Raw genomic sequence first — 139,524 nt, 5'->3', positions numbered from 1 at the left:
CCTGACCCTCAGCTTAAGAGCGAGCAGCCTTCAAGTTGGGACTCTGGGTTTTCCCTCACGGGGGAGATAGTCAGATTGGGGTGAGGACAGATGACTAAGTCACCTCTGGCAAGAGAGGGGTGACCCGGACACTGCTGCTGCTGCAGAGGGCAGTGGAGGTGGCCTCGCGGGGAGGTGGCCGTGGGGACGGAGAGGGACGGACAGCACAGAGGCAGCTCTCCCCAGACCCGCTTCCCGTGAGAGCCTGGACCTTCCCGGGCAGAGAGCTCCTCACACCTGCGCCTTCGGAAGTGGACGCCAAGCGGGCCTTGAGCGTGAATCTTCTGCCCTCCTTTTAAAACTTTTTTATTCTTCTTTTTTTTTTTTAAATGAAAAAGACCATTGAGTAACAGGCAATGGCAGCTGATGTTATGGAGAAGTTTGGGACAGTCTCCAGGCCAGTGACCTGCACAAACATGGAAACTTCTGGAGCCTGGGGAGGGTCCGGGGCCACAGGCCTGTGGACAGACGCCAGATGGCCGGGACGACCAGAGGCCTCCCTGCCTCATCCACCAGCATCTCCCCGTTTCATTGGCTGTTCCAACCTCCTGCCTGTCTGGGTGCTTTGCTGGCTGGGGTTTTCATTGCCCAGTTATTCAGCAAAATCAACGCCCTCACCCTACAGCCTGTCTTCAGGCAGACAGATGCAGCATGGGGGCTGTGACTGACTTCTCCATGAAAAGAAGTAGCAGGAGTTCAGCTGCAATAAAGATACAGAAGACACACTGGAAGTGCCAGAGCTGTGTGTTTCCTAAAGCACGCGGCCTCAGGTGTGCAGAGCTGGCCGGGCCCTCTCGCTGTGCCCGGTGCTGCCCCGTTTCAGAGGTGCCACCCTCGCTCCCCCCTTCCCCATAGCCGGGCGCCGATTCTCCTCCAGCCAAGCCGTGCTGTACCCTGCATCATGACGGCGGGCCCGTCTGTTCCCCAGCTTTCCCCGGGCCGTAGCCACTGACCGCAGCCTGCAGCCGGGAAGTGAGTGGGCCTCATCTGCCTCTAGCCTCCCCGCTAGGCCCGCGCGGCCCAGCACAGCCCTCCCAAGGCAGAGGCCGAGCAGACAGACACGGTGCACAGCCTGGCTTGGGGCAGCTTGCTGTTGGGACAGTCCCGTCACACTGGCTTGGCTGTTGGCCGGGTGCTGTGCTGAAACCTTTCTGCCAGAGGAGGCGGTTCCTCTTTTATCCCCATTTGACAGACAAGGAAACGGAGGCCAGGGAGCCCAGGGACATACCTGAGGTCAGGCAGCCAGAGTTGGAATGTATGTCCCTCTCACTGGACACCACCAGGCTGCAATACTCCCCCCAAGACACAAAACAGACCCCGCAGGCCCCCCAGGGTCCATTTAGGCCTGGGCAGAAGGCAAGCAGGGAGGCCTGGGGCCCAGCTCAACTCAGACACTGACGGAACCATCCTGCGTATCAGATGCTGGGTCCCAGTGAGGAGAAGAGCCAGGCGTGTGAGAAAATAGGCCACAGGGTGGTGCCACAAAGGCCATCTTGGAGAAAGGCCACTGCTGGGACCCAGCTGAGCCGAGCAGGCCACCTGAAGGTCAGGTGACCAGGAGGACAGGGTGCGAGTGACAGTGTATGACTTCAAGGCGGTGGCTTCCCCTGGGCCCCGATCACATGTGCTGGGAACCCGGCCACCATGTTGTGAGGACACTCCAGCAGCTCCCTGCCCCCACCGGGGTCGTGCAGGGGGACAAGCCAGCCCACCACGCAGCGGCCACCCCGGGAGCAGTGCGTCCGGCCCTGGTCAAGCCTGCAGAGGATGCAGCGCCAGCCACCGTCTAGCTGCAGCTAGAACCACCCCTGAGCTGCTTCTCAGTTCCTGACCCACAGAAATGGTGAAGGAGGATCGATGGCTATTGTCGCCTTAAGCCAGAGAGTTTCAGGGCAGTCTGTTACACCAACCCTCCGCGGCCCTCCTGGCTCTCAAGAAGAAGGTGGGAGATCTTTTCCCAGGACCCAACCCCTACGCGCACCGCCGGGCGCCTGTCACTCGGCGTTTTCTCCCGTTTGGTCCCCGGGGCACACGGCAGTGCGGGGCTCAGGGGAGCCTTTGACAGGTGACGTGAACAGCCTGCCAACCCCTGTCCTCGGCCTCCGAGGAGCATCAGAGCAGCCCCGGCCGGAGCTAGTTCCGGCTGAGGGAGGAGAGGGGGAGGCCTGAGCGCTGGGCCCAGGCTTCCTCGCATCCCAGCACCGCAGAGGGCGGGCAGCTGTCACATAAAGGCCCCCTCGCCGGCTGACCGCCGGGCAGCAGGAGCCCACCTGGTCCGGGTGCCGCAGGCCAGGACCGCAAGGGCGGGGCCTCCATCTGTGAGGGCCCCAGGGCTCGGAGGGAGGGGAGGGTTATAGCAGCGCGACGCTCCCCCGGATGGATGCAGAGCAACTCACACCAAGATGAGCAGAAATGCCCAACTGGGGAGAGCGCTGCGGAGAACCAGGGCTGGCTTCCTGGAGGAGGCCACACCCGAGCTGGTCCGAATCCCGCCTGACTCAGGAGGGGGCTTATTTCTCTAGGCCTGGGGTTCTCGACCAGGGGCATTTTTTCCCCCCGGGGGACATTTGGCAATGGCTGGAGACACTCGTGGTCATCACAGCCAGGGTAAGGGTGACTCCTGGCATCAAGCGGTAGAGGCCAGGTGCCCTGATGTCCTGCACTGGACAGGACGCCCACCACAGAGACACAAGCCAGTCCAGACGCCCGTGGTGCTGGGCACAGAAGCCCTGCTCTGGGCCCAGAGGGGACGAAGGGACTTCACAGACCGACCAGACCCCGCCCACAGGTGCAGCAATGGCCCCGTTGCCGGGAGCCCCCAGCAGCCTGCAGGCAGACTTCTGGGAGAGGATGTGGAAGCCTGGTTTGGGGTTCGAGGCAGAGGTGCCGGGACTCTGTACCGGGGGCACCGGGGAGCCTCAGTGTCTGGGGAGGGAGCCTGGCCTCGATGTGAAGGGGCTTCTTGACTTTGGACTCACGGCAGCAGGGGTAGGGGGGTGGGTAGGGGTTGGGGGCTCACTGTTGAGTCAAGCACTGCTTAAACCTCCGGAAATAAATTCTCAGAAACAGACATTTGTCATTTTGGAGGGTCCTATCTTCCTAACTTCAGTGACCTGAGTGCCCCTTCCTCCACCCCGCTCTGAGCTCCGGGGCCCACCCGTATCCTCTCTTGCCCTCCAGCCTCCTGCTGGCTCAGCCGGCGGGTCGGGGGCAGGGCAGGGGAGTAACCTAGTCCTGCTCCCCGTGGCCGGGGCACGGGGCGGCAGCGTCCCCTCTGAGGATTCCCATGAGGCTCCCCGCAGGGCTCTGGGCCCCTCCCCACCTGTGGCTCCATGGAGGTGACAGCACCCACCCCTGTTCCCAGCCTGGCCCTGCGCCACCCCCGCTGCGGCCTGGGGCATCCGCTCCCTGCGGGGACCCTGCTCCCTCCCAGTCCCTGAGGGCCACTACTCAGAAGGTGACAAGTCAGCCGCCCCTGACACAGCAACCTCTCCAGGCCTCAGTTTCCCCAAACTGCAAAGCGAGAGCTTGCTCCAGGGGAATCTGAAGGACCCGACAGGATTCCCTCTGGACTTCAGAGAGAGCAGCCAGGCAGGGTGCCCTGGCCGGAGGGTCTCACAGCCCAGACAAGTGCCACCGCCACCGGCCACCACTCCCTGGGTATCTCACAGCCCGAGCCCTGAGCGGAACATTTGCGCTCAGCGACTCACGGACTCTTAGAATGACCCTACCTGCTGGGCATCAGTCCCACCGTACAAATGGGGAAGCTGAGGCTCAGGGAGGGTTCGTCATTGCCTGAGGTCTGAGAGCTTCATTTCCAAAATATACAAACAGCTCCTACAATTCAATAACAACAACAAAAACCCAATTGAAAAATGGGCAGAAGACCGAAATAGACATTTCTCCAAAGAAGACATACAGATGGCCAACAGGCACATGAAAAGATGCCCAACATCTGATGCATGTGCATCAGATGAGCTGATGCGGACGTGGCTGGGCTCCCCCCACAGCGTCCAGGCCCAGGTCCCTCGTCCTTCTGTCCTGTCGCCTGGGACAAGCAAGGCCACTCGCCCTGGGAGCTGCCCAGGGCCTCTGTAAGGAGACAGACCCGGCCCCAAGCCCACAGTCGGTGACCAGTATGCAGTGGTGGCTGCAGCCGGTGGGAGCCACAATGGGCAAAGGTTTAAGAAGAAACGGGATCTTTGTGTAGTCTCAAAGCACAGCAGCAACCCCCCACCCCCGAAAAAAGAAACCCACCAGTGTGAGCGGCCTGGAGTTCCCAGAGCACAAATGAAGAACTGGGACTGGGCAGGCACGGAGGGGGGCCTCCCGGAGGATGCTGAGGCCTGAGCGCCCGGCAGGGCTGAGGAAGGAGGCACATGGCCTGGGCATTCTGAAGCCAGCCCCCAGCTCTGCGGGCTTCCGGCCTCTCCAGGCACCAGGCACTGGGCTGGGGGCTTGCATTCATCTTCCCCCTTAAAGCCTTCCAGTAACCCAAGGAGGCCAGTGCTGCTAATACCCCATGTCACAGAAGGGGAAACTGAGGTTCAGACCCATGGGCAGCCCGTTCAAGGCCCTGAAGGCTGTGGGTGGCGTAGCCGGGAATCACAGCCAGGCCAGTCTGTCTGCAAAGCCAGGGGCCCTCTCAGGGTCCACACACCTGGCCCTGCTTTCTCATTGGTCAACACAACCAGTGCTTATGGGGGGCCTTCCAACCGCCACGCCTTAAGCCTAGCCCTGCCCCTGGCTCTTCGGAGAGACAAGTCTTCCATTCACAAAAATGTAGAAGATGTGAAGATCAGACTGTGCGGTCCACGTGCCAAATGCGGCAGAATCCAAAGAAGGAGGAAGCTCAGGTGGACAGGGGTGGTTCAGGAGGGCTTCCTGGAGGAGGGGGTAGGATTGCAGATGGTCTCAGAGTGTTCTCTGTGGAAGCCCCAGGGCCATGTTGCCAAGACCGCTTGGGGATACGCCACTTGGGGTCTTTCCTAGGCTGCATCCGCTTCCAGCCAGCAGGCCCCCAACGCAGGCTGGAGGCCTGCTGTCCAGGATGGACCTGCCCCCCCCAGCCGAGCCTCAGAGAGGAGATAGGAGCTGAGGTCCTGAGCGCAGCCGCAGACCAGATGGCACTGAGCCTCAGGCATCACTGCAGACCCATTGCCCCACGTGCAAGCCCCTCGGTCAGCGAGTGTTCTTGGGTTCCTGGGGTGCCTGCATTTCCCGTGGGGCGATGAGGCCTTCAAGGGGCTCCAAGGAGGGTTTCTGACTAACCACTCATGGCCAGGGTCCCCCAGCGGAGGACCAGCCCCAGGTAAACACACAGGCAGGGAGGTGCCCTGCCACCAGCACCCAGTGGGGAGGTTTCAGGGTAGCTGCTCCTAAAATCAGCGGCATCAGCAAACACTCAAGCACCCGCCACTTCCACTGCCCCCCACCAAGAGGACGGTCCACCTCCTGTACCTCCCTACCCCCCCCATCTTCCCCCAAAGAGTTAACGAAGGAATCAGGTCTGTCCCCCTACAGCCAGACCTTGACATTCATTGTCTCATCCCACCCCAGGCAGACAGCAAACTGAGGTCTCAGGGGACAGTGCTTGCTGGAGGCTGACCGGCGTCCAGAACCGCCTGAAGGACCCCTGCCTGGCGCTCCCGCCCCACCCCAGGCCCATGGAAAGTCCAGCAAAGAGAATCAGCCCAAGGAGAGTGCAGCCCACTGCCAAGGCCCCAGCAGGCGGTGGGAGGGAGACAGAGAGCTCCCTGCTAAGCTGAGAGCCAGCGGCTACTTTCCATGGAAAAAATGTCTTCAGACCCCCAGAGGCCGGGAGGCCCCAGCCCATGAGTCAAGGCTCTGCTGCAGCCACTGCTGAATCGCTTCCCAGACAGACAGCCTCGACCCTGGCCCCCCACCCCATCCTGAGCCAGGCTCTGTCCCCCTCCCATCCATCAGGGCTGGGTCACAGCGAGGGCCGCCTCCAGGCTAAGCCCCACCGGCAGGCGCCGTTGCCCCTAGCAGGCCGCTGGCCCTCTGCCTCGCCCCAGCACGGGCCCCGATGAGAGCCCCCTGTCCTCCAGGACGTCTACCTCCCACCTGAAAAGTGGGTTGGTTTCGAATGGGCTCCTCAGAGCCCACAGTGGGGCTGCTCAGGGGTGACCCTGGAGCCTGGCCTCAGGCCCTGGGCCCTTGTTTTCAGGCCTGGCACCAGTCAGCTGCCAGCAAACGCTGGTCGACTGGAATCTGAATCCCTCCAGGCAGACGCTCGCCCATCCTCGCTCTGTCACTGGGCTTCTCTGCTAGGTTTTATTTCAAGAAACATTTCTGAGTCAGAACGTGGAGATGACAGCTAAGCCAGGCCACCTGTGCGGACCTCCCTGGAGTGACTCCTCAGAGATGCCAGGGCTTGTGCCCGACAGGGCTTTATAAGTGGCAGGTGAGGCCCTTTCTGCCTGGGTGGCCCACTGCCACTAGGGCTGGGAGGGGTCTGAGGCTGTGGCGACCGTGGCCCAGAGGCCTGGGCTCTGGCGGGGTGGGGAGAGTCCCCGGAGAAGGGGACTTAGTATCCTTGTGCAGTGAGGACCACATCAGCTTCTGCCGTGTTCCAGGACTCCTGGCTCAGGGACCCACCCTCTGGAGACCCCATCCGGAGGTGCTGGGACAAGCAGGGTCCTGAGGACAGGGGGGGACAGAGGTGGACTGCCATCCTCCCTCCCACTCCAGGGCCCATCTGGTAGCCAGGGGCTGGGGACACCGTGGTGGTCCCGGACAACTGGCCCCAGGCTACAGGGCTGACTTTGGACAGTGCGGGAGCCGGGGGGCACTCAAAGGGGGAGCCCTGAGGGCTGAGTCACCCCCGCAGCCCCGAGGGGACCTTCCCAACAACGAGGCTGGAGGGGAAGCAGAGCAGGCCCGGCAGCGCCGTGACATTTCCGTCCGGGGCCAGCGGGCCCTTGGCAGGGTCGAGAGACGGTGAACTTTTCGGGAGGAGCCCAGTGGGCGCCCCTTCTCCCTCCCAGGCTGTGGGGCTGAGACCAGACAACCCAGGACACCCAAAGCAGGGGACCCCGTCTCCCCCACTTCTGCCTATCGCCTTGTGCAAAAGACCCCATGGGCCATCAGCTGGCCCGGCTTGAGGGCCAGGAGCCGGCCTGGGACCTATTTCATGTTGTGTGTGTCCCAGAACCAGCGGCGAGCTTCATATTTTCCCACTGACGTCACCCGGCATGGTTTGAATCTGAAGTGACTTCGAAACCCTCAGAGACATAATTGCAGTTGTCTTTGCAAAGTGAAATCAGATGGTTTTTCCAAACCTCCCCAGCCCCTGCCTCTTCCCCCACTCCCTCTCGCCCTCTCTCTTTTTTATTATGTTCCTTGGACCACGTCCAGGTGTTTCCTGCAATAGCAACCCTCCAAAAATTACAAAAAAAGAGCAAGCGCGCGGCTTCCTGCCGGCTCGGGTGGAAGTGGCGACGTGGCAGGGCAGGGGCGGCAGCCACAGCTTCAGGCCGGCAGGAGGCAACAGGCTCCAGCCAGGCCACAGGTCCGGACACCCGCAGGACGTGGCTGCAGGACCACAGGGCACTGGGGGCAGCCCCTATCCCCGGATGCGGGGCCCTGGCCCAGCCGTGGGCCGAGCGCAGGCCGTGGCCCGGGAAAGAGCGGGGCAGAGCGTCAAGACCAGGCTCTGGGCTCAGGCTGACCCGGCTGTGATCCCAGCTCAGTGGCTCATACACGTGGCCGTGGGAGAGCCACGTCTTCACAGCGGCTGGACGCCTTAATGACAAGCAGCCTCTGTCCAGGGCTGGCATCTGGGACCACCTCACCTAGACCAGCTCACCTGGAGGCTGGTCCACAGGGCATATGGGAGGAGGGGCTTCGGAGCCTGGAAGGAGGCAAAGACGGGGAAGGTGTGTCGGGCAGGGATGCCCTTGGAGCAGCGGCCTGGCTAGACCCACTGCTGGGGCCCGAGGCACCTCTGGGAGAGCTGGCACATGAGGACCCCTGGAGGGGCTGTGAGGTAGGGCCAGGCCACCCCGCTCTCCTGGATGCCACCCGAGCCTTAGTGAGGGCAGCACAGAGGCAGCCCCTAAGCCGGGGGAGAAAGTTCCAGATGCTGCCTTTGGAAGCCCCGCAGCCCCACCCAGCCCCCAGCGCTCCCCCTTCCGAGACGACTCAGAGTCTGCACACAGACGCAGAGTCCAAAGTCTTACCAGGCAGCGTCCCCTCTGTCCTATGTGCCTCCAGGTTCAGAATGGGGTGGGGTGGACGGGGGGAGGCGATGCTGCCACCTCGGTCAGCAGGAACCCCCCCTCAGGGAGGGTCTCCCAACCTGAAAGAGTTTGGCTCTCCCCAGGACTGTAGGATGCCAGGTGCGTGCCCGGTGGGCAGAGCTGGGAACCTGGACAGGGGAGCCCTCAGCAAAATGTCCCAGGGTCTGAGGATGTCCTACAGGGCCTGTTGGACACAAGCCTGCCTGCTGGGGGTCGTGACAGAAATGGGACGGATGCGCCCCCACCGGCCTCAGGGCCAGTCAACAGGGAGACTGACACTGCCGCCCAGGGGCTCCGACCACCCTCAGCTCCTGCGATGCCCTGGAAGGACTCACAGAACCCAGCCAAGCCGCTAAGTTAACGCTTATTACGGCGAAAGGACAGGTAAAAACCAGCCAAGGGAAGGTCCGCGTGCGGCAGGTCCAGGAGATACCAGGCACCAGCCCCTCCTGGTGGACGTGTGATGTCATGGGTGAGGGTTGCCAGCCAGGGAAGCCCCCCTGAGCTTTCGCGCCCAGGTTCTCGTTTTGGGGGGGGGGTCATGTAGGCACGGCTGACTGCCCACGTGGGTGACCTTAGCCTCCAGCCCCTGCAGAGGTCAAGCTGGTACTGTGAGCCCCTAGGCCCCCCATAAACCCCATCATTTCACAGACTCTCTGGCCTGGCCTGGGGTGCGCCAGGTAGACAGAGATGCTCTTATCAGCAGGACATCCCAAGGGCACAGAGGTCCCTGCCGGGAGCCGGGCCAGAGACGGACCTTTCTTGAATGTGCAGGGTGTGGGCAGCCCAGGTCTGCTGAGTTAACCTTTTATTGCACAGTGACCGTGACCCACCATGCACCATATTGGGAGGCAGTCCGCCCAGATGAGCCCAAGCTGGGGAGGCGAGGAGGAAAAGCATCTGGCAAAATTACAGCCCCTGCCAGACACGTGGCAGGCGTGGGGGCGAGGATGGCGCCGCCGTCACCTCCATCTTACAGGTGACGGGACGGAGGCTGGATGGGGGCACGGAGCCAGACTGTTCCGGAGCCCAAGTCCAAACACAGTCTCACACGCAGCCGGCCCCTCAGCAGAGCGAGCTGGACCCACGTCTCGGTGACCCTGCAACGGGCTGGGACTGGCTGCCGGACCAGCTTCCTCTCCATCACCCAAGGGTTCTTCCCTCAACTCCAGTGACACGAGTACCCTTCACAGCGGTCCCTGATAAACCCTCCAGGACCCCCGAGAAGAACGACCGGGACCACTTCAGTCTCAGAATGTGCAGCAAGCGTCTGTAAGGGCAGAGGGTGACGCTTAGCCCCCCAGAATGAAACCCCGAAGCTCGGATTCCAGACAACAGAGGAGGGAGGTTTGGGGAAAGGGAGGTCTTCCTGCTGCCCACCCCCATCACCCGGAACCACAGAGTGTCGATTCCAGATAAACCCCCTCTTTCTACAGAAAGGAAAGCTGACACCCCAGAAAGCAGAAGGGATGTGCCTCTGGCCACACAGCTGTCACAGCCCTCGGCCGCCCCACACTGGTCACCTCTCCAGAGATGCCCCTGATGCAGGTTTAATCTTTTGATTCTTTGTAGAAACATTTTGGAAGATTCACATCTAAAGGTTTTTATGAACACGACAGCTTTCCAGGCTGGTCCCTGGGAATAGCCACGGGTACGGGCGGCATCCGAGCAGCCCTGCAAAGCAGCCTCGCCTGGGACCCCAACAGCAGCAAGAGACGTTTCCGTTAGACCTAAGGAAGACTACGCAAGCGGTAGCCAGGAGATCATACCTGGTTACAGACAAGTTTTGGGAACCCCCACCTGCACCTCCTTCCTGTAACACCTAAGTGAAGGTTCTGGAAGGCACAGGCACACACAGTGGCCTCATAAAACAGCAGTAGGACCAGGTAATACTGTCCAATGGCCTGGCCAATACAGCTAAGATCTATGGCCCGCCTGTTAGTAGTTAAACCTCTAGACCTTGGTGTTTGGAACTAAAAGATGGCAAAATATCAGCACTGGCCCAGGGGCAGAAAGAAGAGGATTTAAACCAGCGGTTCCTTTAGGAGAACCTGGTGGGAGGTCATTGAAAGTCCTTGATTTCTTCAGACCCTACCTAGGCAACAAGGAATGAAATTAGAAGATTTTCTTTTCCCTACTTCGTACCCAAAGAACTCCTATTTTCCTTTCAGTGCCCAGCTCAAATGCCACCTCCTCTGGGAAGCCTTCCAGCACCCTCCCCCCTTGGCTGCTCCCTCCTCTGAATTCCCACAGCACCTTGGGCGTGGCCTCCTCCTGGCCCAGATCAGCCCACATTGGCTCCCTACATGCAGCCCCAAGAGAATGTTCTAGATTTTCACTCTCCAATATGCCAGCCACTGGCCACATGTGGCTTTTGAGAGCTTGAAGTGTGGCTTGTACAAGTGGGGATGATGTGCTGTAAGTGTAAAATATGTACCAAATCTCAGACTTGGAACCCAAAAATGAGTGTAAAAGAGCTCATTAATAATGTTTCGATTGCCCACATGTTGAAATAATAATAGGTTGACACATTGGGTTAAATAAAATATATTATTAAAATTCATGTGGTTCTTAATGTGGCTACTAGAAAATTTTCAGCCACACACGTTACATTCTACGGGACAGACTCTGCTCTCCCCTGAGCCAGCCCAGGGCCTGGCCCGTGCAGGTCTCCAGGCAGTGTTTGCTGAATGAGTGAACAAATGACTGGATGCTCGGGGCCACACGCCATTGCCTTTGCCTTGGAGACTCGGACTCACCCCAGCGAGACCCATGACCATCCTGTTAAAACACAGACGACGTGTGAAGTTTAAACCATAGCTCCCTCCTCTGGAGTCTACACCCAACCCGTGCCCCAGGCAGTGTGCGCCTGGCCCTGTGCTGGGGTCTCGGGGCACGCTGGGGAGAAGATGGGGGGTGCACCCTGAGGGGAAGATGGGGAGCTCCAGTGAGTGTGCAGAGTCAGAGGTCCGCAAGCACGCCCTTGGCTGCACCTGCAGGCTCACAGCGGGCTGTGCAGGCAGCGGGGAGGCTGGGTGCCGGCCCTCTGCTCAGGCTAAGAGCCTGCCAGGCCGAGCTGGACAAGGAAGCGATGTCCTTCCCTGGGTCTCTGCGGGCTGGCTCCTCACCGAGGCCCGGCCCGACCACGCCGTCTAGGTCGTCTCCCCAGCCACCTCCTCGGGCTCCCCACCTGCCCCACCGCTTGATTCCTCAGAGTGCTTAGCTGGGGCCAACGGCCCTGGTACCCAGATGCAGGCGCTCGACGCCCTGCCTGGGCTCCTGGTTCATCCCTAGCCTCCCTTCTCCTCTGTTCTCACTCTGAACTGGGAAGGTGCCCGCCTGAGGCTTTCTACAGGCTCCAGGGAAAAGCTGGGGGTGTAACACTGGGGTCCAAGGTCGTCAAAATTCATAATCGCTTCTCACTTGACAAGGTCTGGCCACAGAGGGAGCTCCCACTGGACCTCCTCTGGGACCAGCTGGGGGCGGATGTCCCAGGCCCCTCCACTCTTCCACCGGAGATCTCCTGCATTCTGCATCCCCCTCCCCTCGGCAGGCAGCCACTGCACCCTCCCCGGCCCACTCTCCACCATGGGGTGTGAGATGATCGCTGCCTTTGCACCTGGTTGTGAAAGTTCGCTCTCTTTTTTTTTTTTTTTCTGCTCTGTGTTTCCAGAACAGGATGTGGGAAAGAAAAGCATTTGGGGAAAAGGAGGGCCCCTCAGCCAAGATGAAATCAGAGATGCTGGTATGGGGCCCCTGGCTACTACCACAGTCTGGCACAGTCCATTTGGGCAGCTCCACGGCCCCAGGCATGGGGGACAGAGTGCAGAGGGACAGCACCTGTCCATCACATAGCAGCACGCTGCTGGATGGGCACTGGGAGAGGGCGGGCTGGAGGCGGTTGCCAGGGAGACGTCAGGGCTTAGCCAATCAGCACCGGCCACCAGGCTTGGTGGTGGGGTGCACTCAGCGGGGCAATGCTGTCCTCTGGTGGTGGAAGGGGGAGCTGACAGCCCAGCCCCATCTCTGCCATCATGCCAGGTGGAGGCACCTGATGTTTTCCCCTCATTCTAGGTACATTAGAGATACCCAGGTAGGCATGAGTTTCTCTAGGGGGGGGGGAGGCCGAATACCTCCCTTTGTGATGAGTTTCACAACCATCCTGTACTCCAAGGAGGTTATTTTTATTGGAGTCACCCTCACCTGCTGCCCCACAAGTCAAGGAAAGCTGTTGGCAGGTAATAGAGAGACCACAAAATGCCTCTTTCCTTGAATCTGACTTAATTCGAAGTTATAATCCACAGAGTTCTGTGCACAAAGGCAGGCTTTATTGAACTTGCTCAATCAGTAAGTTATGCTGGTTTGGTAAACCCTAAAGTTGCAGAATAGAGGAACTTTCCGCTTGGAATAATTAGAGAGCGCCCCCCCACTGTCGACCCAGAGAATTGCAACCCAGCTTTACAAGCTGTTGTAACTCTTGGAACAGAAGGGACACAGCCTCTGTGAGTGGGGCGGCTGGAGGGGTAGGAGAGGGTGTCCAGGAACTGGTGGGATTTCTAGAGCCCTAAGAGGTCCTGGCGGGACCAACAGAAAGAAACCACCAAAGTCAGAGGGATGAGTAAGTGAAGTCAGCTAGCTCCAGACCTTTAAGCCAGCTGCCCTCTCACACATTCCAGCTCACCCATGGACACAGCTACACAGAGGCAGTTCTATCAGGCTGGTAAGTGTACAGCCTCCACTCTCCTAAAGCTGTGGCAGAACCAACCCATCAGGCATCTGAATCCTTCTCAACACAGTGCCCCAGGCAGCCCCTGCTTTTGACTGGAAAGGGCAGGCAGCTGGCCCTGGAGATGAATGGCTAAGAACAGACCCTCAATCCACCTTCTGTTTGCTCCTAACTCATTTGTTTGCTTTGTGGATTTTGGGGGGTGGTTTTTTTGGTATATTTCTTATTTTTTAAATTAAAATCTCACTTACCTGTTGCACCCAAAGTTCACTGGATTTGTACTCACTGGCAAATTCCTGGACTCTTTCCTTCAACTTGTCCCACCAGGGCCCTCTGAGACCTCAGGGCCCTCCAGCAACCCTGATATCTTGGTCCTCTACCCCCTGGGCAGCCTCCTGAGGCCCAGGGGAGCCCCACCTCTATACCCACCTCCTGCCCCGTGACATTCTGCTCCAGAGCGGGGGAGATGATGCACGTGACTCCAGAACCCAGGGGCGGGGTGGCTGAGGCCCAGGACCAGGTTCCGGGGCTGCCACCACCAGCAGGGCCCTGAGACCCTGCCACGGAGGCTCTGAAGAGCCCACTTCCTGTTCCGTAAGGATGCTCTAATCTCCCCTCCCACGCCCACCTCATCCAACCCCAGACAAATCAGAAAACCTTGCCTCCCTATTAGGGAAAGCACTCCCACCCCCTAGACCCCCTGGTCCTGGGACCTCTCCAGCCCAGGTCCTGCTGACCTAGAACATGAGCGGGGGGTGATCTACTGGAGGGCTGGAGTTTGAGCCCCAGGGGGTAACCTATGGCGTGGCCTGAGTGTCAAGCTGAGCCTCCTGCCCCCCTGCCATCCCTGGTGCATTCACACGCACTGGGCCTGGAAGCCAGACCATGGGCCTGCCGGGTGGGCACTGGCTGTGAGATGGGACCGGTTTCCGCCCAGCAGCCCAATCCTCCCTCGCCCAAGGCACCCGGGCTGCTCCCCTATCAGCTGAGTTTGGGGCCTTTCAGACTGAAACACAAAAGCTGAGCTACTGGATGAAAACTTGTCCATGTGGTTCTGTAACTGGGGTCATGCCCATTCCCAGAGAGCTTTCATTGCTGGGGAAGGGGCTCAGGCACATACAACAGAGACCCTAGTTAGTGACCTTAGAGGAGTAGGAGGGAGTGGGGAGGGAGAGAGGTGACGGAGAGCCCGTCAGCTCTTCAGCCCCCTCCCATCACCAGACCCCAGCAACCCCCCATCATGCTCTCTCCCTCCATCTCTCTCTCTCCCCACCCCTCTCTCTCTCTCTGTCCCTCTCTCTCCTGAATATGGGATATTACACACAGGCTGGATATGGAATCTCTCTGGAAAAGCAACGCCCTTATTCACAACAGCTGGGCTGTCTCACAAGAGGTCTTCAGTAAACACACTGGTTTCCGTAAGTCAGTATTCAGGCCACGGATTGTGACATTTTTTATGTATATATGCTGCTTTAATTTTCTAAATAAACTTTTTTAATTTTAGAATCGTATTAGATTTACTGGATTGTTGCAAAGATAGTACAGGGAGTTCCCATAGACCCCTCGCCCAGCTTTCCCTAATGCTAACATCTTACATTCATATAGTACATTTGTCGTAACTAATGAACCAGTATCAATACGTTACTAAAGGCAGCAGCTCAGAGATATTGCGGGTTCGGTTCCAAACCACTGCAATAAGTGAATATCGCAAGAAAGCAAGTCACAGGAATGTTTTGGTTTCCCAAGGCCTATAAAAGTTATGTTTACACTGTACTGTAGTCTATTAAGTGTACAATAGCATTAGGTCTAAAAAAAATGTACAAACCTTAATTTAGAATATTTTATTGCTAAAATATGTTAACCACCATCTGAGCCACTGGTAAGCTGTAATCTTTTTGCTGATGGAGGGCTGATGGCCTGGATGCTGACGGCTGCTGACTGATCAGGGTGGTGGTAGCTGAAGGTTGGGGTGACTTCGACAATGTCTTAAAATAAGACCACCATGAAGTCCGCTGCATTAATTGACTCTTCCTTTCATTAACGATTTCTCTGTAGCGTGCGATGTTGTTTGCTAGCATTTTACCCACAGTAGAACTTTTTCCAAAATTGGAGTTAGTGATTTGAAACCCTGCTGCTGCTTCATCAACTAAGTGTATGTAATATCCTCAATCCTTCGTTGTCATTTCCACAATCTTCACCGAATCTTCACCAGGAGTAGATTCCATCTCAAGAAATCACTTTTGATGGCCAAAAAGCCCATGAAAAGATGCTCAACATCACTAATTATCAGAGAAATGCAAATCAAAACTACAATGAGGTATCACCTCACACTGGTCAGAATGGCCATCATCAAAAAATCCACAAACAGTAAATGCTGGAGAGGGTGTGAAGAGAAAGGAACCCTCTTGCACTGTTGGTGGGAATGTAAATTGGCGCAGCCACTATGGAGAACAGTATGGAGGTCCCCCAAAAAACTAAAAATAGAACTACCATATGGTCCAGCAATCCCACTCCTCGGCATATATCTGGAGAAAACCATAATCCGAAAAGATACATGCACCTCAATGTTCATTGAAGCACTATTCACAATAGCCAGGACATGAAAGCAACCTAAATGTCCATCGACAGAGGCATTGATAAAGAAGATGTGGTACATATATACAGTGGAATATTACTCAGCCATAAGAAGGAATGAGACAATGCCATTTGCAGCAACATGGATGGACATAGAGATTATCATACTAAGTGAAGTAAGTCAGACAATTATACCACTCATATGTGGAACATAATTTTTAAAAAAGACACAAATTAACTTAATTACAAAGCAGAAACAGACTTACAGATATCGAAAACAAATTTATGGTTACCAAAGGGGAAACATGGGGGTGGGGGGGGCGTGTATAAATCAGGAGCTTGGGATGACCACACACCCACCACTATATATAAGACAGATAACCAACAAGGACCTGCTGTACAGCACAGGGAACTCTACTCAATATTCTGTGATAACCTGTAAGAGAAAAGAATCTAAAAAGGAATGAATATATATATATATATGTACAACTGAATCATTTGCTGTACACTTGAAACTAACACAACACTGTAAATCAACTTTACTCAAATAAAATTAAAATTTTAAAAAAGCAAAAAACATGAGATTGAAGTTGGTAGATGCTAATATGTAAAGCATGAGTTTAGGGCAAAGGTCAGCAAACTAAAGCCCACTGTCTCCTTCTGTAAATAAAATCTTCTTACAACACACACACTCACAAAAGAAATCACTTATTTTGCTCATCCGTAAGAAGCAACTCCGCCTCTGTTACAGTTTTATCATAAGGTTGTAGCAATTCAGTCACATCTTCAGGCTCCACTTCTCATTCTAGTTCTCCTGCTGTTTCCACCACATCTGCAGTGACTTCCTCCACTAAGGTCTTGAACCCCTCAAAGTCATCCAGGAAGGCTGGAATCGACTTCTTCCAAACTCTTGTTAATGTTGATATTATGACCTCTTTCCATGCATCACGAATGTTCTTAACCATATCTAGAAGGGTGAATCCTTTCCAGAATATTTTCAGTTAACTTTGCCCAGATCCATCAGAGGAATCAGTATTTATGGCAGCGGTGGCCTTACAAAATGTATTTCTTAAATAATAAGACTTGAAATTCCTCCTCGATCCATGGGCTGCAGAATGGATGTCGTGTTAGCAGGCCTGGAAACATCACTGATCTCATTGCCCATCTCCATCAGAGCTCTTGGGTGACCAGGTGCATCGTCAATGAGCAGGAATATTTTGAAAGGAATCTTTTTTTCTGAGCAGTAGGTCTCAACAGTGGGCTTGAAATATTCAGTAAACCACGTAGTAAACAGATGTGCTGTCATCAGGCCTTGTTGTTCCATTTACAGAGCACAGGCAGAGGAGATATAGCATAATTCTTATGCGCCCTTGGACTCCGGGAATGGTAAATGAGCACTGACTTCAACTTAAAGTCGCCAGCTGCATTAGCCCCTAACGAGAGAGTCAGCCTGTCCTTTGAAGCCAGGCATTGACTTCTCCTCTCTGGCTATGAAAGTCCTGGATGGTGTCTTCTTCCAATAGAAGGCTGTTTCGTCTACATTGAAAATCTGTTGCGTAGTGTAGCACCTTCATGAATGATTTCAGCTAGATCTTCTGGATAACTTGCTGTAGCTTCTCCATCAGCACTTACTGCTTCACCTGGCACTTCGACGTTACGAGACGGCTTCTTTCCTTAAACCTCTTCAGCCAACGTCTGTCAGCTTCAAAATTTTCTTCTGCAGCTTCCTCGCCTCTCTCAGCCTTCATAGAATTGAAGAGGGTTAGGACCTTGCTCTGGATGAGGCTTTGGCTTAAGGGAACGTTGGGCTGGTCTGATCTTCTATCCAGGCCACTCGAACTTCCTCCATACCAGCAATAAGGCTGTTTTGCTTTCCTATCATTTGTGTCTTCACTGGAGCAGCACTTTTAATTTCCTTCAAGGACTTTCCTTTGTCTTCACACCTTGGCAAACTGTTTGGTGCAAGAGGCCCAGCTTTAGGCCTATCTCAGCTCTTGACATGCCCTCCTCACCAAGCTTCGTCATTTCTAGCTTTTGATTTAAAGTGAGAGACGTGCAAATCTTCCTTTCACTTGAACGCTTGGAGGTCATGGTAGGGTTATTAATTGGCCTAATTTCAATACTGTTGTGTCTCAGGGCAAAGGAAGGCCCTAGGAGAGGGAGAGAGAGACGGGGAACAGCCGGTCGGTGGGCCAGCCAGAACACACCCATTGATCAATTCAGTTCACCGTCTTATATGGGTGCCATTCATGGCCCCCCAAACAATTACGATAGTAACCCTGAAGGACGCAGATCACCATAATGGATATAATATTAATGAAAAAGTTTGAAATATGGTGAAAATTCCCCAGATGTGACACAGAGACACAAAATGAGCAAATGTTGGGAAAAAGGCACCAACAGACTTGCTTGACTCAGGGTCGCCACAGACCTTCAGTTTGTAAAAAACACAATATCTGCAAAGTGCAATAAAGTGAAGCGCAATAAAACGAGGTTTGCCTGTGTTTGTGTCCATAGTTTACTTTAATTTTCTTTGTTTTTTTCCCCAATGTCCTCCTCTGTCCCAGGACCCCACCCAGCATTTAGTTGTCACGTCTCCTAGGGCTCCTCTGGGCTGGCATGGTTTCTCAGACTTTCCGTATTTTTGATGACCTTGACAATTTTGAGGAGATTGCTCAGGGATTTTGTAGAATGTTTTCAGCTGGGGTTTGTCTGGTGTTTTTCTTGTGGTTGGACTTGGTGGTGGGTTTGGGAGGAAGACCTCAGAGGGGAGGTGCCCGCCTCATGCCATCATACCAGGGGTGCAGGCCATCACCAGGGCTCATCACTGCTGTTGTTGACCTTGATCACTGGCTGAGGTCGTGTTTGCCAGGGTCCGCCCCATCCCCGCCTCCATGAAGTTCCTCTTCTTCTCCCTCCCTGTAGAGCCCTCTTTGTAAGGAGGTCACTGGGCACAGCCCACGCTCGAGGATGGTGGGTCGGGCTCCAACCCCTGGAGGGCAAGCATCCAAATAAATCCTTTGGAATTCTTCTGCAGGGAGATTTGTCTCTTGTCCACCATTTGTCTATTTATTCGATCATGTATTTATATGAGTACAGGCTCACGGATATTCATGTTATCCTTTGGGCCATCATCCAATCCAACTTTGTTTATTCTGTCCCAGCTCCGGTTGTTACAGCTTCAGCCATTGGGAACTGTGCCAGTCACATCCTGTGTCCCCCTGATGACCCCATGGTCGTGCTTCTGTGGTTCCTGTGGTTTTTTTTTTTACTTTTACTTTCTAGCACGACAAGATGCTCCAGGCTTATCCTGGCCATTTCCTGCCCCAGCCCTAGAATCAGCCATCTCCCGCAGAAGCCCTGGTCCTTGCATTGGAGAACGGTGTTAGAAACCAAGATCTGGGAGCTGGGGTGCTCGGGGCTGCTGGGAGCTATTTGTCACTTCCAGTCTCTCTCAGCTGATGGAGCAAGGAAACTGTGTGTATCCTACGCTGGGCTGTGTTTACACATAATTATAGGTATTCTCCATGCAGCGGTCTGTAGGAAGCCAAACCTGAGTGCGTACCGCATCTCCAGCTCTGAGCCACTGACACACAGATCATTCGAGCACCTCCCCTGCTGGTCTGTCCCTCCCACTCCAGCAGCCACACGCCAGGCCCCCCCACACCCACCCCACGGCACGGTTCGGTTCCAGTGTAGACGTACAGCAACATCAGATATCAGAGCTGTCAGCCCGCAGCCCCGGAAACAGCTTTATCAACTTAAGCGCGGCCTCACACAGTGCGTTTCATCTCTAATTTTACAAACCCCACTCGTCTCCAAAGCCACTAGCTCAGCGGCTGTTCCCTCCACCCTTTCAGTGAGGTTGATTCAGGAAGGTTGTTCTGCCGCCATCTGCACGCCGTCCTGGGATTCTCCCAAGCTCCTAAGTAATTTTCTTTATTTGCATACAATAAGGGTCCCTGTTTGTTCAGTAAAATCCTGTGGGTTTGGACAAGTTTGCAGTGTCATGTACCCACCAGTAGTCTCGTACAGAATAGTTTCACTGCCCTAAAAATCCTGCATCTCACCTACTCGCTCGCCACTGGAACCCCTGGCAACCACTGATCTGTTTACCATCTCTATAGTGACGCCTTTTACAGAATGTTGCATAAATGGAATCATGTAGCATGTAGCCTTTTCTCTTTCTTAAGCTTTTTCACTTAGCAATACGGATTTATAATTCCTCCCTGTCTTTTCGTGGCTTGACAGCTCATTTCTTTTTTATTGTTACGAGTGTTCCCTCTGTCTGGATGGACCTCAATCTGCTTGTCCATTCACCTACTGAAGGACATCTTGGTCGCTTCCAGTTTTCGGCAATTATGAATAAAGCTGCTGTAAACGGTTGTGCGCCAGTTTGGGGGTAGACATATGTTTTCAAATCAGTTGTGTAAACACAGGGCTGCAGTCACTGGATGATGTCAAGCTTTGTAAGAAACTGCCAAACTGCCTTCCAAAGCAGCCCTCCCCAGCCCTCTGGAGAGGAGGTGAAGTGCTGGGGGGAGCCTCCCCTGACCCTGATGCCCTGCCATGGCAGCCTCTCCCCTTTCTGAGCTCTCAAATGGCCTTGGGCACCTAAAGAGTCTGGGCCCACCGCCCAGCCCCTACCCCACCTCCCTGAGGTCTCGGCAGCAGACGGAAAGGGAGGTCCACAGGCATCTCTGCCGGGCTGCTCCACCCCAGCACCTGGGGCCCCACCTGCTCCACTGGGCAGCCTGGGCTCCGAGCAGGCGGCAGGGCGGGCTCACAATTGCTCCTCTCCTGGCAGGAGCGCCGCCTAGAAGCCGGGGGCCGGGGTTCCACTGCTCAAGCTGAACCCGGGCAGTCACCTCCTCTCCTGGCCTCAGTTTCTTACCTGAGCAATGGGGCTACTCATCTTTGGTAAGATCATACTCTGCTCTGAGCCTCCACAGCACGTGCTCACTACCGTTCTCACCCATCCATAGAAGGGAGACTGAGGCCCAGGAGGGAAATGTTTTGTCCACCCGTCTCCAGCCGGGATTGGACCCCGGGCCTGGCCTCCTGAGTCTCACGCCTCCCCGGATGGCCCCGGCTGGGCACTGGCAGCTGCTGGTGTGAGAAGGGCAGGAGGACGGAGGCCCGACTTTGGTGGCTACCCAGAGACCTGTCCCTCCCCAGCCAGAGCAGGCCTCTCAAAGCTACATCGGGACCAGCCCCCGGCGGGCAGGGCGGCCAGGAAAGCCTCTGTCAAGCGCGTTGATTCTTGGCCCCTCTGGGCTGTGGGTCTGGACTCACTAGATGCCCCTGACTGACCTCTGCCTTGTGAAGACGGGAACCAACCACAGCCCCACAGGCGGAAGCAGCTTTTTCCAGCCCTGCTGGGTGCTGAGCGCCTAGCTGCACAGGCTTTGGGTCGTAGTGTCCGCAGCACTCCTGCCAGGTTAGGGCAGGGCCCCAGGTGTCCAGGCAGGGAGGGCCTGGGGGTCAGGCTCGGGGACAGCTGGGCCAGGTCGTCCAGCAGGGGGGCGGGATAGGGATGTCCAGGCACTCCTGGATTCAGACCCAGGGGCCCCAATGGGGTAGAAAGCTCCTCAGGGTGGGGCTTGGGCCTGATGAGTGTCATCCGTGAATGACTGCACGAAGTCCCCTCCCCGGGATTCCCAAATGCCCAGGGCTTGGCCGCCCACCCGGGCAGCTCTGACCTGCTCTTGGATTTTCACCTTCAAGGACACGATGGTGCTGACCTTCCTGGTCCCCCGGCCTGGAACCGGGCCCACAGCCCTGGCTTCCTCCAGACGTGGCCCCAGGCCACAGCTCCGAGGGCTCCAGCCCCTGCCTGGTCTGCACCTCTGTGCAACAGTCCCTTCGCACGGAAGTGAAACAGGAAGTGGCGACTTCGGAGCATTTTCTGGATGACCAAGGTCTTGCACACCTCATCACAACGGCTCTGGGAGGTGGAGACGTCTGTCCTCGTGGTGCGGACGCGGAAACTGAGGCCCAGAGACGGCAGGACCCGCCCCACCTCCCGGCCCAGGCTGAGCGCACAGCAGGCCCCTGCTGCCCAGCCCACCCCGGGCATCCATACTAAGCACCCGTGCCGCCCTCCCTTCTCCCACCCCAACCTTCTGATTTAATCAGCTTGGGGGAGGCGGCCTGGGCATCAGGATTCCGTGAGGCTCCTGGTGATTCTGTGTGTAGAGAATCGGGACCCACTGCAGCGCGGGCTGCAGGGATGGGAGGGACAAGGGACCGGAGGGACCAGGGTGGGCTTTGCCCCGGCACTTCCAGCAGGGGGCAGTGCCGCCTCGCACCTGGGGCAGCTTGGCCCCGAAGCTTCTGTTCTGAGGCACCCAGCGCACCCTTCTACAGGGGTCCCTCGTAACAGGGGTGGAGGGCTGGGCTGGGCCCCGTCAGAACTCAGAACTCCTCCCAGGGGCTCTGTCTGCATCAGGGAGGCCGCCCCGGGGCTGCAGCCCCCTCCCAGTCTCCTGTGGGTTCTCCGGGCATCCATGTAGAAGGCTTCTGCGGCTGGGCGGGGTCGGGGGGATGAAATGGCCAGTGCACTCTGACACTGAGTCCTTGAGGTCACCGGCAGTCGGGACGCCTCCGCTAGGGACAGGACAGATGCGAAGTCCACAGGCAGCAGGCTGGCCGTCCCCCTCGTGGACCCAGCCACACTGGCACGTACTAGGGCAGCAGCCTCTCCTAGTCCTGGCTGGGGAGGACTCGCCCCTGCAGGGGAGCCCCCGCGTTTGGGGGCAGATGGGACTGTGTGGGTAGCAGGGGCCGAGGACTGAAATCGTGACAAGGCCCCTCTCCCTAAGCCTCCACATTCCGGTCACTTCCTGCCTGAGGTCTCAACTCCCCTGACCGCCTCTGCAGGGTTCTCGTCACTCTGGGTATGGCAGCCCTCGGGCCCAGCGAGGACACCTACTCTTCTTCTGTCCTCTGCATCCCCTGCTGGCCATCGGGGCCTCACTGGGGGGCTCACTCCATCTTCCCAGGATGCCCCCCTCCATTTCCCACACATGCCCTTTCTGCAATCAAACTGCCTGCTTGCTGATGGCAGGGCCAGCCCTTTCCTGTCACTGGGCTCCGGCACCCAGCCCAGAACCTGTTATCCAGGGCTGCTCAGCACGGTTCCGTCCCAAAACCCCCCACCCAAACCTCACCTCTCAGGTTACAACCCCCAAGCCCTGCTGACAAATCCTGTCACCACCTGATCCTGCTGGTGATAAACTTATCAGGCCCAGCATCTCTGGTCCAGGGGGACCACCCCGGACAGGAGTCACCATGGCAACTGGAGGCAGCAGAGAGGCCAGAAGCCAGGTTGCCAAGCAATGCCTGTAGGCAGCCTGGGTCTCCGCTTGACTGGAGGCTCGCCAGGAGCACAGCTCACCACAAGAAGTCGGGTGTCGGAGCCCTGCCCACCCGGACTCACCCACCTCTCGGCCCCCTCTGCCTACTGGCTCCTTTGCTGCTTCTCCTCAGGGGTAACGTCACCCCAGATGTGCTCCCTGGAGCCTCTGTCCTGGACAACGTTTGGGGGATGCTGGGCTTGGATAGGTCATCTCGGTCACTGCCCTGCTCGGCCTGGGAACCCGTGAGGAACCTCCTCTCCCTGGTCTTCCCGAGACCCCAGTGGCCCCTCCTCGCCCTACAGCCATCGGAGCCATCCCTCCTCAGGGCCCGCTTACACCTGTGCCCTCGCACCCTGCCCAAGACACCCCTGCAGGATCCATCCGTGGAGGCCGGGCCCAGAGCTGGGCCAGGGTAGCCAGCGGGCCTGGGCATGTGGAAGGCAGGGCAAGGGGCCCTCAGTGGGTGGCAACCCTCCAACTCTCCAGGATCCCCAGGGCTGACCCACTTTTCAGACCAAGAGGAGGCCCCCACGGCTGGTATTATTTGAGCTTTTATGACAGGAAACCAGAGTGGGCCGGTCCCAGCAAGGCCCAGAGGCCATGGGAAGCTGTCTCCCTGTGCCCGCCCCTTCCAGGAGGTCTAGGCTGGGCTCTGGTGGGCAAGGCCACGCCCTGACTCTGGGGAGGCCCTCCCAAGCAGCAGCAGACCTGGCAGCGGGTCTCGGCGGCAAGGCCTCAATGCCCTGTGCTTCCAGAGTCCCGCTGGCACGGTCTGCAGCCCTGGTAGGGACAGGAGCTGCTGAGTTTCTGTGAGGTGGTGTGTGTGCACGTGTGTACGAGCGTTTGTACGTGTGTGAATGCACGTGTCCCCGTGTATACTGTATGTGCACGAGCACATCTAGGGGGGTTACCAGGGGAGCCCCTGCCTCTCGGGCCACAGGCCTCGTGGTGAGATTCACGCCCTCCTGCCGGGAGCCACCTTTGCCCTCGGTACCACGTGTCCGGCGCCACCAGGCGGGACTCTGGCCCTCAAGGCTCCCAGCTCCAGGACACCCCGGGGCTCCCTGGAGGGTGCCTGCCGGCTGGAGGTACACAAGAGGGTTCGGGGACCATCGCCAAACTGCGGCCGGGCCCAGCCCAGCCCCCAGACAGCATGGGGACGAGTGGGAGGACAAGGGGTGTCGTTACCTGCTCACGAATGGGGCAGTTCGATGACATCACTCATTCTGTGGCTGTGTGTGAACCTCCCGCCCGTCCAAGCCAGTGTGGACGCCGGGGCTGGGCTCAGCCCACACCTGGCCCCTTGGGACGCTGAGAGCAGCCCTCTCGGGAGGCCTCTGGACGGGGCCCAGACCCAGAGGCAGGCTCCCGGGAGCTCTGTGATCCGGAGGGGGCCCAGGGCGCAGTCTCACCACCCTGGACAGGCCACCACCGCCATCCGGGGTGCAGTTGGGGCGCCTGGTGTGGACCCGGCCCAGGTCAGGGCGAGGCCGGCAGGCCCTCCCGCTCCAGGGCGGCCGGAAGCCCCCGGCGTGGGTGACTTCCAGACCGACAGGAAAACCCCACCAGCACAAAGGCAAACTGAATGGGGATGTATTTTTAAACACTCATGTTTTGTTTGTTTCTCCTCTCACGTTTGGCTTTGAGTTTCTCTTTTCCACAATTCTAACACCATTGTTCGTGAATCCCCGGCACCTGCGGCCACGAAGTTTTCGAGAACAATCACGTGGGGAAGTAATTTCACAGTCAGAGTCTCGGGAAGGCCAGCTGGCAACAGGGACAGAACAGAGCAAGGCTTAAAAATTACTCGAAAGGGGAAGAAAACCCTTGAAAGTTCCAGGCCCACCTTCCTGCCCCAGAAAGAAAACATCTACGTGCCGCGGTTTCGTCTGAAGCCCGTGCCCCGTCCCGAGAGCTCCCTCCTCCGCTCCGCCTTGCGTCCCAACGTTGACTCAGAAAGCTTTCACCTCAATCTCTAGAAGCAGAAACAAAACAAGTCCCCCCTCCCCGCCACATCCTCCAAGTATACATGAGGGATAAAATTACATTTGTACAAAAATAGATTTTTTTCTACCTTTCCCGATGCTTTAGACATCTCTTTTCTCTGTATGTATGTCATCCTCTCTAAGTGTGAGCTACGCATCCCGGCTAAGGCATTCTAAGGACTGGGAACGGCTAAACCTGTTTGCACCAAAGCATCTTAAAATAGATGCATCTCCTTGCCACGAGATAATTCATTCGAACCCGGATTTCACCAAAGGAGGGGTCCTTACGTACTTGCTTACATGAAGCAAATCTGTAGGAAAACGGGGGGTGGGGGGGGGGAGGAAAGTCTTGATTAAAAATAAACAGAAAACGCTGGGAACTGGTACGTGTGTGGATGGCGAGCAGGTCTGTGCACACAGGGTCTCTGTACAGCATGTACATTGTACACCACACACCTGCGTGGGCAGGGACCGAATTCCGCGATGGGGACAACATCAGCTGATTACCCACTAGCTGCACGTTCCGGCCGGGCCCCCCCCAGGGGCCCCCACGGAGGAGGAAGCTCGGCATGGCCTCCAGCACTGGCCACCGGCCTGCCAGCCCGAATCCTTCCGGAACACCGAGAGTGTGGCACCGTCTTCCCCCCCAGGGGACGAGAGGGCCAGGGGCTGACCCGGGAGCCATCTGGGCGGACCTTCCCGGGCAGGCCAGCTTCCAAGGAGACGCCTGACGGGGGACGAGTCGGAGTCTGGCTCTGCCAACACCTTCCAAACCCGGGGCGCGGTCGTCTTCACTTCTCAGCCTCGGGAGCCCCATCTGATGTCCAAGCAGGGAGGGGACGTGCCGGAAGCGCCCAGCAGGCGGGGACGGGCACCGGAATGGCTACTGAGCTGATGTTAGTGCTATCTTTAGAAAATTAAAGATTGTCCCACCAAAATAATAATAATAATAATAATAATTACAAAAAATCACCTTAGTTGAACCAGATTGGTAATACTACTGAAGGTCTGGTTAAATAAAAATCCTACCTCTCTACTGAGTAATGTGCCGTTTCCCCACCATCATCTTTCAAACAAACAGCACTGCATGACAACATCGATGACAGCGGACCGAGGAGAAGACGAAAGGGCAGCCCCAAGAGCCCAAGATGCTGCCGTGCCGGCGGGGCCACGGAAGGCTGAGCGGCGAGGGGCCAGGGGATTTCTGGCTTTGGGAGGGGGTGGCCTGGGGACCTCAGTGCCTTACGGGCAGCCAGCCCACGAGGCCGACCCCCCAGCAAAGCGCCCATCCTGGGTTCTCCCCACTGGAGCCACCACGTTCCCGAGGGGTCCAGGGGAGCGGGAGGGGGCTGGGTGCGGACAGGGTGCATCTGGCTGCAGAAGGCACCAGGGTGGTGGGCCGGAGGGCGGTCTACGTTCCCAGGGGGAGGGGGTCCCAGAGGGAGGCCCCTGAGGGTGCCGGCGTCCCTCTGCCTGACACAAGCACGCCCCCAAAGGCTGCCAAGACTTGCAGGGAGAGTCTGGGAAGAGGGACAACTAGGTAGGCGTGGGCTCGCCCCGTCTCTGCCTCAGATGGTGGACGGGGCTGGGGGTGCCTGTGCGGCAGGGGACGCCTCGCCTGGGCCACCAAGTTAAGGGCGGGGTGGGGTGCCAGAGAAAGGACGTGTTTGTGGAAGCTTCCACACCCTCTGCCCAGGTGCCTCACACTGAGCTCGGGCCAGACTCTGGAGGGCGAAGAATGGACTCCCTCCTCCCTAGAGGCCTGGAGGCCGGCCTCTCCCCTTCCAGCCCCGGGGGCACCCTTGCAGCACCTGGGGGAACAGACTTGGGGGGAGGGCATCCACAGCCCCCACGCCCACCCCCGCTCTGGGGCCTCTCTGGTGGGGAGCGGCGGGAAGAAGACAGGCATCGCAGAGCATGCCCCTGATGGGCTGAGAAGACAGGACTCCTCCCTAACCCCTAACCCCGGCCCCCCGGCCCGGCTCAGGCCCCCATGACTGACAAATGCTGGGTTCAGGGAGTACGAGGCGTGAAAATGGAAAGTACTCGGACCAAAAAGACGGCATTACAGTGCAAAAGAGGCCAGTTCAACCTGAGAGACCCCACCCCCGCCCCTGCCCCAGGGGCAGAGGGCCTGCCTGCCTGGGCTGGGTGAAAGGTTCAGGGGCCGGTGCAGGGCTGGGTGGGGTGACCTCAACCAGAGCAGGTGTTGATGGAGCTCCCACAAAGGGCTCCATCAGCCGGCCAAGACAACAGCCGGGCTGGCTGTCCCCGAGGGGCACCCAGCCCTGGCCCAAGGGTGCTGGCACTCAGCGGTTCCTGACCCCAAGAGTCCTCTGGACAGAACAGCCAGCGAAGGGGCCTCTCTACCCAGAGCGCTCCAGAATGGACCATCTGCCCCCTCCCCCGAGCCATGTGCCCACAAGTCCCTCCTTCAACGTGCACAGCTGCCCGAGGACCCTCTGGGGAAAGTGACTCTCCTCTCCTCCCGTCCCTGTGGGCCTCCTTGGTGGTGACCTCTGCCCTTGAGAGGTCAGCAGAGCCCAGGTCGGCATGGCCCCCCCAATGCTTCCAGGAGGGCCAGAGACCAGGCTAGCCCTCGAGGACTGGGGAGTGGGGTCAGCCTTGGCCCTCTGCACAGACTGGACGATTTGGGGCGGGGGGTGTTGGCTACCCAGGGCTGGACAGGACCATGTGGGAGAAGAAGCTGAAACCAGGACGATGCAAAGAGAGAAATGAGGAGGGGTGGGGTGGGCAGGTGACTCCAGCCCCTGCAGCCTTGAGGTGGCCCCCAAACCCTGCACAGAGGTCAGCTTCTGTTCTGATTGGCTCGGGGACAAAGTTGAAAGTCATCTTTGGAAACGGGTTGCTCACCCTTCATTCTGAGGGGAGACAAGGCTGCTTGCCCCAGAGCCCCTCCCGTCTTCCCAGGGGGCACGTGGGGTCTTTTGCAATGAAATGCCAACCCCCCCCACCTGTCCCCTCCTCCTGATTGTGGGTGAGGCCGGGCTGGCAGGTTGTCAGCACACACAGGAGGCAGAGGGATCCCTGCAAACAGAGGACCTCGCACGGGATATTTCCAAACCCAGCGACAACAAAACAGTGACGGAACAAAGCCACCCTCTGACCGCTGTAGCTCCGGGGGCGGGGGCCTGAGACCCCGTGAGCTGCCCGGGCTCCCCTGGCGCTCACACCAGTTCCTGCCACTCCGGCTGCCACCCCAGCATGGCCACTGCCCGGTCCAGTCGAGTAGTACTGAAAATAACGAGGGTGGCAGCACATCTCAGGCTTAGCAGTGACAGGCCACGCCCCCAAGTCCAAACAGCCAGGCAGAGGAGGGGCGGGACAGGCTCGGCTGAGAAGAGCAGCTGGCAGCCGGGCGGGGCGGCCGGACCAGCGGGTGCGAAGGACGGGCCACGGGCCTAAGTCATTTGGTGCGGGGCTTCCAGCATCTCCATGAGGAAGGTGTCGATGGGCGTGTCCCCGATGAGTTTGAAGAAGAAGAGGTGTTCCAGGCACTTGAGGCCGATGGAGCGCAGGGCCGGCAGACGAAGCAGCAGCTTGGCAAACCTGCGGGACAGGAGCCGCGTGAGGGGCGGGCGGGCCCTCCCACCCTCCGTCCTGGCGCCCGGCGGCCCCCTGGGGAAGGGACCAGGCTCACTGCCCCATCCCCGAGGCCTCCACGGCAGGAGACCTGCCTGAGCTGGGCCTTGGACGGGGAGGGGGGTCTCTCAGGCCGAGCACACAGAGCAGGTCAGGGCCCGGAGGCAGAAGACCCTGAACGGAGACCCCCAGGGTGGAGCTCCCGGCTGAAGGTCCAGGGGCGAGACAGTGGCCGGGCTGGGCAGGCTGAACAGGGCTTCGTGGGGAAGTTACAACACGTGGGCTTTCTCCAGTGCAAGAGGAGCCACAGCAGGATTTTAAGCAGGAAGAAGGGTTACGAGAAGAGATCTGAGTACCAGCAATGCCTCTGGCTGCAGGGGCGCCAAAGGTGAAGCTGCTCCCGAGCTGGGAGCAGGTCTGAGCGCCAACAAGCCCTTCTCAGCAAGGACCAGCCTCCAGGGGGCCCCACGCCAGCGCCCACCTTCCCCAGGAAGAGCTCGGCCAGAGGCACCTGATGCCCAGACAGGGCGGGTGGGAGGGAAGGAGGCTCCTCGGGCCTTGCCCACCCCCTGGGGAGTTTCTGGGGAGGACGCTGGGTGGGGGAGGAACAGGGGAAGACTTTGGGAGCCTCTTGGAAAAGGGACGCCAGGCTTAGTGGCCCCGCTGCCAAGGACAGTTGCCGTGGGGGGGCGGGGGGGGACAGGGCCACATGCCCCTCCAGGGACATCCACATCTGCCCCCCACACTGTCCCCATCCAACTGCTTCCTGGTCTCTCCACATGCCCCTCCAGGGGCCCCAGAGCCTCATTAATTATTAACTGTCTGTATTTCAGGGGGAAAAGCCCCGTGCTTGGCTGCAACACTACCCGCGTTTTAAAGGCAGAAACGCAGCTTAGAGGCTGGAACAGGGCCAGAGAACGAGCTGTTTTCTGCTGAGCTGGCGAGATGGGCTAGGGCGGGAAGCCAGGAAAAACAGGCGGGCCTGCCACCCCTCCTCTCATCCTCCTCCTCCTCCGGGAAGTTTCACTCTAAACCAAACCAGATGAGGCTGAGCAAGACAGTTAACCCTGTGTGGCCCGTGTGTGCCAGTTGGCGGGGCGGCCAGCGGGAGAGGGAGGGGGTAGAAGCAGGACAACAGATTTGGAATGCCATAAAGCCACTGATGCTTCCCCCCTCTCCTGGACACCCACGGCACGCCCGGCACTGTGGACCCAGAAAGGAGACAATTCCAGCCCTTCCGGGGCCCACAGTCGGCCAGGAGAGACGAGCAGGTCTGCAGACCACAGCCATCTACTCTGCATATGCTTATAAACCACCTACTATGTGCTGGCGTCCTTCCTTGCTAGGGGTGAGCACGCCAGGCCCCTGCCTCTAGCGGTTCCCTTTGGCAGGCGGAGGAAAGCACTGACTTCGTCTACGTGCTTTACAGCGACAAGCACCTACTGTGTGCCGGCACTGGGCCCATCTTTTTGGCGGGGCTACAAGAAAGCGTGAGAGCGTGCCCGCTGAGGCCGGGAGAGCACCTCAATCCCCCACTGCCCTGGATGAAGGCAGGGTGTCGCCTTCTAATTCACAAGAGTGTCTGAAGGGCTGGTGAGGGGGTCCTGCCCCGGGCAGGGGGTCTGCAAAGAGACCCCGAGGTCCGTCCAGGCAGAGGCTGGGCCGAGGCTCACCTTCCTGGCTGCTCGGGGTACTTGTGTTTGCAGTACGCCTCCAGGGACGCGTAGACCTTCTCGCGAAGCGCCTCCACCTCGGCCGGGTTTGAGAGCCCCTTGGAGTCTGTGAGGGAGCAGGGGCCGCAGGTAAGAGCCCTGCCCAGGGAAGCTGCCCCAGGGACCCAGAGCCCCCACTCAGACGAGGCTGCCCTGCACTCGAGCCCTGGCCCTGCTGCTTGCTGGCCACTTGACCTTGGGCCAGTCCCCTGACCTCCTGCCATTCAGCGGCCCCATCTGTAAAGTGGGATGGGCCTGCCCCTGGGCGGCTCCTGGTTACCATGGCAACTGGGTTGACTCCAGAGGCCTCTGCTGCATTGGGTCTCAGCCCCTTCGAGCCAGATGAAGGCTCCAAACCCTCTTCTACCTGAAACAGCCAGACCCACGCTATGGGGGGCCCTGAAGCCATCCTGAGCCCTGGGACCCTGGCAGCAGGAGCCCAGTCTGGAAGGCTCTGCCTGTGGACGGAGATACCCGACACCAGGGTCGCCAAAACCCCCAGGGCCCAGGGGTAAGGCTGAGGAGCACGGGCGGCCCCGGCTCATCTTGGTGAGCTGTCACAGGCCTCTCTGAGGCACTGAGAGCCCCCCGGCTGGGCAAAGCTCTGCTAATAAGCCCCCTGTGCTTCTTCATCTCCTGAGGTTACCCAGCAAGCTGACGTTGGACGAGCCTCCCTCTCTCTCTCCCCACTGCCCCCGGACAGCAGCCATCACTGGGCATCTGGATTTGGGCTCACACAGCCCTGAGGCCGGCCCCAGCCAGGCATGGTCCGTCCTAGTGGCTCAGGGGGCAGAGGCTAGAGCCTCCCTGCTGCTGGTCTGAAGCTGACGCAGCCCCTGCGGGCTCAGCCGTGGAACAGGACTGCTGTCCGTTGGCCTCTGAGTCCCAGACCAGGGGGTCCCACACATCTAGGCCCTGCCCTAGATGTCTGATGTCCCAGTAGGAGCACTGTGGCCCAGCGTGAATGCCATGGTGGCCTGGGGTCCTGGGCACCTTGGGAACATGCCAGGCTCCTCTGCAACTGGGCTCCCCCAGGCCCTGGGGCTCTGCCAGCTCTAGACATCTCCCTTCTGTCCCCAGCAACCCCACGCCTGGGCCCCAACAGGTGAACCAGCGCCAGGAGCCAAGCCATGCACGACTTCAACGGGGATCCTGCCAGGCAGGGCCGAGACACATGGCTCAGCCTCCCATGCTGGCAGGGTCACGGGCTCGAGCACAAACCTGGGCAACACACACCCCTGGCAACGGGCTGTCCCCATGAGCGGACTCCATCTCCACCCCAGCCCGGCCCTCAGCACTGGAGCTGATGGAGGGCCAGGAGTCAGGGCCCGTGACCCCTAGGGCCGTCCCATCCTCCCACCGCCTGGTCAGCTCCCTGCACCTCCCCCTAGAAGCCCTCAGCAGCCCCCAACCTGCCCCCGGTGTCCCCGTCCACCCCCAAAACATTCGGGCTCCAGAACTTCGGCAGCAGAAGCGCGCGAAGAGGCCGTCTCCTCTGGAGCCCAGGATGCCGGTGCGAGTGGGGCCTCCCTTTGGACACAGCGCCCAAAGGCCCGGCCAGAGGCCTCACCAAACCACAGAGGATGAGCTCGGCTGCGCAAGCTTCATCCGACCTTCACAAGGGCCTTGGGAAAAAGGTGGCATGGCTGTGCCCCCAGCGTAAGAGAGACACCGAGGCTCGGGGAAGGGGCAGGTCGCCGACGCCGCAGCGCCAGTGAGCGGTGGGGCGGGGGTGAGAGCCCGGGGCCTTTAGTCCCCCCGGTGGGCTGACGCCCGGGCCTGACAGCAGGTGAAGCGGTGGGAAGGCAGTACCGGGGTTGAAGAGGACGATGGCGCGCAGGCAGCCCAGCTCCGTCTTGTCCATCTGCATGTCCCGCATCTTGGACACCAGCTCCGTCAGCACCCTGCGGGGGAAGCAGGCAAATGCCGACGTCCAAGTCAGACCCTGCCCCTCACAGGGCCTGCCAGAAAAACGCAAAGGACTCGGGAAGCCCGGTGTGGGCCTGGAGGGCAGCTGAGAAGAGCCAGGAGACCGGGGGAGGGAGCTGCCCAGACAGGGCGGGACAGTCCCCACACCCAGCCTGTCCCATCCCGCCCCGGGGGCTCCACGCCTCTTGCTCAAGAAGGTCTGCGAATGGGATTTTATCCTGGGGGACCAGAGACTAAAGAGGAACCTCGTGACAGCCGGGGCAAGCCAGGGCCCCCGCACGTCCGGGGCAAAGCCCACTGCCACACGCCCCCACGGGGCTGCAGACCAGACACGGCGGCCTGAGGCCGAGGCCTGAGCGACGCATTCCTGCCGCTCTCTCGAGTCCGCCCGCGGGAAGGCATTTCCCCAGCTCCTGGCTTCCTGGCTCCTTCCTTGCAGCCGCAGCAGGCTCCGTTCCACTTCCCGTCACCAGCCACTTATTACATTCCCATCACCGTCACCTCTCTAGCAGCTGGGACCACGGAACTGTCAGCTGGGTGCGTGAGTGGGGCTGCACTTCTAAACATCCCCCCAGAGGGACGTGCTCTCCAAAGAAGCCGTCTGCGGGCAATAAACCCCGCACTCCGCAGCCCCTTTTGGTGGCACTTCCGTACGTGAGCTTTTTGTTAAAGGCCCTGAAATGTCCTGTGGCAAAGACACATCCCTACAGTGTCTAAACCAGTGCTTGCCCACAGTACGTGGTGCCCCTCTGTTCTACCTGAGCTGTCCCACGGGGCAGCACGACTCCCACATTTATCCCCGGGGGGCTACAGTAGGGGCTTCTGCTGCTCCCCTCTGACTTCAAGGCTCCTGCTCTCGGGGGCTCGCCTGGGACCCCCCCCCACCATCCCCACCCCCCCAACCCCTGCCTCCGGCTCCTTCCCACTCACCATGCCTGTGCCGCGCCCCCCACCCGAGGGACCGTGGGAAGCCCCTCCCCAGCCCTTCCCACTCCGGCTGGCTGAGCTGACACCCAGGTCCCCAGGTCCTCTGGGCTCTTAGGCAAGGCCCAGAGACAGGACTGAGCAGCTCCCGTCCGCCCCGCCCGGTGCAGCACAGGTGGGCCATGATTCTGGAGGCACTTGAATGGAGCCCCCCAGCCCACCGCCCAGCACTGGCCCCCTGGCTGCGTGCCGAGAAGGGGCAGAGGGGCAGAGAGCGGTGTCTCCACCAGGGACACGCCAGAAGCAGCGCTGAGATGCAGCCGGGCACCCAGGGACAGGGTGCGCGCGGGCTCACAGGGGCTGCGATGCTTTGGTCTCGGCTCAGAAGAGTCTCGGCCGCGTCCGACAGGACAGCACCACGGAACGGTATCTACAGCACAGGCTACCTTTGCATTAAAAATAGGGCAGCTTTCCTTCCCATGGGCAGGACTTTAAAACATATTTGGAGAAAAGCAAACCAAAAACGTCAGCTGCGGTTGTCGGGTATCCCCGGAGGGATTTTAATCTTAGTCCTTGCACTTCTCTGCATCTCCGCAAGTATAACCTTCGTGAACAGGACAAAGGCCAAGCAGGTCACGGCCGTGGGCTGGGCCCCCACCTGTCAAAGATGGCGCCCACCCCCGCGCTGTGGGCGCTATTGCGGTGGACGTGCAGCCCGGTGGCCAGGAGGATGCCGTCCTTCACGGCTATGGAGCGGTGGGAGAAGGAGGCGATGAGCAGCTCGTTCCAGCCTGCGGCGGGGAGAGCACACGGTCACTGCTGGCTCCAGACCCCCGGGCCGCCCTGCCCCCGACCCCCGCCGGGCCCCCCAGAGGCAGCGCTCACCCTCCCAAGCCATGGTTCCCAAAGTGGGCTCCATGAAACCCCGAGCCCATGACCATTCCACAGAAGGGAAGTTCCCAAGCACTGACGTTTAGGAAATGCCTTTACAGTGCGTGCAATAAAGGCCCTGAGAAGTCCCGCACAGAGCATGTCCTGTGGCGTAGTTTAACCCAGGCTCCCAAACTAGGGTGCCAGGGAAGTCTCTCTCTGCAAGTGCCAGACACTTGTGCCACGGAGCACAAGGGAGCTCCCAGGACCCTCTCCAGGCGGCCCCGGAGCAGCTGCCGCCAGTCTGGCCCCCACGGCCAACTCCCAGAGCCTGACATTTTGTGGATGCCGCAAAACAGTAAATTACTGAGCTGAAACAAGGTGTGTTTAAAGCCAAAGGCCGACTCGCCGCTCTCTCTACGTGAGGCCCTGATGCACACAGAGTAGGTGCAAGGGCTACAGAAAGGGATGGAAACGATTCTGTGAGCAAGTGTTTCGATGACCCTATAAACTGAACAGCGTGAATCAGCCCACAAGACCGTCACTAGTGACCGTCACAGCCTCCGCTCCCGAGCGCCCTGAAGGTTCTGGGCTGGCAGCTGACAGCATCACAATGATCATCCCATTTAATCCTGATTCAACCCTACAAAGCAAGTATTGGCCCCATGTTATACAGAGGAAAACTGAGGCCCAGGGAGAGGAAGGGGCTGCCTGGTCAGTGAATCAGAATCCCCTCCAACCCCTGCTCCCAGACTTTCCCAACCCTGCGGGTCTGACGGCTCTGGGTGTTGGGTTTTGTGCCCCAGAGGGAAAACTCCTCTAGGCACGGGCTCTCCCCGCCCCCAGGTTCAGCAGGGAGGGACACCCCGCTGGCCGAACACCAGGGCCGAGGACCAGAGCTCTGCGAGGGGCAGGACCAGCCCCCCAGCGCCTGCCCTACCCTGCCACTCTGCGACCACTCTGCGTCTCTCCCTCCGATCCCCCACTGAGGCCCGCCTAGCCCCTTCCTACCTCTGACCCGGCTGCCACCTGCCCTCCTGCCCCAAGAGTGGGCCCGGCAGGCGCTGGGCTGGCCCGATGCTCCTGCGGCTCCCAGCACAGGCCCGGAGCACGCAGGTCAGCAGGTGCACACCGCGGGGCCCAGCGCGCACGTATGGACCCGTGGGGCGGGGCTCCCGCCCAGCACCTCCCAGCTGGCCCGTCCCTACTGTCTCTCTGGCAGGAGCTTTGCACCAAGGACCCCAGTGTCCCAGCAGAAACCGGCTTCCACGTGGCACAGCCGTCGTGCCCACTTTCCAGATGAGAGAACGGCCTGGAAGGCGGGCAGCTGCCTCGTCAGGACTCCAAAGCTGCCGCTCCCATCCTCCCACCCCCCCCCACCGGGTCCCAGGATCTCCCTCACAACCTGTTCGGCCATGGGGTGTGTGCTGAGCACCGAGCGAGCTTTTTTTTGCACCAGCTTCGCACATCGCAAGCCCAGCCTGGGAAAGGGGCCGCGGCCTCAGTGGGGGGAGAAGGCAGAACACACAGACCCCCAAGGGCAGCCCTTGCTGGACATGCTCACCCCTCCCTCTCCACAGGTCCCCTAGATGGCCCTTCACCCCTCTGAGGGCCACTAGGAGAGACCCCACACTGAATCCCTCCTCATGAGGGAGGGGAGGAAAACCCAGGCTGGGGGGGGCAGTGCTGGAGCAGCAGCCCCGGCCCGTGCCCCTTCCCCTGCGGCCTCACACAGCAGGAGGAAGGCCGCGTCCCACCCGCGGGGCTCCAAAGCCCCCGCCCCTCTCCTGTCCGCGCCTGCCCAGCCCCCGCCAGGCCCGGCCACTCACCTGCCCGCAGCAGGATGACCTGGTCGTCCAGGGGCAGCTCGGAGAAGTGCGGGATCCGCTTGGCCCACTCCACCAGGGTGAAGAGCTGCTTGTCGGCCGCTTGGCAGATGTTGGTGACAGGGTCATTGGGCTGGAGGAAGGGGCACCACAGTGAGCGCCGAGCAGAGAACGCGGCCCCAGACCAGGCCCCGCCGCACGCCTTACCCGGCGGTGGCGGCTGAACAACACCCCCGGTGACACCCACGTCCTATACCCCACAACCTGCTAACGTGCCACCCTACCCGACAAAGGGAACTCTGCAGACGTGGCCGAGTTAAGGGTTTTGAGATGGGAGGTTACCCTGGAAGAAGTGAAGTGGGTGGGCCCAGTGCCATCACAAGGGTCCCTACTGGAGGGGGGAGGAGGTCAGAGCGGAGAGAAGGAGTGAGGACGGAGGCCGAGATGGAGGAGGGATGCCGGCCCCGAAGCCGGAGGAAGGGTCGGGAGCCGAGGAACGCAGGCACCTCCAGAGCAGGGACGGGCCAGGCAGCAGCTTCTCCCCGAGAAGGGCCAGCCCTGCCGATGCCCTGACTTGGCCCAGGGACACTGAGCTCAGACTTCTGACCTCAAGAAGCGTAAGATACTAAAATCTGTGCTGTCTCAGGCACTTGGTTTGTGGTCCCTTGTCCTAGCAGCCACAGGAAGGTCACCATGCTACGACCTACTCAGTCCCCACCGCAGCCCTGGGGGCTGGGGCCGGGTGACCCCGTGTCACAGACCAGACTCGTGGGTGGGTGCCAGCCCCTCCGGTGTTGCTTCTTCCTACCAGACTCGGAGGTGGCACACAGAGAGACGGGGTGCATCAGAGGCCCCTCCAGAAAGTTCTAGCCAGAAGGGGACGCCCCGGTCATTCTCAGAGACGAGGAAACCTGGGTGGCCTCAGCGGCACCCTGCTGCTCCCGGCTCCAGCCTGTGGGGCTCGGGTGGAGAACCCTCTGGGCCCAGGGGGCGGGGACCGAGGCCCGTGCACGGGATGTGGAAACCCCTCATTCCAGAAACCATGATGGCCAGGCAGTCCCATGGGGGAGGCCCCCTCGGAAGAGCTTCCCCTGACAGAAACCATCCGCCCTCCAGTGACGCAGCCTAAACAACCCGGCCCCGTGAAGGGTCTGCTGAGGGCTCTCGTGGGAGGCCCAGTGACAAACTGGCACCGAGGCCACCAGGGTGAACAGAGCCAGGCGTGCAGAAAGGGGACCTGGGACCTCGGGGAGAGGCGGCAGCCGGGGAGCGTGGCCAGTTGGTCTGCGGACCTCAGGGGGAAGGGGTAGACAGGCAGCAGCCCCTGGACGCCCCCGTTGTCACCCGCGGGGGGCCAGCCCCCAGCCTACACGGCGTCCCCTCCTCCACCTGCTCCCCAACAAACCTCCCAGGAGTGTCAACCGGAAGTCCACACACTCGCTGGGCCCCGGACACTATGTGCCCAGGACACCCTGTGGGCAGCGCCCACCCCATCCCGTCTGATGGACAGCGGCAGCCACGGGCAGAGCCTGGCCCGCACGGGGTCCTGGCTCACACGAGCGAAACACCCAGCAGCTAGCGTGCCAGAGGCCAGGGCCAGGTTCTCGCCAGAGCCACCGCGGCCAGGCTCCACTCCCCGGGGACCGTGCTCCTTGCCCTTCCATGCCGCAGGGCAGCCCCTCGAGGTGAGAGCACAAGCCCGATGGTGGGGGGCATGGGGGAGCCATGCAGGGGGAAGCAGGGGGCGTGGGGAAGACCCGAGGAGAGCCCCAGGGGTCGGGCCTTCTCCCTGGCCACTGGCCAACGGCCCCCTCCGAGCCCTCAAGGGGCCCAAAGCAGGCCCGGGGCACAGGCTGTCACCCTGAGCCACTCCCGGGCAGGCCAGGGCCTTGTAGGTGAGCACGAAGTCACGCCTAGAGCTGGGGGCAAAGTTTGCCTGCACAGTAGGTGCAGGACTAGGCCTGGGGGGCTCCCCTGGGGGAGGGGGCTCCAGCTCTGCCCTGCTCCGTCCCGCAGGGTGGTCTCCAGCAATTACTTAACCTCTCCGAGACTGGATTCCCACTCAGAGACAAAACAGGCCTCATTCAACGGCAGTTTCTGGAGTTCCAGCCCGTGCCTAAGAGGGAGAGACCTTCCCTGTCCTAGGAGGTGACAGCGGGATGCCCAGGCAGAGGCCCGAGGCTGCCCCAGGGCAGAGAGGTGTCGCTGGCGTCGAGGGAAGGGGCCTAACGAGCCGTCCCCAGAGCGGGACCCAGGCCAACCCAGCGCAAGCTGCAGCACGAGGGCAGACCCTCTGCCCGGCCGGCCCGCCTGCCTGTCCCCTAGACCCCCCTCCGCCTGCTCTGAATTCGTGGAGAGCGAAGATGGCAGATTTGTTTTCTTCCAAATAACATCCTTACTTGACAAAATTAAAAGCTGGCAGGCCTTGGTTGATCCCCTGACTTTTCTTTCAGGGTTTCGACTCAGTCGTGAAGCCCTCGCAATCGCCCCACCCCGCACCGGGACTGGAGAGGGGGCGTAGGGTCGGGCCGGACCACAGACCAGACGGACTGCTGAGGATCACAGCCGAGGGGAGTCATTCTACAACAAGAGGCGGCACGCCCAGGGGAGGGCCCACCTTCCCTGGCACGCAGCCAAAGCGGGTGTCTCAGAGGGGCCGTGGTCCTGGGGCATCACAGAGGGCGGGGCAGCAGGGCGGCCTGCGACCCCCCACAGATGAGACGGGACCCTCACACTCGGGAGATGGGGGTGGGGGCCACATGAGAGCACCTACGGGCAGGGCAGGGTCCTGTGGAACAGCCTGATGGCAAGGATGGAGAATTAACCCACCGCACACGCTGCGGTGTGGCCCCCATGTGCTAGGGGCCGTGAAGAGTAACATCAGGGGCTCTGAGCCCACAGAACAGGGGCACCAGGGCGGTCAAGAGGGAAAAGGGCTCTGCAAGGAAGTGACACCTCTCTGAGACTGAAGCCTGAGGAGGAACAGAGGGAGCGGCACATGCAAAGGCCCTGGGGTTGGGGTAGGGAGCTGGACAGGTGTGTCCGGTGCCATCTGGGCCACTGTGAGCCAGGGACAGAATGGAGGGAGCAAGGCCAGGGTGACCTCAGGGCAGGCCACAGGGCTGTGGTCCCACCCTGACCGCACACGGGAGACACAGATGAAATCTGGACCTAACGCTGCCCGCAAACCTGGGGCAGACACAGAACCCCTGAAACCCGGCTGGACGACGGGCCAGAGACAACACGAAGCTTGAAGGTTACCATGAAGTCCTGGGCTTTGAGCCAAACAACCACAAACTCACCCACCCGACTGGGCACATGACAGAGGGGGTCTCCCTCCCAGGAGTGCGCCCGGGCCCGCGGTCCCCAGAGCAGGGCGGGTGTGCACTCACCGAGCTGGGGTTCGGCCCCACATTTGCCTCCACGTACGTCTCGGTCTTGGGTTCGACGGCCAGCTCGGCCTCCAGGATCTTCTCCACTGGCATGTCCTCGTTGGCGCTGCTCGTGGACTCCACCTCGTTCTCAGCCCGGTCTTTGCCCCGCTGCCGCTCCTCCTGCACAGCTGAGGCACGGGGAGGCTGCTTGTCAGCCCGCAGCCCCCGCGGCAGCCCCTCCGCCGCCAGGGCCCGAGCGGCGCGCCCACAAGCTGGCCGGGGCCGGGGAGAAGGACGCTGCTCAGAGCCGGCCAGACTGCGGCCCCCTCCTCTGCCCCAAGCCTGGCCTCCCGGAGGCTGTGCGCTCTGAGAACAGAACACGCCGCCTCTCGTTCATTCGTTCCCCTATGGGTCACACCAGGACCCGCCCAGGGCCAGGGCAGATGGGGCCCAGCTCTCAGGAAGCTGACGGTTCAACAGGGATCCCAGCGTGGAGTGAGAAGGGCTTTGATGGGCTATGGACTGAGGCAAAGCCAGGAAGGCTTCCCGGATAAAGTGACAATGCAATTGAAGGAACAGGAAAAACAGGGAGAGCAATTCAGGCAGGAGGGGTAGCATGTGTCAAGGCCTAGAACCAGAGCAGAGATGTTGCTGATGAAAGGGCCTCTCGTGTCAGCTGGAGAGCAGAACAAGGGGTGCGACTGTGGGGGGCGTGGCCGAGAACAGGGTCCAATGTGCCCAGGAAAAGGATGGGGTGAGAGGCAGATCTCTGATGGTCCCTTTCTGCTGCGGGGAGGAGAGGGGCTGGGGGAGAGCACAAGCTGGGTCAAACCCAGGCTTGAGATGGGACAGCCCGGGCCGGCCGGGCGGGTGCGGGGGTCCAGCACGAGGGTAGAGACTGAGCAGATGCTGCAGTCGGGGGGCAGCCTAGTTTCTGGGAACCCAGGGAGAGAAGCTGATGGGAGGAGGCAGAGAGGGAACGGTTCATTCCAACACGTCCCCGCGGAGACCCACGTGGGAGGAAGACCGAGGGGACCAGGCACCCCACGGCTGGGCGTTCACAGACCCTCGACTTCACAGCCCATGCAGCTCAAGCCGCCCTTACCCAAGAGGGGCCGAGACCTCCCTGAGGTCACCCAGCAGGCCCAAGGCGACACTGAACCAGAGCCAGGCTATGGACCCCACCCAGAGCCCCGCAAAGACCCAAGAAGGCTCCCGGGGGCTTCTGCAGCGCCCTCTACTGACCCTCACACCCCCCCTTCCTCTGCTGGGGACACCAAGGGCCCTGGACCCGGAAAAAGGAGGCCTGGGCGGGGTGGGAGAGGCTGCCCACACAGCACCAGCACGGGGGAGCCCCTGGGCGTATTGGGCCTGTGCCTCCCCAGGGACGCGCCAGATGCCACTGAGCGAGGGCCGCAGCACCAGGACGGGGCCCACCACCGCCGCCGGCCGCCCTCCCTTGGTCCTGCTCTGCTGAGCCAGAGCAGATGTCCAGACGTCCCCCGACACTCCCGGGGCGCCCACGGCCTCCTCAGGGCCAGCTCCTCAGCCCCCACCCCACACAAGGCTTCCTGGGGCCCCTGGAGACCCCAAGGCAGAGCAGGAGCTTGTGCGAGGCGACTTCCCGAGGGCTGCAGTGAAACCTCTGTCACACACTCCCATCCCCACCGAGGGGAAGGGCCTGCATGCAGCCCCCAGCATGGAGCCCAGGGCCGGGTGGAGCTGGGCCCGCCTCTTGGGGCGCACCCCGGTCCACAAGGTTCCTAGTAAGAGATGGGAGATCATCCTGACCTGGGGGGGCCCTGAGGGCCAGGCCCGGGCCCCCCACAATGCCCAGCGGCACGGGCAGCTCCTCCCCGGCCGGAATCCCAGGGCCCTGAGAACGGGACGGGCACCGCACTGGTCCTCCGGGGGTGGAACAGGAGGTGGCCACGAGCCACCACGCAGCCTGGCTCCCAGACCGCTCCTGCCGGGATGGATCCCACGGCCCAGAGCCACACCTGCACAAGTGTGAAGGCCCTCACGGTCTCTGCCGACCCTGCCACTCACAGGCCAGGCCCTGCCGGAGGGAGGGGACAAGCCCCTGCGCACCCTGCTTGGGCCCGGGCCACGTGGCAGCCACTCTGCCTGCGTCCCCAGGGACCAGCGTGCTGCATCCGCCACACTCTGGACCACAGCACCGAGAGGCTCTGGTCAACGGCCCACTCCCCCGACTCCTAGGGGACCTGAGGGTAGGACGTTCAGATAGAAGACGTGACACAGGCAGGAGGCCGAGCCGGCGGCCCTGGGTCAGCTCCAGCCTGGGAGCTGACTCAGGCCGGCTGACTCCTGGCCCACTGCCCAGCCTCCATCCTGCCCTGCAGATGGGGACTCGGCGAGGGGGCCTCAGGCCCTCCCAGGGATGCCCACCGGGATGGCCAGAGGCTGGTGCCCCTCATCCATCCAGCCCAATCCCACCTGGATTCCCCTCTCCCTATTTGTGACCCATCCCAGAGTTCTGTCCCCAAAGGCACCTGCAAGCCCCCCTCCCCAGTGAGCCTCAGCCCAGCCTGGCACCCACACCCTCACGCTCCTGGGGGACCCTTGCTCTCAGCGCTCCCTCCTCTTTCCTGGTCTGACTGCTGGGACAGGCCTTCCGGAGGCCGGGCGGGTGCGGCCCCTCGGGGGGCTTCCCATGTGCCATCACCCCTCTGGGCCTCAGTCGGGGCTTACCCTCCCCTGCAGGAAGTCTGGACCAGGCAAAACACAGTGCCCTGTTCCCGCAGACGCCGCTGTCACAGGACTGCCCCCCGCGTACCTCCAGACCCACCCGCCCTGCCCAGCTCCGGGGCCCGAGCTCGGGGCTGCCTCACCCGGGCCCTCTCACCCTTGGTCTCGGGTGGGTCTTGCAAACGCAGGGGACCAGCAGGAGGGAGGAGGGGGTCCGTGGCTCTGGTGCCCGCCCTGCCCGGCCACGGTTCTCAGCGTCCACTTCCTCCTCGGGCCACAGCTCTAGGGGCTCTGCCAGCCCACCTCCGCTCCGTCCTCCAAGCCTGGGGGTGTGAGGGCTCCCCTCTGTTGCTCCCTGGGGGTCCCCCGGGCCCATGCGATTCCTGGAACACCGCCCACAGCTCTGCAACAGTCCACGTGGACCCCTCTCCGACACGTCGGCCCCGCCAACGACCGTTCAGACCCTCTCCGGGCCACGGGGCTCCCTGAGGGCCGGCCCTGCATCCTTCCCGCATCCACAAATGGCTATTTACAGATGGCCCCTGCCAGGGGCTGCGCTCTCCAAGACCCAAACGCTGACTCGAGTGAGAGACTTTCCATCCGTCTGGCGAGACTCGGGACAGGGGGCTGGCCCACGCTTCAGATCCACCAGCGGCAGGCCTGGAGTCAGAGTTTTTACAAGCCTGGTGCTTCTGGAAAGTCTGACAGCTGGTGGGGCTGGGTGGGGAGCTCAAGCTGGCCGGCCTGGCTCTGGCCTCTTCCAACACAGCGGATGCTGGGGGGAGCAGGGCACCTCCTCATGTCACCGCCTGCTACAGGGGATGGGGTCACAGACCAGAAGAGTGGGCCCAGTGGGCGGCAGCCCCACAGGCTGATCTGGACCAGCATCCGGAGCGTTGGGGACCCAGAACCCTGGCAGGCCAGTGTCCCTGAGACCCTGAGGGTGGGGGTCCCCAGGGTCTGTCCTCTGAACAGAACCCTAAATCCTCAGAGCTGGGACACAGCTGAGAGGCACGTTTTAGCAGGTGGGGAAACCGAGGCCCGGAGCACCAAAGGGGTGCGTGCGGCTGAGCTCTCAGGAGAACAGGCAGCTTAAAGCTACAGGCTCTGCAATCAGACGCTGCTCGGCCCCAACTGCTGTGTGGCCCCGGGTGAGTCCCTGGCCTCTCAGTGCCCCAGCTCCCCCAGCCACGGAGTGACAAGGACAGCACCGGCCTCCAGGCTGGATCCGCAGGAGGCGCCCTCGGGGCGCTCGCGGCTTCGTCCCCGCGCACGGCCCCCATGACGCGGCCCCGTTAAGGGGCTCTCCTCCCCTTCCAGACGGGACGGGGTGGCAGGTGGGGGTCCCTCAGCACTCGCCTCCTGCGTGGGGACATCCAGAATTAATTAGCGAGCGCTCTGCGAAGCACTCTGAAGCCGTGAAGGGCCCGGCGCTCTGAGCAACATCGTTACAAATATTATTGTTTTATTTAAACACGGGGGGGCGGGAGGGAGCCTGGGGATTCATGCTCTGCCAGTTCAACCACCTCGTAGACGTAGCTGTGTTTGACTTACGTCCGCTGGCGCCCGGAAGCCTCGGGTGGGAGGCGTCGGCCAAGACAGGGCCTCGTTACCCTCCCAGCCCCGAGCCACGGGCAGAGGGGCCGGCACGGGGAGGGGACGCTGCCGGGAGGGCAGAGGAGGCTGGGCCCCCGCGCCGGGGATCCCCAGGAAAAGCCCCCGGGGCCGACCCTCCCCCAGCAGCCAAGCATGCGCCTGGGAGAGGCACTCAACGCCCAACATAAGCGGGGTCCCAGGCGTCAGGAGACAGCTGGTGCCGGACGTCCAGGGGAACAGCAGCCCACAGCCAGGGTGGGACTCCCTCCCCACAACCTGCACAGCGCCCACCGCCGCCCTCCCGGCTCCTGGGGCCGGGCAGGAAGCCGCGAGGTGGGAGGGGTGTCTGGGCGGGGGTGGGGGGGGGACCACAGGCCTGCCACCGCCTTTGCTTCGGCACCGCCAGCGGCTGGGCCCTTCCTCCATCCCCTGTATGGCCCCCCGGGGCAGGCAGGACGGGATTTCTCCAAGGATTTCTGGCCCGGCTGCCTCTTTCTCAAGGCTGGAGGGGCATGTCCCTGCCAGAGGTCACAGGGCAAGTTATGTCCCTCGAGCTCGGAGGACATGTCCCTCCTTCCCTTAGGGGGCTCAACTCAGGACAAGCGGCCTGCACACAAGAATGATCACGTGCAGCATACACGGGCACACACACGCACACACGGGCACGCACACGGGTTCATACACATGCACATGCTGCGGCCCCCACTCTCTGACCCCACCACCCGCCAGGCACGGGGCTGGCACCCGCCACGTTCCCCACAACAGGCCCTTCGGGGAGCCTGCCAACACCCCCATGCACCGTGAGGAAACTGAGGCTCGGAGAGGCAAGGCCACGCGCCCCACGTAGACAGGGAGGTGCGGGCACCAGCGGGGCCCTCTCCGCAGCCGGATGCGGGGCCATGCCCGCCTGCGCACACGCATCAGGTGCTGCCGTTTCCACACCCCAGTCCCTCGGAGGCAGGGGACGGGGCGCAGGAAGGAAACGGGGAGAGGCCTTCCTCAGAGACGAAGAAGGAAGCAGAGGCGGGGCAGCGGGGTGACCCCCCAGCCTGCTGCTGTCAGGTCTCCCCCCTCAGACGGGAGCATCGTCAGGCCCCCGAGCCCTGCAGCTGCACGCTCAGCGGACAGGCCCGGGCTCAGCCCGGGGAGGGCTGGCCCGCGGGGCACCTCCCACCTGGGCCCCATCAACCCCGGAATGCTGCGTAACGAGCCCCCGGGGGCTGCGTGTGTGCGCACGCCCCTGCCGTTGCCCAACACGAGACGCCGTGGGCCTGCCGCGTCCCTCGTTACCAGCACGGGGCGGGGTGCCCATCGGCCCTCCCTGCGGTCGGCCGGTCCAGGGGCCAGCCCCAAGCTTGTGCCCCACCTGTACCAGGGGTGTGATCACAAGCCTCTCCCAGGGGTCGTGTGGCACCGAGGCCAGTCAGCATGGCCACCCGTGTGGGCCTGGCACCTAGGAGGGCTCAGGCCGGCCCTGGGGGCGGACAAGCCACATCCTGCATGCTCCCGGCCAAGGCTGGGGTGGCACTCCGGGGCCCCGTCCCCCTGGGCCCCACACTGCCCCAACTCATGCTGCCACCAGCCCTGCCACTGCCAGGGAGCCCTCCTGGCAGGGGTCGTCCCAGGACAGCAGAGAGGAAGGAGGCTGCCTCAGGACCGAGCCCCCTGCAGGGCCGGCACCGAGGCTGCGCCGGGGCCACCGGTCACTCCTCCCGAGAGCGAGGCAGTGGGCCGGGCCCCGCAGGCGATGGGAAGCACGACGGGCGCTGCCACCCACGCCAGGACAGAGCCTCCTCCCGTGGCCCTAGGGCTCGCGGGCCGCATGGTGGTGAAGAGAGTTTTACGTTGGGTTGGGAGCACGAGAGGGCGGTGTCGGAGGGTCTTGACTGCCTGCTTGTGACTTATAAATCCAGCAGGAGGCAAGGGGGAGGGGGGGGGGGTCCTGATTGCATCAGGTATTTATCTAATGGCCCATAAATCAGGTCTCGAGGGCCGCACTGCCTCGGGATCGCGCCCAGCGCTCCAGATTTATGCACCAGACGGAGAGACGGGCGGCGCGGCTCCGGTCCAGGCAGACGGGAGCAGCCCAGCCCCGCCAGGGCGGCCCTGAGACCTCCGCGAGCGCCCCTCCCCCCTGCACCCCGTTTCTCTACCCGGGAGGTGTGGGAACGGCGTCACAGCACCACGGCTGAGAGTGTGTGCGACAAGGACAGGGTCCCCAAAGAGGCTCCGCACACAGCAGGCGCTCCTAACAGCCCCCGGCGAGCACAGGGGTCAGACCCGCTGCCTCCCCAGCCCCGAGCCTGCAGCTCCACTGCGACAGGAGAGGGGTGTCACCCACTCTCCCCCAGGTCTTGGGGGAACAGGCAGCTGGAGTCTGCCCAAGGCTCATAGGTGGACAGGCTGAGGGGGCCTTAGGAGGGGGTCAGCATTTACGGGAAAGTGGCCTGGGGACCCGTGGACGGTCACTCTCTGGGGCCCCACAGGGCGCCACATCCACTGAGTTTCTCGGCCTCGGCATGCGCTGACCCCGCCAGCTGGGCACGGGGTCTGCCAAACACCCTTCCACTCTTCTGGTGTCAGCTGGACATCTGCCCACCCAAGCCTTGCCTTATGTCCATGGCCGGGCCAGGGACCTACTCTGGGCTCCCACAGTCCCCTGGGCTTCCCCCAAGGCAGCACTGATCACACCTGGGGGGCCCCGCCTGGCTGTCTGACGGTCACTTTCAATGGATGGATGCCCACGGCTCGCTGCTATGTGCCCAGCGCCTGGCATGGTATCAGGCACCGGGGGTGGTAAGCTCAGCAAGCGAGTGATCTCACTCTATACTGTGGTGCCCACAAGGGAGCCCCGAGCCGTGAGCTGCATGTCAGGGCCCCACCTCCCCTCAGCACACTGGCACCTGGCCCTCTGGCCAGGCTCCACATCTGGATGCGGACTGATCTGCTGCCCACCACACGCTTGCCCCCCGCCCAAGTTTCCATCCTTCAGGAACCACGCTGCACTCACCACCTCCAGGAAGCCCACCCTGACTACAAAGGGTGGCCAGAGGAACCAGGGCTGGGACACAGGCCTCCCCCAGCCAGGCACCTGCTTCCTCTGCCCTCTTGCTGCCCTAAAGGAATAAGATCTGCACTGGAAGCCAGAGGCCCAGGTTCCAGCCCGACGTGTGATCTTGGACAAGCCCTGGACCCTTTGGGCCTCAGCTTCTCCACCCAGACAGAGAAGGGTGGGCCAAGGTCTCTATGGAACACGCGCCCTGCTCAGGAGGGCCCGGAGCCCAGGCCGGCCCCTCGCTCACGCTGAAGCCCAGGAGGCACCCCGCCCCTCACCAGCGGCTACCACCGAGCCCCCATCACATCACTGCACTGCACAGGCGGCCTCACGGCCTCAAGGAGCAAATCCTGCAGGACCACGCGGCCCAGCTGAGGTTTCGGTTTCTCAGCAAGAACAAGTGGGGCTGAAGAGGTGAATAAATGAAAGGAGATGAAAACTGCAGTCCCCACGAGAGGACGGTCCTCGGTGGTGAGACGCCAGCCCGAGACCCCGACAGGAGCCGGTGGGAAGGAGGTGGGCAAACACAAGCCACGCGCGGACCACGGGACCAGCCACGGCGGAGAAGGGGCCCCACACGGCACCTCCTAAAGCCACGAGGCCTCAGGCACGGGACACTCCAGCAGGCACGCAGACCAAACCTGAGAGAAGTCACCCAGAACGCAGGAGCCAGCAAACCTGCGCTGGGGAAACCGAGGCCCACGGACGGCAAGGGGCTACGAGGAGCCACCCTGGGCTCGGGCCCAGGTCTGGCTGGACAGCTTGACGATTTCAGCGACCTCAGGGGAGCGGCCTTCCATGCTACACGCCCCCACCTGCCCCTAATAAATGTTGTCACAACCCAAGGCTGAGAGACCTGCAGCCCGAGTCCCTCTACTAGGAGGACCTGGGGTCGCAAGGCACCCCGGCCAGGTCCGTAGGAAGAAGCACAGCCCAGGACGAGCCGGCGTCCAGCAGGCTGGGGAACGTCCTGACGGTCTCCAGAGCTCCCTGCCCCCACCCCTGAATCAGTGCTGCCCCCGCCCCGGGTCTCCTCGACCGTCCCCTACCGAGCAGGGGGAACAAGGCTCCAAGGACCCGCATGCACGCTTTCCCGGGCTCATTCATTCAGCACCCGCATCTCCCCCCTCCAGCCTTGGCTCTCGCCGTGCTTCTGCCTCTGCCTCTCCCGGAGCCCAGGCACTCGGCCGGGCCCACTACGACCTTGAAGAGGCTCTGATCAATGTCTGTCCCCAACGGGGCTGGGAGCCGCCAGCAGGAAGGACCGAGAGTGTCTCTTCCGTAATCCCAGAGCCTAGCACACAGCGGGCACTCAGGAAAGATCTGGTAAGTGAGCTCACGGCCCCCAGGGATGTGCTGCCAACAGAGCAGCAGCCGCCTCTGTAGGGAGTGAGCACCCCGTCATCAGAGGTATGCAAAGGAGCTCCGCAAAACTGCCAAGTCCAGAGCCACACCCTGCGCTCCGAGAAGGGAGAGGGCCAGCACCACCTACCTTCGCGCTTCATGCCCATGGCCAGGCACTTCTGGTAGCGGCAGTACTGGCACCGGTTCCGCTGCCGCTTGTCAATCAGGCAGTCCTTGTTGTCCCGGCAGGTGTAGGTCAGGTCCTTGCGCACCGTCCGCTTGAAGAAGCCCTTGCAGCCCTCGCAGCTGTACACCCCGTAGTGCTTGCCTGCAGGCAGGGCGGCCGTGAGCATCCTGCGGCCAACTGGCAGGAGGGGCTCGTCCCGCTGGGGTACGGGAGCCAGCCTGGGAGCGCGGCAGGGCTGCGTCCCGGCCCCGCCGAAGACCTGGACCCCGGGGTCCTCGCCGTCTCCGCGTCTGAGCTGGCGGCCCGAGGAGGTCGGCCGTCCTGCCCCCGGGGCTGCCGGGCTCAGGAGTGGGATGCGAGGAGCCCTTCACCCAGGGCACGGCCCAGAGAGGGGCACAGCCCTGCTGCCCCCATGCCATCGTCACCACTACAGCTGCCTCGTCTCTGGAAGCCTCAAGGCCACCCTGCCGCTTACCATCTCCCGGACGCGGAAACGCTAGAAGGTCCCGGGTGAGCGGCTCGGAGCTCCGGGCAGCCCCTTGCTGGCCGGGAGCCCTGCCGTCCCACTGCGCCCTCCGTGGCTTACCTGAGGAGCGGTCCCCGCAGATAGCACAGATGTGCTTGGTGAAGGACGCCATGTTCCCTGAGGGGTGGGCCGGGACTTTGAGGACACCGTTGAGGCCCAGCGGGGGCTTGATGTCCTCGCTGCTGCTGACGGGGTTCATGGGCGAGTTGAGCTGGGGGAGGGGGGGAGCCGGGGTCAGCCCTGGCAGGCTGCTGCTAGGCACCTGCTGCTGGGCCAGGAAGGTGCTGCCACACACCCCCTTCACAGAGAGAGAAACTGAGGCTCAGAGAGGGGCCTTGCCCACCCCAAGCCACGTGGAGCGGCCAGGCCCAGCCCCGCTGAGCGCCGGCGGGATGCCTGGCACCACTTACTCAGCCAGGCCGGAGGAGGTCTTCCTGCCCTCAGGGCCCGACCCTCCCGCAGGACCCCAGGCTCAAAGGAGGACCCGCAAGGCCCCTGCTCACACCCTCTGCCCCTCGCCCACCTAAATAAGAACTGCCTGCCATTCCTGGGCGCTCGCCCGACAGGACAGCGAGAGCGCTGGGACCCTCTGGTGAGGCAGGCGCTTCGGGGACTCCCAACCCATAGACGGGCACTGAAGCCTGGTCCCAGCAAGGAGGGAGGAGAGCCAGGGGCCACCGGCAGGCCCCACTGCCCCGGCCTCGGCGGGCAGGGTAGGGGGTCTTGGATCGTGTGACCCGAGGAGAGAGGGAGGAGACAGCATCCCTTACACACACACACACACCCTCCATCCCTCCCGCCATCCTGACGCTGCTCCAGGAAGAAGCGTGGGAAACTCACCAGTCACCCTGGCAACAGCTGCCGCGGCTGCAGTGACACAGCAGTTTTGGTTCCGCTGCGCCCACCCCAGCTTTCCCATCAGCGCCAAGGGCCCCGAGGTGCTTCCTGCCGCATCCTGCGCACCAGCCGGTCCCCACAGGCGCCAGGACGCCAGCTGGGTGGCCCCCCAGCACCCCGACTTCTGCAAACCCCTGACAAAGGCGGAAGTCGGGTCCTACGATGTCTCTGGAGGGACAGCAGCTGCCACGCTGCCCCCTGGTAGCCCCAGGCTGGGCCCCTCCTGCACAAGGGAACCTCACTCACCCCCTTCCTTCCCCGTGGCCCCCAGCCCCCTTTCTCATGGGACGGGAAGAGCTGGGTGCTCAAAGCACAAACCATCCCAAAGGCTGTTTCACACCAGCCCCAGCACCTGCAGGGACTCTTCCAGCCCTGGACAGGTCTGGATTCTTCTCTCAGGTGGGCTGTGCTTCTGTCAGGTCACTTATCCCCAAGGGACTTGGGGGGGGGGGGCTGCAAGGAGGCCGGGCGGCCAGCCCCGGCCACCTGGGGCTGTCAAGATGCAGGAGGTGGGGCGAGAGGGCGTCCAGAGGACCCCACTGCACCCAAGAACGCGCACCCAACACCTCCGACCGCCCCCGCAGGATCTGCAGGCTTCAGGAGCATCTCCCAGATGAGCCTCAACTAAGCAGGGGCGCCGACTGTTTGCTAAGGACCACTGTGCACGGGATTTGCCACGTGGAAAGCCCCTAGTGAGCAGGGAGAGCTGCCCTCCCCTTTCCAGAGTGGACGCGGAGGCTCAGGGAGGTCAGGGGACCAGCAGAGAGCCCACGGGTGCTAAGTGGCTGAGCAGGTGTGAGCTCAGGCCCCTGGGAGCCACAAGCGCTGAGGGGCTCCCTGCACACTGCAGAAGGGACAACCGGGGCCCCAGGGGACGGGCCGGCCCAGAGCCGCTCGGCGATCCCATCCACCAGACCATCCACTGAGCATCCAGCCAGGCGCCCGAGGCCTCGAGGAACACGCCCCGCCCAGCCCGCAGAGCTCGCCCACGGTAGTAGGGGGAACGGCCACAGCTTATCGCGGGATTCTGCCTCCTCTATTCCCTGTGTGACTGTAGGGAAATTATCTAATCGCTCTGGGCCTGACGCTCCTCGCGTAAAAACTGGAGAAAACGTGAGTGCCTCCATTCCAGGGCTGCCATTAGGATAACGAAGCGATTCACGGGCAGCGCCAACAGCAGAGCTCATGAAGCCAGCCTGGGGCGCAGCAGCCCCTGCATTAGCATTCGGGCTTCCGGGGGCCGCCGCCAGGCCAGCTGGGACGCGGACAATGGAAGGCGGCGTCCCAGGCAGAGGGGGCAGAGGGCCCCCCCAACCCCCGGAGCAGACGTCTGGAGGTGGGGAAACCAAAGGACTGTTGGGAAAAGGGCAGGAAATCCGTGCGGCCGCGAGTGGAGGGTCAGCAGCAGGGGCCGAGGGCAGGTCTCGAGGGGCCACTGAGTGCGTGGGGGCACCAGGCGCAGGCTGGAGGCGGGCACGAGGCCTCTCTCGGGCTGTGGGAGCCCGGCCGCGACTCCACGCAGCTCTGGATCCGCTAGGCGGCACCGAGGAGAGGAACTCGGGCGTTTCCTCTTTCTGTGGTTGCCCAAACCATGCCGGGTGGGTAGGGGCCACCTGTCCTCTCTCCCAGGCCCCCACGTGCAGGCCCTCGGGACTGGCGCCTGCCCTAAGGAAACAGGCAGGCCGCAGCACCAGGGAAGCAGCTGCAGGCAGGATGGATGGAGCCGTCAGTCACGGTCAGTGTCATGGCCAAGCTGGCTCCCAGGCCACACGCTGAGGGCATCCCTGCCCTCCCGGGCTCAGGCTTCCTTCCGTGGGCACAGCAGTCAGCCCAGAGGCTCTGGGGGGCCCTAGGAGACCCTGCACGTGTGTGAAGATGTAGGCTGGTTGTAGTTGTAGCCCCATCCTCACCCCAGGCCTGGGGCCGCCACTTCCCTTCTCTGCCTCAGCTGGTGGGTCCTGGCACGGCCGCCATGGCAAGGCTGAGGGGGGACAGGGGTCGCTCTTCTCCCTCCCTAGCCCCAGGCTGGCGGGCCTTGGACTGGTTCACAGCTCCCAGGACAGAGCGCGGGGTGCCTTGTTCTGCCAGGCACACACACCCACCCACCGTGGGCTCAAAGGCCCCCCACCTATGGGGGATGGCTCCCCTCCTGCACTCCGTCCCGTGTCCTAGGAGACCCGGGGCACCAACAGCCCCTTCTGGAGGCCGAAGGCTCCGTGGCGTGCCCAGGATGGGGGCCCCGTCCCATTTCCCCTTTCATATCCTTGGCACGTATTTCAGTTCCCGCGGAGCCTACGGGACTTACTGAAATAACCGCCCGGCTCCATCAGGGCCCCCCAGGTCTCCTCCCCGCCCCTCGCTGCCCCTCTCTTCCATGCCCACCGTGCCCTTCCTTCCCAGCCCACGCTGGTAAGGCCCATCACCCACGGTCAGAACGGGGTGGCAGGCCCTTGGCCCTGCTTACCTCCGTCTGCCCATCAAGGCAGGGGGCAAACCCTATGCAGCACACGTGGCCTGCCGGACGCCCCATCACAGAGGCCACCCAGCCGTGGTGCCCACAGCGAGGACAGGCAGGGACCATGCAGGTCCTGCTCCAGGAAGGCTCGCCAGGCTGGTGAGGCCAGGAGACTGAGGTGCCCACACGTGCCAGGCCCTGTGGGCGGGCTCCGGGACGTGGTGGGGAATGCGCCCTGGGCCCTGGGCCGATGGAGCCCCCGAACCAGGGGAGAGAGGCGGGGCAGCTCGGCAACAGTAGCTGAGGTCCGGCCTGGTCCTGCCCAGACCCACCCCCCCCCACCCCACCGTTTCCATTTCCCTGCAGGGCGGGGTCGAGGAGGAGGCCCTCCCTGACAACAGCAGAAGTCAGAAAGCCTCACTGGTTCCGGCCCTATGACTTCGCGGTTGTGGTTTTGAGGCAGGGGGTGGGGGCATGTCCCCCTCGAACTCCACCCACACTTCCATGAATCTGGGGAACCCCAAGTTTCCAAGGCAAACTGCTGAAGCCTAGAAGCTGAACTCAGAGCCCGGGACAGGGGTGGAGGCAGGGGTCGGGGGGACTGAGGCCTCCCCAGGAACGGTGGCCAGAGGCCGAGCACGGGGCTCAGACCACGGCTAAACGAACTGCGGCCTGACCGACCTACGGAGGAACAGGCGGACAGCTGACCAGAAGGGCAGTCGTGAACGTCTGGGACACATGGGGTTTGCTCCCCACCCTCACCCCCTCCTAAGCCCCACTCCTGCCCTCATCCCCTCACCAGCCTCAAGGGACCTGCGGCCCCTCGCTCACAAGCAACCTGCATTCAATAAGCACCCACCGTGTGCCAGGAACCTGGCTGTGTGCAGAGAACAACAGAGAACAGGATGGATGTGGGCCCAAACCGCCACTCCCCAGCACCGCCCACCCTTGCCCCCGGACAGGCTACCAGTGCCAAGGGGCACCAGGCTCCCCCAAGGTTGGGGGCACATCACTGCCACCCTCGGGCCCTGCCCCTGCACAGCCCTCGCTCCAGACTCCACACCCAGGCTCCTGCCGTACGCGTGCCCGCGGGGCGTGCAGGGCAGGCACCGGGCCCGGGGGCCAGCAAGGAGCCTCACGGGGCCCTGGGAGCAGGCAGGTGCCGCCTCTGTCCTGGTTCCCAGGGGACAGGGCGCAGGCCCAGCCCTCCTGTGCCCTCCCGCTGAGCAGCGTCGTCAGGGTGTGGCGGCTGCGTGCTCACAAGAGCGCGGCCAGGCCCAGGAAGGCAGCCAAGACCCCCGCGCCAACACCTCCGGCCTTCTGCCTGCTTCTGGAAGGCCAGGTGACATGAAGGGCCACCCGAGGCCCGAGCTCCTCTGCACCCGTCCTCCAGGCACAAAGGGGCTGATGAGGTGGCCCTGGAAGAGCCAGCAAGATGCTCCACCAAGACCAGCTCTGGAGAGGCCCAGCCGACGGAGCGGGGGAGGGCTGTCCTGCAGGCGGCGGGGCTCCACGGGCAGCAGGGAGCCCACAGGACACGCTGACACAACTAGCTGTGCGGCTCTGGGCCGTGGAGCCTGCGCCCGAGTCCCTCTCTGGCTGCTGTCCTGCGACCCCGGGGAAACAGCTCCCAGAGCTTCCCCCACGCGGCCCTGCTCTACGGGGGCCTCCCTCCACGGGGATGACAGCTGGACCCGGACTTGAACGACGCTCAGAGCAAAGGGGGCCCCACCGATGTCCGAAAGGACAGTTTGAGCCCCAGAAAGAGGGAGGACTCCTGGGATTCAGCAGGTCTCCCAGGCGTCGAGCGAGAAATCCACCAGGAAACCACCAGAGCCAGGAGAGGAGAGGAGAAGCAGGGGTCCTGGGCACTCAGGACAGCTCTGCAGGGGTTCAGACAAGACGCGCCCAGGGGAGGGCGGGCCAGGCCTCGGGGGTCCCCACGGCAAGAAGTGGCCGAGTCAGGCCCTCCAGGTGCCAGCAGCTTCCTGATCTGGACACAACCCCGAAAGCCAGGCTGTTCAGAGGAGCAACTGGGCAGACACGACCACAGAGACCACCAAGCCCGGCAGATGAGCTGAAGCCACGGTGGGACTCAGGCCTGGCACCCCCGAGGAGGCAGCGTCTGCCCGAGCCTGGGGGTCCGGGCAGGGAGCACTGAGACACCCCGTGTGGGGTAGGGTCCAGGCCTGGGCACAAGAAGGGCAGACCAGGGGACAAAGGGGCTCCAGGGAGGCGGCTTCAGCCTGAGGACCTAGGAGTCCCCACCCTACAGAGCTCCGAGTCCTAGGGGCAGGTCCCCCCCGCACTGGAGGGGGCCTCGCTGGGACAGAGGGCCAGTGAGGAAGCTTGGTTGCTGACCCCCGAGGGCCACAGGCCCAGGACTCGGCCAGACCTGAGCTCAAACCCAGGCGAAGGCCGCCTCTCGGACACTGTTTCCAGAGATGAAAGGTAGAAGTGACAGCACCTGCCTCCCAGGGTCCACAGGACTATGCAGGTAAAGCCAGGCCCCGCCCCTCTGGTCCAGGCCCCGCCCCCGCACTTACCTGGGGGCTGCCGGTGCCGAAGCCCAGGGTGGGTGTGGTGGGCACGGACATGGAGTGGGGGCCCATGGGGGAGCTGATGACCGAGAAGGGCGGGCCCATGCCGTTGATGGGGGAGCTCAGGGTGCTGATGGGCGAGTGCAGCTGTCCCGGGGAGCTGAGCGAGGAGCCGATGCCGGGCCCCAGGGAGGGGTGCAGCGAGGGGGCGGCCATGGAGCCGCGCCCCGTGGGGGAGTTGAGGGAAGAGGAGTTCACCTGGGTGGAGAAGTCTGTAAGACAAGAAGCCACAGGAGGCCAGTCAGGAATCCACACCGACCGGCCTGCTACCCCTCAGGCCACAGCGGCCACACCAGGCCGTGGAATGGCAAGGGACCCCCACTGCAATCCTACGGCTCCCCAGCAACACGAGGCCAGGCCAGGCATGCCCAGAGCTCCCCTCCAAGGCACCAGCCCCACCTGGCCCAACTTTAAGGTTCAGGCCGGGCCCAAGGCAGATGCAGGAAAAGCAGGCTGACAGCTGCTCTCAGCTGCCTATCTGGGCAGGGAGGCCAGATGGCTGACCCTGGAACCCTCAGCACCCCAGGCCTGTCCACCTGGAATGCCTGGTGGCCAGGAGTTGCCAGCCCCTCTGCCCATCTACTTAGAGGGTCAAGGTGAAAGTCCGGGCATAATAAAAATAACGAAGGCTGACATTTTCGGAACACCCACTAGGTAGCAGAAACAGTGCACGTCCTCAGCGTAGATGAACGCACGGAGTCAGGAGGTACACGGCGGTCCTATTAACCCATTTTACAGACGGGGAATTGAGGCCCTGTGTTCTTACAGCTGCCCACGGCAGGGTGGGCCCAGCACACAGCCTGGGCCTGCTCAGGTACCCCAGCAGCGGTGGCCAAGACAACAGGCCCCCAGGCCCCTCTACCGCATGGGGCCCCGAAGAGTACAGCTTCCTGTGTGCCCAGGCCTGGTGGCGTGCGGCCCGGGGCAGGGGAGCTTCCAGGCAGGCCTGGTGGAGGGGGCCCAGGTGTGCACCAAGCCTGCAGACGGGCAACCCACAGAGGCTGCGACGGTGAGAGGCCGGGACCTCCCACACACCAGCTATTCATGCCAGGGATTTCAAAGCCCCACCAGGCACTAATTGGGTCTCCCCTCCCTACCCTGAGGGCTCAACAAGAAGCTTCCCCAGGAAGGAGGCTCTCAGGGGGTGAATCCACTGCCCTAGGGCCTGAGCAGACCATGGGGAACACAGAGAGGCCCAAACAAGGCAGCATGAGTCAGAGCTGCAGGCCACAGCTAGTCCAGTCCGGCCTCTGGCAGGGTGTCCTGAGCAAGCCATGCCACCTCGGTGGGCCTCAGCCTTCCCATCTGCAAAATGGTCTCTCGGGCCCTTCCCACCAGGCCTGCAGTGATCACACATGCTTCTGAGAGGTCGAGCGGGCCACGGGTGTGATCGGGCGGCCCCTGTCCACGTACCCCCAGGTCGTGGGACATGCCCTGCTCGCACCACCCAATAGCCGCAGGAGGACTTCGCTTGCCTGAACCTCGGAGCGGCCGTGCCCTGAGCATTCCTTGAGCGCCAGGCTTGGAGCAGGAAGAAGCCTTGTTTGTGCATCGCCCCCGAGTCCTCTCACCCACTTTGGTCACCGGTACAAACTGAGTCTCGGGGACAGGCTGCAGGACACCACTACCAACAGTCAGGGCCGGGTAGACCCGACTCCGGCCAGAGCCGAGCTTCCTCCAGGGCCTTGTGAACTTGTCCATGGAGGTGCTGGGCGGTGGCCAGCCCGTGGGGTGGGGTGGTCCCCGCAGGAACATGGGAGGCTCTGCCAACCCTGGGGACCCCCTTCTCTGGGAGCACTTACCCATTTCCATCCTGTAGCCCCCAGCCTGCTGGGCACCTCCTCCCTTGCTTGCCCTCTGAGGGAGGAGGGGTACAGGAAGGGGGCCTGGAATTCCCAGCCAGGGAGTGGGGGCCTGCCTGCCACTGCACCAGCAAAAGGGCCTCATCTGATCTGTCTGAAACCGTCACCATTCACAGAACTGGGAATAAACCATTTCACTGAACTTGAAAATAAGAGCTTAAAATTCTAGAACCAGATGGCGGCACCTATTGGCAGAGATGGGTACTGCAAACCAGCCCTATGAGTCATTAAGCTTCCTGCACCCCCAAGGTCTGGCTGCACATCCTTGACCTCACTGAATGCTTGCGACCCTGTCCACCCACCTGTGACAGACAAGGAAACGGGCACAGGGAAGGTGCAAAAGTTACCCAGGCACACGCCCCAAAACCTGCAGCTGTGCGTGGGCCGAGCAGCCACTGTTCTTTCTACCAGGCTCCTGGGACAGCTGGAATGCCCATTTCACCTGGCCCTCGACCACCCCTGCATGAGGAACCCTGAGTCAGCTGGTCCCTGTCCAAGCCCACTCTGCAGGATGCAGGCTAGCGCCGGCCCCTCCCCTTTCCGCAGTCCCGAGAAGCACGCCTCCGACTTCAGGCGGGGAAGGCAAGGAAAGCAGGATGGACATTACAACATCCGTTTTGCACACACCTCCACCAGAGAGCACAGGGGGCAACTGCTGGGGCTCGCGATCGGACAGGGGTCCCAACCCCAGCAGTGCGTCCAGAAGCCTGAGGGCCTGGCCACCCTAGGGGAGCAGCCCACTTTTCTCCCCAGCCTCTGGGAACGAGATGGGGGTCTGGGGCCAAGAGGGAGATAGCACGCCGGGATTCTCACAGCTTCCTCACCTCCACCTGCTGCCCGGAAATCTTGGGTGGATTGGGGGGCTCTGAATTAGAGGAGAGGACGGGGTGGGGGACTTCTCGGGGGCTGCTCTCCTTACGGGGCAGAGTGCAGCCGGGAGCGCCAGGGGGCCCAGAGCCCGTCGGGGCCTCTGCTGCGGGCCGGCCACACCTGTGGGGTGGGGGGAGCCGGGCTTTCCGTTCACACAGCTGCAGAAGAGGCTCCCCAGGTCCACGCTGGGCCTACGGGGCCTGAGCTGCTTGCTTATTTGTTTGTTTGCTGCTCCCTGGCAGGAAGGGGTGGGAGAGGCAAGAGAAAGCTTTGGCCGGAAGGAAGGAGGGAGGGAAGTGGCTCCTTAGACTGATAGCTACCAGGCTGCACCCCAAAGCTTCTGCAGCCACTCAAGTCTGGGAACCGTGAGGAGGGCAACAATGAGATGCAGGGAAACTGGGCAAGACAGGAGGAGCCGGGTCCAAGGGGGTGGGGGGCCTCCGGGAAAAAGGGGGAGGCCAGGGGAAGGGGCACCAGCCTCCAGCCTCTCTGCGTGTGGCCCGTCTCCCAAATGCAAAGGTCGCGGCCTGGTTGCATTGGGGCCTGGTTGCATTGCAAGGGGCCCAGCCCCCATCCTCTGCACCCCAGGGTCACGTGTACAGCAACTGCTACAAACCGGGGACAATGAGCCCCTGGGAGGGGCCACCCGGCCAAGACCCACCTCAGCGACCCCCGCTGCCCCCAGGCCCCCACTCTGGGCCCTTCCTGTTGACACAGGACATCCACAGCAGACACTTTCCCGGAGCCTGGGTGACAGTGGGCAGGGGGTATTTTCTGGAGTCTTCTGGAGTCTGGCCAGGAAGGGAACGTTAGGAGGAAAAGGGAAAAATGCCTAAACACCACCCCCCCCACCCTCCGCTTGCAGAGAGGCCCCGCCCTGCCCTCCACGTGCACACAGGCTCTGCCTTTTCCGGGCCACTATCTGTCCCCACCCACTGATAAAGAGTAGCTGTGATAAGGCGCTATTCTTGAAGTCATACTTTGGACTCGCAGGGGACTTGTCACCAGCGGTCACCACACGCATATCTGATCCTGGGCTGCAGGACACCAGGCTCAGGCCCAGACCCCACCCTGGGAGCTGCTGACACCCAGCTCTCCCCACCCAAGGAGGCGCACGGGGCCTCGGAGGGAGGGGCAAAACCCAACTGCCGACTCTCTCCCCCGCCAAGAACCCGGGCCTCGCCAGGCCTGAACCCAGCACCTCACACTGCTTACACCCTCCATGCCCCTGGGGACCAGCAGCAATCCGTGAGACTCAGGACTCCGGGGAAGGAGGCCAGGGCCCGGGAGCTCACAGGGACCTCCAAAAAGAGACAGGCCCCCGTCCAGGCAGGGGGACATCCCGGCAGCCCCAACACAGGCAAAGGGACTTCAAAGAGCTGCCAGATTCAGTTCAGGAAGGCTTGCGTGGAAGAGGTGATGGACAGATCTCTCCCTTGGCACAAAAAGCGTTTCAGGCCATAAAACTGACTCTAAAATGCAAATACCTGGAGGCCAGATAGGGAAGCCACGGAGCAGAGATGGAATGCCCTGGAATGCTCAGCGCCCAGAGCAGGAGAGCAGCAATCCCCTGGGCCCCCAGAGTATGTGGGCGTGAAAAGCTACATTTAGTGAAGTTAAAATAAAGAATGGCGCTTCCCTGGTGGCGCAGTGGTTGGGAATCTGCCTGCCAATGCAGGGGACACGGGTTCGAGCCCTGGTCTGGGAAGATCCCACATGCCGCGGCGCGACTAGACCCGTGAGCCACAACTACTGAGCCTGCGCGTCTGGAGCCTGTGCTCCGCAACAAAAGAGGCTGCGATAGTGAGAGGCCCGCGCACCACGATGAAGAGTGGCCCCCGCTTGCCACAACTAGAGAAAGCCCTCGCACAGAAACGAAGACCCAACACAGCCATAAATAATAAATAAATAAATAAATAAAATTTTTTTAAAAAAATAATGTTCTCATGGTAACTGACAAGGGCACAGGCTGCTCCTCGAGGTAGTGAGCTCCCCGTCGTAGCTGTATGCAAGCAGAAACTACAGCCACCACTCAGGAGTGGCCAACCAGGTGGACCCTGAGGTCCCTCTGAGAGAGGGAAGGGACATTCCCCGCCAACAGTCCTGAACTGCACGGGCTCCCTCCAGAATGCCCACCAGGACGCTCCTGCCCCCCCCCAGCCCCGGAACCCCCAGCAGGAAGCCGGGGAACCCCCACCAACTCCTTTCTGGTCTCTGCCAGGCAGCCTGGGAAGGCGTGGGAGGTGGCAGGAAATACCAACCCCACTGAGGCTGCCCAGCCGGCGCGGGGGTGAGCCCCTGGACCTCCAGCCCCTCTTCGGGAGCCAGGGAACCCCCGACTCCCCGAAAGGGGAGCTCAGGGCTCCTCCGCGGCCCTTCTGAACCTACAGGGCCGATCAGGGCAGGGTCCGGGTGGGCCACAGACTGGGGTCGAGGGCCCAGCCAAGCAGGAAGCCCAGCGGAGGGAGGGGAGGGACAGCCAGTCCAACCGAAGGAGCACGGGGAGGAGTCCCGTGGGGCTGGAGAGAGCGGGGACTTCAGAGGGGGCCGTGCAGGACAGCACGGAGGTGGGAGAGGGGGCCAGGAGGGGCGAGGGACACAAAGGGGCGAGGGGAGCCCCGAGGGCGCCAGCATCCGACCCTGAGAACGCGCACAAGCATCTCCCCCCCACCCCCAAACCGAAACCCCACCACGGGGGGGCTGGCGGGCCCTCAGGAGCTTCCTGGGACGCCCACCTCCAGACCCCACCTTCCGGAAGGACTGCTTCCCCTGCCGCCCAGGGGAGGGAGAAGTGGCAGCCCGGTGGGGGCTGTGGTGGGACCGTGGCGCGTCGGGGTTTGGGGGAAGCTCGGGGTGGTTGGTGCAGGGGAGGGGTGGGGCAGGAGGCGTCCACCGGCTCCACGGGGTGAGGGGCCTTTGGGAACTGGGGCGGCAGGGGGTGGGGGACAGACGTGCCCCCGACATGGGTGTGCCGGCCCTGGTGGGGAAACGCCCACCACTCAGGTTCCCCTTCTGTCAAATGGGTACGCCGACAGCAGAGGCTGCTGTGACAACCCACAGGAGTGGACCCCACGAGCCCGCGAAGGGTAGGGTCCCAGTGCAGGCCGTGTGCCTGCGGAGGGTGGACCTATATCACCTCCAACCCCAGGGGGCATGGCCAGCTCACTGCCTCTGGCCCAGTGTCAGTTTACAGCTCAGGTGGCCTGGCCTGAAATTTCAGCTCCTCTGGGGTCACCCTGCCCTTTCCCCAACGAATGCCCCCAGCCCCAAATCTCAGCCCCCGCTGAGGAGGACACAGGTCAGCTCAGCCCTTACGCGTGATCAGGAGAAACTCCCGCCTGCCTCCGGCCCTCCCCCAAGAGCCTGGGGCCTCAGAACAGGGTCGCATAGGGAGCCCACCGGGCAGGCAGCCTCAGGGGCCCCTACGGAGAGGCCCCCAACTGGCCAGAAGGGACCCAGGCCCAGCAATCCGTCAGCTTGCAGGGACCAGAACTCAGGTCCCAGCTCCACACCAGAGCCCAGGGTGGCCCAGACCTGCCCAGACCCCAGAGGAGAGAGGAGGAGGGGGCAGAGTGAACCAAGACATGCATCTCCTTCACCCCACCCCCCACTGCTCACAGACGCCCACTGGTCACCCGACAGGGGCTCCACCCACCCCCCCAGGCCGCATGGAGAGCACCAGCTGGCCTCTCCCAAGTACTGCTTCCTGGCACAGCCCTCCGTGACACAGGCGGGGATGCCCGAGGGGAAGGGGTGAGGAGGGGGCAGGCAGAGTGGACGCCGAGGAACAGGCAGGACACTGCTGGGTGAGGGACAGTCACCACGACTCCACCAACCTCAAGGCTGCTCGGGAGCCCAGAGTGACTGGAGGCTGCAGGCCCGGGGGACAGAGGCTCCACCACCATCGTCACCGTCACCATCATCATCACCATCACCATCACCACCTGAGGGACCCCTTGCCCTGCTCCCTGCACAGACAAAAGGCTGAAGCCCTAAGAGGCGGATGGTGGCACTGAATGGCTTTTGCCACAAGTGACAAAGGGATGATGTTTCAGGGTTCTGATGGCTGTCCTGAGCCGGCCAGGCTGGTGAGGGGCAGGAGGAGGAACGGGCAGTGGCGGCAGCGGCCCTCACCCAGCACACTCGTACAGCCTGGGGGCACCGTGACTGGAGCCCAGCCGCTGTCAGGGAAGCGGGGAGCACAGCCGGGAGGAAAGGGGGGGCCAGGAGGGGCTCCCTGTGACTGACCAGCCAGAGTGCCTGGGCCTGAAAGGTCCGGGAGAGAGCTGACGAGTAATGGCGCCAACGCACTGGGGCGCTAGGGCCAGGGTCTCGGCAGGAGGCTGCCCCCCACGCCCACCCTCCAGAAGCTCACGGTCCAAGAGGGCTGCAGCCACAGCCCTCACACCAGGCCCAGCTCAACAGTCAACCAACGTGTCTCCACCACTTTCCCCCGATTCCTGCAGTGGGCGTTGCCACCACCCACCGGGCCAGTGGCACTCGGACAGATGTCCGAGGGGGGCACTACCTGGCGGTACCCTAGGCGCTGAGCTGCACGCGTAACCTTGGGGGAGCACAGCTCCAGCCGCCACGGTACAGAGGAGGGATCTGAGTCCCAGAGCCGCGTCCACTACCTAACTCTCCGCAGCTTACAGAAACACGCTCGGGGAGAGGGGCTTGGGGGGCGCAGGGAACACCCTGGCCGGATCCCCGGGAGGTTGGGGCCGGACTCCTCTGGAACCCTGCTCCTCTGGCCCAGCTCCCTGGCCGCGTCGCGCCCCTCTTCGCCAGGCCACGCCGCGTGCGCCTGGTGCGACAGGAAGAAGCCACTCACAGCTTCAGGGTAACGGGGACCAGGGCCTGCTGCTGGGACACCTCCCTCCTGGCTCCATCCTGCACCCCACACAGATGCCCTGCAGGCTGGCTCAGGACGTGTCAACTCCCCCCCTTCCCCGCCCCCTTCCCCGTGACTGTAGGGCCTCCTGGACCTCGGGGCACGGCCGGTTTTTCAGGAGAAGCCAGGTGGCCACAGGCAGAGCCAGTCCCTGGCCGTCCTGTCCCCAGAGGCCTTGGGAAGGTCGGGGGTTGGCGGGGTGTTCAGGGTCAGGACTGGCGATGACTGAGCAGTGCCAACGTGACTCGGAGACCCAACCCAGCGCCGGGCTCCCACTCGGGTGCTGTTTCTCCATCCATCCAGCAGGGTGACCACCCCAGGGTGCAGGGCACAGGGCCACCACCTGGGGCCCCCAAACGTGAGGCCGGTCCTTTTAGGAGAACTCCAAGGCATCTGACTTTACGGAGAGGTTCCCCCACTCTCCCCACCCCAGAGACAACAAGGATTCACGTAGCCTCACCGACTGGACCGCCCACCCATCCCAGGGTCCCAGAGGTGAGAAAGGCCGGCCCAGCCGGCACCAAGGAAGGAGTCAGGAGAACACGGTTGACAGGCAGTGCCCAGCTCAGCCCCATCCAGCAACACTCCCTCCAGCTGGTTCCAGAAAGGAGCGCCTCATAGGAGGGCTGCCGGGTGGAGGCAGCACAGGGCCACCCGCCCAGAAAGATGCCAAGGGACAGAGAGAGAGTCCCCAGAGCTGGTTTCCAACCCCGTGGCCGGAGGCCCTCGGCAGGCCAGCCTGCACCCCTGCGGGGCCGTCCCCTCCCCTGGGCATGGCAGGCAGACCACCCCGATCTACCGCCAGACCACTGGGCCATGCCTCCTGCTCAGTGGCCTAACACGGGCTGCCCGGAGGAGAGGCTGGGGAGGGGCAGCAGCCGAACCCCCAGGCCTGCTGGAATCCCCAGGGGGGAGGCACAGGCACAGAAACGGGGGGCGGGACAAGAGGGACGGGGCCACAGAGCAGCTGGGGAGCCAGCTGCAGTGAACCTGCGTGTGATGCCGTTAGCACCGTGGCCTCTGCAAAATGGAGATCCCCAAACCCACGGCCTGCTGGCGGCCCCGTGGCTTGGGAACACCCCCCCCACCCCCCGCCCTGACCCCGCAGTGAAATCAGAGCCTCCAGAACACAGAGCTAGGGTCTAACAAGCAGCCCTTGTGTGGCTGCCCCAAGCCAACGTTGATCACAGGGGCTCCGAAAAGCCTGGGGACGTGGGGATGGCTCCGTCCCACCTGCAGAGGAGGAAGGGGCTCAGGGAGGGAGGGGCACGCCCCAAGCCAGAGCTGGAGCCGGCGGGCGGGGACCAGGACCCGGCTCTCCACCCTGACGCGCCCGACACACTTCACTCTCACACAGAGCCCCCGCAGCCAGCCTGGGTGGCCGGCAGAGCTCCAGGCCGGACCCTGTGCCAGCAGGCACGCCCACCGTGGTGTCGATGGGCACGGGGAGCCGGGAGCACGCTCACCTCTCCGGGGCCAGGCAGGGGCTCCCGGGCGCCGCAGCCTCCCGTCCAGCAGCACCCCTGAACTGTCCCCAGCACCTCCAGGGCGCCGGCCCAGATGGCGGGGGGGTGGGGGGCGGAGAGGGGGGGAATTCCTGATGAAACCCCGCCTGCTCCACGGCAGCCTGGGTGGCGAGGGGGCCCCCGAGCCCGTGGGCTGGCTGAGGCAGTTTCTCTTCAACAGGAAAAGAATGATGCTTGTTTCATTTTGAGCCGCGTCGCTCCGGCTGGCTCAGGGGCCCGCGGCCCGGCTCTGTCGTGGAACGCCTGTGCTTTCCACCCCCGCTACAGCTGTTTTTCTAACTTTCTCGCAGCCCCTGCCGGCGTCGGGAACATGTTTGCAGACACTCAGGCCCAAGTTCGCCGGCACCCCGGCCACCTGTGCTGGAGTCGGGGGGCCCCGTGCCAGGCGGCCCACCTGTCCCAGTACTGTGGAGCGGTCAGGGAGAGATCAGGGCCCACCTCCTCTGGGCCCGGCGCGGGCTGGCCTCCCCCGGGGCGTCCCCAATCCTCCCACTGCCCTCCGGGCATCGCCACTTCTCGGATGTGGGCACGGATGCTTGGCACCTCCAGAGTGTGGTCGCCCAGGGCCGCGCGATGGGCGGGGCCGGGCCAAGCCGGAGACCCCGGAGGGCAGAGCGCCAGCCCAGCTCCCGAGCGGCTCACGGCAGGCTCTTGGAGACCCCCGCTGCCGCGCGCCGAGAGCCCGGCCCCTCAGCGTCCTGCCCCGATCAGAGGCTAACCCACACCGCGCCGACTCTGCCGGGTCGCCAGGCTGGTGCCGTTGTGTGCGGAGGCACAGATGGCAAGGGCTCTGCAGACAGCAGACAGGACCTCACCTGTGAGACAGACCGAGAACGGGACATCCGCCTGCTGGAGCGGGGCTTCCCCATCTCGGCCGCAGCAGGGGCACCTCCCACTTGGACCAGCACAGCAGCCCTGATCCCACCCGCTCCTGCTAAACGCCCCGCCGGCTCTTCCCTGCTCTGGAGAGGCCCCCTCCCTCAAAGGGCAGCCTCCGGGGGCGGCGCGGGGGGACCAGCCTCTGAACCCCCTCGGGCCGTGTCCCCACTGTGCAGGTTCAGCTGGGCGCCCACGGGGCTGGCAGGATTGGTTCCCAAGCTGAGATCCGACTCTGCCACCCCTTGGGGACCTGCTGTGTGACAGGGTCTACCCTTCACTCCCCCACCCAGGCCCCCAGCAAGTGCAGGGACAGGAGAGTGGCTTCCACTCTGCACCAGGAAACGGAGGCCCAGGAGGCCCTAGAACCTCCACCCCCGTCCTCACAAAGCACTGAACCACGTCCCCAGATCTCCGACCTAAGGCCTCATTCCTGACACACCTTGCGGGGGGAGCGGACAGGAGGCTGAGAACCTTCTCACCCCACAAGAGGCGCTTTTCAGGGGCTGCTGCGGCAACAGAGGGGACAAGCCAGCTGACCCCGCAGACGCGAGGGCGGACGTGTAACAGGCGGCGTCCGTGCCCCGTGACCCCCTGCCCTGAGAACCCAGATGGGGCCTCAGCAAGCACCTGTGGCAGCACCCAGCCCGGCCACCCAGCCCACAGGGCCTCCAGGCAGGAGAGGGATGGACAGACTGACAGTTGGAAAGTCTCTCCCTGGGCCCGGATGACCATGACCTCCGTCCGCACAGCACTGCCCCCCGGGAGTGACCCACCAGCCCCTTCGTACAGACGAGAGCCTCAAGTGGCCAAGCTCAGATCTGGCTGTGGCCAGGACACAGCCACTGGCTCAGCGTGCCCTTCCCATGGCCGTCCCCTGCACTGGTCACTTGGCAGTATGGCCACTGTCCACTCAGTCACCACCAGAACCTTCCATGGCTCCCCATCACGGTCCCCAAACTCCAAAGCCCGCCCCCCACCTTGTTCCGGCCACCTGGGGCCGGGGCCTCTGCCCTTGCACCGCCGCCTCAGTGCCCCTTCCAGGCCCTCTCGGCCTCACCAACAACCACAAGCAACCCCTGGGGGTGGCCAAGGTCAGGGTCAACGCGGGGAGGGAATCTTGGGTAAGTATGTTTCCGCTGCCGGCTCCTGCCCTTGGGAATATATCTGCCGACAGCTTCCAGCAACTATGAACCACGTGCGGTTTTGAACGCAGGATGCGGGCTGGGGCTGGGGGCCGCCCATCGCGCGACCAGCCAGGTGACCGACACGCGCTCCCAGCGGCAGGGCCATGTTGAGGGGCCCCAGTGACCAGACCCGTGCCCAGGGGTGCTGGAGCTCGGTGAGGCCCAGCTTGGAGGGACGGGGCAACACCAAGGCCTAGGGGGACACACCAGGCAGGCAGCAGCCTCCAGCTCTCACGGCTGCCGGAGGGAGGGGTATGCCCCTCAGCACCTGACAAGGAGGAGCAGGGACCCAGAGCCATGCCTTCCAAAGCTCCAAACCCACCCCAGTTCCCACACCCGCACGCAGTCCACAGAGCTGCGTCCCTCCTGGGAACATACCGCCCGCTGGACATCTGGGGAGCCCTTAGCACCTGGCCCCGCGAGTGATCAGCTGTCGCCTGCATCGTCAGAGAGAGGACAGTAGAGTACCACCTCCCTCTGTCAGAGGCCTTGAGTGCAACACCCACGCCTACCCAGACCCAGGAGGGCTGCAGATCCAGGCACGGGAAGACCCCAGACACTAAGAAAGCCAAATGCACTCGAAACAGCAACTCCAGAAACCGAAACACTTCATGCGTTTGGCTCAAGGAGACGTCCTTGCTCAGAGCCTATTGACTCAACGTTACCCACTACGCTAACATGCCTTTTTGGATGATTTCCCAGAGAAGGAACAATTGGAAAAAGCGAAGAGTGGTGGCAAGAGATGCTAGGTGGGAGACAATGGGAAAAAAAAAGAACAAAAAAAAAAATCAACCAACTATCCAGCAGCCAGGTAGGTGCATGTTCCACGCAAAGAAACCCAAAAATACCCTGCTCTCATCTCCTGTGTGTGGCCAGAATAATGGTCCCAATCCCCTGCAGGGAGACGGGCAGCATGCCCAGCAGGACACTTAGAACGCCCAGCCCAGCCACCAAATGCCCACGATGACCCCTCGTCATACTCCCACAGGTTGCAACAACCAAAATGCACCCCTTGTACACATACGCAGCTTCCAGCTGAGAACGCTGGAAAAAAGTCAACACGTTCCCCACTCTCTGTAAGAGAACAGAGCCTGGCCTAACAGCCCGGGATGTTTTCTGTATGAACGTAATTTTAGATGATTTTAAATGTTCTGTCACGTCAAGAGACGAACTGACCTGGAAAATTCTCTTTCCTGCACTCAGTTTACAGACAAGGAAACCAAAACCAAGAGCTGAAGAGGCCTGTCCAGGGCCCTGTGTGTGGGGCTGCCCAGGCCTTGCCCTCGAGGAAGAGCTGCCGGAGGGGGGTGAACGCAGACCCCCACTGACGCCTCCAGAACAGGAAGGCAGAGCCCCCGGTCCAAAACACGTGCCACAGAGCTCTTTGCTGCAGGAGGACGGGGCCTGTGAGGAACCTCGGGCTCAGAGACTCAGACCTGGAGTGAGCCTTCGCGGTCACTCAGGGAGGATGGGGGACGCCGAGCCCAGAAACGCCCAGGGCCGGCCCCAGGACACAAGCACACCCTGGGCGCCCGTCCCTGAAATCCTGACCGAGCAGCACGTGGGCAAGGCTTGTAAAGGGCAGGGTAGGGCAGGCAGCCCCCCAGTCAAGACAGTCCAGCGCCCGCGGCTGCAGTGTTCTCTTGTTTTGGGTCCCAACTCCAACACCAAGTGGTTCCCGGAGACCTGCCAGTGCAGCCTCGCCGGGCGTCCACACCTTCCACACGGCGTGAGGGAGGCCAGGTCACGGCCCCCTCCAGGGAGATGCAGGCGAGGCACCCGAGACGTGGGGGGGCTGAACATTCACAAATCACAAAAGGCCTTTAAAAGGCCTGGAAGAGCGAGGTGGTCCCGGCTCCCACCCCGGCTGCCGCGTCTTGTTGGAGGCCCTCCCCTGAACCTCCGTGTGGCCCTGGGAAAGTAACTTCACGTCTCTGGGCCTCAGCTTCCCCCAGAACCTGGGCACAGAGGAGCACGTCCTCCTAGGGACGTCGGTGAAGGTCAGTGAGTGGCCCACACGAGCCCCGGCACGGGGCGAGCATGAAGAAATGGAGCTCCTTGTAACCAGACGAAGGGAAGTGGCCCGTGAGCCGGGCCAGGAGGGGAATCAGGCGTCGGCCCCCCATCAGCACAACAGGGGGAGACTGGGACCCGCTGGGATTCCAGCCTCTTGCCTCCCTGCAGGCCTCCTCCCTGACAAACCCCTCGCCACAGGAGCCGGAGCCAAGACCCAGGGGCGAGCCGGGTCCAGGGCCATCTGTCCATCCCGGGCCGGCTCCGGGCGGCCCAAGCCCCGTGCGGCCGCATCGCAGGGTGCCTGTGGCTCCCAGAGCGGACGTTTCCCACATCAGACCCAGGAGGATGGGCCAGGTCCACCGCATCCTCCAACCAGACAAGTCCCTGCCATCCCCAGCCTCAGTTTCCTTATCTGAAAAGGGGGTGAGCCAGACCCCAAGAGGCCCTCCAGGGAGCCTCAAGGCAAGGAGAGGAAAAGAGCCAGCCCCTTTCCCTTCCCCACCCAAAAACCCGTTGGCCCAGACACCCAGGGCAGGCCAGAGCCCAGCAGCCCTGGCCTCAGGCCGGGGGCAAGAATCAGGCCACCAACCAGATGCGCCGAGCACAGCCGGGCACCTCACGTGCGCCGGGCAGCCGTGACTGGCCCTAGACAGGCGCACACCGTGGAGACACCCAGCACCGGCCCGGCTCTCCCCACCTGTCCCCCGCATCCCCCCCGCCCCGGCACGGTCACCACGAGCACCACACTCTACAGGCAAGACACTGGCACCTCCCAGGCCGTACCGCCCCCAGCGCCCCCCAAGCCCAGCCCTCACCTGCCGGCCACCTGAGGTCTCCCGCCTGCCAGGCCAGGCCACCTCCCGAAAGAGAGGCCAGAAGGTGCAGCCTCACGGCCAGGGCGGGCGAGAGGTCCCACCACGGGGGCGGCCCCATCAGCCCCCGGCCCGCCGGCTCAGGGTCCCACGGCCTGTGGCGATGCCGCGCGGTGGAGGAGGAAGCAGCAGAAGCCGGCGAGGAAGGAGGCCCGGGAGGGCCGGCGTCTCCGCCAGGCAGCTGGGAATCCGCCGGAACAGCTGAGTTCCCCTTTCCCAGGCCCGCCCGGCCCACCACCCTCACCCAGACACCTGTGACCACAGGCGGCTCCCGCTGCCCGAAGCCAAGTGCTTCTTAGAAGAGAACAGGGACCCCAGCCTCGTTTCCTCCACCTGAGAGCAGTCTCAGCCTTCAGATGGCGCGGCGCATGGGACCCTCGCCCAGCCAGGGGCCCAGAAGAGGGGGAGGGCAAGGCCCAGACCGGAGTTCAAATCCACTCCTCCGCTGCCAGCTGCCTGGCTGTGGGCAAGTCAGGAGACCTGGCCGAGCCCACTTCCCCAGCTGCAGGCTGGCGTGAAGGCGCGGGGATGGGGCACGACGGCTCCCCGACCTGCTGCCAGCCGGCACACCCAGGCACGCTCGTTCACCCAGGTGTGCGGGCCCGGCGGGGGTGAGGGGGTAGGCTGGAAGAAGCCCAAGCAGCACTCGTGGGGGCCACAGACCCCCGCCCACCCTCAGGTCCCCACCGCGCCTTCCCCCCTGCTCCCCGACAGGTGCGTCCTGTGCCCTGACGCGCCAGCAGCGAGGGTCCTGCAGGAGGAGCGGCGGCGAAGGCGCAGGCCGAGTCCAAGACGGGGGCACCAGGCCGAGCAGGGGAGAGGCGGCGGTGCAGCAGGGCCTTGACAGCCGCTCGGAGCCCCCCAGCCCGGGAAGCAGGGCCTGGGCAGGACTAGACGAGCCCCGGGTGGGGGCTCGGCCTCAGAGCGGGTGTGCAGGAAGTACGGAAGGAAGGAAGCCTTCGTGGCCCCCGGCCACCCTCCAGCCACACAACGGGGTCATTCTCCCGGGGCACAGAATGCCTTTTGTAGCCCATCAGCCAGCAGCCCAGCCCAGGGCCGGCGGTGGAAGTGAGGGTGCGGGGGGGCTGTATCACACGGCCTTGAGCCCTGCTGCTCTCTGGCAGAGAAGTGGGGGGTCCTCAGTCCCTGCCCCCCGGAGGCCTAAGGTCCAACCAACACTGTCCGCATCAGGCTGCAGGGGCCGAGGCTGCCCGGGCAGCTCTGAGCCGCACATGCTGCCCGCACACTGCCTGCTCCGTGGCAGCTGGCGGCCAGGCCGGCCCTGGACAGGAGGCAGGCGGGGCCCTCACTTGGGCACATGGAAACCCTGCCGCCCACTCCAGGCCTGGCACTGGCCGTGGGGCAGGGTCGGGGCCCAGGCAGCCTGGCTCCTCCGGCAGGACTCCTACAGCAGGGCCAGGGACTCCCGCCCATGCTGACCAGGCTGACGGCCCAGCAGCAGCCCCCCTCCCCTGCCCCCCAGGCGTCTCCAGCGCACCCCACCATCATGCACCCATCCGCTCGCTCCGCGCTCTCCACCTGAGACCCAGCTTGCTGTGGGACCCGGGCAGGTCCCTTCCCTCCAGGGGGTCCACCACCCACCCCGCCCTGACCATAAAGGTCCACTCTCGCTAGAACCCACTAAAGTTTGGGGTTCAAGGATGAAGAAGGAAATCCCCAGGGGTCACACTGCAAAGTGGCGGGTGCAGGACTCCCAACTCCAGGGAGGGAGATGGGACATCCTTTCCCACGTTATTTGGCTCAGGTTTCTGCCGTGTGCATGTGTGGTTTTCACGGTAATGACACAGCCTCTGCAGAAGCCTGATTTTAGCCAGACCTTGGCCAGACAGTCCCGAGGCTGCTGCCGCCCTCCTCTGTATTGGCCAGGATTCCTCATCCGCTCCTCTTCACAGCTCCGGGCTCCCTGCTTGCGTGGTTCAGGGCCCGGGACCACACCTGGCTAAGCTCACCCGATGGACGGGGGCGTGGTGAGGGCCGGCCTGCAGCGAGGATCACAGCCCAGCCCCAGTCACAGAGGCAAGCCACGCCCACTCAGCGGGGCTGGTGGTCTGCCGTGACCCCCAGCTCCTTCTCAGCTGCCTGAGGGCCTGGCCAGGCAGCCGAGGGCCTGTGCTCCCAGATCAGGGTGGGGAGGTGCCTGTGAGGTCCCCTGGGCCCTAGCCCCACTGACTCAGTTCACTTGCACCCAACAAGCCTCATCACTTGAGCGCTACCGCACCAGGGCAGGAAAGGTGCTCAGCCCCACAGGTGGCAGGCGGGGCCACCTCTCCAGTCAACAGAGACTTAATCCTGCCTCAGCAGCGCCAGTGCTGGGCCCAGGGCACATCCTGGCCAGCAGCTGGCTCCCAGCCCACCACGCCCCCTCAGCCTCAGGACCCCCAACACCACCCCATGCCCGGACGGTGCCACCTCCTGTGCCGCCACGACGTGGCTCTTCGCTGGTAGGAAGACCCAACCTCGGCGCCCTCAGAGACAGTCCAGCTGACCAGGCACTGGGCCTGTCCCACCAGCTGGGTGGCCTCAGGGGTGACGACGCAACCTGGGCATGTGACCTACCTGTGTGGTGACAACTGGGGGTCCCCTCGCAGGACCGGGTGTTCAGATGCCCCAGCCCCTGCCACCCCGGCCTCCGTGTGCATACACGAGCCACGTCCACGTGGGCCCCGAGGCCCGCACGTCTGCGCTGCGCACTGCCAGGTGCCTCCTGCCCCCCGGGGGTCTCACCAGCCAGGCCCTGCCCGGGGCAGGCCCAGCCAAAGGCGCTCAGACATTTAGCAAGCACCCACAACGTGCTAGGTGCTAAGCAGAATCCCAAGCAGCAGCGTGTGCTGCCTCTGGGTGGGCAGAAAAGGGGGGACCCCGGGGGGCTGACCCGCACGGGCTGAACCAGCTCAAGCACACACCTCTTCCCGATCAGCGTTCAGCGACATCACGTCAGTGGCTTCAAGCTGGCCATGGCGGGAGTGTCTACCCAACAGAAAGTAGAAAAAAACCACAGATCGCACCCCCCGCCCCCGAGCCACAGGGCTGCCCCTCTCCCAGCCTCAGCTTCCCCCCAGATGTAACAAGGGGGTTGGCATGTGGCCTGAAAGGTCCCTCCCCTCGCCCCCAGCACCTCTCCATCCCAGAGACCTACTGTTCCTTCCAAGCACAGGGGCCCTGGGGTGCATGCCCTCCAGACCCCGCTTCTGGGCCTCCTGGCCAATCCGGCAACACCCAAGATGTTGGCCCAGGGGTCACCCCTGGCAGACGGGCTCTGGGGCAGCCTCCTCTCCCTCCAGCTGTCCTAGACCTGCCTCAGTGACTACCTCCTGGCCCCCAGGAGCGCCCCCGGTCCAGCTGCGGCCCCCCTGCCTTCCCCAGGCCTCACCCTCGCAGTCAAGGCACTGGAGGCCGGAGCCCGGGCCCTAGCCAGCAGCCCCGGAGCCCAGGCGAAAACAAACACACACACACACACACCACCCAACCCTCAGCTTCCTTCCTCCTCAAGGCCGGCACGAGAGAACTGCAAGCAGGGGCCGGGGGTGGGCGGAGGCACCAGCCCACGTGGCTACGTTGAGCCCCCGGCGCTGCCCCCTGGCTCAGCCAGCGGCCCCCTCCCTCTCGCTCACATCCTGGTGGGGTGGGGAGCGGGGGGGTGCTGGAGGGGCAGCACAGAGACCAAGGGCCACCGCTGAGGCCGGCAGGGGCGACGAGGGCCCCCTGGCGGGCGCACCAGGACTGCTTTTGGCCCCACCTGCAGCCCCCTGCCCCCCACCAGGAGCACTTGATTCTTCCTGTTTCCCTATACCCAGGAGGCGCCCGAAGGGACGCCCAGGAAGTCAGGGGCTAGTCCGCCGTGAAGCCACCCCCCTCAATGCCTTGAGCAGGGCCCCCACCCCTGCTGCTGACCGTTACCTTGGAAAAACCCTGAATTCACCCAGAGGTCTCTATCGATCACTCCCACCAAGGCCAGCCCCACACCTCCCTCTCTCAGAGGGGCCCTGGGGCCACCACGGCCAATCTGCCCCACAGGGGTCTCGGCGCCCAGCCCAGCGTCCCCGGGCGCCTCCAGTTGGTGTGGCCATCAGCCCCTCTCAGCCCCAGCCCTGGCCCTCAGAGCAGCACAGTCATCCCCTCTGGGTCTTCCCGTCAGGGACACCTCCTCCAGGTAGCCCTCCTCACACCTGCTAGACAGAGTAGGAAGGTCTGAACAGAGCCCCAGCGCTGTAGATGCTAGCTCAGGTCCGAGCCCACCGCCCCAGACGACAGGTCTGCAGACAGGCCGGGTCAACCTGGACACCAGCCCCCAGCCTGGGCTAGTCACCCGCCCCCGCCCCCGCCAGGCATGCTGCCTCTTCAAAGCCTCTGCAACCTCTGCCCTGCTCCAGCCGCCCCACCTCCCCCAGAACCTCAGTGCCCCAGCCCAGCCTGCAGGCCGCTCCTTCCCTGCAGCGGTGCCCACACCGGCCCTCAAGGGCAGGAGCCCTCCCACTTTGCAGAAGCAGCACCTGAGGCTCAGAAGGCACACAGTGCCCGGGTCACAGATCCGACAAGAGGCTCCGCGGGGCTCCGACCCGGCTCTGCCTGACTGCCCTGCGCGATGGGCACCACGCCCCACAGCAGGGCCTCCACACTCCCACTGCCCCTGGGGCTCTGCTGTCTCTGCCACAAGGGGAGAGCGGGGTCTGACCCTCAGGAGGAGGTGGGGCTGCTGGCGACCCTGGAACCCCTGCAGCTCTAAGCCCCCCGAACCCCAGGGACTGGCGGCCCGGAAGCACCACAGAGGCCTGTACTCTGGCCTCCAACCCCCAAGACCCGGGGGGAGGGGTCTGAAGGTGTTCAGCGGGCCTCGGTGGCCAGCGTTATCCCCAGGCAGACAGGAGCGGGACGGCCCAGGCACAGGAGGGTTGGGGTCTGGCCTGGAGGTGCCCTGGGACAGCAGCATCTGTCTCTTCAAACTGAGCCCACTGCCATGCTTGCCCCCTGGACATCTAGGGACATCGATCCACCCGACCCAGGGGCCTGGACTCCGTGCCCAGCTGCCTCCCCACCTCCTTGTCCTCCTCCCCCCCCCCAGCAGGTTCTCTCCCACCTGGAAGGCAGGCACCTGGGCAGCGTCTGCTCCTTGTGAGGCTCTGACCTGGGCTGCAGGCAGGAGCCCGCCCACCGCTGCACAGCCCCGGGGCAGGGGGGGGAGGCTGGGTCTCAGAGACCCCAACCCCAGATCTGGGCTTTGTCCCAGCTCCTCCAGGAGGCGCAGGCAGCCCCCGGCCCCCAGTCCCCCGGGCCAGGCCGGCAGCGTGCCCTGTCACGCCCGCCCACGGCCGGGCCCCCGCCTCCCCGGCTCCCAGGCTCCGTGTGACTCACAGGGCCGGCACGCCACCTCCGGCCCCTCCACAGGCGGCTGCCCTGAACACACACGCCACACTTGTCCAGACTTGATGCCGGCGGCCGGCAGGATGGGCCTGGGAACCGGGGAGGGGGCCGGCCAGGCACTGGGCCACAAAGAGGCCCCCAGGAGGGGCCCGGGAAGGTCACACTCAGGGGGGTGACCCAGGAACTGTAGCCCCTGCAGGGCTGGAGCCCGATCCCAAAGACCCCACAGGCCCCGGGGAGCGGTGCAGGGAAGGGCCTGGGAGCTGGGGCCCACACCCTCCTCGAGTCACCAGCCCAGAGATCAGCGTGCCCACCGACCAGGGAGGGCGCTAAGCACCCCCAAACCCAGGCCCGGACCTCTGCCCTCCCCCTGTGAGGCTGAGCTTCACCCTAGGGGCCGGGTAGGCCAATGGGCCCTGGCACCCTACGGGCCACAGGCCTCTGGGTCTCGGGCTCTGGTCGGGGCCACACAGGGAAGCCCACCCCAAGGAGGGTCTTGGCCAGAGCTCTGCTGCTGTTCAGGCCGGGCCCGAGGTCTCAGTCGTCAATCAGGAGTGTCGTGTCACCTCCTGGGAACAAGTGGGGCCGAGAAGGGGTGACGGCCAGGAGGCTGAGGGCCTGCCAGCCGTCAGGGGAGCGTGGCAAACGCCTCTAAGAGGGCGGCCACACCGCAGCTACAGGGGCTGGAGCGGGCCTTCGACACAGAAGGGCCACTGCCCACCCACCATCTGGGGTGGGGCCCTCGTCAGGCTCCCCCGTCGTGCCGCCGCGGCCAGAGAGAAAGGGAGGCCCTGGCCCAGGAGCCCCCAGGAGCGCCCCGTGCCGGGCACCCACCTTGAGGCAGTCTGTGCCCCCTTCGGTCCCCAGACATGGACATCGCTCCCTCAGCAGCAGGAAGCAGGAGGCCCACAGGAAGTGGGGACAGACCCCCGGGGGCAGGGTGAACGGCGGCGGGGTCCGAAGGGGAGATAAAGGCAAGGGGTCCAGGAAGAGCACCGCAGGGACAAGCAGGGAGGACAGGGAACAGCAAACAAGTCCGCGCCTGCTGCACAAGGGGGTGGGCAGGAGGGCCAGTGAGGCGGGAGAAGGCCGGACCGCGGCCCTGGAGCTGTGTCAGCGGGCCAGTGACCGCCAGCGGCTGCGTCTGCTGACTGACTGCTGGACGGACGTCAGCAGGGCCCCCCCCCCGCCGGAGGGAAGGCGAGGGGCGAGGGGCCCCACCGAGGCAGGAGCCGGCTTCTCTTCCGGGCACAGGATGGAAGCAAGACAATCTGACTCGAGGAAACAAAACAAAGTCACAGCCAAGGATGGCCTAGCTCTGCCCCTGCACTCGGCTCAAGGGGATTCACAAGGCAGCCGGGCGGGGCCGGGAGGGCCACCTGCGGGCAGGACGTCCGCGGGATCCTGGAGGCAGATGGACACACGGTCAGGCTGCGGCACCTCTGGGGTCCAGAGCCCTCGGTGTGCGGGGAACCAGCCTCCCTTCCACAAACCCGGCTCCAGGCTGCCCTCTGGAGCAGAGCAGGGCAAGCACGCGGGGGTCGGAGCTCCCCACCTCTGGCTGCAACCGAGCTCTCGACCGACGCTGGTGAACCACGTCTCAGCCAGCCGGGGAGGCAGGGAGAGCTACACCTCACACCTGCCCCCGGGCACTGCCACGGTCTAGACGGGCATCCACTGCCCCCCGGGGGACAGCTCCACGGGGACGGGGACCAGGGAAGCATGCTCGTTTCCCTGCAGGCCACCAGGAACGGGCCACCTCTCCTCCCTGCTCCACCCTCCAGAGACAGGAGTGTGTGGCCCCGCGGGGGGCAAGAGTGAAACTGCTCGGGGGCTAGGACCCCCCCGCACAGGGACCTGCACACAACCATCACACAGCTACACGCCCGGGGCGGCCTGGCTCCCCTGCGCGGCCCCAGAGGATGGAGAGCACGCCTCTCTCCCCATGACGACGGCACCCGTCCCAGAATGCGCCCCTGAAGCAGGTCGGGGTGGCCTGGCACCCACGGTCCCCCTCTTCCCCGCCTCTTCCCGGGGCCCGCACCCTCGGCCCCTCCCTGCCTTGCCCAGAAGGCGTGGCGGCTGCCAGCTTCCTGCTGAGCCGCTCCTAATCCCCAAACGCAGTCAGTGTAAAACCTGCTCGGCACCCAGGGCACCACCGTCCGCCGTGCAGCCCCCATCTGGGAGGGCAGGGTGTGGGGAGGACCATGGGCTTCGACCCCCAGGGTGGCCGGGCGCCCACGGCGCCGCCCAGCCCCCAGCCAGCCCTGCCACACACGCACCTTCTCAGCACCTGCCACCTCCCCAACACCCCCTCCCCCACCCGAGGGGACGGGACAGGTTCCCGGGACACAGGTTGGTCCGGGCAGCAGGGGTCCGTGACCTACGGAAACACACACACGCACAGAGGACTAGAAAAAGGGAGAACTCAGACTTGCGGGTGAACGTGATACACCTCTGGAGGACGGGGGCTCCCCACTCCCCCAAATCCAGTACAGGCTGGCGATGGGGCATGGGGACAGGGGCCAACACCCCACACCCCCCCGCAAGGCACATAACCCCAGGGCCTTCATCCGCCGTCGGGCTCCGCGTGGTTTAACGATAGGATGCGAAGCACCCAACCTGTGCGGAGGGTAACCCAGACACCCCTGGGAACACCGCTGCCCCTGGACATGCTCCCCAGCCGTGGCAGCCCCGGGCCCGGGCTACAGAGGCCAGCGACACATGTGGACGGGTTAACCGGCCACACACACGGTGAACTTGACGGTGAACTTGACAAAGGCAGAGTCCTGCCTCCTGGGATGAAACAAAGAAACGGGCGCACCCCCGGGCCAGGGCTGCGTGAAGAGCAGATCCTGACAGCCCGTGCCCGCGAAGTCTGAGAGGAGCAAAGTGACAGAGGTGAGCCAGGGCTGACGGGGGCCAGCTCTCGCTCCGGGTGCCCCTGAGCGCGGGCGATGCGTGCGTTTCACCGCGAGCACACTGTACCCCAGAGCTCAGGGCAAGCTCCAAACGGGGCCTGCCCCACGGGGAGCTCGAAGTGGGGACCCTGCCCCGCTCTGGGCCTCAACCCGACGGCCCTGGAGGGAGGGGCCCCGGGCTACCCCCATTCTCACCTGCTCACTGGTCAGGGGGTGACCAGGACAGGCCGTGACCCCTGCACTGGGGAACGGCCCACAGTGACACCGGGAGGGTAGCCAGCTAGCCTATCAACAAACAACCCGACAGATGACCACCAGTGCCAGCGGAGAGCTCTGAGCGGCCACACTGCCTGGGGGCCCAAGGGAACAGGGGCGAGGCTCCCTGGTCCCACAGCTGGGAAGCAGCAAGCCTGGGGTTCTGTCCCCAACCAGGTCTCAGAGGCTACTCAAAACTGGCCAGGTCCCTGCCCCTCACTAGGCCCACCCCTAGGCCAGGGTCCTCCGGGCCACCACGGGGACCCCACGGTTCAGGTCAGGAACAGCAGCAGGGGGCCTCCCCGGGACGGACAGAGGGAGTGAGGCCAGGACACACAGACCACGCTCAGCTCAGAGATCAGGCCAGCCTGCCGCCCAGCCAGCCAGCCTCGGGGAGGGGCGTGCATCCTGCACCCACCCGCTTCAGCCCTCCATGGGCCCAGAAACCCCAGTGCCCTGCCCCCCTCGAATCCCGTAGCCCACCAGGGCCCCGCTGGGTCCTCAGTGCCTAGACCCCTAATGAGTCTCAGGTACAAGGAGCCAGGCGGGTCCCTCCCCCAAGCGGTCTGGCGCCCCAAGGCCCACTGCTAAACGCCAGCCAGGCAGGGACACTGCCAGCGTTCCCTGAATGCCCAGTGCCCGGGAGCCCACACTGAGCACTTCAGAATGTGTAGCTCGTCCAGCTCTTTCAGAAATTCTACAAGCATCACTGTCTTTTTACAGAAGCAGAAGTGAAGCTCGGAGACACAAAGTTCAATCTGCCCAAGGCCACCCAGCTGGGTCAGTGCAGGGGAGACAGGGGTCCAAAGCTGCCTGGGCACAAGGTGCGGGGCTGAGGGAGGTGAGCAGAGCGGGCCAGCAGGGGGACAGACAGCGGGCGATGGCGGGATCCTCCACCCCGCAGGGGATGGAGACACCGAGACGGGTAGCGCAGACGGGCGTGAGCACACACGCGGGTCAAGGTTTGTGCACACACACATGCCCTGCCGGGGGCCCAGAAGCCCCTGAATCCCCCACCTGGCAATGCCCTCAGGGGAGTCGGCAGTGCTCGAGGGTTGGGGGGCTGTGGCTGGCACAGGACCCTGGGTGCTGGGTCCAGAGTGTCCAAGAAGCGGTTCTCTCCTCCACCGGCCATGGGAGGGCCTAACCCCCCACCAAAGGCCTCCTTTTCCTCCACCAAAAGAAAGGGGGAGTCTCGCTTGCCACCGGAGACCTCAGCTTTATAGACACTGAAAATCTGTATTCCATTTTTATTTAAAGCATAATAAACACCAAGATGGGCCGTTATCTGTCTACACACGGAGAGAAAAGGCAGCCAGCAGGCTAACCTTGGGTGGGTGGGACTCAATGGCTGGTTTTGACTTTCTTTGGTTTTGGTAACAGCGTTGCAGGGTGTTTGGGTTTTGTTTTCTCTTTTGGTGGGCGGTGTGGGGGAGATAAAGATTGCTTTACAGAATCTCAGCATTTCCCCCATCAGCCACGTGCACAAACTCTCCCACCAAAAGCGCTCTCCAGGCCAAACGCGGATTTGATTTCCTCCAGAACCCCACCCGCCCCAGAACCCTTCAAAGGTTCCCCCAACGTGGGCTGAAAGGCGCCCCAGGAGGGCTGGGGGTCCCCTGCCCAGCCCCACACCTGCTCGTCGCCCCACCTGTGTTCTCGGGTATAAGATGAGACGGCTGACCAGCATCACTCGGGCCCGAGCTCTAATGCCAACCCATCCGAGTGGTCGCCGGGCTAACCCTGAGATGAACTGGGGTTGACTCTGGGCCAGGGCCTGCCTGAAGCCTCTGCCAGCAGCCTAGGACCAACCTGCCTCAGCATCCCAACCCCAGAGCTCTAGAAAGGGCCGAGGCCCACCAGGAGACCCCTCAGCCTCCCTCCAAGAAGCTCACCCATCTCCCAGACCAGGACTGGGCCAGGTGAGTGGCCAGATGCCACTGTCATTCTGGAGGCAGGAAGGTCTCCTGGGCTCCCAGGCCAACGAAGGCCATGAGAGCCACCTCCCGCCCTCCTCCTCGCCAGACCTCGGAGCCCCTGGCCCTCCCCAATCTGAGCCTGCCCACTCTCCACCCCCAGGCTTGGGAACCGAGTCATTTCCAGGCACACCAGCTCTCACCTCTAGGCTTGGACATGCTGTTCCCTGGGCCTGAAACTCCCCCGACACCTCTCTTGGCTCACTCCAACCCCGTTTAAACAACACCTCCTCCAGGAAGCCCTCCTGATTCTCCCAGCCAGAGCAGGGGTGTCTTCTACTGCATACCCTCAACAGGGCACTCACCACACCATAGGCTGTCCCCAGCCCACTTGTCTGATGCTGCCAAGGTCTGGGGGCTCCGAGGGTGGGAGCCACAACTGGTTCACCAGGCATCCCTGGGGCCTGGCCTAGGGCCTGGCACACAGCAGGCACTGAATAAAAACCAAATGGACAAATGGACTGGGGATGAGATGTGGGAAAGGGCCAATACAGGCTGCAGGATTCACCACAGTCCTTAAGAACCAGCTGAGCAAGCACCAAGTTCCAAAGAGGCCCTAAGGTGCGAGGAGGAGGGCGGGAGGTGGCGCTCGTGGCCATCGTTGGCCTGGGCGCCCAGGAGACCTTCCTGCCTCCAGAATGACAGTGGCAAGCACCAAGTTCCAAAGAGGCCCTAAGGTGCTGACAAGCTGTGCAACCCCAAGCAGGCTGAACAACGCCTCTGAGCCGCTATTTCCTCTTCTACAAAGAGACGTCACATAAGAAGCAAGCGGCCAGGAGACAGTGGACGTGAACGAGTGACCACGAGGCTGGCCTGTCACCCATCCCCACAGGTGGTGAACACAGGTGTCCCACAGCCCACAGAGCTGGGTTCGAGTCCTGGCTGCACAACTCCCAGCTGGGGGGGGGGGGCCCACGGGCATCTGACCCAACCCCGCTGGGTCTAAGCATCCTTGTCCTCTGAAAGGGGACAGTGCCCTCGGCTTCGGCTCCCTTCACATATCACGGAGCACTCCCTAGTGGGACGCCTACTCCCCCACTGCCCCCCACTGTGCTGGGGACAGGCAGGTAGTCAAGGCCGGGCCCTGCCAGGGACAACCAGTCCAGAGCCAGAGGCCTTTTCCAGGAACCCAAAGGGCCCAGTCAGTCAGTGATGCAGCAGAAGGAAGGGTACTCTACCTTCCTGTCGGAGACTCCACTTGCCTCCCTCCAGCTATAACCTACAGTAGACTCCTACATCCCTGCAAACCAAGCCCTGGGCTCTCTGTGCACAGCTGGGGGATGGGACAGACCTGCATGCATGCCCACCCCATGAGGACAGTCACCCCAGCCAGAGGCCCAGGGAGGGCAGCAGACTCACGCAGGGGACCCCTGGCACCGGAGGCACTGAGACCGGGGGCCAAGTCCAGCCCCACCTCCTCCTGACCAAGGACCACAGTAAGCAATGTCACCTCTCTGGGTGCCAACATTCTCATCTGGAAAATGGGCTAATAAAGCCTCCGGACAGGGTTGTTTCGGGACATAAATGGTGTAAGCTGAGCACAGTGCCTGGTGCACAGCAGGCAGGCATCAACCACAGTTCCTGGGACACAGTAGGTACTCAGTAACCGAGAGCCACCTCGGGGGTCACCGCTCTTCCCATTACTGTCACTCCCAGCCCCAGTGAAGGCGCTAAGTGTCACTGGCTGGAACCTGCGTGGTCCTCCCCACCAGACCACTGAAACTTCCACCTTACCAGTGCCTGGGTCTCCCGACGCACCCTCTGTCCACAGGCCCCTGGCTCAGCGGCTGCCTCGCTGTGTGGCCCAAGCCCAGCCCCTCACCCTCTCGGAGCGTCCACTTCCTCATCCATAAGAGGCTAGTCTCCAGGGCCCCTCCCCTGCTGACGGGCGCCGGGCAGACGCCACAGTCAGGGTGAGGCCTGCCACAGGTTCCTAGAACCCCAGGCCCCACCCCGCAGGGGACCTGGCTGGGGTCTGCAGGAGCGCTGTGCTGGGAAGACGGTCCTGAGCCCCTCTTCTCCTCCTCTTAACCCAGAGAGCCAGATTCCAACCCTCAACCCGCTCCACACCCAAGCTGGCAGAGGTCCCTCAGGGATCAGAGAGGTTGCACAGCTCAGAATGGCAGGGCCAGGACCTGCCACTGGGGGTGGACTTTTCCATTACACCACCTCTTCCCAACCTGACCCAGCAGAATCCTAGAGAGCGTGGCCTTCACTGGCCGGCAGCCTAGACACCAGTTCCCTGCCAACTGCTGTGTGCCCCCAGCAGGCCACTTGGCCTCTCTGAGACCCAGTTTCCTCTCTAAACACTGAGCATAAGAACACCCACCCCAGGAGGTTACAGGCAGGGCTCCATGAGCCCCGGAAGTCGAGGGCCTGGAGCACAGTGGATGATCAATGAATCTGCAGCCACCACGGTCACTGGCTGCCCACGCACAGGGCAGCCCCAGGCCCACTTCCCACCGTCTCCCCAAGGTGCGCCGTTCAGTAAAGGGCCCACACCCCCAGTCCAGGGCTGTCCGTTGGAGGGCACAGGAGCCAGGACCCTTGGCCACCGCCCTCTGCCACCAGGCTGGTATGTGTCCCCCCCCGGCCAGTGGGACATCCTGGCCCGCTTCCTCCTCTCTCCGCCCCTCCCCTCCCTCCTGCCCAGGAGGCAGCATCGGCACAGAATCCGAGGCCTGGGTTCAAATCCTGCCCTCCACGCCAAAGCCACCTGACTTCCGTAAAATGGGCAGGTCACAAGGATTACGTGGGCCCAGGGTAATGCCACCCTGCCCTGATGTCACGACCTCTGCCCCGCCCAGGTGGCGGTAGGGGAGGGGCGGTCTCTCCTCGTTTCCCCGGGGAGAAAACGGGGAACTGGGCACCCCAAGAGGGAGGCCCCAGCCAGGCCTGGCACCCAGGCTCCTGACACGCGGTCCTGTGACAGCTGGCAGGATGTTGGGAAACGCACAGGCACTTATTTCAACACCGCGGCCGCGTCAGCGACCAGTTTCGACACACAGCGGCGCCCGGGGAGGGCCATGGCCCTCTCGTCCGCCTGCCTGGCCCGACCCAGATGCGGCCCTCGTCCTCAGGGGCGCACAGACAGGCTGGGTCGTTTCGAAGGTGCAGAGGCCGGCCCCAGGCCACCACAGGCCACTGCAGGCCTGCTCTGCCCCAAGCCTCCCGTGGCCCTGAGTTGGCCCAGCGCTCAGCGGACCCACCAGGGGCCAAGCTCGGGGAGATCACGTTCTAGAAAGAGAGAGCACCCCGGGGCCACTCCGCACCAGCCCCGGGAGGCACAGCCGAGTCAGGGAAGGCTCAGCCCGGCCCACCCAGGCCTCACGGTCAGCACACGGGTCCAGCCGAGCCCAGGGCCTGCACGCGGCCTACATCGCTTGGCTGAATTTTAAGCAAAAACAAGAGGGGCCTGGGATGGCAGCTGCCACTCAAGGGCACCCCTGCTCCCCCAAAATGGTCCCGTTGAGCCCCACCCACAGAAAGAAACTGAGGCCCAGTCAGGGAGAGGGACTTGCCCAAGGCCACACCTGGAGGAGCGGGGGCAGCGGGGACCCGGCTCTGGCGCCACACCGGGCTGCCCGCACTGGGCCAGGAGGAGGGGAGGGTTTTAGCTGGGGTGGGGGTCTGAGTCTGAGTTGCGACGGGGTCAACCGTGGAGGTAAATCCCTCTCCGCGTGCCCTCTGCCGTGCGTCCCTGGGAGGGAGGGGGCGTGCCCAGGGTCCCTCCAGCCGCTGACCCCCGGAGCCGGACCAGGGCCCCCAGCGCCAGCCGCCCTCCCCCACCCCATCTTCAGCCCGGGGGGCTGAGGTTCCCGGCACAGCCGCCTGCCGTTCAGGCCTGACACGGCCTGGCCCCCGGCCCCCGGGAGACATCCAGGACCAGTCAGTGGAGGGGACGCTGCAGTGACCGCCACCTCCCACAGTGACTGCACCCCTCACCCAGCCACCCAGCCTGGCAGCACCCCCGCCCCCGGCAGCATCCTCTCTTAGGACGAGGGGCCCTGCCGTGGTCAGAGCTCCACTGAGCACACCGCCCACCAGGTCCTGCCGGGGCCAGCCCTTCCCAACCTGCAGACTTGCCACACCTGGGCCTCCACGCGCCCAACACTCCTACCCGGGTGCCCCCTGCCAGTGGCCAGCACAATGCCCAGCTGGCTCTCAGAGACAGCTCAGGGGTTACCAGGAAGGATGACGGGGCCACCACACCACGGTCTCTCTGAAATCCCGACAGGCTCGACACGGCTGGTGGCACCCAGAGAGACACACAATTTCAAATGACTGTACACTCTTCACCAGGTGGGGACCAGGTGCCTTCTGCACACCAGGTGCTGTTCTAGACCTGGGCACGCAGCAGAGAACCCACAGGGGGATGGAGTGCGAACCGGCACAGAAATAAGGAAGGTAATTAGGAGGCACCAGGTGGGGTCACCCGGTCTGGACACAGTGGCAGGGCAAGGCCGGGGGGAGCAGGCCACGAGGGAGGGGGCCCAGCGCTCCCGGCAGCGGGAACCGCCAGACAGAGGGGACTCCGGCCGGGGAGAGAGCGGTCTGCCAGGGTTCAAACTCAGGCCCGAGGTCATCAAAACTCAGGCTCCCCCAGGGCCCACCGTGGACAGACGTCACCCCACATGCCCTCTGAAGCCTCCGGAGACGCCCCCGATGGGGACAGACAAGTGGCTGCCCTCCCTGTCCCCACACCAGGAGACCAGGGGCCACACCTGGCTGCATCCCAGCATGTCAGGCAGCAGGATCCCCTCCCCAGGTGCCCGGGAGCCCCAGCCCAGCACCCCGCTGGGTCTTCAGACCCAGCAGGGTCTGGAAGCCAGAGAGGGAAGAGAAGCGTGTTATCCACGGTGGGACGCAGCGCCTTGAACACCGTGCTCGCCGCACGCGGAGACACGTGTCTATGCACATACATGTGTACGTGCGTGACTGTGCGTAAACAAGAGGTGTAAGGTCTCAGGTTAAATGGGCCTCGTGCTGGGAGGAGGGGGCCTCGCCCCGGGCCCGCACCTCCTTTTCCACCTCTGAACCGCAAGGCTGCAGGAGACGGCAGGGCAGCTGTGCGATGGTGCCCGCCTGGCCGGAGAGGGAAAAGGACTTCCCGAGGTCACTTGGCCGAGAGGGACCCAGCCGCCCCAGGCTGGACCACAGAGCCAGGCCCGTAACTCCCAAACCCGGTCAGCACCCGAGGGGGGAGGAGACCCTGGGCTGGGCTGGGGGTGTGGGGACCTCGCAGGGACAGGGCGACAGGACCCCAGAGGCCCTGGTCCCTCACACCCACACACACGCGTGTGCACCGCCCACGGAACGGAGCCCGATTTCACTCAAAAAGACAGCCAGCGCTCCGAACCTTCCGCTGCCCGGCCCCTCACCCTGCAGGGTGCACGTCTACGCCATCCAAGTACCGGGAGGTCCCCGAGGCAGGGGCCGTCTGGCCCCGGGAGGGAAGCCCCAGGCCCTCGGGGCCGAACTCACCAGAGCCCTGGGATGGCCGGAGTGAGAGCTGCTCCCATCTTCCTGGAAGGGGCCTCGCCTCCTCCTGGGAGCCTGGTCACGCCTCTGTCCAGCCCCCGACCGACCGTCTGCTGAGCCGGTGGGGGCACCGGGCACTGGGAGCCCGGACTGGACAGGCCCACATACCGGCGTGTCCTCCTTCACCGGGAGGAGGCCTCTGCAGGGACAGGGGCGCCTGGGGACAGGGCCCAGCGAGAGGTCTCAGCTTAAGGCCTCTCCTCCACCTCCACCCCCCACCCCCATATCTTTTGCAAGTGACAAGGGGGGAAAGCAGCCTCCGTAACTGAAGGAGTGGGAACCAGGTGAGAAACGGGCTGGCGCTCCCCAGGCTGAGGGCCTGGGCCTCCTCCACCCCCGGACCCTGGGACTCAAGCCGAGGAAACTCCTGCCGCTGCCCCTCAGACGGTGGAAAGAGTCCCAGGAGACGGAGAAGACCCAGGCCTACACCCGCTGCAGCTGAGCTCGGGCAGCCCGGGCCTGGAGCCCAGCGCTCACACTGGCACCTCCACAGGGTGAACGAGCAGGGCTGTTTAATAACAAATTACAACAAGCCGGCAGGGAGTGTCTTATCAGCGAGGATCTCCGGCAGGGCCGATCCCGTGGACTGATGTCAGGGAGCTCTGGGAACGATTTAGCTTAATTAGCAGTTCCTGCATGATCAGCAAAAAGCGCTGGCTGAGCCAGGGCCCGGGAACCAGCGTGGCTGCCAGAGCCGGGTTCCTGGGTGACGCCAGAACCAGAGGTGCAAACAGGTTGCCGCAAGGCAGCACGGGCGCTGCGGGCGCTAAGGCCGTCTCTGCCCCTCAGTGGGCGCATGGGCTCCCATGGGCCCACTGCACAGCTGGGCAAGTCGAGGCCCGGGAGACTGCACTCCAGGCAAACTCAAAGTCCAGGGCACACCTCAAAGGCCAGCCAAGAGAAGCCCACCACGCCCTCCCTGGCAGCCCGACAGCTTGGCAAAAGTTCACATCCCGTCTACGAGCAGCTAGCTCCTTTACTGCTCTGTGCCCCCCGCCACAGAGGCCCGAGACCACCACCCAGCCACCCCCTCCAAAGGCATGGAGGCAGGGGGCAGGCCTTGGTCCCAGGGCGCTGCATGGCCTCGGGCAAGGGATCCTCCGCTCCGGGCCTCAGTTCCCCATGTGTCCGTGGACGGCGCCTCCCGGCCCTTCAGACCCCAACACTGTTATCTCCAGGTGCAGCTTCTGGAAGCAAGAAGACCAGGCCAGGCTGGCCCGGCTTGGGACGAGGCCCAAGCCCACTGGTGGGGGACGCTTGATCCCCACCCTCCCACGCCAAGCCCTGCTGCGCTGGCCCCAGGCCGGCCTCACGCTGCCCGAGGGTGCTCAGGGCCGGGGCAGCTGGTGCCAGGGAGGAGGGGGCCGCGCCCTCGGCCCTAGGAGCCCGCCGCCGCCGGGCGCTCTGTCACTGACACCAGAGGTAGCGAGTTCCAGAGGGGCCGGGGGAGCACAGGAGCAGCCCTGCCCTGCGCCCTGCTGAGGAAGCTGGAGACGGCTGGAGATCATGTGGATTCCTGAGCCCGTGCCAAGGCCCTGGGACCCGGAGGGGCGGCGAGCCATGCAGAGGAGAGGAAGGCCCTCGCCCCCCCCCCCATGCGTGCGGGGCACGCGCAGGGGACCACCCAGGCAGCGCCAACGCCGGAGAATCGCCCCCAGGACCGCAGTCCCTCCCTGGCCGCCTTCCCGCCGGGGCCTGGCGTCTCCCAGCCTCAGTCTCCCTGTGCGACCGGGCGCAGCACGGCCCCCAAGGCCTGGCCTGAGAGATGCTGACCAAGTGTCAACCCCACCCCCCAGAAAGGAAGGGGTGCAAGAAGCAGGCGCCAGACAAAATCCTACAGTCTTAAGGCTCAGGCCAAGAGAGAGCCATGCTCCCAGAAGTAACTCACCTGACCCCTGACCCCCGACCCATCACCTCTGGGCTACCTACGGGCTCACACGGAGGGCCCAGCTTCATCAATGCTGAGCGTCTGTGTGTGCCTCCCCCCACCAGCCAAGCCCCCCAGCATGGGACCCGTGCCCCAAGTCGGGCCTGACCCAGGCAAGATGAATGAACGGCGGGGTGGGGGGACTTGTGAATGGAGGGGTGAGTTCTGCCCAAAGCACCTTCCCTTCCATCCATGGAGCATGCCAACCGCCCCTCCCCAAGTCCGCCCAGCTCCTCGGAGCCACCCCACCAGGGCAGCCACCAAGGTCAGATGTAAAACCGGTCCATCCCAGGCCCACCGAGGGACAGCTGGGCCCCGGTCCCCACACACAGCACAAGCCACGGGGCCCCCAGCACCCCCGGCAAGGAAGAGCAGGGGGCCTGGCCGCACACAGCACCTGGGCCTGCCATCCGCACCAAGGCCAGCGTGAGACCCACAGAGAGGCCAAAAACGCCCAGTCTCACACCGGAACCGGGTGCAGCTGCGTTTCTCAGGGGCAGACACGCCTGCCAAACCCCATTCGCAGGGGCAGGGTCGGCCCACACTCCAAGCGCGCCCAGGGCCAGGACCCAGATGCCTCCTTGGTCACCCGCCCAGGCACCGCTGCCCCCCGGGGAGACAGCTGGTGGGGCAGAGGGGTTTCGGCCGGGCACCAGCAGGCCAGTGGCTGTGACCCTGAGTCTCCATCTCTTTGTCTTTAAAGCAGCGGTCCCCGAGAGGACCCTGAGAGATGGCACACGGGGTGGGGGGCTTTCCCGAGGCCCACGTGCAGCCAGCCACGATCATCAGCAGCCCCTGGCCGCGCCCCCGCCCCCCCCCCCCCACCAGGAGCTGTCAGCTTGCCCACCTCCTCCCTTCCAGCACCCGGACCCTGGCTATGCTGCCCGTCCAAAATCTCACAGCCTTTACCACGAGACACGCCCCCCAGATGCTGCGGGACTGCCCGCCCCCCACGGGGTGACCCTGGACGGGCACAACCCTCTCCAGCCTCAGTTTCCTCATCTGAGAGGGGAGGGGGCGGAAGGGAGAAAGGACCTGGAGATCCTCAGGTAATGTTCAAAAGCCAAGGCCGCAAACCAGGGCCCAGAGCCCACATCCCAGCTCGTGGACCTCCTGCCCTGCCGGGAGACACGGGTTCCCACCTCACGGCTTCTGCACCCTGGTCTGGAAGGTCTGGGCAAGACACCGGGGACCTCGGAAACTCAGCTCAGCTCAAGATTTAGAGAGAAAGGTCCATGACATCCCGCCGGTGGAAGAACCTAGAAAAGCAGGCTGGAGGAGGAGGGGGGCGGGGAGAAGACCCGTCCGGGAGGGGTGCGCCCCAGCAACCACGCCCATAGCACAGACTGCCTTCTTTCGGGGGGGTTGCCATTCTTTTCTCTGGCTGTGAAGTTCTTAGAAAAGGCTCTTCCCCACCAAACTGCTAAAGCAAGTGGAGGTGACAAAACGTTACCGCCCAAGGTTTCCGCAAAGGGCGCGACTATGTTTACCCAAAACTCACGCCACCTGCGTCTGCCCAAAAGCCGGCGCCCTGCCCCTCCCACGCACCTGCTGGAAGGTGGGCGCTTCCCCCGGCGCGGGGAGGCCCAGCGGCCCCCCAGAACCCGGTGCTTTCACCGTCAGGAAGGGGCAGCGTGGGGCCGTCCTCCGAGGGCCGTGCTCAGGCGGACGCCGGCTGCTGCCGTGCCAGCCGAGCGTGACCGTGCACTTAGTACCTGGCACGGCCCAGGACGCGGGATCCTGGAGGTGTGCTCGCCGCGGCCCCTCCACACGACCCTCTCTGCCCACGTGCGCCGTCGGCGCCTGCCTAGAAACGCTGCCAGCAAGTCACAGAAACTGCGGAGACAGGCGCCCCTGCAGGGTGAGGGGCAAGGAGCCCGCCAGCAGGGCCCCACCCCTGGCCCATTGGGGCTGGGCGCTTAGATGGGAAACCAGCGAGCCGTGACATCAGCTGATCCTCTAAACGGACCCCTTCCACCTCTCCCCTCCGGCACGGAAGCGGGTGGGCGGACAAGGCCGGTGCCTCCTGGGCCCAGGGGAGGGGACGCCGCCTCTGAGGCCGGCCCTGCTGCCACCAGGCTGTGCGGGGACAGGGAGCAGGGAGGTCCTGTTGCCCACTCATCACTCACAGTACACCCATCGCAGGACACAAAGACCCCCGGAAGGCTCCCCACCGCAGACAGAGCCCTGCAGGAAATGAGCGCCCAGCAGCCCCGGGAGGGTGACCATACCGTCCCGGACCTGTCAAAGGAAGGGGGTGGGAGGAGGGGCGCCAGCTCTGCGGTCATCTCCGTCCTCCTCTGACTAAGGACAGCAAGCGTTCACCCAGACCGGGGCTGGGAGCTGGGGAGGGATGGGATGGCTGGGACGGTGGGCGCCTCGGGCCCGAGAAGCGTGGTGTGGGAGCCAGGCTCAGGCGGGGCCGGGGGGCGGGGAGGCAGGGCTTCTGGCGGAGGAGAAGACCCCTCCGCAACTCCCGCTTGGAGCCCTGCCAGCCAGGCTTGGCCACCATCAAGGGCGTCCACCCCGGCCAGGAGCTGCCACGAGAGACGAGTGGCTCAACACAGACCCTGAGGCTCACCCCTGGGGACCTCCGGTCTCTCCTGCTCACGTGGCCCCAGGGCCCCCCGCCCCAGGGAGAGAAGGCAACCCATCTCTGGGAGGCGGCTCTGCGACCTCGAATGCCACCATTTATTCGCTCAGCGCACCCGCGGCCGCAAGCGCTGTGCCGGGTGCTGGGTGCACAGTGGGGACACGGCCAGCTCCACTCCCGCCCTCTGGAAGCTCAGCCGGGCAGGGCTGGGGGAGACCCTGGACCAGCCACCAAAACACGCTGCCTGTGGCAGGAGGGAGAGACGTGGCGCTGCGAGAGCGTCCACGGGGACCACAGCGGGGGCGAGGGGTCCGGGAGATGCCCCGGCCCCGCACAGACCCCTGGCCCCCATACACGAGACGATCCGGAGCCACGGGGGGCAGGTCAGGCAAGGAACACGCGGGGCCGAAGTGGGCGATAGCCCAGGGGCGATGGGGACGCTGAGGCACGAGCGGGGACTGCCACGAGCAGCAGGGACAAGCACGGCCACTTTCCGGAGCCACATCCCTCCTGACCCCCTCGGGCAGTGGGACAACGTCCGGGAGAGGCAGTGCCGGCCAGGGGCGAGCTCAGGGCTGGGAGGGGGCCAGAGCTGGGGCACGTCGCCTGCACCTCTGTCACCTCCACCTTCTGGCCACAGCTGTCCCAGCCCCGCCTGGATGGACTCGGGCTGGAAAGAGCGAGAGGGACGGGGACGGGGTCGGGGAGGGGGGTAGCAGGGGGTGACGCGAGGAGGGACGACGGGGCCCGACGCGCCGTGACAGCTGGGCAGGTCCTGAAACGGGCCGCTCCGCACAGTGGGTCACAGGCCCAGACGGCGTCAGGGCCAGCGTGGGGACAGCCGCCCTGCCGCGAGGGAGGCCTCGGTTTCCCCACCTGTGACGTGAGCTCTCCAAGTTTCCTTCTGGCTCTGAGACCAGGTGCCGGGCCCAGAGAAAGCTCCAGAGTTAATTAGTTGATGAACAAATTAGCAGAATGGTCACCGCATTACTCTGATGAGTCAAATGCCAGGACGTATGGCAAAGTCAAGTCTGACCCCGAAAGGCTGCTCGCTCCCATCAGATAAAATCCGAGCGGAGCCCAGAGAGGAGGCGATGCCCACACCAGGCTCAGAGGGACCAGGGGGCCGAGCCAGGCACCGCGGGGGCTACCCTGGCGGGAGGCACCTCACAAACCCTGCCAGGCCTCCTGGCTTCCCAGACCCCCCCGGAGGCGGCTCCCAGACCCCAGACCAGAGCAAAGATGGGGCTCAGCTGGGGCTCTCACAGCCCCGGGGGATGGGCCCCGGTCCCAGCCCAGGACCCCTTCACCCAGCCTGCCCGACAGCCCCGTTCAGCGCCCGCCCAGCCTGCCCCCGCCTCGGCCCCCCGCGTCCACCATCCCCCAGGCGAAGTCCCAGGTCTCGGCCCGGCCCGGGGGCAGCCCCACTCCCAGGGACCCCAGGCCTTGGATGGGGCTACTCCCTCCAGGAGGTCCTGGCCAGAACTCCTCCCTGGGTGGTCCTGGATCCCGGGTTGCCCCCGGACAAGTCAGGCCCTGGGACCGAAGCGGGGGCCCCTCTGCTGCCAAAGACCTTTCAACAGGCTTGGAAGCAGCGTCTGGACGAGGGGTGCTGGCAGGGCGCGGCACCCACGTCGTCCCCACCGCCTGTCCTCCAGACGAGGAAGCGGGCTCAGGGATGCGAGCTCGAACCCGGCACTTCTGCAAGGCCACAGGGCACACCCGGCCGCACTGTCACAGCGCGATCCCGTGACCAGCGGGGGTGGGAGCGGGGAAGGAACAGCTGCTTCCTGCCAGCTCGGCCCTAGCCCCGACCACACGGGAATCTGCAGCCTGTCACCGGCTCAGGCAGCGGCCAGACGCCGACCCCTCACCCTGCAGCCTGGGCAAGGCCCCCGAGAGCAGCGCGCGGCTCCCAGCCCGGGCCCGGGGACCCGGGGACCCTGGGACCACCCCCCCACCCCGACCCCCAGCCAGACAGTGAGAGCAGGGGCTTTAGGTAAGAGCCTGGGGGCTCCTGCCACCTCTGCCTCCTGGGGGGTTAAGTGGCCGTGACAAAACCAGCCCGGATCACGGCTGAAGGACCGGACGCGGCACTCAGCACCGCCAGTCCCACCCCAGCTCAACCGCCTTGCCTGGCTGCTCGCCCCCTCTCCAGCCCGGGACCCCGGGAGGCCCCAGACCCTTCTGCCTGCCCTTGGTGGGGCGACAAGGAGCCTCAGTGCGTGAGCCCCTTCCCTTCACAGGCCAGGCCCACCAGAGCCCCCGGGGCTGCCCTGCCCAGATAGACAGATGGCCTGAAGCAGCCCATGAGGGAAGTGGCCAGGAGGCGGGCCGGGGCACCAAGGGCTGTCACAGGACCTCCCAAACCATGGCTGTGTGTTTGGGGAGAGCGGGGGGTGGACACGGGAGGGGCCGCCTGTCACCTGCCCCCGCCAGGGCTCCACTGCGGCTGGTTCCCACCCCAGAGCCACATGTACCTGCCCTCTCCTGGGATTCAGGCCACAAACGATTACTGGGTTTTTTATTACTTATTCAGCAGAGTGAGTGATGGGTCCTTCTTAACCAATCTTCGGGAAAAATCAAGCCCAGGCCCACGGAGAGAGGGTGGGGGGCCAGCCTCCTCCCCTGGGGTCCCACCCTCCCCAGCCCGGCACCCTCCAGACAAAGGCATACACAGTGTCCCCTGAGAGGGCGCAGAGCCCAGAGGAGAATGAGGACGACGATTTATGGAATTCATTTTCCACGGAGCTGGGGGGCTGGGGGCTGGGCGGATTGGGGGCTGGGAGCTGGCGACGCGCCGCCGGGCAGGAGCGCCAGAGAGTGAAGAGGGATGAGGAGGAAAGGGAGTGAAGCCAGAAGAAAAAAGTGCCCGGGGAGGGGCAGCCTGGGGCAGCAGGCACCCCCTGCATGACTAATTAGCTGGTTACTGGCGAATAATGAGCAGAGGTGCCCTCCAAAACACGAGAGGCCCCAGGGCAGCCCCGACAAGGGAGCCCCATCAAAGCCGCCTGGGCCCTGCAGCCTTCCCAGGCTCTGCGTGGCCTCGGGCAACCGTCGCTGGGCCTCAGTTTCCCCAGATGTTCACTGAGACTGGTGGCTTTCAAATCCGATTCTTAGGCACCTTCATTTAGATGGGGCGGGGGACCCCCAGCCCTGGCCCAAAAGGAACACCTCACCCTCCTCGCCTGTCCCTACGGATGGCCTGGGAGACCCACCCCCACCAAGGCCCCCCACTCTCTGCTGCAGACCCTGTTTCCTCCTGGGCCTCACCCCAAACTTCTCCTGCACCAGGAGGTGCTCAAACGCTCCCTGAACTGAACGGGCCCCTCTGCCTTGGAAAGGGGGAGGTGACACAAGGCTTAATGAAAATCCCCCCCACGTGGGGTGTGAGCCTCTCGGCGATTCCAGCTTGGCCCACAAGGCTCCCCTGCACCCCTTCTTTCCTTCCGCTTTTCTAAGCTCTAGGGGATGCTGGGACACACACACCCCCCCCCCTTCCCTCCCTGAGCCCGCAGCAGTGAATTGTGAACTGCGGGGCTCCTGGCCTTCTGCCCTCATGCACAGCACGCTTTCACACACAGGCCAGGCTCAGACCTGCCGGCATTCCCAAGGCTGCCACCACCGCCTCGCAGAGACCCCAGCCCTGGCCCAGGCCTGCCCCAGAGCAGCTTGTGTCGGGCAGGGCTGAGCGGTCCTGCCCCATCCTGCTGACGACAAGGGCAGGGAGAGGCAGGGGAGGGAGAGCCGGGGGGCAGCGCTGCTCTACTGAAACAGCACCAAACAGAAGCCTGGAATCCCAGATTCCTGGAGAATTCTCTGGAACTGGACCTTGTTAGCTCCCGCATACAACACGTCCAGGGCTCCCACAGGCTCAAGTCCAGACCCGGCACAGGCCCTCTGGGACCAGCCCAGGCTCAGGCCTTGACCTCCCCGCAAGAACCCAGAACTCCCCTTTCACCTCTGGGCCTTTGCAAATGCTGTTCCCCCATCTGTTCCCTTATCTAGACCTGCAGGTTGTTGCCTCTTCCAGGAAGCCTTCCCCCAAGCTCCACCCCAGCCCAGGTTGACGGAGGCCCTTTCACCCTGGACTGCAGCTGCCCACATCCTGCCCGTCGCCCCAACTAGACCCTGAGCCCTCGCCTCCCTCCTGCCTGGAAGTGGCCTCCTGCCCAGCTCACAGCTCATCAGGCCAGGACACTCACCAGGTGAGGACATCCAGCCTGGGCTGGGCAGCACTTGGCGGTCTGGGCTCTGACCTGGGAAAGCAGTTACTGTTGGCTCCTTCCTTGGTCAGGGGCAGGGTGGCAGCGGCAGCCCTCTTAGAAGTGACACACAGCCTCCCACGGGGACCCCTCTGAAGGACACAACCCTCGGGTGGGCAGGCGACCAGGGTCTGTCCGCGAAAACACACGCAGGGGTCGCACCTCACTCCCGCCATGCGTCCCGAAGGATCCCCAGGCCACACACGGCCCGTCCTCCGGCCCGCCTTCCCGTGTTCCCGGGGCACCGTGGGTAACTGCAGCTGCCCCCGGCCTCCTCCTCAGCCGTCACTTCTCCCCGCTGCCCTCGGGGCTGCCACAACCTGCCGCCACGGTCTCATCCTCTGGTAAGCCAGGTCACAGGCTGCCAGGGCCAAACTGGTCAACTTATGGAGAAACCACGATTTACACCCCCTTTTCTAGGAACGTGGGCTCCGCCCTGAGGGTGGCCCTCCTTATTTCTGAAACAGGTCCGTGTCCTGGGAGGTTCTGACTAACAGAATACCCGACTTCTGCTTGGGTAGAGCATTCCCTCCCTAAACGCCGCTCAGGACCGTGTCCACCACTGCATCCCCGGGCCTCAGGGGGCCTGGCGGGCGTGGGGTCACCAGGGCCTCAGCAGCTCCCACCCTCCCCTTGACCCAGCCGTCCCGGGCCTGGCACAACTCCTGTGGACAGACACCCTCCTCCAATCCCACCCCCGGGGCCCAGGAGGAAACCGAGGCCGGGAAGGGCCTGACGTCACGCAGCTGCAGGACAGGGGCTGAGGCGAGACCCAGCTCCGTGCAGGCCTCTCCCCGGCCCCGCAGAGCCCGCTTTTCCCCAGGACGGGGCCGGGGGAGCAGGGAGGAGGGTGCAGGCACGCCCTGCAGCAGCCGACCCTGGCTGGTTTCTCCTCCCGGGGAGCAGGCCCTCCACCGGGGGCCAGATCCAAACCCGTCCAGCTGCCCCGGACGACCCAGCGCCGGGCGACTATCTGCTCCATCGCATTATGCAACCCAGCCCCCAGCGAGTGATTGCAACAGGCCGCAGGGCCACAGATAAGCAGGCGGAGTTGCAGGTTGGGGGGACTGGGGGCGGATTTTTGCTTTGCTTTGTGTCTCGTTTCTGCTCCCCAGCCCGGCTCGGGCCCTGAGGCTGCTGGGTGGGGAAGGAGGCAGGTGAGGGGGGCCCCGGGAGACACCCTCTATCAGGGTCGGGGCTGAGCAGACCCCAGGCAAGGGGAGGCCTTTCCCGGCCGTGCGGGCACACGTGCCGCCGGCCAAGCTGTGACCCTCGCCTCAGCAGGACCCTGATGAGAAAGCCCACCTTCCCCGTCTGAAGCCCAGCAGTGTCTGGTCCAAGAGCCACGAACAGGATCACCCCCTGAGCCCGGCACACAGGGCCATCACTTGGGGGCGGGGAGGGCCCCACTCCCCCCAGCCTCCTCTGTGCACAGGGTCCCCTCCCTCATCAGCAGGGCTGGGGGGCGGGCTTGAAGAGGAGCCCGCCATGGGGACCCTCGCGCCCCGTGGCCCGCCCACCCGCCAAGGATCTTTTCTCACGCCCAGATGGTGAGCCCAGCCCGAGGCCAGGCCCGGGGACCCCAGACCCCGCCGCCACATGCTCCATCCTCCCAGCGTGAGCCAGACCGTTCCCACCCACCCTACAGAGACCCAGCGAGGCAGCGCTTTATTCTCCCCATTTCAGTGATGAAGAAACCAAGGCTCGGAGTGCTTGAGTAATTTGCCCACGGGCCCCCTGCTCCCCAGTGGGGGCCCCCCCAAAAGCCTGACGCTGCGCCGCCCACTCGGGACCAGCCTACCCAGCCCCACAGGGTTGGGGCAGGGAAGCTGGGCGAAGGTGGGTGGGCCTCCCGAGAAGGCCCCCAGCCCGTCCCAGCCCGCCTGGGGTGGCAGGGAAGGAGCAAAGGCCAGCAGGGTTCATGCATCCCCGGTCACCAGGAAAAGGAGGCCTGGCCTGGGAGAGCTCTGGTGGGCCCCGCTCTGGCTCCCCGTGGGGACACACAACACTGCCTCTCTTCAGAGGCATCCAGGTCCAGCAGCCATCCCAGACCTCGTCCCCCCAAACCCGGCTGTGGTCAAACCCCCCCCCAAGGGCTTATCTGACACCCTTAGGCTGACACCCTTATCTGATACCCTCAGGCTGACACCCTCACAGGCTCTGCTCCCCTGGGACCAGGGAGCCACATAGCTTTCCAAAAAATGCAGACTCCAGGGCAGGGCAGAGCCAGGGCCCTGGGAGGAATTCCCCGCACAGCTGCAGGTTGCACAACGGGCCAGGTCTCTACCTGCCTCCGCAGTGTTGCAAGGACCCACCGCCCTTCAGGCTGGAGAAGAGAGCGAGGGCAGAGGCCGGTACTTCCCCCACCCTCAGGGGAGGCAGGGTCCGGGCCTCCCAGACCTTGCAGCACTCAGCCCTGGGCACAGAGGACACTTTGCAAACCTCTCTGCAGGTAGCCGCCATCCCATCCCTCCTCTCGGGCTCTGCTGGCCCCCGAACTCTGGGCCTGTGCCTCTCCCTTCCCACCCCACCCAAGAGGTGAAGCCCAAACAAGCAAAGATTAACCAAAACTGACAAGCAGTGATTCCCAAGGCTGGCTGAGCCATGAGCACCGTTCACCTTCCCAGCCTCCCGAGGGCAGATCAGGAAACTGAGACTGGGGCGGGGTGGGGGGAGGTGCCCGACATCTTCCTGACCCCGGATGAGGGTCCGGCTGGTCTTCATCATCTGCCTTTCAGTTCCTAGGGCTCCCTGCCCCCTACAAGTCAGACTGACCGCCTGGCCCAGCTGGGGAGCTCAGATGCCCAGCCCACCAGGCACTGCTCACACTGACCCTGGGGACCCACAGCACAGAGCCTGGGACCTGGGCCTGCACTTCCCCAGGTGAGGATGGACTCCGGGGCAGAAAGAGGCAGAGGGGAGCCAGACACAGGGGAGGGCTCCTGCCTGCAGGGAGGGGGTGGCCCAGCCCCAGCCCCACCCTGAACCCCAAAGGCCAACCTGGGCAGAAGAAAGGATGCACGCCCCTCCTGCAATCACGGGTCCCAGGCACTCCTGGAACAGACACCCTGCTCACGCAGCTTCCTGAGAGCAGGGGAGCCAGTCTCTGGGGGGTCCCTCTGGCCCGAACACCCCATGACACTGAGGCAGGCTTCCCAACTACCAGTGGAGACTTCCTAGTGGCCTCAGTCCCTACGTGCCTGTGCCCATCGCCGGCCCTGAAAGGCCCACGGGCACTGGCAGGGAAGTCAGCGTGCAAAGGTCTGCGGGACGGGAGCCACAGATCAGGGACTCAGATAAGCGTCACCTGAGGAGCGTGGAGGGCCCGGGGCCCGGGGCCAGGTCTGACCCAGACCTGAGACCTCCAGCAACAACAGAGCTCCTGAAGATTTAAATCTCCTGGAAGACACACGCACACACACACACACACACACACACACACACACACACACACGGAGTTACAGGAAGGACACTGGGGAGCACCTGGCCCGGATGATGACCGCACGTCAGTGTCACCCAGGGGCCTCTGAAAAGCCCCAGTGCCCAGGCCCGGCCCCCAAGGCTGCTGATCTAATTGGTCCAGGCCGTGGCCTGGACACCGGCAGTTCTGAAGGCTCCCCTGCTTTCAAAGGAGGGCAAGGCAGAGAGGGTTAGGGTTAGGGTTAGGGTTAGGGCAGCCAGGGTGAGAAGCTCCGACCGGCTCAATTTCACAAATCCCTCAGGCCTTCTCACGCCAGCCTGTTCAAAGAGGGAGAATGCAGAGTAACCCGCGGTGGCGTCAGCGAAAAATTCTGGAGGAGTTACGATGACCACGGACACGGCCTCGTCATTCAGCTCCTGGTGACAGAGCCCAATCCCATTAGCTGCGGACGCCGGCAGACCCAGGATGGCAACGGCGCGGCACGCACCTCTCCTGCCCCTGGTCTCCCTGCTCGCCATCACTGCACCCCTCCGAGGCCCCAGAACTTCTCCCGCTGAGCCCCTGGCGGCCACGATCAGTCAGTCAGAGAGGCCTGCGGGCTGGGGCCTGTGGGCTGGGGCAGACCTGAGTCCCTGCTCCAGGGGCCTGGTGACCTCTGCTCCCCGAGACGGCACCTCTTGCTCACCCAAGCCCATTCCCTGCAGCACCTGTGGAACACCGCCCCGAACTGCAGACACAGCTTTCTAAGGGCACCCTCAGCGTGGCTTGGAGATGTGTTTGGAACTGTCCGTGAGTCTTTCCAACATCATCAGGGAGACGTCCGGCATCCCAGGTCACAGATGGCTCGGCTCGCCAAACGGGTACACCTAGCCCTGGAAACAAACCACCTTCTAAAGGGACCGGAAGGCTTCAGGGAGAAATGGCCCCTTCCCTTCCCGAGGCCTGGTATCGCTGCCCAGAGGGCACCTCAGCCCTCCTGCCCTGGGAAGGGGTTGGCGGGAGGGCAGACGACCCGCTGGCCTGGAGTAGGAGGGCTGTATCCAGGCCACCACCTTCAGGAGGACCGCAAGGCCCAGCTGGACACACTGGGGACACACAGGTTCCAAGAAGCTGACAGGGCATCACTTAGTAGAGTCTGAATTCTTTTGAACACAAGGGAAGGTTTGCTGAAAGAGGGGAATGTCCAGGGCGGCCACGTGAAGGGAGACCAGCCTAACGCCCCTGCATGTACACACACGGCAGCACGAACACACGCGCACACACGTGCACACTTGCACACAGGCACACACATGCAGCCCAGGCCGCCAGATCCCCCTCCACTTCTGTCCACCAGGCCCAGGCCTCCCACACCCAGGGCTGTCAGAAATTCCACCTTCTGGGGACCTTCGTGAGCACAATTCCAGCAGCCTTTAAATCCGGCTGAGAAAATAAACATGCCCTCTCCCCAGCAGAGCCGGCTCAGGCCAGTGTCTGCCCTCGTCTCCTCGGGCCCCAAAGTCCTGGCCGTGGGCCCACCCCTCCCAGCCACCCCGGTAGCCCCAGCCCCTCCTGCCAGTGCCAAAGGGGGATCCGTACCCCAACTCGGCAGACACTGGAGGGCCCCGGCCAGTCCACTCACCCTCCCAGCCCGCGCGCCCGGGACCCCGCCCGATGGCAGGGGGAGAACCCAGGGCGCAAACTGCCCTCTGCCTCCCCGGGTGCAACCAGTGCCCACGCTAGGAAGTGGCGGCCCCGTCCCCCAGGAGACAAGGAAGACGGGGGGAGACCATGCTGAGACCTGCTGCCCTGGGCCAGGGAAGATGAGCAGATGGGGCAGACGTGCCCAAGGCGCTCCAGCCCACGCAGCTGCCCCCGACCCCCGGGACGCGCAAACGGAGCGGGCACCTCGCTCTCCCAGAGGACTGCGCCCGACGGCGAGCAGGCCCCTCTCTGCGCCCCATACGACGTGCAGGGGATGCCAGGGACCGACAGAGCCACTCCCCGTGCTGGCCCCGCACTCGGCCCCCGGTCAACCCCATGACACCCGCACCCTGACTCTGTTTCGCAGGGTAAACTGCCGCCGAGTCAGGCGGGAGCTGCAGGACGTGGCCGGGGCACGCGGCCCCCAGCGCCCGCCGGCAGCCAGGGATCAATGCCGGCCCCGCCAAAGGAAAACAAGGGAGGCCCAGCAGAGGGTGGCTGGAGGCTGGGTGGTCCAGACACTTAGCCTCGCACGGTCTGCTCTGGGCGCGCGGCCACCTCTGCCCGCTGCTAGGCAGAGGCGAGGTGGGGAGGGGCAGGGCAGTGCTGCCAAGCCCTGGGCCGCCCGTCTGTGGGCCCGGAGTGGGACCCCTGCACCCTCCCTGGTGCCCGAGACGCACCCGCGGGCCCTGACGCACCCCTGAGGGCCCTGGCGAGCGGCCACCAGGCCTGGCTGGATCCCCCAGCCCAGCCCCGCCGGGGTGTTCAACCCGCCCGTCAGGAGTGGCAGGGTCCATCCACGTCCAGGCTGCCCCACGGCCCGGGAGGCCTGGGGGCGGCTCAGCTGCCCCCTGCCTCGCCACGTACCCATCACACACCTGGGCAGGCCCAAAGCCCACCGCAGCCCTGGGACCAGGCCCTCGATCCCTCGGCCCTCAAGCCCAGAACACTGTCCCCTGGCTGCACCCAAGCCCCTCACACAAGCCCCTCACACATCACACCCTCCTGCGGGGCCATCGGGGGCTCTAACTCCCCACAAATCAGGCCTCCTGACCAAAAGGAAGCCAGACCTCAGCCCCCCAGGCTCTCCCCGTCCTGGCACACGTGCACATGTGCACATGGGCACACAGAGACCACAGTCTGCCACCCCCCACCCCGCCACATACAGACCAGAACGACCCCACCAACACCCCAGCCACACACACCCCGCCCCCAAGAGGCCGGGGCCACAGCCTCTGCACGGCCTCCACAGACCTCCCCGAGGCCCCCGCGCACCCTCTCTCACAAACCCCACTGGGCGCTATTCACCTCTCATTCTGATGCTTAAAAATTCATTCACGGCTCCAGATTGGCTATTACACCTTGGCTTTAATTAAAGAGGCCCGCAGAACGGCATTTTAAACAGCAGTGTCATTTTCTCATCGACGAGGCTCCATCATCAAAAAAAAATACTCAAACGGGCCTGAAACGGAGCCGGCGCCCCTCCTCCACCCTCTCGGAGCAGGGGACGAAGGTTCAGCTTCAATTTTTAATCCGCTGATGAAATATTCACAGGCCAGGGAGGGGATCACGTTTCCCAAGGTGTAGAATCCCTGCCCTCTCCAGGGGCTCCCCGAGCTGGGAGGACGCCGAGTTTGGGGTGATGAGGTCAAGGTGGGGGCTGGACACCTGCCCGCCCCGCGGCCAGCACCCTCTCATCGCCTGGGCCACAGGCTCTTCCCTCCCCTGCGCCCTGCCCTGGGTGCATCACAAACTCCACTGCTGGGGTTGAGGGGGGGGCTTCCGGGGGGGGTGACTCCTTGGAGGGGGACACAGGGGCCCAAGGTCACCAGCGATGTCCCCCCGGGCCTCCTGGTCCCAGCCCTGCCATGTCTGGACCTCCAGTGCCAGGCCAACCTGCTGCAGAAGAACCAGCTCCGCCCCAGCACTGCCCGTTTCCTAAGCGAAACATCAGAGGCCCAGCGCCTAACGCCAGCATTTCCTCATGATCAGGCATTTACACCTCAAGGCTGCAAACACTGCTCATGATGGTTAAGTCGGCTGCCCACCCCGTTTTACAGGCGGGGATACTAAAGCGGAGCAGAGAGGCCCTGGCCGCCCTCCCAGGGCGTCTGCCCACCCTCACCGAGGAGCACGGGAACGGCCAGGTGAGAAAGGCATGTGACACTCGGCCCCTGGCGGTGGCAGCGCAGCCCCTGCCCCCTCACAGAGCCACAACGCACAGTACTGATGAGGACACGGAGCCGGCGAGAGGGGTCCCAGGACCCTCAGCTCCCTGGAACGCGTCCCCACGTGCAGCGGGGTGGGCGAGGACGCCGGCCCACCTCCTTCCCACCTGCCTCCGAACAGAGGATGAAAACATTCCAGATGAGCAGCCCCCTGGGTGGGAGGGGTGGTGAACGAGGCCGCCATGCCCGGCCGGGCACCGAGAGCAAGGCCCTTCAATGTCCTGCGCAGGCCACGCAGTGAGCACGGCCAGAGGACACATCCGTGGGCCTGGCATCATCCATCCTGGGCAGTTGGCCGGGTGCCCGCTGTGCCCTCCGCAGGGGAAGACCTTGGACGGAAACTACGGGCCTCTGAGGAGCACGGCCCCGCCACAGGCAGCCCCGGGGGAACCCGCAGCCACCGACCCGCCACCCGTGGGCCTCTGCACCACCAGCTGCGAGACCACGATGGGCAGCCTCCTCTACAGATGCGGGAACTGAGGCTCAGAGGAGCCAGGGGTCTCTAACGCCAGTGGTGTGTTCGGCCCTCCACCCTGCAGTGCCAGCACCCCCCAGGGCTCTAGAAGGCCCCTCCCCTCCCTCCCCTCCCTCCCCCCCTCCCGCAGCACTGGGCAGCGTCCACGCATCCTGCCGTGTGAGCCTGACACTGACCAGCTGCCCAGCCGGCCTGGACAGGTCGTTTAATCAAAGCCTGTGATCAGCACAGCCTCTCCTGAGATCACTGGGCAGATGCACCCGCCCAGCCATCTGGTGCAGCCACTCTTCCTGACCCTGGACCCGCGCGTACCCTGGACAGAGGCGTGAGTCCAGGGCCCGGGGAAGGGGGCCCAGCAGTGCAGGAGGGGGACAGTGTTACGGGCAGAACGCTGGTGTGTGCTGTCAGCCAGCCGCCAGCTGTGTCCCTGCCCGACCCCCTGAGCCAGCTGCACTGCCCGCCTCTGAGCAGCCGTCCTGGGTGGGCACGGCCCAGGAGCTCGGCCCTGGGGGATCACATGCAGAGCTGTGATCGTCGGGTTTACACCCGAGATACACACTCAAAGCGAATATGGCCAAATTCTCAGACACGGAGATACAGGCAGCCTTAGAGGGGACCGAAGACCCCAAACAGCCCAGCATGGGGCCTCCGATGTCGCCAGCCCAGCCTGCCCGCGCTCACCTAGACTCTGGTCCCCGTCCCCTAATGCTCCCTGCACATAACGAGCCCCAGGGACCGAGAGGCCACGGGCCCCAGCCCACCCCCTGTGGCCACCACCCCCAGCTGCAGCAGCCCGACACCAAGAGATACACCCTACTCGGTCCCACAGACCCTGAGACATCAAACCTCATGTGGGCATGGGTGCCACCCGCGGCACCCGGGTCAGGTCCCAGCCCACCAGCACACAGCCCACCAGAGGGGGCTGCTTTTCCCTCACCCCCTCCCTGGCCAGGCTCCTCAACCCCGAGACACCAGCCCCCAACTTCAGAGCCCCCGCAGGCAGACAGGCCAGTCCCTGTCTGCTCTCTCCTGCCCCATCAGGGATGCCCCCCACTCCCCACTCACCAAGCCCACCAAGCCCTCCACCCAGGCCGGGTCACTCCCTGCCCAGAGCTGCCCAAGCAGGCGTCCGGGCACGGCATCACGGGTGGGGGCAGGCGGCAGCCCCAGGCCCGGCCAGCCCCCTCTCCCGGGAGAGCCTCCATGCAGGCCCTCCTGGGCCGGGGCAGCGCCCAGGGGACCCCCATCCCCACCACGAGTCCAGGGGCAGTGCAGGTCCCTTCACCGCCTGCGACAGGACCGGGTCTCCGACACGCCTGCCCCCTCCCCGGAGCCTCTCTGCCCGCTGGCGCTCCACCGCAGCTCCCACTGATGCTGGGCGGAGCTGGTGTCCGGGGAGCAGCCCTACGGAGGTCCAGGAGCAGGTGCTCCTGGAGGCTGGGGGGCCAGCGTTTCGGCACCACGCTCAGAATTCTACTCTCACTCGGGGGCTGTGAGCCCCCCACCCAGGTCCCAGCTGCCCCCCGCCCCAGCATCCAGCATCCCTGGGAGGCGTCCTGGTGGGACTGGACACCTGACAGCGGATGGACCCCAGGACAGGGCGAGGGGCTGGATGTGAAGGAGCGGCCCATCTCAGGAAGACAGGTGAGCACCGGGGGCAGGGAGGTGTCCCACAGACAAGACGGGAGCAACAGTCCCCGATATCAGCGCGTGGCTCCCCAGCCATGACCGACCCTGACCTGCAGCGGGGCCCTCCCACGACCGCCCTGAGCTCAGAGAGCGCCCTCACTCCCACGGGGAGCTCACTGCCGAGCCCCACCCCTCCACAGATGCTGCGCTCCCCGCACCAGCAAAGGCGGCTCTGACTGCTCTGCCGCCTGTTCCCACCCTCGAGCCCCCGCTCATGCCGACCAAATGCTGCACCGAGAACATTCCACGCTCTGACCACAGGCCCCAGATTCCCAAGTCTCTCTCCCAAGACCGGGCGTCAGCGTCCCCGGCTCTTCCAATCTCCACGCGGCCCTGGGTGGCCTCACTGACCACCCGGGACTCCGGCCTCCTCCCCCGCCAAGCCCCCCACAAACAGCACCACCTCTCACCAAACCTCGCGGGCACCCCAATTCCCAGAGCTCCCAGCCCTGGCCTGCTGGATGTGGCTTCAACTGCAGCCCAGACCCACCCACTCCCCCATCCCCACAGCCGCCACCTCCTCAGGGACTCAGGACTCCACCCCTACCCCTGGGTCCGGTCTCACCAGCGGCCAGGGCTTCCCTCTGCCGTGGGACAGGCCCAGAGCCCCGCTGGAGCCCACGTGGCTCTGCCTCTCCCGGCACTACCCCTGTCCCACCTCACCGCCATCCAACACCAGCCTCTGCGCTGGCCTGCCCAGGCCAGGCTCACTCCCACCTCAGGGCCTTTGCACATGCTGCCCCCGCGGCTGGGAAAGCTGTTCCTTCTCGTCTCTGCTTGGCTGCCCCTTCTCATCCTACAGCCTCACCTCAAGCGTCACCCCATGTACCCAGGACTCGGCCATCGTCACCGCAGGCCCCGTGCTCCTCTGGATGTGGGGGTGTGGGGGTCAGAGGGGAGCCCGGCTCTGAGCAACCTGGCCACGGAAGGCTCCCCCAGGGCCCTCCTGCTCAGCGGATGGCCCAACACTGCGACAGCCACCCCCCGCCCCCCAGCTCCCCTCCATCCGGGCGGAGGGCGCGCTGTCTGCCCCTGGGACAATGGAGGCACCAGGCTCTGCTTGGGGACAAAGGCAGGCTGACCACCCCGAGCCCACGGTTAATCTCGGCCAACACCATGGCGGGGGGCGGGGCGTCCTCCACCCAGTGATTTACATTTTTATTAAATCACACGGAAAAATTAGACACGTTATTACTTCCCTCAGCCTTTAACTCTTTCTCTGCCCTGCACTGCATGCAACCACCCCACGCGGTCTGTCCCAGGGTGACACCCAGGCTCCCACCCCACCTCCACCTGCCTATCGCCTCCCCAGTGCCGGCCCCTGACCCTCCCCACAGCCAGCCGGGGCTCCTCTTCACAGCACAGGACCCTCCCCCCGGCACAGGACCCTCCCCCCCGGCACAGGGCCCTCCCCCCAGCACAGGGCCCTCCCCCCCCAGCACAGGACCCTCCCCCCCGGCACAGGGCCCTCCCCCCCCAGCACAGGACCCTCCCCCCCGGCACAGGGCCCTCCCCCACCCCCCCCCCCGGCACAGGACCCTCCCCCCCGGCACAGGACCCTCCCCCCCCAGCACAGGACCCTCCCCCCCGGCACAGGGCCCTCCCCCCCGGCACAGGACCCTCCCCCCCGGCACAGGACCCTCCCCCCCAGCACAGGGCCCTCCCCCATAGCCAAGGTCCTCTCCCGGGGCCCAGCTCTGGCCAGTGCAGCCAAGGGGCAGCACATTCCCTGCTTCCCCCAGTTGCCTTGAGTAACGCAAAGCACCTCCCCTTGGGCCTGTCTTCCCCCCTATGACACGGGGTCTCGCAGGCCCAGCTATCACCCCACCCTGACACCATCCCAATGCGGGAGGCCCTGAGACCTCCCACCACCCCAGGCTTCGCGGGGAGGTGGCAGGGGGCGGGGCAGCAACAGTGGGGGCTCGTCCCTGGGCAGCCCAGCCCTGCCCCCAGCCACGTTCTTCCTTCACCCCCTGCGCTGAAGACCTGGGGAGGGGGCACCAGGAGTTGGGCAGGTCCCACAGCCCCTGGGAACCCCGAAGCCCCAGCGCACGTGCCCCCGTCAGGGGACAGACAGGAGCCCCGCCAGCTAATCGCTCGCAGGATGCACAGGGCCTCAGGAGGAAAGAACAGGCTCGGGTGGCCAAGGGTGACAGTGGGGGGAGCCAAGGCCACAGCAGCCCGGGGGTCCGTGGGGGTGACAACCACGCGAGACCGGAAGGAGCAGCAGTGGCTGCAGGGCGACCCGGGGAAGGGCGTTCCAAGGCAGGAACAGCATGTGCAAAGGCTGTGAGCAGGGGAAGGGCTGGGAACATTCTCGCAACAGGAAGCAGATCAGTACAGCTGGTCCCCCGGGAGCAGGGATGAGAGCCAGGTCCGGGGCTGGGACTTCACCCTGAGGACCACGGCAGCGTGGGAGGGGCTTAAAGACCACAGCGTGATCAGGGTCAATCGCTTCAGAACGAGTGAGCAAGCACCTCAAGGAGACCCTGTGTGGCCCGACGCCATCGCATCACTCTGGGTGTCACCCCCACGTGCCCCACCCCGACAAGCCGCCGCCCCCTACTCGCAACATGGTCCTTACAGGGCAGGTGGGGAAAAGACACCATCAGACGCACAAGGCACGGGGCCGTGGGTGTTGGGGAGGCCCTCCTAAGGGGGGCATCAAGGAGGGCTTCCCGTAGGAAGGGGCGTCTGAGCACAGCCCGCCAAGCAGGTGCAGCAGCACCGCCACCATCCCACCACGCGGCGCGCTCATCTGTGCCAGGAGTTGACCCAGATTTAGTCATGAATGAACCTGGCCGAGAGTCGAGTCTCTAATTACTTTTCACTTCCCCTCGTCATGCATTATGCATTGACAGCGAGCGGGCAGAGTGAGGGGACAGGAGGAAAAGCACACAGCACAATTAATTTCAGCTTCAATTGTTCTCTCCCGCCTCGCCCTCCCCGCTGGCGGGGGAGAGCCTTTCCTAGCTGATGTTTCACAAACACCTTAAGGGGTCAAGCAGGCGACTGCCGGTGGTGGCAGATGCTGGGGGCACCGTAGGGTGGGGGGACCCCAGAGCTGTTCTCAGACGCTGAATGAAGACCCTGCAGGAAGGGCCAGGCGAGGAACACAACATCAGAGCAACAGAGGTGCATCCCCACCAGACCCAAGCCCGTGGCCCTGGCCCCTGCTTGCTGGAGGCCACTGAGGCAGGGACAATGGCTTCTCAACCCCAGGAGCCAAACCCCCTGGCTGGCCATCTCCATTCTGGCCCCGGGGCACGGCTGGAAGGGCCCTGAGCCTAGCAGGTGCCCCCACCGCTGATGGCCCAGGGGACATGAAAATCCCATCTCCAGATTTGGCCCAAACTTTCAACATCCTTCCCAGCAGCCCCATTCCTTGGGCAGAACCTCAGGTTGTGCAAACATCAGCTCTGGGACCCCAGCGGGAGTCGTTACCCCCACCTGACAGGTAAGGAGACCGAGGCCCCTGCCCAAGGCCCTGCCAAGACTGGGCGCTCACCCCCTAGGGCACATCCACTTCCATTTTCCAGGCAAAGAGGAGCCACCAGATGCTCTACCGGGGCGGAGAGCCCTCCTGCTCAAGCAGCCTAAGCGACAGGCCCCGTGCATGAGAGACCCCAACTCTCCACACGGCCCAGACCCTCCATGGCTGTCATCGCGCCCCTGCTCGCCCCAACTCCACATCCACGGTCTGACGGTGGGGCCAGCGCTGACGCTGACGAGGCCTCGAAGCCCACATCCGTCACTCCCTCCAGGGCGACGCGACAGCAGGCACTGTGGCTGTGGGGTGGAGAGGACCTAACCCCGGGGGGCGTCCCGGAGGAGGCCTAGTATATGCAGACACCTGACAGAGCAGGAAGCTGGAGGGTGAAGGGGCAGCGTGGGCAGGACCCGGAGGAGGGAGCAGGCGTGGCTCCTGAGGACAAAGGGACGCAGGGAGGGCAGAGGAGAGCAGGGCCAGGCGGCAGTGAGAACTTCATCCCGCGGGCACTCGGGAGCCACAGAGGGTGGTGCCCAGGGGAAAGGGCAGTCCAGCAGGGCAGGGAGGCAGGCCAGGAGCCACGGCAGCAGTGGGCCCCGGAGCCCCGAGCTGGCTCCAGCCCCAACCCGGTCTCCTGCCGGGAAGCCAGGCAGGAACCCAGGGCTCCACTTCCCACCTTCACAAAAGAAATCTGGGCCATGGGTGCCCCGGGTCGGGGTTTGTCGAGAAATCCGGTCTCCCCCACCCTGCAGCTGCTGAGTCAGGAGCCCGGGGCGGGGGCGGGGGCGGGGGAGACCCAAATCACAACCCCTTCCAGCAGCGCAGGCAGGCAGCTGAGCACGCGGGCGCCCAGCTCCCCCTACCCCCGGGGCCAGACCGGAGCTGAGAGAGCCGGCTCCCGCGCCCTCCCGGCCCCAGCACCCCGTCCCCGGGACGTAAGCCATAGCACCCTCACGTGTCAGCACTGGAAGGGACCCACTTGGGGCCGGGGACAGGACAGGGTGTACTAGTCCACACTTGGCCAGATCCCCTCCTGGGGCCCGGAGCAGGGACCCTCAGAAGGCAGGGACGTCGGGGTCAGGCCTGGGGACTGTTTCAAGGTGAGGTGGCACTGGAGTCAGGCTGCAGGGACGAAGCATCGGAGCAGGGGCAGGGCGGGCCCGCCAGGCAGAGAGAACAGCGTGCGTGAAGGCTCGGAGGTGGGAACACAGATGGCGCGGCCCAGCAGGGACCTCTCGGGGCTCTGCTCCGCCCGTGGGGCCCCAGAGGGAGACTGCCAGGTCTGGGGGGAGAGCTGACAGGCCTGAGCAGCCCACTCTGGTGGGCCCACGAGGGCCGGCAATGGGCCCGTGAGTGTCACAGGCAGGAGGGCAGAAGGGAAAGAGGGCGCCGGGGACGTCACATCTGCTGACCGAGCCCCCGCCCGCACCCGGCTTTGGGGAGGAAACGCTCTTTCCCACAGTTTCGAAAGATCCTCTTTGCTTGAAGGAAGAAGCAAACCCGGAATCACACCATTCCACGGCTTGGGGCCGTGCTCGCTGGGGTTGGGGGGCTGGCCCCCCGAGCCCACCCACCAGAGAGCCACCCACCTGAACGCACTCCCCTGCCCAGGACACTAAGCAGGGAAAGCCGGTGGGGACTGGACAAGGGACTTAAGCCCCCAAGTCCGCGTCAAGGCTGCACTTGGCAATGGCTCTCGCTTCCTGGCCCTGGGAGATTCCTGGGCCCCAGAAGGTTCTGGAACCAGCGGTCCCTGAAACCGCCCCTCCCAGGGAAACACTTCCTCCCAGGGGAGAACGCCCGCATCTCCCCCCATGGCCCAGCCCATCACTGGGTGCCGCAGAGCACTGAGGGGCAGCCTCAGGCCCCCCCCCCCAGCACCAGAGCAAGAAACTCCTCTCCCCAGCCCGCAGATGAGGACACTGAGGGTCAGGGGGGCCCCCAGCCACTGCTCTTCCCCGCTCCCAGGCGAGAACTAAAGTTCCGGCCCTCCTTAAGTTCACCCTCACGACCACCCTAGAAGTAAGTGTCATCCCCCCATTCCACAGATGACAAAGTCCAGGCTCAGAGAATGAGATGCTGCCCCAGGTCACACAGCTGCAAAGGGCTGAGTGGGGACCCGAACCAGGCACATGAGTCCTCCCCCCGCAGCACGCCAGGGCCACCCAGCCCACACGTGGCTTCCCAGGCTCATAGAAGGACACCCTCACCAGAGCAGTGACAAGGCAGCCCCACCAGCCAGATGGTCCTCTGCCCACGCCACCTCCCCAGGGCGGGGCGGGTAGAAATCCCATAATCTCCAGGGCCTCTCCAGGGAGGAAGTGCCCCCCCCCCACCCCGGCCTGGGCCACGGGATTCGGTCTTCTGTTCTCTAATCAAGAGATTCCCCACAATCCTGGCAGCCACACGTACACGCACCGCCAGACACCTCCAGGATCACCCCAGCCACAGCACTCACGCCAGGAGGAGAGGCCACCTCGGCAAAGGACAACAGCCACGGCCGAGTCCGGCTGGGCCAGCCAGGGCAGCAAGGGTCAGAAGAGAGGCCGGGCTGGTTCCTCCCTCAGCGCCCTCCACTGGCCCCTCAAGTCAGAATCCCAGACCTACCAGGTACGTCTGAGCACTGCTGGGGCTGCCCATGCCAGCCTAGGAAGCCCACCCAGCACCTACGGGGTGGCAGAGGGTCCCAGGTACCAGTGGGGCTCAGCAGGACAGAGTCCAGGATCAACCAGCTGCTTGGCACCTGCCTTACTGCCAACAGGTGGAGTGACGGGCACAGAGCGGGCACCTCTGGGTGCAGAGGAGGACGGGGCCAGGTCCCGGCCTTCCCATCCAGCTTGTGTCCTTTGTCCATCCCCACTCACCTTGGCAGCCCTTCCTGACCCGCAGAGCCCTGTGTCCTCGGGTGCCAGCGGCACGCTGGGGTCTCACCCAGACTCACTGGTCCATGCTCTGACATGGACACTACGAGTGCTGGTGAGATGGACCTGTCTGCGTGGAAAACATCTGTGTCCCGCGTCCCCATCCCGGCGAGCAGCTCCCCAATGTCAGGACCACGTGGGCCTTCTATTCTGACCTCACAGCCCCTCGCCAAGTGCTCAGGCCCGCAGCAGGTCCGGGATAAACCCTGCCCCTTGGCCACGATGGCTCGGCCCGTCCTGCCCAGCCCCTCCCCACTGAAGGCCTGGGGCAGACAGCAAGATGCAGTGTTCCCAGCTCGGGCTCTGGGGCCCCGGCACCTGCGGGGCCTCGGCAGTGGCACCCTGGTTCTCTGCACCTCAAAATACAAGGGACAGGCGGCCCCACGCCCACAATCTATGTGGCCTCGAGGATCTGCTGGGCCTCTGAACCCGGGCCTCACCTGCAAAGGGAGAGTGCAGTGGGCTGGGCACAGGCTGGCACCAGGCCACCTGGTGGACCACAGCCCATCAGCCCTCCACCTGAACCCCAGCCCCACCCAGGCCTGGGAGCCACGGTGGGCCTGATCCCCAAGGTCAGGGCCCCCAACCGCCAAATGCCAACACAGGGCCCAGCCGTGCCCACGCAGGCAGGCGAGGGTCCCTTCGCCCCAGGCCGGGTCGTAAGCCCTTGGGGAGACGCCCCCAACCTGGGGTTTCCACGTCCCCCGCAGCCAGCAGCACCTATCACAGGAAGACCTTGCGGGCCAGCCCCTCCAACACCCCCCCACCCCGTCCCGGAGGCGGGCTTGGCCGACCCCTTGGCACAGCTGGTCCCTCAGAGGGTCGGGCCTGGGCCCGCAGTAGATACAGTCTGAATGAGGCCAAGCCCAGCCCTGCCCTCAGGGCACCCTGCCCAGCCAGTCAGAGGCAGAAACACTGAGTATTTATTTACCCTCACGTCCCTGGCCCACCCCACCCAGCAGATACACCCACACTGGTCACCCTTTCTCCTCTGTCATGAGGTTTCACCCCCAACCTCAACTTCCAGCGGAGAACCAGGGGAGAATGGGAGGAAACTGAGTCATGAGCTAGGGCACAGCCACTGCCACCACCCACTCCCCACGGCTGGTCCCAGGGGATGGAAAGGGGCCACCCTGCAGAACTCTATACCTGGCGAGAGAGTGAGCTCCCCGCCACCAAGGGTGTGCAAGCCACGCTGCTGAACCGGGGTCTTGCACACACACTTGGCTTCCCCAAGGCCCCAGGCCCGAGCCAGGAAGCCGGGTGTAGACTGGAGGGCGTGGGCCCATCTAACCCAGAGTTGCTAAAAAGAGCCAACGGGGAAGTAAAAATAGGAAATAAAAATAAAATTGCTCCAGCCAGCCCCGGTTGTTTGTGTAGGAAACACGGCATCTCCCGGCCCAGCAGGGCGGGCTCAGCTCTGGGCCCCTCCCGGACGAGGAATGTCTCTCCCCACATCCCCCCTCCTCCCAGGACTTCAGCTGTGCACCCTGGGCAGGAAGTGCCTCAGAGAGGGATCCCGAGAGCCACGTTCAAATCTCAGCTCTGCCACTCATCAGCTGTGGGACCCTGGGCAGGGAGCTGGGCCCCCTCCCAGGGCTGCAGACCCCCACCCTGCCCTGCCCGAGGCTCCGGCAACACCGGCCCACCACCTCTCTCTGCCAGGGTCCCCTCCGGGACCCTCCCCATCTGCACGCCGCTCTGCCCCGAGGTGGGCAGTCAGGAGATAAGAGCGCCAGACTACAGTGAGGACCAGGCCTGGCCCTCACTGGCCTGGCTCAGAGCTCAATTTCCTTATCACACAATTAGAGGAAGTCTTCCTTCTCATCCTTTCCTGCTGGTCTTTTCCAGGGCTGGCGTTAGGCTCATTCTCACTAAAGTGTGCACGACTGACCCTGGCTTCAAGACCAGCTCCTCCTCCCAGGGTGCAGAACCCCACAGAAGAGAAGGCACCCCAGCCAGAGGGCCAGGCTCCGGCTCACGCATCCCACCACCCGCCCCGCCCCGCCCCTGGCAGGCAAGGACCCTCCACCACCCCCTTCGTTCAGGGAGGCACTTGCTAGATCAACGCTCATCAATTGGCCAAGTCTGCCGAGGGCGCCCGCCGAAAGGGCACGGGAGAGCTGCAGGCCATTAGTGATGCAGCCCGAGCCCGGGCCCGGGGCAGTGGGACACGAGCCGCGGGCGAGCGCCCCCACCCACTGTGTCCCTCTTCAGAGGACCCTTGTCACTCCCATGGCCCCTTCGGCCCCCACCACTGGGTCTGACGTTCGTCTAACCCCTCGCCCAGGCCTGGGAACTGGCGTGAGCCCTGGGGGACCGGCTGGGGAGGTCTGGGGGTGACACGGCTGGTCTGATCCAGCACCGCTCGGCCCCAAACCCCCTCCCACGACAGCCCCAGGTCTTTCTGGAACATCTGCTCTCAGCCCTCCCAATCCTCCGGCCCTCAGGAAAAGACCCCAATTCCCGAGGGGTTCACTTGCCCCTCGGCCCCGCTGCTTCTCTGAGCGTCGCCTGCCTTGGACCCGCCCACGTCTCCCTGCACACACCTGGGGCGCTGCCCACGCCGGCCGGGCAGCGGGGCTCCCAGCCCTCGGGGCCCAAACTAACAGCGAGCCGGCCCGAGAGGACCGTGGGCCCATCCCTGGCCTGGACTTGCCTGTGTGGACACACGGAACACACACGCTCACACCCCCTCGCTCACACACACAGGCTCACACCCCCTCGCTCACACACACAGGCTCACACCCCCTCGCTCACACACACAGGCTCACACCCCCTCACTCACACACACAGGCTCGCACACGTGCACCCCGGCTCCAGAACCCGGCCACAGGAGTGACCCTGCCCGAGCTCTGCGCCCCACGTGGTTCTGGTTCCAAGTCCCCAAGGAGAGTCTGGGGAGGATGGGGTCCCTGAGGGCGGGGGGCAGCACACGCCACTCCCAGTCCTGGCCTTGCTGCCCAGCCCCCTCCGGCCCACAGACCCTCTGAGCTGGCCGGAGAGCCCGAGCTGGGGGTCCCACGGGTGAGAGCACAGGACAAAAGAGCAGACCCTGGGCCCTCTGGCCTCCAGGTCCTGGGGGCCAAGCCCGAGGTCAGGGACGCCAGCAGCCCACCCAACACAGGCGCGTGGGCCAGTGGCCACCAAGCACCGAGCGAGGAGTCCAGACAGCCAGGGATACGACGGGAGTGACAACGGTCATTTCAGAAACCAGGGAGGGTGTGCGTGTGTGCGTGTGCGTGTGCGTGTGCGTGTGCATGCAGGGCCAGCCACCAAGAGGGGCTGAGGGTCAGCAGGGGAGGGAGGTCCGGGGCAGGCCATCTCCAGAGCCCTGGAGGGATTCCCTGAGACCCCCAGGTCCCTACGAGGCCCGTTCACTCCCCCAAGGCCATGATCTGCCTGCCCCCTCCCCTCGCCCGGGGGCCCGGGCAGAGCGCAAGGCCTGGCCTCGATGCAGGACGGACGTGACGGCCGAGGGGGTGGGGGGCCCTGGCTGTCCCTCCGATAACGAGCTCCACAGCTTATCAGCCACGTGCAGGACCAGCGCGGGCTCGGGAGCCTTCCCCTCCCCACTCCGGGAGCCGGCCATGAGAGCATCCCCGCTGCCCAACGCGGAGACACAATAACTGTCCACAAGCAGATAAGTCTCAGCAAAGAGGTGCGGGCAGGGCGGCTGCTGCAGCCGGAAGACACACGTGGGGAGCACGCCTCTCCCGAGACCTGCAGCCAGCAAGGGCACCGGGAGACGCGAGGGCACCGGGAGCTGCGACCTTGTCCCGTGGCCCTGGGACTTGGGGTGGGGAGGGTGCCAGCCGGGGTCGGAGGGGCAGCACTTGGATTGGGGGGTGGTCAGCCTAGAACCAGAGGTGCCCGCGGTCCTGCAGCCAGATCGCACCCCGGCAGAGGAGGCCCTCTGAGCACCACGGCGTTTCCTTTTTATAAATCCCATCCCACGCCAGCCACGGGAGCCAGGAATAAGTCGGCAGGGATCCAACGCCCAGTGGCAGCCTGCAGGCCGGCGGCTGTGCCCGCACGCCTGCCCACCCTTTCAGCCTGGGAGGGAGGCCCAGAGAGGCCTTGGACATCTCGGGCTGTGCTGTGCACTCCACCCGCAGCATCTCCCATACTCTCAGGCACCCAGGCTACCATCAGCCCCATCTACACCTGTGGAACTAAGCTGGGACCGCCAGCCAGGCCGTGGGAACCTAAGGCGCGTGCTCCAGACTGCCCAGCTGCCTGGGCCCAGGTGTCAGGCTGCATCCTACACCAAAGTCCTGATTGCCCCCCCAGACCTTCCTCTAGAGTCTTCCTCATTTGGTAAAAGGCACATCACCCTTCCTGTGCTCAGGCCAAAGGCCCCAGACCACTTCTGCCTCATTAGCACTCCCCTGCCCTGCCCTCTGCACCCCCCCCCTTCTCACACAGCAGCACAGCCTCCTACCAAGCACAGGCCAGACGCCACCCTCCCTGGCCCGGGACCCTCCAGTGGCTCCACCTCCCGGGGGCAGAGGTTCCATAGGCTTCTCTGCACTCTCTGATTCCATCTCTACCCTTTCCTCTCACTGGCTCGGCTCCAGCCACACAGGCAGATTCAAGGAACGCTGAGTGGGAGGTCTCAGACGGACAACACTAACATGCGGATCTGAGGACGCAGAAACTGACTTCTCCCAGGCAAACTCCTATGCATCCCTCACAACCCAATTCAGACAGCCCAGCCCACTGAACACCAGGGCAAGCTGATAACCCCTTCTCCTGTGCCCGCCCTGCTTCCAGTAGTCCTCCCACCGCCACACTCACACTGTCCCCTCCCCCACAGTCAAAGCAGGCATGACCACACTTGTCAACCACGAGTGATCTACCCTGACACACATAATCAGCCCCACTTTACACATAAGAAAACTGAGGCCCAGAGAGGTTTTAAAACTCTGGCCCAAGGTGACACAAGTGGTAGTGTGGCGGCAGTCCATCCCAGTCCCTATGACCCCAGGCACCACTCACCATCTTGGGGGCTTAGCCTCACTCAACGCTGCCTCCCCAGGGTCCAGCAGATCCAGGCGTCTGCAGACAGACAGCCAGTCAGACGGACAGAGGGATGAACAGACGGCTGGCAGGCGGGAGCTTTGCTCTGAACCTCTCGGCCAGGCTTTGATTTCTACCCTCTCGCCCCACCAGCCAAGTTTCAACAAGACGTACTCAGCAGCAGAGGAAGGAACCACGTCTCGACACAGGCAGTCATCTGGGTCTGAGGACCCCCCCATGCTGCATCCGGGCACTGAATCCAAGGGACACCCAGGTCCCGTCCAGCAGCAGGTGGCAGCTGCATCTAAAGCACGCAGAGCAGAGAGGGTGGGAGGCTCAGCCCTGGACAGGGACACCCAGGGTTGGAACCCTGGCCTCAGGCTCCCCGAGGGCTTCCAGCTGCCAGCTGGGCCCAGGGATCCTCCAGGGCAGGGTCTCTGTCGATGGCGCCAGGCTCTCCCTGCTCCACGCCCAGGAATCAGCACCAGGGTAGACACACAGCAGGACTTCCCTCCCTTGAAAGTTGGGACGGACCCCCAGAAGAAGGGTGATTCAAACAATGATGGCTTTCAAAGTCACTCTGCAAGGGGTGGGCTCCCCCCACGACGTTTCTGAAGTGGAGGGGGTGGGGGAGACATGTGCAGAAAGCACTAATTCAGTCAACAAACGCTTTCTTAGGCTGGTGCAGCGCCTGGTGCTGTGCGCTTGGCAGCCAACTAGACCTGTGAGCCAAGCCCATTGATGGGCAGGGGCGCTCCGCGGTCTCAGGCCCCGCGGGGAAAGCGCCGCGCCCGACTGGCGGCGTCTGCCAAGGGCCCCGGCCGTGGAGCAGTGGCACGCCAGCCCTGTACTTCCCACCTCCGACTCGGCCCAACATCCTTCCTTCCATTTCACACATGAGGAAACCGAGATAAACAGGGAGGAAGTAACGTGCTCCAAGTCACAAAGTTCATGTGGCAGAGCCGGAAGGTTCAGGCCAGGGGCTCTGAGCGGGCCACCCATCCCCCGTCAGCAGTCTGCAGGGATCAGCCTCTTGGGGGCAGAGGCTGGCGCCCCGACCTTTGCCCAGGGAGACAGAACAGGGAAGGGGGAAGGCCCTGGCTCTCGTCCCTGCTGTCCGCACCCCTCCAGCTGGACCCAGGAAGGTGGCCACCAGCGCTGCCCCGCCCGCCCCGGGCTGTGGCCCGCCTCGCCACCGTCTGAGCTCAGAGTGGCCTGGCACTCACTGCCCAAGGCCCCCACCTCCTAGCCCTCCTCCTGACCTTGATCCTGGGCAGAAAGTCCAGGAGCAGGGGCGGGGCGGGGGCAGCTCCGCCACCTCCTGTGGACTCTGGCCCCAGTAAGAGCCATTTTTCTCAATCCAGGCAAGGAGGGGGTGAATTGAGGAACCATCAGACAGCCCAGCACTCCTGCAGGAGGCTCCACGAGGCGGGGGCAGGGGCACTTCGGGGATGGACCACGGGACGTGGGGACACACAGGCGGGTGGGGAAAGGACCCCCAGCTGCTCCACCCAGAGAGGGGCCCAACTCTGGCCACTCCCCCCAGGAGCCAGAGCTCCGAACTGGGGTAAGAACACAAGGTGGGCCAGCGTGGGCCATGCTCCAGACCAGGACATCCCAGGGCCCGGGAAGCAGAGGGGACATCGGGTCCGCAGAAAACGGCTCAGAGGGGCTGCCTGCCGCCAGGCTGGGGGTGGCCGGGTCGCAGCCAGGCCCACTCCCAGCCTTACCTCCCCCCAAGGTTAATCACTCCCAGAGCAGCTGACCACACCCCTCACGCTCACATGGGCCCTCGCCAGCACAGACCGGTAACCAGCCATCAAGGGGCCAGCCAGAGGAGCCTGGCAGCGCAGTCGGATCCTTCTGAAATCCTCCAGGGAGGGCCCCGACCCACTGCCCACCCAACAAACTCTTATTTACCCCGTAAAACCTAACTACGACATCACCTCCTCTTTGAAGCCTCCCTGACTTTCCCAGGCAGTTTACAGGTGGGGCAACTGAGACCCAGAAAGGTAAATTTGCCAGCCCAGGGCCACACGGCCCCCAGCTCAGAGCTGGCACTCATTCATCACACCAGCGCGCTTTGAACACGAGAAAGCCAGAGAGCAGAGTGAGCGGTGCTTGATGCGGAGGGAGAGGCTTGAGGGTCACGTGACACTGAGCAGAGGCCCAAGCTCCACACCGGGGCAATGGGGGCCCGCGGAGAATTCCAGGTTGGGGATGTCAGGGCCCAAGGAGAGAAGGGGCCGGCCCGGCCTTGGGTGGTGGCTGGCATGATAGCACCTGCAGCTGCCCTGCCCCCGCTCCGCCCAGCCCCCATCAGTAAGGTTACTCCCCCCTGACACGCTGCTTACCCCCAAACCGTCTCACCATAACACTCCCAGGTGAAAGCCAGAGCTGGACCCGGCGGGACTGACCATACTCCCCACCGCAGCCGACTTCCTAGCTCCCGCAGCTCAGCTGCTGTCCCCTCAACGGGGAGGGCACAGAGCCACTTCCCGAGGAGGGGGTCCCCAGCTCTGCCACCCCAACTGCAAGGCCACCAGCTCAGGGGAACAGGGCCGAGGAAGGGAGGAGCAGAGGCCTCTGGCAGCCACAGGGCCCCAGGGAAACCGAGGCCCGCGGGGAGAAGGGACCTGCCCGGGCATGCAGCGAGCTGCTCAGACAGCCAACTGGACCGTCCACCCCACCCCGGGCTGCAGCCCTGCAGGGGAGGGGCCCTCCTGCCCCCCGGAGGCGGGGGAGGGGTGACCACCAGCCTGACCAGGTGGGGCAAGACAAGGGGGTTCAGGGGACACCCCAAGAGCTCAACCATACTGGCCTCTCCTGGGAGCAGCAGTGACAGCCTCTGCTGAGGGCACCCCAAAGCCACTCCAGATGAAGCCAGGTCATGGGGGTACACAGCCAGGGCACCTTGGGCGCATCCTTCAAGCTCCCCGAGACTGAAGCCCTCATCCCCAAAATGTGGACACAACAGCCCCACCCCAGGGCCTGTCCACGTGGAGGGCACTCAGCCCAGGCCACCGCCCTGCCACCGCGGCCCAATGCTGCCCAACGCCTGGCCCGGCCTCTGAGGGCCAAACAGCCAGCAAGGTGGGTTCCCTGGACAGCAGGCCTGCATCTCCTGGAAAGCGGGGGCCGGGCTGGCCCGCCAGCCCCTCGCCAGGGTCCCAGGCGAATCCTCCACGGCGGGGGGGTGAGCTGCCACGGACGGCGGTCGTGGGTCACCTCCACCCGACTCCTCAACCACGGGCGCTTCCCTGGACGGCTCGGAGCCCACCGTGAGCACTCTCTTGGCTGACGCTCCCGTGTCCCTACGAGGCTGCGTCGTCACCCCGCGTCCGAATGAGAAGCGGCGGAGCTGAACCCAGGTAGCCCAGCACCCAGTCCAGAACTGAGCCCACCGCCCCGCACTCCACTCGGCCGGCTCACAGGCGACAGGCCGTGCACAGCCTGGCTGGCTCTGGCAGGGAAAAGCACTCAGGCTTCCGGAGGACACGGCCCCGCAGACCGGAGGGAGGGGACCGGGACAGGGACCTCCAGGTAGGGGCTCGGGGCCAGCCGCCCGACGGCGCCTGCTCCAGAGGGCCGGGCAGAGAGCCTGTGAGCGCAGCGACTCCGGCCACCTGGGCTGTCACCACCTGACCTCTGCCCGGGGCCAGTGCGGACACTTAAGCTAAATTGGTCAATTACGGGATACTTAGATCCCTCCCCGGGGCTCCCCAGCCTCCCTCGGTTCTGGGCGGCAGCCCCAGGAAGCCAGTTGAATCAGTAACCTCATTACAGCCCAGCGGCCGCACCGGGGCCGGCTTTGAACTCCGCGGGGTTTATCCATGACCACTGCAGGATCTACACACGGCTGGCCCGGGCCCAACTCGCTCTCCCCTCCCTCTCCTCCCCTCCGCGCAGGAGGCTCCAGACTCAGGACGGCCGCGGCCTCTGCTGAGACCCATCACCACCGGCCCCGAACCCGGGGCACAGCCAGGGGAACCGAGGCACGGCGAGACACCACTGTTGCTCAGATGAGCCCGTGGAGGCGCAGGGGGGCCGGGGTCAGGCTCTGGGTCACCGGGAAGCAGACCAAGGGCTCCTCTTTGTGTCCCCAGCCCCAACTGACGGCGCTCCCCACACCTGTCTCAGGAACTTAGAGCCAAGGGCCAGCCGTGAACATCTCACGAGGAGGGACCCCAGGGCAACAACTCACACCGAGGCCCTCAGTGGCTCCAGCCCCACGAGGGCCCCCCAACATCCCATTTCCCAGCCCCAAGGTCAGTCCCCACCTTGGTCCTCGAGTCCTTGCTCTGACCCCAGGAGGCCCGGTCGCCCTGCCCCGGCACAGACAGCCCGTCCCCCAACGTCGGTGCTCCGGGCCCGACACGTCCTTCCAGGACTGGGCTCAGCCCTCTTGACTTCCAGACTGTTCCATCACCTTTCCCAGAGATCCCAGGCCCCCTAGCTGAAGCCACTAGCGCCCCAGGCCCTGGAACGTCTCGGTTGATGTGATGGGGGGCCCATGGGGTGGAGAGCACGTCCCCAAGGACAGGCCAAGGGCCCACGGGCCAGGAAGGGAGAAGGGGAGAGGAGAAGAGCCAGGGCTGGGCAGGAGTTGGGGGGTGGGGGGCGTCCTCTCCCAGCCCTGTGCTCAGGGAGGTGAAGATCTCCAACCCAGTGGCCCAGCCTGACCCCCCCCCCCAGGAAGCCACTTGGGGTCCCCGCCCCCAGTGCAGGCCGCTGTGCTGAGAGACCCAGCCAGAGCCCACTCACAGGGGCACCTACCCTGTCGGGCTCCAAGCCCACCTCGGACCCTTCTCCTCCAGCCCACCCTCTGCACACAGCTGGAGGCCTAATTCCGACCCCAGGGCCCCGGGGCCCCTCCTGGTCACCGTGTCAACCAGCCAGCTCTCACACAACACCGCCTCTCCCAGCTCCGGCCACACGGGCCGCTGGGCCCTGTCTCAGCTGACCCTGCCCCCCGGAGCGCCCCTCCCCCGGACCCGCCGCAACCCTGCCTCTGCTTCAGTGTCCTCGCCAGAACCGGCTCCGACAGGAAGCCCGGCCGCCCTCCCGCTCACAGCCAGCTCCGTGGGGCAGCAGGACCCGGCCGGCGCCCGGCAGGTGCTCCCCGGGCGCCGTGGGGACTTGAAGCCAGCCAGCAGGCCCGAGTCCTTCTAAGGAAAAGCTCATTGAGACTTTATTAGAATCAGCTGGGAAGGCCAGGCGCGTGTGCGCGTCCGTGCACGCGTGTTTGTGCGCGCTCGTGGGAGTGGGTGCGTGAGGGCCCGTGCGCGCGTGTGCACGTGTGTTCGTACGTGCGCGTGTGTTCACAGCTGTGCACCTGTGTGCATGTTGCGCGTGTACGCGTGGAGGCCTGCGGTCACGTGCACGTACATGCGTGTGCGCTGCCGGCGGGGAACGCAGAGATAAGCGAGGCCCTGCCCCGCCCCGGGGACCAGCTGTGGCTGTCCTCGCCCAGCACCTCCACCAGGTCCCTCAGGAATTTGCTGCCAGACAGCTCTGCCCTGGCGGGGCGGGGACGGGGACCCCAGGCCACGGGGGTCTTGAGGCTGCGCCTCTAGCTGTCACCCAGCCCGTGGTTTTCCAGTCTATCGACCCTGCCCCACCCCCAGCCGGGGACAACCCCGGAGGAGGTTCGGGGTCTCTACTCCCCAGAGGGCCTTCGAGGGGTGAACGGGGACAGAACGGGGACAGACGGGGACAGTGAAGCGTCAACCTCCACCACGTCTCCCAGAACAAAACGTTCACTCACCTGAGGGCCCGACATGCATAACAGGGCTCCCGGGGAGCCAGGACGGGGCACAGACCCAGGCCCCGCCAGGAGAGTGGCTTCTGAAGATGCCACCTGAGGATCAGGAGGTCGGGGGACAGCGGCGCCCCATCCCAGGGACTGGTCCTGGCCCAGCTGGTGCTCAGGCCCCGCGACTGGGAAACCAAGGTGCTGAGAAAAAGCAGGCAGAACCGTCCAGAGGCGCAGCACGGCACAAAGACTGCGACGGACCTCACATTTCCGTGGGCCCCGCGAGGCTGTCACGAGGTCCTAGAAACCGAGGCCCAGGGACACAGCAGGCGCCCAGTGAACGGAGCCATCATGTCCTCGGATGGACGGCACAGTGCCCCGGACACGTCAGAAGAGATTTAGAGACGTGGGACAGACGTGGGCCGAGGAGGCCCATCTGGCTTCTGGAGACCAAGGAAATGTGTCCCTGAGCGGCCGCCTCGTTCACTTGCTTAACTCACGCAGGGACGCGGGTCCCAGGGACGAGAGGACACACAGACGTAGGGACACAGGACAGACAGCACCAGGCACAGCGCAGGCAGGGCCCGGCTGCAGGGCCTAGAGCGAGCGCACGGCTCCAGCCGCGTGAGTGTGCACACACCGGGGCCGCCACGCGCGTGTGTGTCCCCACTCTCCCCTGCGTCGGCCCGGGCCAATTTTATTTAGCTGTTTTCTGCTCCATCAGGCTCATTCGGCTGCTGAGCTAGACGACTGCTTTGTAACTCTAGGGTGCAATTTCTCCGTCTGTGAAGCACTGGGGCACGACTGCTCGGAACATCCCGCACCAGGCTCGGTGGGCGTGCAAGCGAGGCCCTCGCCCCACCACCTCCTGCGGGCCTCGGGGGGGGGTGCACAGAGCAGGGACCCAGCAGGGCTGAGGGCGCCCAGACCAGGGGCCACGTCGGTGCTCGCTCAGCGTGGAGACGGGGCCGGGGGCAGCCCTCCTCTCCAGCGTGGGTCCCGCAGCCTTGACAGCAGCAGCCATGCCTCTGCTCTGTGGTCCTGTTTCAGTCTAACACTCGAGAACCGGGCCCCACGCTGATGCAGGCAGGGGACACCGGGAGGCTCTGGCCACAGGCCTTGCCTTTGAAGAAGAGCCGTCAGGTAGACACGCCCCTGCAATAAGATGGGCTGCCTTTCCGCCAGCACCGTAGAAGGGCCGACACACGTGTCCATTTTACAGATGGACAGTTAAGGCTCCGAGAGGCCGGCAGGCAGGCCACACACACAGGCAGCAGGGACAGAGGACCCGATCCCCAGTGGCCTGACCACCAGCCCACAAGAGGACACAGTCCCCCAGGAAGGTGCAGCTCCCAGGGACCCCCCCACCCCCTCCCCGGGAATGGCCGGGTCATTCGAGAGAGAGCAGGTAGGGGGGGCAAGTGACAAAGGGGCCTGAGGAGGAGAGGAAGGGAGAGTGAAGATGGAACGGCCCCTTGGAAAACGTAAGCAGTGCAAGCAGGGGAGGGGAGGGGACCGGCCCGCTCCCCGCACCTTCCACAGCATCCAGGAAACAGACCTGCACGGTGCACGTCAGGGCAAAGGTACTGAAGGTGATCCCCAAGTGGACACCAACCTCACCAGCCACCCAGGCTCTCAAGGGCCGGCACCCCTGCCCATCCTTAACCCTGCCTGCAGTCAGTTCCCATAGGAACAGACCAGTCGATGGGACACCTCAAGGCCCTGGCCACCAGAGCCAGCTACCAAAGACAAATTCTGGCAAACGAGGAGTGGGTGGAAAAGGGAAGGAGGATCAGGTCTTGTCCTGAGCCAGCTCAGTGGCCTCTGCTCTTGTCCTACGGACAGCAGCTGAGTCGGGCCCAGGGGCCCTCTTCTCCTAGAGGACAGGCCTTACTCGAGACCACCGCCTACCGTGGAAATACACCAACTGTGGAGAGAGCCCGGGCAAGCCAAGAAAATGAAAGTCCGGAGGCAGCTTCCACTGGCTCTGGGCAGGCGTTTGGGGCCTTCCCCTCGACCCCACACCACCTCCTGTGCAGCCCAAGTCTGTCCCCCCGTGACTCACCGAGCGGCCCCTCTCCTGATGCCAGAGCCCGTGGTACCCACACCCAGCCCCATTCTGTACCACACAGTAATCCCACCACCAGCCCCCAGGACGGGAGACAAGGACCACCAACCGAAACCCGCCCACAGAGGCACAGAGGGGGTGGGGCAGGGGCCGGGGGAAGGCAGGCAGAGGGCCTCCTGGAGGAGGCCCAGCTCCCTGCAGGCCCGGAAGGACAGGCGCAGCTGGAAGAGCCGGTGGAGCTGGGATCAGGCCCCCAGCAGCTGCCCCGGGGCGAGCAGGGCTGCCCGCTCAACTCCGCCAAACCCCAGCTCAGCGCTGCCCGCCCGCCCTCCGTGGCTCCCCCTGGGGGTCCCCAGCTCGCCCCACCCATGTGCGGGCAGAGTGGGTCAGGGCGACACGCTGGGCCCAGGCACATCAGACAGGCAACCAACCCCAGGCAAGGATGCAGGCCAGCAAGGCCACGGCCACGGCCACACCCATCTGAGGGCTGTTTTTCTCACCCTGACACTTCCCCCGTCAACAAACAGAGCCCCCTCCAGAGTTTACCAAAACAAACGCCCCAACAGTCAGCAGTGCCCAGGCCAAGACAGGACTGCCTCGCAGGCCGGACTCCAAGCCCAGCCTCCAAGCCCAGCCTCCAGAGAGTCACATGACCCTGTTATTTCGGGAGGCCCCGGAATGTGCTCTATTTTGGGTCCCGAGGGCTCTGACGTTACCAGATGCCCCTTACCAGGGCTCCAAGCTCTCCCAGGTCTCCAAGAGCTGCCCAGAGGGTGACCAGTGGACCTCCTGCTCTGCTACTGCCCCCCACCCTTCCCCAGGCAAATGGGCTACTAGCAGCCAGGGGTCTGGGGTCTGAGACCCTGGGACACTGCGGACTCAGCATTCCAGTCCCACTGTCCGGCCTGATGCCAGCGCAGGTCTCCCCCCGATGGGCACGGGCACTGGTCCGCCCTGGGCAGCAGCAGCAGGGGCAGGAAGCAGGGGCTGCCTTGGGCAAGTTCCTTGGCCTCCAGATCTATACCTTGGGTTCATCCCCGCCCCGCCACCACTGGGAGGCTCAGCCGCTGGGAGACTCCCGGGCGGGTGACAGCAAGTACCCAAGCCCACCGAGCCCCAGGCGATGGGTTCTGGAAGGAGCAGGCCCTCTGCCCAAGGCCCTGAAAGTGGCCGGACAACCGTAAGGGGCAACGCCACCTGCCCAGCAGCTCCAGGCCCGCCCTGGGTCGCCAGCCGCGCCTGGACAAGCCGGGCCTCCTGACACTCACCCCCAACGAGGGATTAGGCCATGTTGACAAAAGGGCTTAGGCAAGTAGCCGCTTAAATGGACCTTCAACTCCACTGGACTTCAGAGCTGGTCACAAGCTTAGAAAAAAATAAAGTGTAATCAGAGCCCAGGGCTCTCCACTCAGGCCTGGGGCATGGGCTGCCTGGGGGGGCATGGGCTGCCTGGGAGGCCACAGGCTGAGTCAAGGAGAGAAGCTCCCCCAGCCAGCCTACTTGCAGCAGGGGGGGGGACGGCAGGGCGCGGGGAGGCTGGGGGGGTGGGGGGGGTGAGGAACACGACACCTACCCAGGTTCCTGGGGCGCGACCTTTCCACTTGACGGGGACTGCAGCACAGCAACCCTACAGCCTGGGCCCTACGTGTGCTGACTCCCAGGACCCTCCCAGGATGTCAGGGACCGGGACCTGTCCCGCTCCAAGTACCCAGCCATGGCCCTGCCTCATCGCGGGGGCCAGGAGGAGAGCAAAGGCAGAGCTGAGCATTCTTGTTCCAGAGGGATGCTCTGTGTGTGTATGTGCACACACGTGTGCAAAGCTTTAACGGGGGACAGGAGAGGCTGTCGGCCTACACGGGGCCCCGCCAGGCCCACGCCAGGCCCAGCAGTGGCAAGTCAAACAGCTCAGCTTTCAATCCTGCTCCACACACACGGTCACTACAGGCTGGGGATTCAAATCCAAAATCCATCACTTTGTAGCCTGTGGCTTCAGTCTCTCTCAACCAGGTTTCTCATCTGCAAAATGGGCATGAGCGCCCACCCTGGGGTCTCTGGGGAGGAAGGAGAGTGCTCAGCCTGGTGCCTGCGGAGGTCTTCGCTGTACAGAGTCAGGGAAGGAGTCTCCTTAGGTCTGACAAACTCGGAACCCTGCCCCAGTCACCCTGCCATATGCCCCTCTGTGAGCCGGCGCCGAGGGCTCAGACCCTCGCCCACACATCCCGGGGAGGGGGGCCAGCTCCACGCGGCTCCCCTCCACCTCCCCATCTCACCAAACGTCTCTGCAGCTGTGCTGAGTTCTGGCCGCCAACCCGGTGGCCAAACTGCACCCCGGGCTGCAGGAGGGTGGGCAGGCAGGAGGGGCAATAGACCGCGGGTTTCATTCATAATCAGCTGCTTTAATTTCCATTCAGCACAAATCCTTCACCCAGCCTGACAGCCTAGCTGCCGGCCCCACCACCAAATTAATATCCTTCCCGGGCTCATTTATAAAGTCTCCCCACCCCCTCCCCCCTTCCCGGCCTCTCACTGGCTCCCAAACCCTAGGGAGGACGATGGCTCGGGGCACCTGGCCATGCTCCCTCCTCCTCCTCCTCCGTGGGTCCAGACCTTGAGCTGGAGAGCAGTCCGGGGCAGGGAAGCCACTGGGTGGGATGGCAGTGGGAGGACAGGAAAACCGGCCCTCCGTGCCTCTAGGGTGTCCACCCCAAGTGCAGGGCCAGCTCCAGAGAACGCCCGGAGAACACTCTGGTGCGCCAGAGTGAGGGGCCCCATTTCTGGAATGGGGCCTCCCCAGGTTTGATGTTCCCGGTCTTACGGCCCCTTGGCGACCCTGCCCACCCGCGCCCGGGCTGCTCTGGGGGAGGAGGAGTCCGGAGTGTTCCAGGGCCGGCGGCCTGCTGGACTCGGCAGCCCAGGCGGCGGCGCAGAGGCCGTCCCGATGCCAGGGCGGCCGAAGGCTAGGAGCGCACAAGTTGCGCCGCCCCGCTGGAAATGGGCGCCCGGGCGGGGGTCGCGGGCCGCTGCCAGGAGGGGCCAAGAGCCCCCCCCCTTCCAGCCGACCGGCCGCCCCTCCGGCCCCGCCGCCCGCCCGCTGCCCACTCCCGCTCCGCCACCAAGTCGGCGGCCCGGCGCGGGCCGGGGGCCGCCAGCCGCCCTCGCCCCCTCCCCGCCCGGCCGGCCGGCCCGGGTAAAAGTTGCCCGGCCCACCCGCTCCCTCCCGGCGCCCCAACTCCGCGCGGGCCGGCGGGGGGCGCGGGGCCGGGCGGGGCTGGCCGGGGCCCCCGCGCGCGCCGGGAACGCGCCCCGCCGCCGCCGCCCCCGCCGCCGCCCGCGATCACTCACCGAGCGGCAGGAAATGTTTGGTGTCCATGTCTGCGGCGACCTCGCGGCGGGAGGCGGGCGAGCGCGGCGGCCCCCGGCGCGGCCGGCCGGGCCCGGGCGGCGGGAGCCGGCGGCGGCGGCGGCGGCGGCGGCGCGCGGAGGCCGCGGCGCGGCGAGTTGTTGCAAAAGTCGCCCAACAATGTAAACTACTTGTGCTGCGCGCCGCCGCCGCGCGCCCGCGCCCGCGCCCGCGCCCCCGCCGCGCGCGCCCGCGCCCCGCTCCGACTGCTGCGGCGCCGGCGGGGGGGCGACGGGGGGCCCGCGACGGGCGCGGACTCGGCGCAGCGCCGCCGCCCGCCCGGCCTGCGCGCCCGCCCAGCCCCGCCCGCCCGGAGCGCACCCCCCGCCGGTCCCCCCGCCCGCCCGGTGCGCACCGCCCCCTCCGCTCCCCCCAACTCCGCAGCCCGGAGCGCGCCCCCCGCCCCCCCGCGCGCCGCCCGCCCAGCCGCGGAGTTGCGAGCTAGCGAGCGAGCGCGGTGCAAACTTGCAAGTTTCCCTCCACCAGGGGTTCCCCGGAGCCGCGCGGGGGTGGCGGGGGAGGGGGCGGGGGCGCAGGGGCGGGGGGGTGGGGCGGGAGCAGTATTCCCTCCCCGGCCTGCCCCAAAAAAAAAACCACCCGGCGGAGCAGGCGGAGAGCCTGGCTGGAGCGCCCGGCACGGCCGGGCCATTGTCTGGGCGGCCACACAAAGCGGCCGGCGGCGCTGTGCGCCGACCCTGGCCGGCACGTGGGGAAACTGAGGCTCCGAGTGGCCGTGAGCCCCGACGCGGGAGCACAGGCTCGGCTCCGTCATCTGGGGAGTGTTTTATTTTCTGGAGCCCCCAGTCCGCCCCCGACTTTCACACTCAGGGCAATCGCAGAGATCGAAGGGCACCCCGGCCCCGCCCCCACGGACCGACCGCTGGCCCACCGGGAAGGAGGGGCTCCCGCTTCTGCTGCACTGTGGCCCTGGCTTCTGGGAGCCCTCTTTAAAGGCACCAGGCTGGGGACCAGCTGACCAGAGTTGGGTGCTGATTTAGTGGCCGGTGGCTATTTTTACGCCTTGGACAGTTCTCTGCCCTGGCTTTTAAATTCATGACTTGTTTGTTTAAAAGCGAAAGGAAGGACGCCTGTCCCGACCGCTGGGGCTGCTGGAGTTGGGGCTTCGGTATGAGTTACCTGCGCGGAGCCGAGCCTCCTGAGCAGGCGCAGGCCAGGCGCTGCCGTGCCGTCCCTGTGTCCGGCTGCCCAGCGCTGCGCCGCCCTCCTCACAGCCCCCTGCTAGACCCATATTCCCAATGGTGACCCAGGCTCGTTGGGGTGGGGGGTGGAGGCAGAGGGGCTTACCAAGGTCACACAGGCTGCACGTGGTGGCCCCCGGGCCAGGGGGCACTGATAGGGAGGTGATGACTGTGGATGGCCGTCACCGCTGCCCAGGGACAACCACAGCCCTTCACAAGAGAGGGGGTCCTACTGCCTGGTGCACCACTGTCACCTGTGTGACCTCAAGCCAGCCTCACCACCCTTCTGGGCTTTAGTTTCCCCTCTGTGGAATGGGGGAGCAACGAGACCACCTCCCACTGGACAGCCAGGAGCTGGATCCTACCAAGGCCATTGAGACCCTTCCAGGAGGGAGGCCCTCGGGTCACTTGGAGCATCCTGAGGCGGGGCGCTGTGGGACAAGTGCTGGTTGGGGAGCCCTTCCTCCCCCAGCACAGGCCCCGGCCTCTGCTTGATCCGTGCCCCATCCCCTCACGGAGAAAGCCCCGTCTTTGCTGGCTCCTGGGCCGCCGACCCATCTGCCCCTCCCTCCAGCATCAGCCTGTGTAAGTGTGGTCCTCATCTACTGTCATCACAACAAACGCACTCCCCCCTTCCCCCAGCACAGCCACCCGCTTCTACAACTGATTTCCTCCTGCCAGGGCTGGGGGCGGGCAAGCACCCAGGGAAAGGATGAGAAGGAGCAAACACGGGTGCTGACACGTCTGGGGTGCGTGCCGTGTGCCAGTCCCAGTTCTCAGGCCTGTCTCCGTCACCTCTGGCGTGGCCCTAGCCACGTACAGCGTCAGTGGCCCATCTGAACCCCATCCTCCCGGCCTGTCCTCCTGACCCGCGTCAGACCTCACCACTCCTGCCGGAGAAGAAGAGGCCAGATGCCCTCACCACTCGGGGGCCCCACTGGGCACGAGGAGGAGAGCTCCAACAGCCCGTGGGCAGGGGGCACTGCTAGCCCACCCGACTGATGAGGACAGCGAGGCCGGGAGAGGTGACACGACGGAACAGGTCACACTGCAGTGAGGACGAAGGCAGCGTTTGAACCCAAGTCCTGTCCTTGGAACCTCTGGGCCACTAAGGGTGTGAGCCTGCACCGGCCCCCCTGCCCCCCAGTGACCTGCGGTGCAGCACTGCCTTCGTGTCACATCCTGTGTGGACAGCCCATCCGTGCTCTGCTGGATGAGGACGGGTGGGGGGTGCTTCCACTGCCGTGGATCAGTCGTTCATTCAACAAACATCTCTTGAGCCCTTACCAAGGGGCCAGACCCTGTGCCCAGGGTACTCATGTGGAGGTGTGGTCCCGGATGAACAGGCAAGGGCCGATCCCAGCTCTGCCTCTTACCATCCGTGTGGCCTGGCCAGGTCACTCCCTTCCCTGTGCCTCAGTCTCCTTATCTGTAAAGTGGGCATGGCCACCCCCTCCCACTGAGTCATGGAGATGACTAAACAAGGTAACGCAGGGAGAGTCTGGGCCGGAGGAGTTTCGTGATAGTTAGTGCCACTACTGTTATCGCTATTATTATAAGACGGTGAATTAGGCCCTTTGGCAGCCCCGGCCCAGGGGGGAAATAAGACACATCCACCCTCCCCCAGCCCCTTCCCCCTTGCCCTGGAAAACTCGAGACTCCCTTTGGAACTGTTGGCACTTGGAGCCAGGGAGACACACACAGGCAAGTTTCCATATGGGTTCCTCACGCCGGGCAAGGCACAAGCACCCAGATTGCCGAGGATGCAAGAGGGGCATCTGTTCCTAAGAGAGACCTACGAAGGTGTCACGAAGCCCCAGCCTCGCCCAGGGCTCCAGGAGACCGCGTGGACAGTGAAGGGAGCCTGGGGTCCAGAGCCACGCAGACCTGGCTCCAATCCATCCTCAGCGCCTACAGATGCCGAGCTGCTCTCAGCCTCCCCTTCCCATCTGCAGGGGTTCGGGAGTGGCAGGGGGCAGGGGTGTTCCAGGAGTCGGCTGGCTTGGAGTGGGGAGGGGAGCCGGCTGCGGAGGGGGGCAAACACCCGGACTCCTTGATGGAAAATGTGTGTGCTGCTTGTTATTTCTATTTCTCACTCCCACCTCGAGCTGGGGCGCCTTGGTGCAAATGATCCCACAGGACACCGCCCGGGACAGTGGCTGCCCCATTTGGAGTCGCCAGGTCCGAGCTAACCATGGAAAAAACCACCCCCAGCCTTCCTGCCATGTGCTCCTGCAGCCAAAAATATTTTTATAGTAATATCCATCTATTTACAACCTGGGATCTGAGAGGGTTTTGTTTTTTGTTTGGGGCTTTTTATCCCCTCCCGAAGGATGCTTTTTAAGGTACTTTGGTTTAGTCCATGCGCCTGTCTCAGCTCAGTCTTGTAAACGGTCTCTGGAATCACTTGGTGAATAATATTTTTAAAGGCCAGTGTCTGCCAGGCTGGGGCCCCCAAGGCTGGCGTCTGGGTGGACGGCTCCCAGCAGTTCCTGGGGCACCAAGGGGCACCTCGGCTGCTTCCGGTTTCTTCACCCAAGGGAGGGTCCGTGTGATCCCAAGCTGGCAACCAGCAGGATCTCGCAGGGGGTTGGGGCCTTTGGCCCCCATCGGGCAGGGCAGGGGCTTAGGCACTCCAGCCTGTCCCAAAGTCCCCCAGCCCGGAGGGCACTTTCTCACCGTCTCTGTGGCTCCTTTGGGGGCGACAGTCTCTGTCCCTGGTGACAGATGACTCAAGCTAGGAGGTGGGGATGAAGCCCACAGAGGCAAGGGCTCACCTGAGCTCACATGGCGAGACAGACGGAGCTGCCCTGAGTCCTGCCCTGTCTCTCCATCGTGTGGGGGAGTGCGGGAAAGCTACGTGTCCATCCTCAGCCTCTAGTCTGTCCTGCTTAGTATGGAGAAGAGAAGGGATTGGCGGGGGAAGGGGGGGGCGGAAACGCAGTGGAGGAGAGGACGCCTTCTGTGAAATGTCTGCTCCCATCGACAGGCAGCTGCCAGCCCTGACGGACAGCCGGCCCCATACACCCAGACCAGAGCAGGCCAGAGAAAGGTTAGGCTCTGTTTCAATGAGATGCACTGAAGGCAGGCAGCTTACCTCCATCGTGTGGGAGCCTCTTTCCAAACCTCTGGGAACTGAAAGGCAGTTTGGGCAAACCAGTTCATGTGAGACAGGCCTAAGGGGAGAGGGGCTGCTGTGTGGGGAAAGACCGGGATTTCGGGGCAGCTCCAGGCAAGAGCTGGTGGGATCCTTCCAGAGGCCTCCAACAAGATGCTCCCTCCAAACCCCAAGGCCACTTGGAAGGAGTCACAGATGACGGGGGAGGGGGGAAAGGAGGAGCGGAAGGCAGCTCCGGGGGTTAGAGTGTGCCAGGTGGTCCAGAGGGTTCCGAGCCAGCAGAGGAAGACACTGGTGTTTCCTGGGACCTCTTGGTGCCAGGTCTGCCACACACTGCCAGGCACCCTCTCCACCAACTCCACCCCAGCCCTGCAGACAGATTCCTGCTTCCCCATTTCACAGATGGTGATACTGAGGCAGAGGGGAGCAGTGACTGGCTCCAGGTCATGCAGCGGCTCCAGCACCGAAGTCAACAGATTCACAATAGAGGTTGACGGTCAGACCCCCTTAGGACAACCACCCACCTCGGCCTCTTGCCTTCACAGTGAACTGCCCCACCTCCCTGCTTCTCACTGGTGTGTGGATGGTAAGACCAGAGTCCAGAGGGAAGGGCCAGGCAGCCAACTTGGAAAACTGGGTGCTAGGGTGGGTACCGGGAGAAGGAAGCCTCACCCGGCTCAGCCACCAGTTCTCACATGGCCCCCTCTGAACCGCAGTCTCTTCTTCTATAAAATGGAAGAAAATAGCCAGCTAATCGTGGAGCCTTTTTTATATGAAATGAGAACATATCAACAGGGACATCAATGTTGACATATCCCAGGAGCTCAGGAGAAGGGCTCAGGCCAAGAGTCCCAGGCTGGGGTGCCGATCCCATCCTGGGCCTGGCTCTGAAGATGGCATGCCCCTCTCCAGACACCACAAGAAGATAATGTGTTTTACCGGGAGCATTTATTATCGACAATTGCTACATAAATCTCGCTCTGTACACATACACGTACATAAGAGGTGGATACACATGCAGGGCAGAGCCGCTGTGTGCAATCTCACTGATGTAGTCAACTTGCCCCCGGAAAGATAACGGGAAATGATTCATAATATTTATTTGGCAGACATGATATGAACCGTAATAGCCTGTTGGGATTAAAAATATCCGTACGTCTCTGTCATCCACCAATGTGGTTTAAATATTGTGTATGCGGCCACTGCGGCAATAGGGAGATGGGAGCGGATATTGATAGCAGCCGTGAAGAGGAGTTGTTGTGCGTTGAGGAATGGGAAAGTAGCGGAGGAGTTTGCCCCGCGCTCCTTGGGCTTGCGTCGAGAGAAACCTTCCCTGAAAACACGGGTCCGCCACCCCCAGACCGCCCGCCAGCGGGGCAAAGGCTGCCCGGCACACGCTGTTCTGCAGCCCTCGGCCAGCAGCGTCCCAGGAGGGCCTGGCCTGACTCCAGGCTGCAGCTCGGGGTCCGATGAAGCTGCCACCCCCGCAGAGGAGGCCCCAGAAGGCCCAGGCCCCACCCTCGCTGGCCGGAGACCCCTGCCTGATGGGCCCGTCCTCAGCCTCCGTCCACCCAGTGTAGAGCAGAGCCCTGGCGCCGCCCCCATCCCCCCCCCCATCAGGGCACTCCCAGCTTAGAAACCCTTTCCTGCTCCCCATCCCCCTCGGGATAAAGTCCAAGCTCCTAAGAAAACCAGCCAGGCCCGCCCTCCCTCCCCTCCCCCCTGCCCCCCACCGAGTCATCTCCCTCCTGCCAGCGCCCAGCCTGCCCACAGGCCGCCCCCATCCCGGGCCAACTGCAGCTCTGACCGTCGTCCACACCGGCCACTCTGCATTCCACTGGAAGGTCCAGCCCCAAAGCGGCCCCTGTGGGCAGGCGGCCGACCGCCCCCGACACACGCCCCCAAGCCTGGCTGGGCCTTCTCTGTGCCCCACGACAGCCCGCACTCTCTCTGTCCCTCCGTGAGGTCCGTTTCCTTGACATTCCCACCGGCCTGCAAGCTGCAAGCTCGCTGAGGCTGGGGACCTGGGGATGGGACCACCGGCTCTCCGTTTCCCTACCCGGCACATCATCGTGGGAGCTCAAACTATTCACGGAGGGAGAGAGGGGAGGACGGAGGGTGCTGTTTTCAGGGGCCAGGCTCCTACCATCACGGCAGTGGCTCCTCTGCAAGCCTGGGGGTGGGCTCTCAGGATCCCTGTTTACATCTCGGTCCTTCTGCACTTAGAAAAACCACCTTTCCCTCCCAGGGCCTCGGTTTACCCATCAGTACAATGAGTCTCCGGCCCCTGGGTCAGGCATGTACCCTGAGCAAGGCTTTGAGGGTTTGCTTTGGAAAGAACCCAAAGACTTAGAGCTGAGAAATCTCCAGGGGGGTGTTTAACCCTCTCCACCATTACCCACACCACGCCCCACCCCACCTGGTCCCGCCCGCCCGCCCCCAGGCCCCAGAGCTCCCTTTGGGGGAGCCCCATCCCCAGGCCGACGATGGCTATTGGCCTTTGTTTCTCCCGCTAACCAGGGTCCCTGCTCCCCAGAGGAGCCGCTTCTGAGCTGTCCTGGAAAAGAGGGTTGCCCAGGACGAGACCCCAGACCCACCTGCCTGCAGCCGGCCCGGGAAGGGGGACGTCACCCTCACAGGCAGGATGGACGGGCAGGAAAGGTGAGCCCCAGGCCGGAGCGTCACTGGTGAGCGCATTTCCCCGGCCGCAGGCGCGGCCCTTCATCACCCCCCCGGGGAAGCCCGCTCCTCCTGGGCCCCTGCCGTCCACGTTCCCCGCCTCCTGCTTCCAGGCGGTACTGGCCACGTGTGGGCACCCGCCAGGCGCCTCCGCCAATACGTTCCCAGGACAGGGGTTTCTGCTTCGTCGTGGCAACCTGGGGGGGCCTCCCGGCCTCACCCTAGAGCCCTGGACCCTGTGTGCAGTGGGCTGCCCTCCCCTTGCCCCCTCTCTGGTCACTCTGTCCTCATCTCCTCCCGGGATGTGAGCATCAGGGCTCCCACCTTCCCCGGGGTGATGGCGACGCAGGACAGGGGGCGAAAACCAGGCGGTCAGGGGTCCCATGCATGGTCTGGACAGCTGCCCGGATCCAGTGGCTTCAAGTGGGCACAGCAGCAAGGCCCTTTCCTCCCAGGCCCCAGGGAGGGAGGCAGGGGTGAGACAGGGCAGGGCCACGCCCTGGTCGAGGCCAGCTGGGGCTCCGGAGCCTGCCCACTAGTCCCCCAGCCCTGAGGGGCCAGCCCAACCCCCGAATCAGGAGGGAAGCCCCACTAAGGGGGGAAGACAGGGCTGATCCTGTGGCGCCCAGGGCGGACCGAATGAGATCAAGTCACGAAGCCCCTCCTGGGCCTGGCCTGAGCGAGCCGGGAGGAAACCGCTTGGGTGACTGGGTCATCAAGCCCGGCCGGGCCCAGCCTCCGTGGTCACTGTCAGGGTGCATCTCACACCCATCACCCCCCAAGGCACTCCACCCAGAGTCCAGTCGAGCTCACCCAGGCCAGGTCCCAGCATCACCCGGTTTAAGCCTCGTGGCCAGAAATTTCCAGATCGTCCTAGCATTGAGATGCAGGTCCCTGATATTGCAGGGCACCGTGCCTCTCGGTGGGGACAGGCCCCTTTCAGCTGAGTCTGCCCACACCGCGCCCACGGCTGGGGAGACGGCCGTGGCTCGGGCCCTTGGAGCTGAGCTGGTTAAGGGCTCCTCCCCTCGAGCAGTGCTCTGCTGCTTTGGCCCCTGGGTCTCAGGTCTTAAGAAGCATATGCTTGGGAAGGCCCAAGGGAACTCCCAGCAGGGCTGGCTGGGAGGGCACAGGGACACCAGCAGAGGTGAGCTCTCGCCTTGCCAGCTGCACGCCTGTCACCCCTGGGCAGGCAGGGTGAGGCCGAGCACCTGGGGAAGCTGCCGTCCCCACGCAGCACCACCCTCGCCTGCGTCAGGCCGTCCCGAGGAGCTGGCCGGCCAGGCTGGCCCCGTGAACTCCTGGCACACGGCAGTCCAGCCGCTGGCCCTCTGGGCTCACCAGGTTCAGAGAAACATTAGCTGACCGGGACACTGTCACCCTGATAGCCTGACCGGTGTCACTTCCTAGCGTTCAGACTCAGGGAGGTGCCCTGGTCGGTTCAGCCTGTCTGCTGGCTGTCCTCTCCCCAACCTCAGTTTCGTCCTCTGCAACATAAGCCCGCTGCCCCTCACCCCACTGGTGTGTGATGCCAGAGCTCTGTCCTGGGGATGACCCGGTCGTCAGCCTCACCAGGAGCAGAGCAAGAGCCACGCCCGAATCTAAGCCGGGGCTGCTCTCCATCCTAAGGAAACAGACACTCAGTGGGAGATTCAGTGAGGAAGATGAGGCCCGGCGGGGAAGGTGGGAAGCAGCCTCGACGGACACCGACGATCGTCTGTCTGTTCAATAATAAGGGATCAGGGACTTCCCTGGCGGTCCAGTGGTTAAGACTCCGCGCTTCCAATGCAGGGGGTGCGGGTTTAATCGGGGAACTAAGATCCCACGTGCCGCGCAGCTCAGCCAAAAAAAAAAAAAAAAAAACAGTAATAAAGGATCAGCTCCAATAGAATACATGCGTGTGCGAAAAACAATATACTGCCAAGTGGGAGAAAAAATTCCAATTATAAACGCATCCACAAAACTCAGGAAAGGAGCCCCTCCTCCCTTTTGTTACTGGTGGGGAGTTCTAGCAACGGAGCCAGGAGCTTTGCACACCCTCCTTTATAATTTTCTTCGTTTCTCTGTAATGAGCCTTTATCACATTTAGAATCGGGGGAAGAAAATAGGGTTAACAAAAGCCTGTCTGAATGCATCTGAAACTTGACTCTTGGTGCCGTAGCCAACCCCGGCTCAGCTCAAAGACCCAGCCCACTCCCACCTCCCTGTGGACCCCTGTGACAGCCTCATGGGCCCTGGAAGCCAGTGGTCTTGTCTCCTCTCCACGCATGACTGCCCCCCAGCCTCCTCGTTGTGGGGGACTCCCAGCCCCCACCATCCTGCCACCCCCATCTCCGGGCAGCCTCTCCTCCATCGGCGTGGAGCCGGAAACACCCGCGTCTACTTTGTACCGATAAGGATACGCTCTCACTCGCTCGCTCAGCTACGAGGCTATTTATCTGATCTGCCCACCTTGTCACCGGGCCAGGTGAGATTAATAATACACTTAATTTCACAAGCACAGAAGGTTTTGTCTAAGTGGGCAAAATATTTGGACCACAGCATGACAAGTGAGATCATTTCAGTGGTTTTAAAGGCTGACGCAGAAGCCACTTGGCTTTTGTTCCTGGCTGTCTGTTGCCAATACAGCTGAATGGCTGGCTTCATCCAAGACGTTCTGAGCTGCAGGACGGTGCCCTGGACCCTGGCACCCCGCAAATGCCACCGTCCCTCTGCGGTGCCTCCCGGGAGTCAGAGGTCGAGGGTCAAAGGGGAGGGGGCGATGAGGAAGGGAACACCACATGGTCCAGGCCCCCCTCCCTCCATCTCCAGGTGACTCTGTGGTGTGACACACACCGAGGTGGACCAGACACTCACAGACCAGAGAGAGGACAGGACATAAGGCCAAGGAGAAAAAGGAGATGAGGGATCAGAGACAGCCAGAAGGGCCTCTGGGGTCCTCTGACCAAGTGTCAGGGCGTGGCGCTCTGAGGCGCCTGGACATGGGGCCGGGGTCTGGCCAGGGGACATGAGAAGGCAAAGCCTCCTGCTGGGGAGGTCAGCCGGGTGGGTGGGGTGAGGGCAACTATCAGGGGGCAGGGGTGGGGGTCAGGATGCTCAGTGGGGAGCAGTGGCCCTGCCCCTGCAGGTCGGAGTGGTCCAGGTTTGGAAGGGCCTCCATCACCCAGCTAAAGTGCTGTGGAAAGGGGGGAGTGGGACTCCCGGGAGGGTCCGAGCCCAGGGGACCCACCCTCAGGTGACAGTAAGCTAGGTGCTGCGTTCATTGAGGGCTTGCCCTGATGCTTTCATTCGTACGCAGAGACAAACGCCATGATGGGTTCCGTTTTGCAGAGGGAACCAGCTCGAGATGCTGCGACTTGCTTTATATCGTGGCTGGCCTGGGGCACCGCCCAGAACGCAGTCCAGGATGGTCTGCAGCTGGAGCCTGGTTCCGAGAGGGCAAAGCTGGTCAGAACTGGCCAGAGGAGGAGGTTGGGGGCACTCCTGCATGAACCCACCCCCAGCTCAGCCCAGGTCAGCTCAGCTGCGGGGCCCCCGCTGCCCTGGGCCCCAAGAAGAGCCTGCGGCCTCGCCCTACCCTGACCACCTTCCAGAGGACTAGCGAGAGAAGCTGTGCCAGGCAAGACTCGGGAAGCCCCCAGACCACTCTGATCCCCGGGAGGCCTTCTTTCCCTCCCCCCAATTTTACACATGGGACTCTGTGGCCCAGAAGAAGGGAGGGGCTCGCCCAAGGCCAGCTCCCAGACCTTCCAACCCTCAGGCGCTTCCCGCAAGCTCTGGAGCTGAGAGGGGCTTGGCCCTCCCTCCGGCTCCCCCCTCCAGCGAGCAGCAGGGATTAGCGCCTCTCCGAGGTCCCTGCCGCCTGCCCTGAGCTCTTCATCATGCCCGCTGCCCTCGGGAGCGGCTTTGTCTGGACGCCACTTGACAGACGGAACTGAGCAAAGGACTAACAGGATTTCTCAGCCCTGTCACTCCTGCCATCGCCCCCTTCAGCCATCTGAAGACGAATCACTGTTGCCTCTCCTCCCTCCGTCAGACCACCAGACCTGAGCTGCTTCCCATGCGGCTGCGTTCTACAGTCACGCTCAGAGCTAAGCCAGATTTCAGGCCTCTCTGACCGGGATGCGCAGCCCAAGGAGACTGGACAGACAGACAGCTCTCGTGTGAGCTAGGCAGCCCTCTGCCCCATTGTTGGGGGCCCATGCGGTGGAGGTGCAGAGAGAGCTGGGCCTTCCAAGCGGCCTGCGTTTGGATCCCTGCTCTGCTAACTCATGAGTCCGTGGAGCCCAAGCGAGCACCTTGGCTGCCCTGCCCCTGTTTCCCCCCGACTAAAGCAAGGGCCCCAGGACCTTCCAGGAAGGCCCTTGGAAGTGTCAGAGATGCAGCTTGCAGTGGGTCAGGCCCATAGTAGGTACACGAGACCTACTAAGTGTCACTGCTGTGATTGGACCAGTGACGCCTACAAAGAGTGCTAATTAACTGAGCCTCGCGTCTCATTCTAGTGGACCCTCTAACGGACAATGGGTTTGCTGGGTCCCATGAGGAAAGGTGCCCACAACACCGTAACTGCCCCCAGGGGGGTCCAGGGTCTCTGTCTGGAGATGCCAAGGAGTCCTGGGCAGGCGTCTGTGTCGGTGTCTCCAACAAGGCTGCACGGCCCTCGACTGGCCCAGGGTGACGCCCTGCAGGGCCCTGATGGCTTCACCCCTCCCACATGGAACCCACAAGGAGAGACCTCTGGGTCTCAGTCACCCGAATTCTCCGGGGCACTCCAGGGCAGGATGAGAGGACTTGTGGCATGTCCTGTGGGGCCTGGCAGACCTGGGGTCTGGCTGTGTGTCTTGGGCAAGTCACTTCTCTGAGCCTCAGTTTCCTCACCTGTAAAATGGGAACCAGCACCAACCCCACCCCCTTAAGGTGGTTGCAGGGCCAAAGAGCGTGGCATAGTGCACGTACAGAGCAAACATTCAGTACATTTGCTTTAAGAAAATAAAATCAAACTTGACTGTGGGAAAAAGAAAAGGAAACTCCCAGAGACTCCCCAAATTATCCTCATGGCTGAGGAAGGAAGACGGTTCTTTTCCCGTAAGCAGTGCACCCACACTTCCGAGCAACTCCCCCCCTCGCACCCCACAACTGACTGGCCTGCCGTCTTTGCTAGGGTCTTTTCAGGAAGAGGTGGCCCTGCTGAAGCAGAGGGTCCAGCCCCACCCCTGGCCAGCACTTCCAGCTGGAACAAGAGGACATGGCACCACTTCCGCACCAAGAGCACACCCAGCCCATCAGGGAAGGTCGCAGCTCTGGGCAGCAGAGACACCTGTGTTGGATTTCCTGCTCCTCCAGAGATTAGCCCTGTGACTGGGAGCCTGGATAAGACCCCAGCATGTCTGAGCCTCCTTTCCATCTGTAAATGGGGCACGGTCTCTGCCGGGGTGGCAGTGAGGAGATGGAAGCATGGTAAGCTGTGCTGTTGTCACGATTATCAGGCTTCAGGCAATGACCCACAGCCTAGACGAGGAGGCAAGACAGATTTCTAAGTTCATAGAAAGACGGATAATGGCAACCATGAGGACCAAGACATTGCCTTTATGCATAAAGAAACTGAGGTCCAGAGAGATGAATGGACGCTGGCACAAGACGGTTTGACCTCGGCCTGGAGCAATGACACAATAGGAGTGCAAGATGGACAAATGGCCTCAGGCAGAAGCCTGGCAGCGTGGCTTCAGAGAGTAGACGGGTGATGAGGTCTGAGCTGGGTGGGGTGAATAGAGCCCTCGTGAGAATCCAGGTGATCCCCCGCCCTTTCCACAGCAGGCCAAGGAATTCACTGCTTCAGAGGCCAGTTTCTGTCCTCATGCCCAGAAATGGAATCATAGGTGTGACTCCTGGATCCAGCCTGTTCTCTCCAAATATTGGGAATAAAGTTGCAATCTAAAAATGACCCCACATATCGAAATTTATGGGATGCAGCTAAAGCGGTTCTTAGAGGGAAACTTATAGCTTTAAATAATTATATCAGAAAAGAAGATCTAAGACCAATGACCTAAGTTTTCACCTTAGGATAATCTAAAAAAAAAAAAGAAGAGCAAACTAAATCCAAAGTAAGTAGAAGGAAGGATATAATAAAGGTAATAACAGAAATTCACGAAATAGAAACAAACCACAGAGAAAATTGACAAAGCCAAAACTGGGTCTTTGAAAATATCAACAAAATTGACAAACCTCTACTTAGAATGATCAAGAAAAAAGAGAGAGCACAAAAATCACCAGTATCAGAATGGATAGGGAGTTATCACTACAGATCCTATAAATATTAATAACATAATAAGAGAATTCTGTATACAATTTTATACCAAAAAATATGACAATGTAGATGAAATGGACATATTTCTTGGAAAAGACAACTTACCAAAATTGACAGAAGGAATAGAAAATCTGATCAACCCTATAGCTATTAAAGAAATTTAATTTATGAGAAATAATCTCAAAACTCTAGGCCCAGATGGTTTCACTGATGAATTCTAGCAATCATTCAAATCTTATATCAAATATTTAATAAAAATATTTTTCAAAGATTTAATAAAATACCAAAATATTAACAAATTAAATCCAATCCAACAGTATTAAAAAAGGGATAATACCTTGTAAGACAATATCTAATTGAGATAATATTTCAATCCCTGAGACTTATCTCAGAAATGCAATGTTGGTTTAACATTTGAAAAACAATAGGATTCACCATATTAACAGGCTAAAGGAGAAAAATCATATTATTTCAAAAGAAAATATGATTATCTCAAAAGATTCAGAAAAAGCATTTGACAAAATTCACTACCCATTCATTACAAAAACTCTCAGTAAAC

The 139,524-nt window shown here is 63.6% G+C and overlaps 1 protein-coding gene across 6 annotated transcripts; it reads right to left on the bottom strand.

Annotated features, from left to right (window-relative positions):
• Window positions 1-24,558: 24,558 nt before the first annotated feature.
• On the bottom strand, window positions 24,559-125,761 carry RXRA (retinoid X receptor alpha). 6 transcript variants are annotated; one of them, XM_082470113.1, is made up of 10 exons: window positions 125,608-125,761; window positions 54,503-54,768; window positions 48,665-48,815; window positions 48,040-48,219; window positions 39,206-39,459; window positions 35,817-35,946; window positions 33,776-33,908; window positions 32,077-32,168; window positions 30,226-30,331; window positions 24,559-28,519 (listed from the first exon to the last, which is right to left on the bottom strand). In XM_082470113.1, exons 1-10 carry the CDS (start codon window positions 125,633-125,635, stop codon window positions 28,372-28,374), a joined length of 1,488 nt encoding a protein of 495 aa, XP_082326239.1. In that variant the 5' UTR covers window positions 125,636-125,761; the 3' UTR covers window positions 24,559-28,371. The 6 variants fall into 6 exon arrangements, with proteins under 6 accessions (XP_082326239.1, XP_082326240.1, XP_082326243.1 ...); XM_082470114.1 differs by having other exon boundaries at window positions 39,206-39,375; window positions 125,608-125,760; XM_082470117.1 differs by lacking the exon at window positions 125,608-125,761 and adding an exon at window positions 123,839-123,859.
• Window positions 125,762-139,524: the final 13,763 nt, after the last annotated feature.

This window comes from Balaenoptera physalus (assembly GCF_965194825.1).
Source record: "Balaenoptera physalus genome assembly, chromosome: 7".
Classification (NCBI taxonomy): domain Eukaryota; kingdom Metazoa; phylum Chordata; class Mammalia; order Artiodactyla; family Balaenopteridae; genus Balaenoptera; species Balaenoptera physalus.
Note: the sequence above shows the minus strand (reverse complement) of the source record. Positions and strands in the feature narration are given on the sequence as shown.

Excerpts from the sequence above, each read along its gene's own strand:
- RXRA (XM_082470113.1), bottom strand. The coding sequence starts at position 125,635 with ATGGACACCAAACATTTCCTGCCGCTCG. Across the intron at positions 48,220-48,664 it reads CTGCGGGGACCGCTCCTCAG|GCAAGCACTACGGGGTGTAC; the intron begins GTAAGCCACGGA and ends CCCTGCCTGCAG. Across the intron at positions 35,947-39,205 it reads TGGGGCCGAACCCCAGCTCG|CCCAATGACCCTGTCACCAA; the intron begins GTGAGTGCACAC and ends CCCTTCCTCCAG.